The 127,180-nt window shown below is 44.7% G+C and overlaps 1 protein-coding gene across 1 annotated transcript; it reads left to right on the forward strand.

Moving 5' to 3' along the window:
- The first annotated feature begins 2,776 nt into the window (after nt 1-2,776).
- On the forward strand, nt 2,777-99,181 carry LOC119177105 (annulin). The gene is made up of 20 exons (XM_037428491.2): nt 2,777-3,044; nt 3,854-4,009; nt 4,261-4,482; nt 7,597-7,824; nt 21,820-22,083; nt 65,751-65,963; nt 67,478-67,617; nt 68,932-69,070; nt 69,207-69,325; nt 79,610-79,720; nt 79,849-80,023; nt 80,372-80,510; nt 80,640-80,746; nt 81,343-81,508; nt 83,160-83,239; nt 84,228-84,373; nt 86,683-86,827; nt 95,691-95,851; nt 96,465-96,604; nt 98,863-99,181. Exons 1-20 carry the CDS (start codon nt 2,867-2,869, stop codon nt 99,050-99,052), a joined length of 3,219 nt encoding a protein of 1,072 aa, XP_037284388.2. The 5' UTR covers nt 2,777-2,866; the 3' UTR covers nt 99,053-99,181.
- The last annotated feature ends 27,999 nt before the right edge of the window (nt 99,182-127,180 follow it).

Consider the following 127,180-nt stretch of genomic DNA (forward strand, 5'->3'; position numbering starts at 1 on the left):
ACCCAAATCTGAGTACACGGGCCTACAACATTTCCGCCTCCATCGGAAATGCAGCCGCCGCAGCCGGGAATCGAACCCGCGACCTGCGGGTCAGCAGCCGAGTACCTTAGCCACTAGACCACCGCGGCGGGGCCCCGAAAGACGTGTGTTTCAAAGAACAGTACGGACAAGTGCTAGTGTATGGATCTACGTGCAGTCGTTATTATTAATGTGCCCTGTAGCTGTGTTATTTATGAGTTTACTTCTGATTTTCACTGTAATCTCTCTTACTCGATGCCTTCAAGCCTGTAAGATATGTTTCAATAAATAAATAAATAAATAAATAAACATAAATAAAAATAAATAAATAAATATTCAGTTTGGAAGAAAAATAACCGACTCCCAACATTGAAACATTTCAAAACAAGATTGCTTTAATAAAATGCCAAACAGCACAACAGAATACACTTGTTCCTTGCCTAGATATTGATGTTGGAATGTATGCTATGTAACCGATAGGTTCAAATGTAAGCATTTTGGCAGAAGTTTGTCCGGCTTGGTAGAAAACTAAGAAAGTTGACATGGCTCCAACCAGGCTTTAGGAGAGCTAGACAAGTTTCAAGATTGGCCCTGAATCGTGCATTACGACTCCATTCAGGCGCTAATTACGGTGCACTGTCTACGAATGTGTCAGAATCACATAACATCATTACAAGGCACTATATATTATATTTCAAGAAAAAAATGAAGTAATGTGTAGTTTTGTGCGAGTTTCAGGAAATAATTTCAATCAGCCTGCAACTAAACTCCTCAAAATTCTGCAGTAAGACATGTTTCATTTTTACATAAAATTATGGACCATCTCAACCCTTATAGGGTGCGAAGCAGCAGCGGTGCGCACAGCGTTGACCCGGTTGAAACGGACGTCGACGTGGGTGCTGGAAGAATGTTATGAAGCGAAACTCGGTCGTTTACTCGAGTAGACGTTTGTTTGAAACGCAAAGACAATGGAGGCGGGTTGGGTTTCGTGTAGGTTTTATCGCAGATGAACGAGCCGAAAGAGTGTTTCCACTTTTTTGGTGGTGGATAGGGTGAAGCGGGAGATAAGACTGTTGCGATCGGGCAAAGGAGCCCGCACATGCGGGCGCTGCGTCGAGTGTGCTGCAGGTGAGGGAGAGATAGACGTCAGCGCGCAGCTGCGGCGTGACCTACTTGGCACCGATCCAACACCTGCAGCGAGGAGAAGGCGTTGCGGCGGGTACGTACAAGTTCACGTACGTACGGCGTTACACACGGGAGTAAAAGAGCTGCTTTGGATCTAAAAAAGACTAAAATCGTAGATTCTGAATAAGTGTGAAATTAGTTTTTGTTGCATTGTCAAACGACCTGTCGAACATCGTAGTGCCTTCACCAAAAGCGATCGGTTACAGTCATACGCATAGCACTGAGAATCAGCCGAAACATATTAACTAGACAGAAAGTTCAATTCATCTAATGATCAATAAATATTGCCCTCTTTTGGTTACAAGTGGGCACAGCTTACCTAAATGAGTTGCGTGCGCAAACGTAGCCATCGCCACTGAAGGAAATATTTATCTTGCGGGTCGTTTTCGTGGACATTGCTTATGTGTTTTCTAACAGTATTTGTCTTTTCACATGAGTTCTTTCCAAACTGCACTGATTGCATTTTACATGATTACTTGGTTTTTTCGTCGTATTTTAGCCTATCCTGCAATAGCCACGCTGGAAGGCTGCAGTTTGCCAATAAAATAAAGAATTTACTAAAGCATTCTATGATTCTTATTTTTTTGCTGACGCCCCGCCGCGGTGGTCTAGTGGCTAAGGTACTCGGCTGCTGACCCGCAGGGCGCGGGTTCGAATCCCGGCTGCGGCGGCTGCATTTCCGATGGAGGCGGAAATGTTGTAGGCCCGTGTGCTCAGATTTGGGTGCACGTTAAAGAACCCCAGGTGGTCTAAATTTCCGGAGCCCTCCACTACGGCGTCTCTCATAATCATATAGTGGTTTTGGGACGTTAAACCCCACATATCAATCAATTATTTTTTTGCTGACATTTCTTTCGTTTCTTTGCTTATTTCAGCTTTGACAATTTAAATAGTTTCTTTAAAAAAAAACAACACATTAATTTTAGCTGGCTTTGTGCATTGTCATAAACGCGAGCTACCCAACAGCAGCCGGAAAGCAAACGCGATCGGGCCACCTCACGAGCTCTCCTGTAGATGTCCGACATACCACGCCAAATAATATATAAAAAAGTTCCACTATTAAGCGCTTGTTGCTGGACTGAGTGATACATTGTGCATATGAAGAAATTACCGCGTGACAAGAGTGACTATAAGTGTGATTATTTTTAGCAAGGGCTCTCGTGTCAGATTACAAGATAATAGAGGGTGTGCCGAGGGACGGAGAAGTCCCGATAAAGAGGTTTCCGCTGTGTCCACGTTTCATGCGTTCTTTTCCTCTCAGTCTTTCGAAGGCTACTCGTACAGCAGCACATATTCTATCTGCGTCTTTGTTGTCGAATAAATCATGGTACAACGAAAAACCGTGTTTTTATGCAGTTCTCAAAATACGAGTGTACATAAACACTGTAGCTTCGTTAAACTTCTATACATGCTTGCTGGTCGTGTTTAACTTGACAGTTTGTTCCACGTGTGCTGCATTGTCGCTGTTACCTGCACACCCTTCCACTGGTGTATGGTGCTTACAAAACTGAAAATAGTCTTTAACGATTGTAAAACAAACATGTCCCATCTGATCACTCCCGCAGGTCGCAGACGAAGAGTGGCGTCTGCCGAGCCTTCCCCGCGGCCCGGCCGACGCACGTCTGTCTCCTCGGCGGCCAGCGACGACGGCTGCTACCGGCGCATGGGAGACGTTGTTTCGCGGCGCACGTTTCCCACCGTTGAGCCTTTGGTCGGTGATGCGGTGTACGCCAATGTTCCGCTTTTGATGCGGCCAGAGGAGCCTGCAGCCCCCCCTCAGGGGTCGTCCGTTGAATCCTCTAGAGAGTCGGTCGGCTCGGCGCCAGTCTATGGCCATAGAGGTATTCCAACGCATATTATTGGCAGTGAACAACCACTTGCTGCATGCACGTGCATGTGTGTGTGTGTGCACACTTAGAAGAATAAAAGTTGTCGGTCAGGGTGCATGAAACACCGAAAATATTTACAGTATTCTTTTATTTACCCATTAAAGTAACAATATAAATGTTTTAGGTATTGTTGATCTTCAATACCTTTAGCATACATCAGTGGTAATAAACTGAGCACGCGCACATGGACACCAAAAAAAGAAAACATTGATTATGAATATTTCAACATTTCAACTTGTCTGGTGCGTCAAAATGAATTTGAGATCATTTTTGCGACCATTAACCTGCCAAGCTGCACCTCGTCCGGTTTCGGGGAAACATATTTCAATTAGGAAAATCCTCGCCTTGCTTCCCTATGAAATTGTCTAGAAAGCAAACGGTTCAGCAGTCATCTCAAGTGGTAGTGTCATGGTGTAGGTTGCTTAGGAATATTTTTTAACGAAAGCAGCACTGTGTCTATTCATGCCCGAGGTGACAGTTTTGTAGTCCAGCTGTCATTCATATTTATAATAATAACTAAATGGCAGGCTGTACAGTGATGATTATAGGCGTAGATCATGTCACTGATAAAAATCGGAATAGAAATTGCTGGCAAAGCTTGGTTTTACGGGGACTGAGCTTCCCTCCCGTATACTTCCAGTTTCCAACGGGAGAGTTATATGTATGGCGAATCAAGAAACCCTCAACTTGAATCACCTCCATGAGGCACGACGAAGGATGAAAACGAACGTTCATTAATGAACCGCAATCGTATTTTTCAGGATCTGCAGTTCCATTGATTCCGTCAAAGAAGGACCCTTCCAGCTCGAAGTCGCAATACAATGGTGCTGAAATGAAGCCAGGAATTTCAGACCAGTCTACGAAAGTATCCAAACCAAAGCCTTTCGATTTCCTGCCATGGTGCCTGTGCTCCAAAGGTGTGAATAGCCTCGTTGTGATTGGTTATACTTTTTTGATGTTCACTTGTATCTGCTGCAGCAACGAATGAATGCGCTGTTACTGTATGCTTTGGGCTCAGTGCCACCACTGCGTAATTAGCAGTTGGATATTTGCCATTAACACTATGACGAAATTTCTTTTCAACAGGGCTGCTAGACTTCGAGGTAAGGCTAGCCAAAACTCGGCGCCACTTCAGCTAGGGGAATACTGTTTTTTCGCCACTGTGCAGGAAGCAGCGGACGCTCGAGCTTGCCGTACGGAAAGCCCCGTCTACGACCACGGCTGCCAGCCGTCACCGAGGATGCCTCGCGTCGCAACTCGACAGACATCGGCACGCCCGAGGGCGAGCTTGGATTTCTGCAGCACCTGTGCCTATGCGCTGTGTGCCGGGCCCAGATGCACTCCTGTCAGCTTCTGGCACAGCTCGTGAGGGAAGCCCAAGGGGCTGCTGGTGAGCGCTCATACTGTGTACTGTTGGGCAGAAACATTGAAACACTTGCATTATGCGATTGAGAAGAGGGAGGTTCATTATAAATACGCACTTTTTGGGTGCTTACTTAACGCATAAATACTTCAGTGGTTTGTTATTTTAATCTCCTTACTTCAAATATATGCAACCGTTGGTGCAAGCATAGCAGTAACCTGAAACATTTTTTAAACTGTCTGATAAACATTCTTTTCGTTGAAGGGTGATTCCTTTTCTTTTGATTAAAAAATATAGCATTGCCTATTCCGACACATCATTTGACCAGCTCACGAGAGTCGATGAGGCCACAGAAGTGCATAGCGTTTTGTTCTGAATGAGGTCGGTGAGCTGAAACGCGACGCCAACGTCTGCTATACAGCCTGTTCCAATTTCTTACCTTGGGGTGGCTCGTCGGTTATCGCGGTAGCTTGCGAATGGGAGTTATTTGTAACAGATCCTCTGAGAAGAACTGCAGGAAGAGTGACATCGCATACGGGCCAAAGGGATTCGACCACGTCACAGTGCCATGAAAGTTATCTATTACACGCGAATAAAAATGCAATCTCGCTGGTGGCTACGAGTATGGCGCATGGCCAGTCTTCGGTCATTCCCAAAAGGCCGTTTTTTTTACTGTTTTTACCACACGCCAATTTAAAGTAAAATACGAAATGTCTTTTCGAAAGCAGTTCACTCTCGTTAATACCTCTTCCTCTCCAATTTCCGATGTCACCTCCGGAGTGCCTCAGGGTATAGCGTCTTGGGGCCACTACTTTTAGGGGCGAAGCTCCTTAGGGCGTGGGCTGTGCGTCCCCTGTAGCCTGTATGTAGCCACCTCTAGTTTAGTTCTTGCAGTGTGCACTAGATGGCGGTACCGTCCCCTGTATGTAGCCACCTCTAGTTTAGTTCTTGCAGTGTTCACTAGATGGCGGTACCGTCTCCTGTATGTAGCCACCTCTCGTTTAGTTCTTGTAGTGTTTACTAGATGGTGGTACTTGTAGCTGATGATGAAAAGATGCAAGATGTTATAAACTAGAAAGCGGTACTTGTAGTTGATGAAAGACGCGAGATCTTATAAAATAGGAATGATGTCACATATGGCGCGTGTCATTGGTTGAAGGCAATCGTTCGATTTAGTGCGGCGACGTACGCTAGGGAGAGCGTTGTAATAAAATCCGTTCGCTGTTGGCGCGCGCTCGGAGTCGCCGGATGGATAAGGCTGCACAGCGGAGAGAGCGCAAGGCACAGACCATAAAGCCGTCATAATGAAGGGACATCGCAAGCCATCCATCGTCTAAGAACAAATAAAAGTTGATTTGTGTATATACACACACAGCGTTTCTCACGTCTTTACATGATGATCGACTGGGCGAATTACACGGAAGATTCACAGTTTACCGATGAATCCCTCCGGAGCTTCGCCCATTCATCATCATTCACCCCGTGAATATGCCGTAATTTTTTCTAATCTACATTAATGATCTTCCAACTAATATTTCTTCGTCAATACGGCTCTTTACTGACGATTGCATTCTACACCGTTCTATAACTAGTACCGATGACCACCTTGCTCTCCAAAAAGACCTTAATCTCATTAACAACTGGTGTGGTGCATGGCAAATGACTTTAAATTTATCAAAATGTAATGTAATATCCTTTAGTCGAAAAAAATTAACTGTTGAATTTCATTACTCCATAAATAATTCCAACGTGTCACGGTCGTCTTCGTATAAGTACCTCGGCGTTCATTTCACTTCTAATCTTACTTGGGTGGCACATGTAACCTACATATCTGCAAACGCAACAAGAACACTGGGATACTTACGTCGAAACCTACGAAACGCGCCAAATAACGTCCGCAAACAAGCTTACTTAACCTTTGTTCGCCCACAGCTGGAATTTGCATCACCCATATGGTCCCCCTTCCAAGCCTATCTCATTAATCAGCTAGAAGCTGTGCAAAACAGGGCGGCACGGTTCATTTCACGTATTTACAGTCGCCCCTCGAGCGTCACACAAATAAAACATGACCTTTCATTACAGCACCTAGACATACGGCGCACAGTTGCCCTCCTGTCTTTGCTTCATAAATATATTCACGCGTCCAGGCCACCACCCTTCCCACTAACGGCACCATTGCGCATGTCTAAATGACTTCAAAATCAGCGAAGCATCACACGCATCTTTGGAAAAACAAAATCATTCAATTCATCGGCTTTGCCTCGTGCCATAGCACTCTGGAATGACCTACCCGACGTCATTGTCAATTTAACTAATCATGAAAATTTTCGCGAGCAATTAATGATACATCTATCTCAATAGCATTGTATAACCTCCTTGAATTCGGTTTTTGTTCTTTGTGCTTTTTTGCGGCTGGGAAATTCTTGTTGTTGCTTGAAGCTCCTCTTTATCATTTGTGCAACCACTGTTATTTGTTCCAATGTTATTACTTGCTTTGTATTTTTATTAGTTATTAGTTATTGGTTGCTCTGTAGTTGCTTTGCTTTATAGTTGCTTTGTATTGTGGCAGAAGTATCACCCACTAGCATTCTTTCCTATGTACCCCCCTTATTCTATGCTCCGTAATAGAGCCTGTAAGGTATTTTTAAATAAATGAATAAATAAATGTATGTGCCAAGAAGATACTGAGAGGTCTTGAGTGAGAAAAAGGCAGTATTTACGCAGCGTGACGCCTGCTTTCTGCGGTACCAGATAGCTTGTCAGCAGAAGGGAAGGGGAAGGCAAATCGTTTATTTCATTCAACAAACGATACCGACCTTTAACGGTGGCTGCTTAATAAACGAAACGAACAGTTGAACTATCTCTTCAATGTCTCTGGAGAACTTGGAATGTGGCCTCGTTCTGTTGCACAACGCGCTGCATAGGCTTAGATTTATGACGTACATGATTTCCACGCTTTTCTGATAAAATGAGAATAATTATGAAACCTGAATGAAACACAGCATGGTTTGCGTATTGCCTGCTCCAGCGGAGCAATCTTGAATGAGAGGTTGTGAGGAAAACTCGCAGAGTACCGCGCGATGATTTAAACTTTTTTATCGCTTGACCTGGTCACTTGATGGCCCGCGCATGCTCGGTAAGGCCCTATCGCAGCTATCCAGTCTCCTTTGGGATTCGGCATGTACCGAGGCAACCGGCCAGCGCGTCTGTCCGAGCCAGCGCCAGCGTTGGACAGCTTTCCGTCCGATGAACCGCACGACTCGTTCGAGAGCATGATCCGCGACGAGTACAGCTTCCTGCGGGAGCCCGAGTCTGAGGACTCCACCTTCTACGACGACGACGTCTACCCCGTTCATCTGCCCGAGCAAGGTGAGGGCCCCACGACCATTGTTTGTACTTGCACCATTTGGGAATTTCGAATAGCAACCAAACGTTTTCAACGAAATACACGTTGAATAGTGTCAAAAGCAGGTCGGAGAAACAAAATATAGAGCAATTTGTCCCAACAGTTTTAGAATAAAGAACCCTTCTTTACACGGTTTACTATAAGACTGTATTTAGATTCTAGTATTATTACTTTTAGAAAGCTTCTCCTTACAACGACCGCTACTAAGCGTCACTCATTAAAAACAAAGAAAAACACTAATTCATTATTAGGGAAACAGAGATGACGTTTGTTGGCACACTGGATTCTCGAAGGAGTACAAATGATTGCTGTCCGTAACTTCTCCAGTTCAATGCAATACTTCGGCCATGAGGTTGAAATTCGTCTCACTTTTGCTCGAACTTTGTTTCACTGGGCACAGATGAGGAGTACACGTTTTTTGATGAATTATGATAATTACGAAAAGTGACTATATTCGATTCGAATACCTAATCAAATAGTCAGTATTAGATTAACTATAGTTTTGAATACAATGCACCCCTCTATGCTTTATAAAAGCTAACAGCAGCCCCGCCACGGTGGTCTAGTGGCTAAGGTACTCGGCTGCTGACCCTCATGTCGCGGGTTTGAATCTCGGCTGTGGCGGCTGCATTTCCAATGGAGGCGGAAATGTTGTAGGCCCGTGTGCTCAGATTTGGGTGCCCGTTAAAGAACCCCAGGTGGTCGAAATTTCCGGAGCCCTCCACTACGGCGTCTATCATAATCATATGGTGGTTTTGGGACTTTAAATCCCACATATCAATCAACCAAAAGCTAACAGCATGATAATACTGCATGTGGGTCACTATACACTGGGCAGCGTCGCAGGGTATCAGCAGAGTTCAAAGCAGCCTCATTAATAGATCATGAAGACAAATGAACTCCGTCACAGAACAATGACGACATCGCAGTTTTGTCATCATGTGTGTCCCCTATAACACTTCTGTGATGTCCTGAGCTTTACTGCGTTTATTTTTCGAATAAGACTATCCACACCATGAGAATTATAGTTTGAGGACAATGCGTGAAGAGGTAACACCTGCATAATGAAAGTCGTTGCACAACAGGTAGCCTAAGTGCAAATACCGTGTGAATAGACACGACGTGGGTAAATGCAAAAAAGTGCTCTTATTTTTTACCGAATGTTGATCATAGCTTCTACTTTCTCATTATGTCCTAGGACCACATCCCCGAATGGTTTTTTTGTTCGGATGTAGTCATGATTCACAGTATAGCCGCCCCCTCTAATTCATTAATGCCCCAAACTTTATTAGTGCCCTGAATCCCGGTCTTTTCAGACCGAGGCGGGCCGCGTCCACATCGGTACCGTCAGGCCGAGCCATGTGGTGTGATTGTGAACCTTCAGGACTGCCCGTAGCTGATCTTGATAAGACGCACTTTGCAGCATCTTCTGCCAGTAAAGCCATTGTTCTTCACGGTCGGCAAATGTCGCGGGACAGCCCGCCAGCTTGTGTCTGATTCCAATGATGTCATCACACGTTGCCTACTCCCCAAGTAATAACATTTTGTGATGTCGTTGTATGTAATTAAATGATCTTTATAATCTCCGGAATGGTAGTGGGTGCATAATGACACGCCTACATGTCAGGAAAAATACTCTACACCTTCTTGAGGGCAATAAAGTGGTTTGTTGGATGCTATACATTCCGGAGCTACTGAATATCAGTAAAAGAGTGAGCGCCAGAATACGACGGTCACAAAAAAGGAAGAGCAGATTGTTCTTTTTTTTCGCGCTTCGAACATGCGCATTGAGGAACTTATTTCTGGGGATGCACTCATTACCAGTCTCCCACGCCCTAGTCACGACGGGGAGACGAAGGTATGTTTTGTCAAGTGCGGGTAACTGTGTTTAGTGCTATGCCTTGACGAAAGTATCAATAAGCGTTTTGGAAATTGGTGAAGATATTCGTAATAGTAGAATCTGCGGTTGCATGTGCCACTGCTAGGGCCGAGTTGATCCCCTCAGCCACGTCAGGGCGTGCCGTTTTAATCAACGTGGAGGTGTTAACGCACCCTTCCTCCGTCGTGGCAGCAGCGCTCTAGCCGTTCCTTCAAGTGGGCCTGCCACATCGTCGACATAAAGGATGTCTCCATGATTTCCGTACAGCCGTATACCTATAATCATGTTTGCCCGTCACCTTAAAAAGAGGGGGCGTCCGCGACGGCGACCACGACGCAATATGGCGTTCAACTGGGCAAAGCGTGTCACCACTTAGTTCCCGTGGGTGGTGGCAATGACTTCGAGACACACCCTTATCAATCAATCAATCAATCAATCAATCAATCAATCAATCAATCAATCAATCAATCAATCAATATAACTATTTTATATAAAACAATAAAACTACAAAGAATATTTGCACTGATAGCCTTAGGCGGCTAGTGACCGGTACAATACAATGTGCATAGAGAATTTACAGGTCCCCTTTGAAAAAAACGAAAACAAGTCATATAAAACAGGCAATACACGTATACATTTTCTCTTGCGAACATTCGAACTTATAAGGTTGCAAGTAGCTTACTGTACCCGGCACTCATAAGAAAAAGAAAAAAGAAGACAATGACAATAAAATCGAACAGACATAGACACAGGCTTATATATCTTGTCTTAAAAAAAATGTTGTATGCTAGGCCGAAATTACGTGCTGTTTTATTCTCAAGGGGAATCGCGTTACTAATTTTTTTTCCATCAAATTTGGTCAGTTTTTTTATATAACTATTGTAACATTTGGGCAGATTGAAACTGCCTTAGAAGCATGTCCCGTATTGCGTGTAGAAGTTAGGAAAATATTAGCAGGCAAAAGTGAATTTCTACTACTTCTTTTATTTACCGAAACATCAATATTGTAGTCACGCAACATTGCTGCCGAGAAAATGCATGGTGATTGGAAAATATTACCTACTGGTTTAACTTAGCTAGTAATTTTCAATGTATGCGCTTTTGAATTCATTCAATAGTTTTTATAAGACTCTTGTACGTAACACCACACGATTCCAAGCAGTAACTCATATAACACAGAGACGAGCTTTTGTCGAGCTTTTATTATTTGGCGAGCTTTTATTGGCGAACATTTATTATTTGGCGAGCTTTTATTGGGGAGCCTTTATCAGAGCATAGCAGCCATGGGCTACCTTTGCGTGCACACACTGTACGTGTTCGTGCTAGGGTAAATTTTCATAAAAAATGACGCCCAAATATTTAAACGAAGTAATTTGTTGAATAGGAGCGTTGCTTATTGTCAGGTTAAAAATTCAGTATCAATGTGTTTCCTGTGAGAGTGAGACACTACGTTCCTTTTTTGTACATTTAACAGTGACCTGATTCTTGGCAAACCATTCCGAAATGTTAAAAAAACTGGTCTTCATGTGTTTTTGTAGCGCTGTTAAGGAGTGCCCTAAAGAACTAAAACAGTGTCGTCCGCGTACATCCATGCCCTAGACCTCTGTAGGAATCGCGGTACATTATTGATATAATAGAAATAACAATATAGGGCCTAATACAAAACCCTGCGGTTCCCCACCTTTAATATAACTACAAGATGAATTGATGTTACCAATGACTCCTTTTTGTTTGCGTGTCGATAAATAACTGGGAAAGAAATAAAGTGAGTTACCCGCAACTCCATAGCAATGCATTTCTCCCCAATAAAATGACGGGACTAATAGCATCAAATGCCTTGCTTATTTCTAAAAATACTGCTATTACTATGTTGTTTTTTAGTAGCCCGGAAATAATATATTGTGTAAGCATTGATACAGCAGTTGAAGTGGACCTGTTAGCAACAAAACAGTGTTGCTGGGAACAAAGTATATTCTGATTAGCGCCTTAATTGCGACGAAATCAATTTTTCAAGCGTAGTGTTAATAATACTGAGGACAGATATTGGCCTGTAGCTGTGCGGAAGATTACGATCAACTGATTTGTAAACTAGTACTACCTCGGTAGTCTTAAGTATATATGTTAGGGTATTTTCGAGAAGAAAATGCGTGATTATATATGTGACAAAACGGACCACACATGACATCAACATTGTCCTTTAAAATCCTTGATGATATAAAATCACGGCCAGCTGCCTTGTTCCTTGGTGACTTCTCAATAACTTGTCGGATGTCGTTCTCCGTTACGTCATTCGACAGGCACGCCACGTCCTCTCGTATCGAATTAAACGCTGGGTTGGCGGAGTTTTTAAACTTGATTGATTGCGGGTATAAATTGGCAGCAGCAAGCACAGGACCGGGTTAACTGGCGGAACATGGGAGAGGCCTTTGTCCTGCAGTGGACGTAGTCAGGCTGATGATGATGATGATGATGATGATGATGAGGGGTTCAACGTCCCAAAACCACCATATGATTATAAGAGACGCCGTAGTGGAGGGCTCCGGAAATTTTTACCACCTGGGGTTATTTAACGTGCAGCCAAGTCTGAGTACACGGGCCTACAACATTTACGCCTCCATGGGGAATGCAGCCGCCGCAGCCGGAATTCAATCCCGGGACCTGCGGGTCAGCAGCCGAGTACCTTAGCCACTAGACCACCACGGCGGGGGGAGTTTTGATACTTAAGAATGTAAAAAAAGCGTAGATTATACCACGCCTTTTAGGGGGCCCTATGTTTTTCTACTTGATTACATGACCTAGCTCACATTGGAAGCCCCATCAGCGCGTCTGCGCTAATACGTACGTTGAGATTTGCGTAGCTGTATTTAATAAAAGGTAGCCTTTCTCCAATAGGTCCCGTCAACCAGTCCGGTTTGTCTGTTGTTTTCATGACGCAAGAAATCATGCTAGTGACAGGTTCAGTTGCTCTGTCGATTCGTCATGGGTTGGAAGTCTCTCATACTTTCCAAAGAAGAGCAGTGGCAGTACGAGTAACTTCGGAAAGCCCAGCAGTAAGCGCGTAGACGTAGAGCAACTGCCAACGATGGCAACGGGCAAGTGAAGTCAAAAGCATGCACGACGCCTCGTTGTCGGAACGCATCCCCAGTTTCACTGGTCTTCCCTTTTCCCATACAGTTGAAAGGGCTGTAACTTTTTATATGAGAGCGAGAATGCTTCTGTGAATTCGCTAACACGCCTTATAGATGAACCTACTAAGGTCTCGTAAAATCCAAATTAAATAATATAGTGATGGTGATAAGCCAGTTTGTCATAGAGAAGGCTTTGAGAGGGAATAGATAAAAGACAGTAACTTAAACTTTGTGTCGAACGTGCCAAAGCTACTATATTTTGATAAGACAAGCCGTAGGGGGAGAAACTCCGAATTGATTTTGACCGCTTGGGTTTCTTTAACGAGCACCAATCTAAGTACACGGGTAGTTTCGCATTGTAACTCATTAAAATGCAGCCGAAGTGACTGGCAATCAGACCCACTTCCTCGAGCTTAACAAATATTTTATTGCAGGTTGTTCTTCCTCCTATGGTACATGTATAGCTTCCGCTCAGCCCCTGTTTACGAGATCCCAATAATTCTTTTAAGATTCGTCACTGATTACGAGTGTTTGGAGGAACACCCCGTACATTTGTCCATACATGAGAGAAAACTCACGTGCATGAGAAGGCGATAAACGTGGGTATGCAGTATATTCAGCGTTTAACGTTATATAAATAGTGGTCAAGGAGAAAATATGGTAGCTTAGGTTCCGAACTGAATGCGGGTGGCACTCTCGTTCACTGGTTGATGATGATGATGATCATGATGATGATGAGCCTTTAGCTTTGCTGGCACTCGCCCACAAAGGGGGATCGGGCAAGAACTCGGTGGCAGGATCATCAAGTGAGTTAGTTATGAGTCAGGCATTCAGGTATCTCGTAGCCGCAAATAATAATAACAATAGCGCCTTAATTGCAACAAGGTAATCAATAGCAACAAGGTAATCTTTTTGTTGCCATTATGTACGCACACACGGCAGAGCAAACCTCCCTGTGGCTATAACCTGATGTAATCCTTCCAAAGGATAAAATTACTGCCACGTTTATTTTTAATCCTTGCTTCTCAATTGGTTCGACCAGGTATCTTTTCCTTTGATAAGAATATCGTTGACAGGATAAAAAGAAATGACCTATGGATTCTGATTCCTTGCAAATAAGACATAACGGAGATGCTGTTAGTCCAGCCTTCTGTAGGTAATAATTCAGGTGCGGAATTCTGCATCGTAATCTTGTGATTGTAATTTCTAACTGCCGAGATACACACCACTGTTTGTTGCAGCAAAGTCTTAGATGTACGAAGTCTCTGACTTTATCCAATGATAATTTTTCTACTCCCTTGTGCAAACAAGCATTTCTATATATGAGTGCTGTTACATAGGCGAAATCAAGTAAAATAGGTAAGAGTGGTCTGCTTAACGCTTTGGCTACCGAGTCTGCCATCTCATTTGGATAATTCTCGCAGTGGCCAGGTATCCATAGCAAGTGGAATTTTTTCAGGTTTTCAGGTAATAAACTGCTAATCATACTCAATAATGCCACATTTTTTTGCTGGTTGCCTGTTAGCGCCTTCAGTACAAACAGGGCTCGCGCAATGTGAAGCAAGTTGACGGGTCACAATAGCAGATGCGTAGTTGTACTCAAGATAATGACTATTCTGTCTGGTCTGGACGGGAGAACAAGACTTATTGCACTCTATTCATTTTACGTACATTCTTTTCATCATAAATATTAAATACTGAAAATGTCTATATAGCTCATGTAATCAGTTCTTGGCTGAACTCCCTGAGTGGGTATGAGCCATATTTAAGGCGTCATCATCATCATCAGTGGCTGCGTGTCGCGCGCTTTAAACGAACAAGTGCGGCGGCATTGGCTGTGGAGCCCTGAGGCTAGCGGTACCGAAGCTCAGACCGCAGTATCAGCTCCCGCCATCCGCGACACGTATAGTTGAACCGACGGGTAGCAACCACTCTCCAGCATCTAACCCCGCCACCGATGGTGAACCATCAGAAGCAGAGCCGGAGTACCTCCACATGGACTTCCTAACAAAGTGAGTGTGGTTTATGTCCATGATCAGCAACAAGGCAGGGCAGAGCAGGGTGTACCATGGCACAGTGCGGCGGGAACAGAGCATGCTTAAGAAACGCGTAAAAAATAAGAGACTGCTGGCAACATTAAGTGAAGCCAAGAGCCATTGAGTGCATGCTTCACCTAATTGGCATTAAGTCAGTTTCCGCAAAAGGGAGTAAATATTTACTTGCATGCCAAAAACCCGGCGAAATTCAGTCGGCTGTTTCGTGCGTATACTAGCAGGACGCAACCGTGTGAGCACCATACACACTGCATAGCTGTTCTTGACGCCGCATCTGCCTAATACATACCTGAAATATGTTGCCGTGAATCAGTAGCATGCCCTAAACCTGACTGTCTTGACTCCACATTATTTAAAAATTTTTATTAATTATGTTCGTAAGCTCCACAGACATGAAAGCTTTTAGGCATTGTGTTCGTGAAGCATCTCATGGGTTCACCTTATTTTGAAGTATAATCGTAAAACGAAAAGTAACTCAAAATCCGCGTGCAGCTAGGCTTGAAATATTTTGGAGATAGTTGTTAAATAAATGGTGCAATACTCGCTCCCAATACCAAATCTCGTTCATAAATGCTGTGCCTATGAGAGATGGGAAAGCCGTCTTTCAAACGGCAGCGTTTGCTGGCAGATTGTACAACCTTCTTCCCTACGCTGACCTTTAGTGAGACTAAAACCTGCGGCTGTGGCCCACTGGCAAGGTTAGTTTGAAACCTCTGCCCTAAGCAAACAAAAGGAACAAAATAAAATGGGTGGGGATATTTGGTAGAAGTTCGATGGATGGACATTGACGTTGAAAGCCTAGCACATGTCACGGTACGCATTCGCAATATCACTATGAATGATAATAACAGCGCATATTATCCAATCCGGATGTTGTGCTTATCACCAGCAAATGCAGAGGGTAAGCGGCAAATAGCTCTTACAAAAGAAAAGCACTGTGAACTTGATCTTTTGGGGTGTGTGAGGAAAATCTTCTTATATACCCTTCCGAACAATTAGGACGTGTAGATGCCACCTAGAGATAGCGACAAACAGGGCTTGTTGGTTTTGTTACAAGCATATATCACAGGGCGAGTACAAGAGATTAAAGGGACGAATGTTTCATAGCCCTCGCTTTGCTTTGCACTAACGTACTTGAAAAATTCCCGCATATCCAAGAAGTGCATGATGATGAAGGAGTTTGCTCCCGAGGTTAAATCCAGCACATCATGAATACTCTGTACATATGCTTAATCATCATCATACAAAGACGTGACACGAGAGTTGTTGTGGTGTGATTGCATATACACGTTATACACACAATTTTTATTATTTACATATCAATATGCCATATACAGATATTCACATACTGATGCAGTATGTAGACTTTGTTCAAGAGCTTATTTAGGGATCACATAAGCTCGGAGGAACGGTTTCTTTTTAGTATAATGGCTTTCTTATCCATAAAGTAAAAAGCCAGAGAATCATGAGTTCTAGAATGCAGTGGAAAGTTCGCGAAGAGTCCTGACGATGACCCGGCACTGCAGCCTCATTGCAAGCCCTCCGCGCCGCCACCTTGGCTTCTGCGGTGTTCATAGTGGGTAGTGGTATTGACACGCACTGAGTGATGTCCGGCGAAAGAGAAAGGAAGTGCGACAAGAGCGAGCACTATTAGAGTTACCTTATATGCTACCTTTAGGTAGTATACTTGCGCCAAGGTACGACATCTTGGGTTCAAAAGCATTGCGGGACAGCCATTTACCGCCCGCGTAGAAGCAGCGCTCGCGCTTCTGAGTACTAGCGTTGCTTTTTTTATTTTTCGCTTTCCATTTATTTTTCATGAGGGTCAACGCCGGGCAGGGTGCATCCAGGCTGTGGCAAAGCAAAAGGCAGCCAGAAAGAAACAAAAAATTAATATATACAACCTATGTACACAACGTGGACGAGGAAGCCTGTGACGCTAGATGCGCCGGCCTTTTACAGGCACCGAGATGCTGAAGGAGGAGTGGGCAGCACCACCATCGAGACGCGTCCAGCGTCTCTGTGGGACGCGCCCAGTGTCTGTGAAGGACGCACCCAGTGTCCGTGACGGACGCACTAGGTGTCTGTGTGAAGGGCGCCAGCACGCTCATAACACTGCGAAGCATCGGCGTCGTCTGTGTAGTGTTGGCTTTTATGCAGTGCATTTGAACCACCTATGACCACGTGATGGTCCGTGACCAATAGCATTGCTGAAATCGTCAAAAGCCGGGTGAGCGGCACCCGGAAAGCAGTAGCGCAACTCTGCATATACAGAAACTATAAGCGCTATATATGGGCGCGGTCACCTAGCGGTCCCCTACCAAACTAGAGGATGCGCCGAGAGTGGAGCGAGCGTCGCCTGAGCGGCGGCACGCCATCTAACGAGCGCTGTTGAAACGACGATCACGGCTGCTCCTCTAGCGGGAGCAATGAGCACTAGCGTCCACACCGGTGCAATGACGAGGGACAACCCCTCCTCTCCCGCTAAAGAAGCAAGATCCTAAAATATTCACTGACTGGCCCGGTGGGAGTTCAACAGTTGGTTTAAATTCATATAAAAATTATCTGAATATACGAACAATGTAAAGAAGGAAAATGGTAGACTAAGTTTACAAAGTGAACTTATCCCATCTGTGATATTCAACGTTAAATAGGAAGCGGGTGGACAACGGCAAACAGAACTTAACCTTAACCATTATGAACCTGGTCGCGGGGCTACTCTACAGGCAAAAATTTTTAATGTTGAAGTTACTCGCAGGATTCAAATTCTAGCTAATCAGGATACTTAACGCAGCGACAAAACGCACATGCAAACGAACAGCTACTAAGGCGCGGAATTCTTCTTTTCTTTGTTCACTTTCAATTCACTCTCATTTTACCCCGTTAAACCCCACATATCAATCAATCAATCTCATTTCACCCCTCGTTAGGCGCTGTGGGAGGGGCTGACCGCGATATCAAGCAGAGTCACCGCCTGGCGGCAACTGGCCGAAATGGTGATGTGTGGATTGCTCCCTGCGTCGTCTGCTAGCCACGTCGTGTTTAGATAAGGGAGTATTTGATCGCGCATGTTCGTAAAGGGTGGTTTGTTCGGATACGTCAGCGCAAGCCTAACTGCTTGTGTTCGTATGCCTGAAACGACGTATGAAAGTATTCGGTCTTGCTCGGCTGGTAATGCACTGCAATAAGACCAGCGATGTGCAACTTTTTAGAGTGTTGTGTACCCTTCATTTACCAGAAATATTTTAGTGTAGGTGCCACTTTCAGCTTTAGGCACATCGTAAAATGCACTTGGCATTTGCTCAAACATGAAGGCTATTAAATGGTGAGTGAATTCAGCGTGGTTGTAAACGAAAACAAGGCTCTACGTCACGCCTGTACTTGGACCTTGTTGTTAGGTGTATAACTACGACACTGTATATAGTTCGACTATGCCATGAGCTTAAGTTATGTTTATCTGGCCATGGTACTACTACAGAGCGCTAATTGTATCAAGTGTGACACTTCAGTGCTTAAACTCTTCTTAAAACGTGAAACGAAGTTTATGAGTGCCATTTTTTACCTTGGAACGAAATTAATGCAGCGATATTTACGCTGAAACACCCATGTGCTTAGATTTAAAAATGCTTGAAAGACCCCAGACGTTCAAAATAATTCAGACGACGTGCCTCACATTATTGTTGTATAATTTTATTGTTGTATAATCTTTTTTTACACTGTCGGGATTGTTTGTGTAGCCAGTTATTGACTGACGGAAGGCAGCGTTCTTTTATCGATTGAAAAAAAAGAGAAAGGAAACATGTTCTTTCCATGAAATAAGCATATCTTTGTTTTATCACTGTCGTATGGACGTAATTCTTCAATGAAAAGTTTCTGCAGAACTCTTATGAGCTTTTGATAGTTCTACTGGTGCAAGAACATGTTCGTAGGTGGTGACGCAAAGCACTGTCAGCCAGGAAGCTTTCCTGGCTAGACTTATTAGCTGTCCCACATTTCATGGGGAATAGAATGAGGCAAAAAATGCGCCTGCGTATTCGGTGCGAACAGTGGCACCGAACGCGTCGAACCGATATGGGGGGTACTTTACCTTCTTTTTTTTTATAGTATTCAGATAAAGAAGATGTTAATAAGTAGTTCAGTCGTGAAGTAGAAGTGCGTAGGAGTTGGAACATGAGTGAATTGCGTACAAACAACGCAGCAAAAACGTGATTTAGTGCGAAAGCGCGCAGTCAGCCAGCTAGGACGAGCTTCAATCGCTAATAATAGTGAGGCTGCATGGGCTGTGCGCGTCGATTCAGCAGAGAGGAGAGTAAACATTACCAGTAAACTGCAGTCAACGTATTTTATTCGCCGGCAATCGGCTCAAACCACACGCAGTGAAACGCCGCTGTGTGTATTTGTGTACGCACCGCTGACTGCTTATTCACACTGCCGCAGGACAATGCTGCCACCTATACGCGATTTCGTCGTGAATACGCTAAAGTTTTGTCTATATTCTATTTCACGTCATTCACCTCCCGCAGTCTTGCTCATTGACTAACTGCTACAGTAGTGGAACGTTTGAAACACTGTTTCTCATGTTCGCCATCAACTCAGCGGTAAAAAAACCTCTTCACTAACCAATGCCCGTTAAGATATATGCATGTTGTAGTTCTGCGCTAAATTTGAGTTATATGTCACGCAGCAACTATGCTGGGCAATAAGCGCTAGACCTTGTGCTCTACATTTATAGACAAAGAAAGCGGCGCGAAAGTATTTGGGAGATCATGCAATTAACAATAATATATTGTGAAAAAATATAAGTTCGTCCTAATGAAGGCCGAATACGACAAGTTTATGCTGACGTAATATTACTGGCCTATACGGCTTACTTTTGACACAGTATGTTGTCCTGCTTTAGACTCTACATTCAGCTGTTCTTCCGAAATACCTGCCCTATAAGGCCAAATTGCCTGGTCAATTTGTTTGCGTCCATCGGAAGTGAACCAGCGGGTGCTGCAGTGGGATCTTGGTGCGATGAAGAAAGGCAAACGCTCGGTTACCCTTGTGCGACTGGACAGAATAGCGTTTTTGCTGACGAAAACACCACCTACACACACGAGGCCACGCGAATGGATCTCTTGCTAAAGTATTAGATCGCACCCCTGTTGGTGCACATAACAACTCACAACTGATGTTTTCGGGAACTAGCTACAATAGATTTATTAACGCATTTGCTAAATATTTTTGGTCAAATCATCGTCCAATGCCACGCGGTTAATCAGCCAGAAGAAATAAATACGGGACGACTGTGTTTACTTCTCTGAACATCTGCATTGGCGAGGGTGACATGTGGCACAGCTACAGACGTTTTCAAAGTGGGATCGCCTACATGCTGTACTCTCTTGTCAAAATTGTAAATGGTTGTTTTGATTGCCAAAAGGAGTAACCTTTAAAGACTAGATTACCGAGTAAAACAGGTAACCAAGTACTCACAAAGCTAAAATAAAAAAAAATAGTTGTGACCAACCAATATAATGTGAATGTTTTCAGACAAAGGGCTTCATGGAACTATATGTTTTCACCAAATTAATCTAGCATACTTTTACGGAGAGAGTCTGAGAGCTGAGATCTATGTATAGTTCTCATTCTGCAACGTGCATTACATGCGTCATACCTTGGTCTTGAATGTTGCGTATATTATAAAGAATAAAAAAGCTAGAATTTATTATTGTCTGTCAACCATCACGCACAGTGGACCAATTATACTGCACTCTTGTTTTTTAAATCCTTGCATTAAATTACAATTATTACACAAACACACTGACATTCTAGTTATACGCTCAATAGAGCAAGTTTGTTCATGACCGAATAATAAAATGCAGTAGTGTGAAAGAAACGAAGATGAGAGAAGAAGCAAAGGACTATCGCTTACTTCCAACAAGAGTGCTATTGAAACGTGGAATCGGTATTCCTCACGAGAAGAGAAGCTGGGGCCCAATTCATGATAATCTAACCAGACTTGTAATTGTCACCCTGATACCCAATTTTCCTGTCCCTCGAGCTAACGCTAATTAACACGCCACCCCATAATAATTACTTTCTTGTCCAATGCCTCATAGTTGGTGTAAGCAATTATGTGAGAAAATATAGTCAAGAGGTGCTTGATAATTACAACTAATTGGACTTTAGTGGCTGCAGTTTCATTACATTGTTGGCGAAAACGTATAGTGATTGTGCAAATTGCCTTTGGGACAATGTTTATCAGATCACGAACGGCGAGAGTATGCCCAGTATTGAATATTGAGTCAGGTCCGCGTAGGGGTGTAGCAGTTAAGCTCCCGGCTGCTGACCCGGATGTCGTGGGTTCGATGCCGGCCGCGGCGCTCGCATTTCGATGGAGGCAAAATGGTGGAGGTCCGTGTGCTGTGCGACATCAGCCCACGTTAAAAAACACCCGCTGGTTGAAATTCTCGGATTTCTCCCCTGTGGCGTCCCTCATAACCATATCGTGGTTTTTGGACGTAAAATCTCAGAAATTATTATTAACATTGAATCAGGGTAGGCCTTTTTATTTGATAAAATTGACGCACACTGTCATTGCTTACAGAGTATACAGTCAATTTGTTTTCATACTGTCATTCATCAAGCTTCATATCAGTTATGGTCAGGACAAAAGCTCCACACCAACATTTATCGTAGCTTCAAAAAGCGAAAAAAAGGTGGTTTATCATTGCCAAGGGCACGCCCATATGGTAGCATAACGAGGGAGAGACTTCATTCCCGTGCACTTTCCAGTACCACACTGGCAAGCCATCGGTAACATTGACATTGCAGCATGCGCCACGCTAGTTTCGCGCCATTGCTTCGTGGGCGCGTCGCATAACGTGTCTATAACGGACGAGCCTGGTGGCGCAGCTTGCTTCAAGGAAGACTACGGTAGCGACGGCGGCGGCGGAGAGGAGGCGGACCGGCATCCGCCCTTGTCGGGCCCAGTCGGAGGGCGCTCGGCGTCGACTGCCGCCAAGTCTGCATCCAGTGCGAAGAGGAGCGCCAGTGCGGCCGAGCACAGCCGTAGGGGAGCCATGGGCAACGTCTTCTCCTGCTTTCACGGCTCGTTCTCGCCCAGCGAAGCCCAGACCGAGCCCAAGCTGCTCCCAGTCGCACCCAGGCCACCGGGTGGTGAGTGCACAACACGTACAACTTTTTAAACTGGGTGAACACGAGTTTCTTCCTTGTATTTAGCTTGTGCGCGAGAGTGCTCTGACGGGTCACAGCAGACCAGTATGACTTCTCCACTGTGTTTCTTACCTCCATACGCTAAGAGCGCGAAAAACGACGAGGAGACAGTGGCGATATTTTCATGTTTAAATATGCCTCTATATTTTCGTCTTTTACTGCGCTGTTAACAATCCTTCAGTTCATAATGTGAAAGGAGACATCAGGGAAGTCGGTGCTCGCCACGATATCCGTGATGTGTTCTGTAGCAAAAGCATAGAGTGCAAGTGACACGAACGTTTCAAGGGACAATGGGACCGTTCTCACCGTCACGTCTTTGCTAGCGCAGTTTTGTGGTTAAAAGTATTCATCTTTATACAGGGTACAGTGCGGTGTAGTTGTGCAGCGGTGGAGTTAAAAACATCGGAGTGGTAATATCGTTAGTACATTGCAGAGATAAAGGCGTACCATGGCACTCTGCGCATGGGCTTGTTGCTCGTCGGCTTGTCTCAATGTCTTTTAATGCTGAATATTGTTTGCTACTTTATGCTTTTATATGACCCCTTTGTGTTAACAAAGCAGGAATGCACCAAAGCAGCGGAAATCATGAATTTATCTAGCTACAATCGACTTTCTCATAGTGCTATAACGAGTCTATTGTGGTTACGAAAATGTGATTTTTTGTTGTCAGTATAAAATGCGAAGATGTACGCACGCAATGAGCATAGCAAAAGTGGAATAGCTCACACTGATGAGCCATGGCGTATTGCCTTCGACACAAATTTAAAGACCAGATCACAATTTGCAAGTTTAATATGCATGGTCGCAAGCAAAATTTTGGGATCAGTTCTTCCCACAAATAATATTTTCTTTTAAGCCTAAGTATATTGGTTGAAATTGAGCAGTACAGCTTAAGTAATCAGGGTTTACTAACGATATGAGGATTTTTATGCTGTGGAAATATGCTAGGATGAAGTTCAATTATTTCGCCGTGCCAAGATCTTCAAATTTTTCTTGTGACCACACGTATCACCAATTTAGCAAACTGCAGGAAAAGCTGCAGAAAAGAGAAACGCTTGTAAGAGAACTGGAAACTATTTTATGAAGGTGATCAACTTTTCCACACGTTTTTATTTTCGTTATGAACAGTAATCTGCTTTACGCTTTTTGTGTTTCGCTCCTACCCGAATAATGCCTCCATTTGTTTAGAATCGGCATAGATGGTAGCTTTATCTTACATAGGAGAAAAAAAAACAGTAATGTATTTTTTGTGTACCTCTTGTTCAACGGACTCTCACAAGCAATGATTGATAGCTCCCACCTCCGCAGTTTTTATCTGCACTGCATGGCATGGCTTCTGCTGGGGAAAGCCTGCTTTGCTGTCTTTGTGTGGGACGCGCGTCGTGATCGCGCGTTGGCCGACGTCACACGAATGGTCTCAGTAAATTTATTTCTTGTCTAAGTGAGTTTCCATGCTGGCGCAGCGTCTTCTGCGCCACAAAACATTGGGGCGTGATGTTACCGAGGTGGGAGGCACGTCGCCTGTTCCGACCAGGCCTTGTTCTGTCAGAGAAATGTGTCAAAGAGTTGATGATAAAACGCGAACATTTTGTGGAGGCGAGAACCTTAGAGCCCCGTCAAACTTCGAAGATGGATTGTCGGCGTCAATGAGAAGTGATGCAAAATATCACTATCTTGTGATCACGACATATGGCGCCATCCTGACGTCAGATATGTCAAAATGTTCGATGTCTTTAGTCACCATGAGGTCACGCAATGTAACGTCATACAATGACGTCATCACATGACATCTTCGCTGTTTTGCTCAAACGTGGGCCACTTTAAACTACCTGAGTTGCAGTAAGCTTCCAAGGTCTCCGATCACGAAGACAGTGTGAAACCCAGTTACGTGCATAAAGCTTTTTGGGGGTATCAATACAATCGACTGAAAAGAATAAAAAGGAAGAATAACCTGGCTTACTGCTTCGAGTCCTCTTAAGTGGACGCATAAGGGACCCTGTGACGTCTGATCTAATTTTGCATGGCTAACTGACACTTCAAGCTCACATCCAAAAAAAGAAAGAAAAATAAAATTCTACAGCGTTTATTTTTTCGGAATAGTACATGTTTGACTCAGCGAAAAGAAACCCTTGTCAGTAAGGTGTTGGGTAGTAATTGTTTAATTAAACGAATGTTTCAAGGAGCTGCATAAATAGGCACCCATCCACTTCTATTTCTCTCTCTATTTTTACTCATGAGGAAGATGCGCAGCGCCCAACAGTTCTTTAAAGCGTGCGAGGATTGTCGTAGCTAACATAAGCGGAGATCGGAATAAATTCGTAGACAACAGCCACCATTTGTAGCGGAGTCACATCGAACAACACTTAAACAATTAGAAACAAAAGTAACATGAAATTTCGTAGTTATGCAGATAAGGAGTGAACTAGGATGAAGCGTCAAACAAGTGCGTATTTTGAATTAACGTATTTTGAATGCGGCTTGGGACTTGGCTTCCCGCCATGGCGCTTTGAGCTTAGCCGATTACACTTCTGCCATAGCCACTCCCGCTGTTTATTGCGATAGCAGTACATGTTTGCGTGTGCTTGAAAATGACAGTGACTGCGCTCACTGTGCTTTGCAAATCTGGAGGTGCAGCATAATAAATGAGCCTAGATGCCGGAAGGCGTGTATGATGATTGAAATAGCGCAATGAAGTTGAACCCTCCGATATGGAAAGTCCCTAAGAGCGAAATTTTCGGGACAACGAAGAAATATAGCATCCCTGGAGAACGTCTATATAAGATTCAATGCATTTGACCCCTCTCGACAGTGATTTTTATAAAGCACTTCCGCAATGACGAAAGTTTGAGGTAGCAATCCACAATATTTTTTCAATGCATGAGCTAGTTCAGAACCCACAATTTCAAGAATTTGAGTAGCGCTTGAGCAATCGACAGGTCCGACACAGAGTTTCCGCCAACGAGCATCGGTGCGACCATTGCTGTTTACGTTTGGTTCGATGGACAATTTATTATTTCTCCGCTGACAACAGTTCCTGGCTAACGCCTCGGTTCGAAACTATGTCGGCACGAGACGTTTCAAGTGACGAGACGCACGAAAAGGATGTCATGCCGACGGACATTCTGAAGACTGTTCAACTGCTTGCTATAGCGACTGTTAACGACGCTGTCATGAAAAGTGTGCGCGAAAAATATGAGAGGGACGGCGAAAGTGAAGAAATAAAAAAAGAGAAAGAAAGGCAGCTACGTTTGCCCGAAGTTCTTAATGCTTTTCACATGATTAGCACTTTATTCGGTGCCCACGGCGACGGCGAAGCTAATAATACGTACGCCCGAAAACTTCCATATCATTCTGAGGGACACCGTAGTGAAGGGCTCCGGGTATTTAGACCGTTGGGTGTTCTTTAACAAGCGCTGACATCGCACAGCACACGGGCTTCTACCATTACATCGAAATGCGACCGCCGTGGCCGAGATCGAACCCGCGACCTTCGGACCAGCAGCCGAGAGCGCTGTAGCCACTGCTCTACCACGGCGGACGACGATGACCAAGACATGCAAAACTAATTGCAAAATTTTGAGCCGTCAACCTCCCTTCAAAGCACAGATCAAGATCAGTGACTTCTTTAAATAAATTTTGCGATTGAGTTCTGCGGAAACCCGCAAAGTGGCGGAAGGATTAAGAAAGAAAAAGACAACCGCCGTTTTTTAGCATGAAGCCACAAGGAAATCCGTATGGATTTCTCAGAAAGAGAAGCCTCTTAGTTGCTGAAAAATTGGTCCTGGTCCGGGGTTCGACCAGGGACCAATGCCTATCCTGGCTGGTCGCTCTGTCAATTGAGCTAGGATAGGCGTTGGTCCCGGGTTCTAACACCGGACCAGGACAAATATTTTGGCATCTAAGAGGCTTCTCTTTTTGGGAAATCTCTACGGATTTCCTTGTGGGCTCGCGCTACAAGCGGGTGGTTGTCTGCTATCCTTCTTTAAAATAAATTTTGAGTTTGCGATGTAATTGGCGTGCGTGCTTTTCTATTTTTGCGACAAACATCGCTTTGCTGGTGATTTTTTTGTTGAGGTGTTCGACTGTACAGCGGAACCTTAACTTTATATTCTTAGACAAAGTGCAGCTGAGTGTGAGAAACATAATATTATAAACGCACAGTTTATGCTGAGTCCCTTTTTTTTACTTTCACGGAAGATATGAAAAAAAAAAGAAAAGATGAAGACGCCACTAACTGGAGCACCAAGTTACATTCAATACCTCAACTTCAAATCGTAGGTGCTTCCCATGCCTTTTCATTCTTTTTGACACTTTACTGTAATTAAATTGTGGTGGTTCTAAATATTTCTACTCTGCAGTGTTTGCAGGCTCTTTGTACTGACGAGTTTGTCGGGTACTGTCACAGAACTAAGCGAAAACGTGCTAAGATTCCCATTAGGGCGCATTCGTTTCTTTGTTTGTTAAACATGAATCAGCTCCAGCTCAAGGTATGACGTTCTCTACCCACTTTTTTGCCAGCGCAAATTTACGGGGTGGGGGAGTGATTGTTAAATGAAAAAAAAAATTAACTGTCTCTCAGGAGGAGGAGACCTCAACAGTAGCTCACGAGGGGTGGGGGTAAGGAGGGATTGAAAGGATATGATTAAAAGATGATATACAGATAGAAGGAAGTAAGGAGAGAGCGAGGCGTAGGGACAGACACATACAAAATTAAGGAGAAGATAGGAAAGATGGACACGATCGAAGGAGTCCGAGGACGGGGCACCACTCGGCGAGAGCTCTTGTCGGCATCAGGAGATGGCGTAAGGCGAGCCAGTCGGCCAGAGCAGCGCTGTCGTCGGAGATGGCGGGGGCACAACCGGTCGGCACGGAATCCAGTGAGCGAGTCCGCAAACTTACAAAGAACACTAGCTCTTACGTAGGACTGTTAGTGGTTCTAAATTATTTCAGTTACAACGCTGCCGTTACGTGCACTGCTGCCAGTTATCGGCTTGGATTCCTTAGCCACCATGAAGCACTTGCACAAACAGCTATTTTGCTATTTAATTTGAAATGATCACCTGTCGCATAGTTGCAGCGAATGCACGACATGTTTTTGGCGTATAATTACGCATGGCCAAGAAGTCTAGTATTGCTGCGAAGGCTACATTTCACAGCGGATGAAACTTGGATATCACCTTTTACTTGATGTTTCTGTGCAGCAACCGATAAAATAATTTAGACGAGAGCTGTCTCTCACAGCGTAGGATACTCATTTTTTTCAACCTGGAATAATCGTTGTCACGTAAATACAATCAGATTTCTAATGCGGCTCAACTTAAGTTTTAATTAATTAATTATTTTTATAATTGAATAAGATGTAGTGCAGTAAAGCTTTGTAAAAATTAGATTCTACTTATATTGCCTACTTTCCTCCTTTTTTTTTCGCAAGGAAAAAGCTAGAAACTGCATGTGGAATTCTGCTAAACTGTGTGTATGAAAAGCCGAGGAAATTTCCGGCGGCCTTGGTGATCTCTGTGAAGCGATATAAAAGTCGCTATGGATGCGCGCGAGCCAGACACGACGCGCGGCTTTCACACGCAGGCAGCACGCAGACACGCCTCGCATGTGCCCGAAATCCCCCTCTCGGCTCTTTTGTTCTATGACGGATGTAGCGCGAGTGGGTGCATGCGCGATGGTCGGCTGTACTGCCCTATACGATGCTCTATGGGATTATGCGCGTTGTGTCGGGGTTCGGACCTGACAGGGAAGAGTCTCTTGCCTTCGTAGGATTTACGACGTCTTGCCTCATTGCGTCATTCGCCAAAAAACAAAAGTTATGGTCCGTTCATACCAGCAGTTGCTCAGTTCCAGGCAATTCTTGGCGCGGATCACTCCCGACACCTCCAAGCGCGTAGTTAACACGGAAGTACAGAACTATTGCTGTGAAATTGTTGTTTGTTTTAGTTCTTACCAAATAAATAGGAAATAATACATACCATGGTAGTTTTACATATCATAGCATTACACGTAGGTATGCAGAGGTATCACACCTCCTCCTGGTACAACCCACCCTCTCAGACACACGTAAACTTTCTATCGTTACTACACCAGACCCCATTTCTTGCAGGAAATATTTGTGCTTAATCCCTGAGATTTGTCGAGAAATTTACTCTACACTTGCAAACACACATTCATGAACTGGCCTATGTTTTCCCAAAGGTAGACGTCTTCATTTCTTCAGGTGACGTCTAGAATGCCCGATGACTACGTCAGTAGTGTCCCTCACGGCACTGTTACTTCTTCTGGTAGGTACGTATGGCTCGTTCAGGAGGGCCATCTCGGGATCCTCCATCGCTTTGGCTAACGTTTTTCCCGTCTTCTGATATTGGGCTGTTCTGGGGTTCGCGCGAATGGTGGATCGGAACAAGATGAGAAAGTTTACCCGAGAACAAGTAGAGGCGTCTGAGGGAAAATCAGAATAAGCTGAAAGAAAAGACACCTACACTGAGTAGGTGACGGACCAGAAAAAAGCTCGCAAAAACTTCACCCAAGAAGTCGCAACGACCTCGCAGACACCATACGTGGATGCTAGACTAACCAAAATGTGGGTAGCCCTGTACTCGTTAACGTGGTGGTTCAAGCGTCAGAGACACAACAGAAATCTGGACAAGCGCTTCGCAGTCTTGGACAAACAGATCGTCAAGCACGCGGCCAAATAGCCCCGCCGTGGTGGTCTAGTGGCTAAGGTACTCAGCTGCTGACCCGCAGGCCGCGGGATCGAATCCCGGCTGCGGCGGCTGCATTTCCGATGGAGGCGGAAATGTTGTAGGCCCGTGTGCTCAGATTTGGTTGCACGTTAAAGAACCCCAGGTGGTCGATATTTCGGGAGCCCTCCACTACGGCGTCTCTCATAATCATATGGTGGTTTTGGGACGCTAAACCCCACATATCAATCACGCGGCCAAATACGTGGCACACGACAGAGAAAATTGACTAAAGACCTGTGACGGCCTGCAGGGCAATCCGTTACGTGTTGTCTTCTGAGGCACCTGAATGATCAACTGAGTATCAAGATTGTGACAAATCACAACCTGACCAATGTATTAAACATGTACAAGGGAGACGCCCACAGGCACTTAGAAGATCTGAAGGCGAAGTACCTTTAGACAAAGAAGGTCCCGTACCCGGTCACCAAGAGGTACGAAGGACCTGACAACAAAGATCTGGACCGGCCGTTGGCCATGACGGAACTGTGGACAGTGATAGACAAAAGTAACAAGAACAGTGCACCCGGCAGGAACGCCATAACTTACAGATTACTCGGTAACATAGCGGCTCAGCAGCCTGCGGCCTCCTAGAGCGCATTAGTCAAGCATGGGAAAGCTCGTGGTTGCCGCAAAACGGAAGGAAACCGCGGGGTCCACTTTATTTCAAAGCTCGGCAAGGCCCTCATAATAGACAACATGCGGCCCGTCTCCGCGACATGTGTGGGAAAGGTAATGGAGCGCATGGTCCTTTGCGTCACTGTAGAAGCACTTCCAAGAGAGAGATATTTATTTAAAAAAGTGCTTCATCGCGGGTCGGGCTCTTCTTCTAAGACCTCAACTCAAAGAAACGAATCAGATGCCGGAGATGATTTACGGCTTCAAGCCACATCTCAGCACCCAAGACGTGATTATCCAACTCTATGAGCTGATTATCAAGTAGGCCGCGAGGCACGCACAGCGTGGAATACCCGCCCTCGACCTATAAGGAGCGTTTGAAAATTTGTCCTACTCGCGCGAGTCACGGAGTCTGCTGCAAGACATTCGGCTACAGGAAAGCTTTACTGTCAACCCAAACGGTGACCACCAGGGTAGGGGAGAAGTAGACAGACCCTGTTGAGTTTGACGACAGCGCCACCTTTTAGGGATTGGTCTTTTCGCCCCTGCTCTTCAATTCGGCACTTCTGCCCCTGATCGTTCTATTCGAACAAACTGAAGGCATGGGCCACACATTCTATGCATACGACATCACGGTGTGGACGGCCTGAGCCGTTTCCGATGCATGGGCGGAGCAAGCCTTGCCGCGGGCGGCAATGACCACGTGCGAGTACGCCAGGACATGTGGACTGAGCTGAGCTCGCCAGAAATCGGAGCTGCTCATGATCCAACCGGGAAAATCAAAGGAAGAGCCACCGCTGAACCGTCACTACCATCATCGACGGAACGGCCATAAAGCCAACACAATCGATTAGGATCATCAGCATACTGCTTCAGAGATACGGAGAGGCACAAGCCACCGTCAAAAAGATGAAGACTACAGATACTTAACAACAGATGCTTAACTACAAAACCCAAAAGATACTTAGTATGATTCGGATGGTATCTTACAGAAACTGAGGTCTGAAAAACGACGATGCCATGCGCTTGGTATGTGGGCGCGTTCGTCATGTTGCGGGTTACCTACTCCACCCCGTAGCTTCAGCTGACGAAGGCGAATAAGAATGCTCTAAACACAATGCTTCGCAAGGCAATGATACAGGCACAAAGCATGCCCATAAACTCATCTAAGCAAAAACTGCTAGACATGGGTGCTGACAACACGATTTAGGCGCTCATCGAAGCTGACGTCACTAGGCCAAAAATCTGGCACAGGCACACGAAGCACGGACGAGCCGTCCGTATGCAGCCGTATGAAGAATAGAATGGCAGATCAAGCCAGTGCACATCAAGGTGGCCTTTCCGGAAGATTGGAGGACGACCATTCACACCAAACCCCTTCGCCGAAACATGAGACCGGGCAAAGACGACTAAAGGTGCATCGCACAGGCCAAAGCCATGGCCAGAAAGCTGGAAGAGAAACCCAGGATCCTCTACGCGGACGCTTTACTCCGAAAACGCAGTGGCCATGCCGACATGGTGGACGCGGTGGTTACGTCCAAAGACAGGCTGATCATCAGTGCGTCCCTGAGGACAATAGACCCCACAGTGGCCGAAGAAGCGGGTGTGGCCCTCACACTCGCACAGCCGAGCGACATCGTCGTCACCGACTCAAAAACAGCATACAGAAGCTTCAGCTGAGGGTTGATCTCATCCGTGTCCTGAGCCAATCTATCCAAGTGCATACTTCTTGAGGAGCCATAGAGCTCGTGCGAGTTTCAACACACACTCGCAGGTAACGGGCAACAATTCGAGAAAAGTCATTCCGGGCCGAACATGAGCTGGAAGAGCAACCGCACAAAGTTACTAGCTTTCAGGAAATCGCCCGGATGCACGAAGAAAAAAGGTGCATCCGGGTAATTTCTGGGCAACAAAGCGTGTCGTGAAAAAGAACCCGACACGCTTTGTCCGTTTTACAAAAGAGAGCACCCTGGAGCACATCTTGGGTGAGTGCAGAGAATTTAAGACCCCCCCTTTCTTCCCTTTCTACCAACATCCCCAATACCCAACCTCTTGAGCAATGGGAGACCTTGTTACTCAGCCCCGCCCTCTTCTCACCTGGCACTGACGGAGAACGACCAGGAGCTGCTGAGAACAAATCGGTCCCATAACTAGGGAACCAGTTCGTCTGGCTCCTGCGTGATTTAACATAGTTGGGCTTAATAAAAGTTGACTAATCATCAACATAAAGTGCTGACCGATGTTGAATGTTGACAGCTTGAACAATGAGAAGCGAGTCGTATGCAATACTCAACTTACTACAGTCAACTTTTCTACAAATACTCGCTACGGTGGTATAGTACACTTATACTCCTGTTACACGTGGCAACTTAAGGGATCTTTGAGCGAGTGTACTTACGCTCACGAAGGGTCATTTTGGCGTTTCGCTGCTAAACGAGAAAACGAAGTGTACTACTTTGGAAATTATGGCAGTGGCAATTGGCGGATTTGTAGGATAACACCTATTTGTTATTTTTGCGCCCGTGTCTCAACGTCGGACCACGTTGTCTTCCTGAAAGTAGCACCAGTGGCACACACCACTAGAGAACCACTCACCTACACATTCGCAAGTGTGCAAGGAAGTAAACAACGCGACGGACGCAGACATTGCACAGCATGTGCTGCCGCATCCCCGTGGCGGAAGTGGCCGCAAATTGCCCGAGGGAAAGTGTAGCATGTTTTTTGTTGTATTATAACTAGCTTTGTTACACATCAGTATGCCTTATAGCAACAAACAATGTTTTGAAAATAGTATGAGCTGTGATTTAGGCGACATCATATTTCTGCGCAAGCCACCGGTACCGAGGCTGCCAGTTTTGTCGCAGCGAAGTGAGGTTGGGAAATAATACACTTGACTGCAAGTGTACTTTACAGTGACTCACACTAAACTTTCTCGTGTGACAGCACGCAAATGACACTCGCGGCGAAGTTTACTCGCTCAAAGTGCACTTCAGTTGCCACGTGTGACAGGGGTATTACTGTGCTCGACTACAGGCCGAAAAGTTGCGGGATTGAATCCCAGCCGCGGCGACAGAATTTTCATGAAGGCGGAATGTTCGAGGTCCGTGTACCTATAGAATCAGTTGCACGTAAAAGAACCTCAGATGGCCAAAATTTCCGGAGCCCTCTCTACAACGTCTCTAATAGACATATCATAATTTTAGGATCCCGGCAAATATTTTTATACTCTACAACAGGCGCAAGTCTTACGCCCGTGCCGACTTAAAATACTTGTCTTGCACTACGTGGCATGTGTGAATGCGGCGGGTAGTGGCACGTCTTTTCTTTTAAACGGAGCGACAACAGCCCATAACATGACATGAGATGACTGCACGGATAGACAGATTGTCCCTTATAGTGACTTAAACCAACTGTGTTTTTATCGCAAAGTTATATTTTTATTTAACCATTTAAAATTGCGAAAATAGCCTGTGGCACCAACTGGGGGCAGAAAACTCAATTATCTGCATTGCCCTGTCATGTGACTGCAAACTAGTGTGCACAGTCAACAATTTTCCTGTTAGTATTAAAATATTATGTGCTTCTTTATAGTAAAACATATTACTCCATAAGACTGTGCATATAGGCCTACGTTAGTATAGTACACATTAAAGTGGCGCTTCCTTCACATGCCGTAATCATGCCATGCTCGTCCTCTTTTTGAGCAACTTTCCGGTGTGCTGCGGGCTCACGCAGTTTCCAAGTCACTATAATTTTGGAGCGACGTAGTTTTTCTATTCACAATTTGTCTCAGAAATTACTTGTACTGCTAGTCGGCGCGGCCACGCATATGCGAACAAACGTTTTAAGTGACTCGGCTTGGCTCGTATGTCGAGAGAGTAACAATGACGAGACAAACCATCCACGACACAAGGGCAACAACGTTGGGTGCAGGCGCACGTAACATAGTAGAAACACAGAGAAGCTGTATAAAGCCACATAGTCTCATTGTAATGGCTTGTTATTTTCAAAATTAGTGCTAAAACTCAGAATAAACGTGTTTAAGCATAGTTACAGGAACTACTGCGAGAGCAGAACATTGACAGCGTGCACAAGTCACTAGAAGGGCTACCGGTATTGCTATCGATTCTCAGTGTTGCTGGATGGAAGGGCTAATTCGTGTTCAGAGCCTTTCAAATAAAAAAAAAATACCGCTTCTGAAGTGACTGCGTGCGTTTGGGATTAACTACTGCAGCTACAAACACTATACAAAGGGTAAGCTTTATGTCGCGCCGGAAAAAAAAAACTGGGTCGGAAGAAATCAGTTGTCGGTCCCTTTAAATATATATTCATAATCCAGTTGGATAAATTAGCCGTAATTGGGTGACATGAACATATAATCGAGAGAAGATTGGTGCGGCTGTACCTTTCACTGTTTTTGTTGTCCCACGGGGATACTTCATACTCCGGTGTTTACGTCATTGCCACGGGGAGTGGGTTGCCATGCATGCGCCGGCTTCGCGCGCTGAAGATGAGACAGGCCGCGCAACCCGAGCGTTGTTTATGTGTGCTGGAAATGGCGCATCCTTTGTTTGAGCTCCGACCGTGAACATGAACCATTGCTCGCCGATTGCGAAGAAGCCGGAAACCCTGCGGAGGAATATTGACGGCGCCTGCGTGACACTCGAAGTGTTGGCGCCAGATTGAGTTGCCTTCGACAGTAAGCCGATCATAGCCTTCTTGCAGGTGCACCATAGGTACGCTACTTATGCGAGCCCACAGTAAATAAATCTTCTATTTGGTTTTAGTTTAACTCTGCACGCAGAAATATTGCGGCGTTATGATATACGAGGCATATTAAAAAAAAGGTAAGGGCCGTTAAGGAAAATATTAGCACGGAATCACTGCCGTGGTCTTAGTTTCATGCAAACGTACTTCACCTTTGTCTATATTCACATTACCTTCGCAGCACATTTCATAACACTGCAACAGCTTCTTCAATCATCCTGCATAGAAGTTCGCCGCCTGCTAATTATCAGTATACGACATTCAAGGCCGATTGATATGTGGGGTATTTTCGTCACTGAACACCACGGCGGGGCAAGACATTCAAGGTCACAACGATAGTATCGAACATATTTTGTCATTGGTGATGAAAATGGAATCACTTTAAGAGCTGTTATTTCGTTTCTGCATTGCTGCAGGATATCCACGTCTTGTTTTCGTCCAGTGAACGAAAAAAAGTATCCGTTTAGTCGATAGCACCCCAAAACATTTTGCCGTTTGATACTCTTTCCTATTAAGGTATTTTCGGTAGGCACTTTGCTCACATTTAGTCTCACCCGAGTTCTGTCGCCATTGTTGAAATAGTAGAATGTACGTCTAAGAAGAGAAGGTAATCAGTCAGAACACTAATCATAAATCGTCGACCTGGTTGCAGTTACTGGTTCACTTGACGAACTATTCTTCATCAGCCTGAATACTAGGCCTAACACTAGGCTCTTCATGAGGCCCAGTTGTGGCACCCCCCTTTTTTTTAAACCTTGACGTCATTGCGTAATCTTTCTTTTTACTTGGATACGGCGAGTCAGCAAAGTGGAGAAAACTCTCAAATAATTTCGCAGCTGATGATTCTTTTTCACAAACTACTGCGCACATTTCGTAAAAGGTGATACAATTTTTGCAGTCCCTGCTGTCTTCTTTCACCGCTAAACAAAGAAGTTATAAATCTAAACAATAGCTGCGATGCTTTCAGAAGCGTCCTGCGGATAGCATTACGTACATGTGTTAAAATTGGCCCAGACCCACCAATAGCTAAATTGGAGCAAGTGACCCTTACTTTTTTTAGAAGACGCTTTGTATATCGCCACACACGTTTAATGTTCCTTGTGCTCTTGTAACTAATGATGGTCGGCTTGCAGACGCACGATCGTGCTATATATAGTGGTTAAGCTAAGCTTTTGTTTTGTGCACGGTCTACTGATCATTTGCGGAGAATAGTACCACATTTCATGCATGATAACTTCAACTATCACAATGGATTGATCACGGCAGGCTTTCGCGATATGCATTAGATGCACCCTATTGAAGTCGATATCAGTTTTGGCCGCAACGCTCACTGCAATCTAACTATATGGGTGTTCTTGCATTTAGACCCTGTCTAAAATGCGGCCACCATGATCGGAAACTGAACAAGTGTCTTCGAGCTGAGGAGCGCAAACACTGCATGAGGCATGTAGATCTCTCGTGTTTATTTTACATTGCCCTGTCCAAAAACAACGTTTTGTGGTGGTGGAGGGGGGCCTTGGACATTTAAAAGCTCGCGCGCAATTTGCGCATGAATTGGAAATTTTGACAGATTCGTGAAAAATTGGGCATGATTGCAATAAATAAATTGATATAAACTGGGCCAGCAGGTTAATGGGAAAGGTCCTTTTATAAATTCCGCGCCTGTTTTGACAAGCGCTTTATTAAGCATGGGTTAAAAACAAGCTTTTTGTTTGAAATCACTGCATCGGCTTTGGTCAGCAGTTTTTGTTAAAGAATTCTAACGTTTAGGCCGGCTATAACGTTTAGTCAGGCTATCGACTTGGAACATTCCCTGTCACACGTAGTCTTTTTTTTTTAACACCATCTACCTTTCCTATAGCAGCTGCATGTACAAGGGACATTTGACTCATTGATGTCAACCAAACTCAAATCACTCTGAAATCAAGATTGGTTTGTTATGGGGCGTTGAACGACGTAAGGAAGTTTTCTGTGTCCTTTTAAAATAGCAAATTGTATCATGAAATAAAACAGTCACTTTTGTCACGAGCACTTTTCTGCTAAGCGACTGGCAATAATTAGACCGTGGTTAAGGCATTTGTTGGAGTAAAACAACAAAATTAATTTCCGTGAATTGAAACCGTGATAACATATATATTTAACATTGTACGTAGTGTCATTTTGCACGTGCAGAAGTACTTTTAAAAAAGGACGTTAATAATGGCTGCCCTTTCTTGAAAAAGCGCTTACTTAAGCTGCTAGCGTAACTAGGAAAACACAGCTGCACCGCTTGCGCGATGCGGTTCTTTGCGTCCGTGTCGCGGAACTTTGTGCCTGTCAATAGGCCGACTGACAAAATGACTCTTGTTCAAAGAATCTAGGAAGTGAGCTTGCTGTAAGATCGCTTTTTTTTTGGCTACTTTGTGATCAGTCTACTTGGAGCCGATGGCAGTAACCTTGACTTCGAGTGATCATGTCTACATCTCTGTAAATACGGTTTTAGATCGAGAGCCTGCAAAGGACATTGAGTGGAGTCTGACAAACCATTGGAATGGGCAAACTGCGCAGCATAGATTTAGTTTCAAATAATGTTTATGCAGTGGTATGTTCTTCTCAATATTGTCACGACTTGCAGCGTCGTACACGAGCTACATTCGTGGGAACTATTTTCACGCCGTCTTATCCATGTCGTCTGGCACATTGGTACACATAAAAGACACTCAGCTATTTCACCCTTCCTTCCAGCAGGAACTCCTGCAGAGTTCGTTACAAATAATTGTTGAGGTGAATGGGACGAATAACACCCCACGACTTTCACCTGTTCGATTTCTCGGAAAATCTGTTGAAAGCACAGACAGCCTTGACTATAGCAACGCGATCTTGGCCGCGAATCGGCCTTTCGTTCCGATCCGCCGAGCGTTAATCGTCGTCACCGGTCGCCTAATCGTGCGTGCGGGGGACAAACAACAGACGCGTGTTGCGTGAATGACGCGGTGGCCCGCTCGTGCGTCGTTCTTCGCGGTAGGCCTCGCCCACTGAGTGCCGACGGAGGCGCGAGGTTGCTCGCGCCCACGTCGGCCCGCGCGCCGAATTCCACGCGCTTCCTGGCGCGGCCGCGCCGTGTTCGAGCCTCGCGCGGCGGCTTACGACGCTGCGCGTGGGCGACGGCGAGCCAGCGCTGCGAAATACTGGCGAGCAAAGCGCTTTGGCAGTGTTTGGACATTTAGCTCGCCATTGAGAAATCCTCACTACGACTGCCACCGGAAGTCCGGGAGGATTCTGCGCCTCTGCTTGCAGGGACGCACGCGCTCAGTCCGAACGGAACCGCGCTGTCTGCTATGTGCCATTCTTGGCTTGAGCGTCGATTTTTTTTTGTCTCATTAAACTCTCCTATTCGGTTGTTCTTTTGAGGGCTATGTGTTTGCACGGCGAGTCTGGCACGAGAAACCTACTTTCTCTTTTTCCCGGTGAAAGGGAGGATACGCGCTGGTTCTAGAGGGGAGATAGAAGGTGTAATGTGTGCTTACGCGTGCATGTGGAATCGGTGGCCGTCCGCGAAACCGCGAGAGCTCGTCTCCGCAATGCACGCGTGGCAGCAGGTGGCCGATCTGTTGCGCAACGCGATTGTGTGCGCGAGGTTGGCCCATCTTCTCTCCCTCACCCTCTGCGTATACACACAGAACGTCGACTGACCCCCGCCGAAGGTGATTCCGCGAATACGTCTCCTTTTTAGGCTGTTTCTGTTTTCGCAAACTGACACGGAACGTTGTTGACGCTTGCGGCTGCGGCTCACCGTTTCTAGCAGGCATCCACTTGGTATTTGTCGGAAGTAATGAACCATGTGACGCTTTTAGCGCGCAAGCACTTTACGGAGACAAAATTTAAGGTGATGTCTAGAATGTTCGGAACAATCTTATACATAAAAGTGAGACAATAGAAGTGGCTTTCAAAAAATAATCAAGAGAGGATTAAACACAAGTGGTTGACGTCAGCGGAAGAGACGTCGTATCTGAAACGGGGCGAGGCCTGAGTAAGTGAAGACACCAGGACAGCGATGTGTTTTGTGTTGTATACTCTCGTTTATTTTCAGGTGCTATGCTTACTTCCTAAACAAGACCAAATGAACACGTTGTTAGAGCGCTTAGTGTGGTTTAAATAGTGAAATATGGAAGTCAGTACTGTAATATTATCTGCAGTTTCACGCTCCAAAATCACAATATAGTTATGAGGGATGACGTAGTGGAGGGCTACGGAAAATTTGACCATGTCGGCAGGGTTGCCAGATTTGGCTACTTTATGCCAGACTGGCTACCTTTAAAAGCCGTGGTGACAAAAAAAATGACGTTGGTTACTTGACTACTTTTTTGGCTATTGTTATGACGCTGGCATCAAGAGCTTATATAAGCTAAAACCAAGCGCAACCATAAAAAAATATAAACATTAAGTGTTCATTCATAGTGCTGGCTGCGGTTCCCTCGGGGTAATTGCTTTTTTGTCGTCAGTATGCCGGAAGCAATTGCGTGCGCCCAAAACACGTCCCGGCCGCCAGGGTGTTCACAGTAATCACGGAACCCATATAGATTAGGAAGCTATGTAACATAGCTGGCAGGGGATTCGTTGAGGCTTTCTAGCCACTATCCACCTGACGCGCTAATGTTCTGAGCTTTATAGGCGGTACCACTCTGGACGAACGTTGGTGAAAAGTGGATGCGCGAGGATCATAGAAACCTTGTACCTCGCTGTTTTTGCAGTCATCTTCTTTTTTCGTTCTGGTTTAATATTTTCACTGCTGACGAAGCTACACTTTCCAGCCATAGCGTTCGTTTTGTCAACTCTTCTAGTTTATTTGTTCGAAAATTACAAGGCTGTTTTTTATCACTGTGTGCGCGCACGATGCACTGCATGCATTTCTTACATGTAATGCGTCTAAACTGTTGTTTGCGTGATTTGTCAACATAGACCAAATAAAAAAATGGCATCTGAAGAGCACAGAAGTTTTTGTTTTTCCCGTGACTATAGCTGCAGAGTGCACATCGCGTTTTCTGTTATGGGGCTGAATACAATGAACGCTTTGAAAACCTTGCCAGAAGACATTTGGTTGCCCCGAGCACGTATTGAGGAACAAGTATGTCATCTTCGCCAAGAGTAGGATGTGAGTGACGACATGCCAGCAATAAAATTCTGAATCAAAATATAAACCTACGGAGATGCAGTATGTGCTAATCCTATGCAAGGCATTGCAGACAGGGCAATGACACTTTTTGTTTTAACTCAAATTTTACGAGTGTTTTCTTTTGCTCCTCTTACTGAAAGCGACCTAAGGAATGGAATGTAGCACGAACTTCTTGCGACCATCAGAATAAATTTGGACTATGTCCGAAAGATGTTACAAGCTCTAAATTAACGTTATTAAAACTGCGCTGCAGTTACTGCGACGTGCTTCGCAGTAACTGCAGCGTAGTTACTGCGAAGCATGTGCGAAGCACGGCACTGTTATTGCAGAGTTACTGCGACATGCTTCGCAGTGACTTTGCATTAACAGTGCCGTGAAACATCTGGCAAAAGTGAACTCGATTATGTGCACTTGACTGTCGGAACACTATTAACTGCCAATTTTCTATTCATAATGCCTCTTCCAGTAAGTATATTGTCTTTTTTTACTCTACTTTGATGTGATAAACAATGCTGTGATGTATATATTTTATTTTTAAGTACCACAATGCGGGGATAATTTGACTGAACTGAAATCACGTTGGGCTAATTTTCTGGCTCCAAAATATTAAAATGACTGCTGGTTGGCTACTGTTCCGGCTACTTTGGTTAAATTTGTGGCTCTTTTTCTGATCGAAAATACGGCCACCCTGCATGTGGCGCTGCCATCGCACACCACACGGGTCTCTGCCATTTCCCCTTCATCGAAATGTGACCACCACTACCGGGATCAAACCCGCGAACTTCGCGTCAGCAGCCAAGCATTGCCATGGTGGACGGTCAGTACTGTGAAGCAAAGTATGGGGCTGTAAAGGAAACTGGAGATGGTGAAAACTGATAACCTATGAGAATTGCTTTACGATTGGAGTTCCTCTGCACAAGGATTGGTATTTACAAAAATAGAAGTCTTTTATTCTACTTTTATACTTTTTCGATAGATCTGTTCGCATAGGAGCAACTTTTCAGCCAGTCGGATTGGGCATGTTGAAAATTGGACAAACAAGACCGACCAATGGCACATAATTCTGAACCTACGTTTACACTCAGAGAAGATTTATTGGTGTAAAGTCAGCCTGTTGATGGTTCTGTGTGCTCACAATAGTGTTTATTTACGCCAGGTTGACTACAGCACGAAAGGTTTCAATAGAAAGCACCGGGATTGACACGAAGGAACATGAAATGCACAACAGGTGCATCGATCAACTTCCTCTATGTGCGCGTCAGTGCTTTGTGTTTAGTATCGGAATGCGCAATTTCATCTCGGGAAAGCTCTTTATTGGAAATATGCATAACGAAGCCATTGCTAGTAACTTTCACATACAGCGCCACCGGTATAAGGCACTACGCATATATTTTCAAACCATGAATCGGTTAGCAAACAAACAAATGCCAATGTTGGAACAACATGCCATCAGCATGTTTGTACAAGTTATTTGACTCGCAGCATGGCAAAAAAAAAATGCCCCCACCTCTATGAAAAAAACTGTGAGGAAATGCAAATGCATTTCATGCGCCAAGAGAGAGTACCGTTGCTGTCAGACATTCGTCTTCTCCGACTTGTGCCATCGCCTTGGGAGGTGCCCAGCCAGCGAATGGTCAAGAGTGAGGAGCGAGCGGACGGTGGAGTGGGGCGCCAGCGTTCTCGGCTCGACGTTGGAGTTTCACAGCAGCGTCTCCTGCACACATTTTTGGATGTTCTTAAAAGGCGCCCAGCCAGAGAACGGTCGAGAGTAAGGCGCGAGCGGACGGGAGAGTGGGGCACAGGGAGGAGAGAGTGAACAGTGAGTGAAGGAGTAGTGAAGCACTGCACCTACCCTCTCCTATACTCTCTCGCATCACATGCTCTGGTTGATAGGGGCGTAGATAAGCACGTGCGCCCGCAGCTGTTGCTATGGCAGAGGGAGGGCGAGCGGAGAGATAGCACATGCCGGTGCGCGGACACCACTGTGGACGTCAGATGCCTGACATAGCCCGACTAAAAATTGCATTCGCATTTATTACAACGTGTGAGGTAGCCACTGGCGTTGAGAGGGGGATAAAAGTTCTATACTTTGATGTTTGCGTGTGTATATATACAAGCACACATACGAAGTATGGTTAACCCCCCCCCCCCCGCTCCCTTTCGCCTTCGCTACGCTAGTGAAGCCAGTTGTTGGTATAAAAAGGGTGGCATGAAGAAAGGGGAGGAGGCTGCAGGGTTGTGTACAAAATGGATTAAGAAATGTACACTTCTGCATGGGTATTCTCTGCACTAATGGACTAAGTGGACTGCCAATTTGAGCGCACGTTGATTGGATAGATTTCGAGAACCGGTGAATTGGCGCCAATCGTCGCCACCAGTAGTCGATCTATATCCAATTGACGCAGACTGAAGAGGGCGGTATACTTGGTGGGCGTTTAAAGAATGCCCCCTAGATGTGCCCCGAATGGTGCTTGTTGGTATATCATGGCTAATAGTTCAAGTACCTGACTCTTATACGTATACTGTCGAATGTGCTAGCAGTAACACGCTTTAAATATATGCCGACGTTTGTATTCCGCTCTCCTATACGCGAACTTGTACGCCACCGTGGAGAAGTGGTTAGGGTACTCGGCTGCACACCTAAAGGAGGTAGTGGGTTTGATCCCAGTTACGGCAGTACCATTTCGATGGCGGCGAAATGCCAGATGAACGTATACTGTGAAATAGCAGAGCACATTAAAAGGATAGCAGGACGGAGATTTGGGCAAGTTGGTTAGCAATCATCTTTAAAACAGCGCAACTACACGAGGATGAAGAAACAGTCAGTACATCACTATTTGTTTGTTGTCCTCGTGCAGTTGCGCTGTTTTGAAGACGGGCGTTAAAAGGACACTAAATGCAAAATACCATTTACGCCAGAGATAAAGGCCAATGTTTGAAAACGTCAAGATTAAGAACAGTGCTCTACCAAACGAGAAGTTAGGGCACATGTAGGGGTGCCATGAGGGGGATATATTGGAACAGGGGCGTAGCCGGAAATGTTTTTTAGGAGGGCAGGGGGAAGCTCAACCATACTTTATGTATGTTCGTGTATGTATTTGTATGTGAGCCTGTATATGTACGCAAGCAAAACAGAAAAAACAAATTAGGGCGGGAAGTTCAACCCCCTAAACCCTCTTTGGCTACGCTCGTGCTTTGGAATGATCCCGGTGACACGAAGAGTTCCGAGTACGATTAATCACTAATAATCAAACCAGTTGCCATACAAAAAGAGCCCCCCGTGCATTACAACGCGTAATAAATGCTGCTTGTTCATTTCAGTTTGGTTCGTGCAAAAAAAAAAAAAACCGCTTGGGGATACCACGTGGAACAGCGTCAATGGTGAAAAAGTTCCGTTTTTGGTCGAACTGTGCTTCGCTTACGCGGTCGCTTCTGAGTGGTAGTTTCGGTATCGTGTACTGCTGCGTGTGCTTTGCATGCAAGTCGATGTGACGAAAAGTTTGACGAAACGACATGTGCATATGATTTTGCCGGATGTACGAATGGTGTACGCCGCTGCAGCAAAGAAACCGACGTGACTTTCCACTGGGTGCCTGAAAAGGAAGCCCTATACTTTCTGAGTGGCCGAGTGCCACGCGAGCTCTGCAACAGCGTCGCGAGTCCATGTCTCGTCGTCTGGTTCACCGACGACATTCATCGCAGCAAGCTTCGATGGCCTTTGTTGCTGCTGTGGCTCTCGGTACTTTCGCTCTGATCCAACTAGTGTAGGCTTCGATGGAGGCAAAACTTCTGTAGGCCCGTGTGCTCAGGTTTGGGTTCACGTTAAAGAATCGTAGGTGGTCGAAATTTCCGGAACCCTCTCCTACGACGTCTCTCATAATCATATGGTGGTTTTGGGACGTTAAACCCTACATATCTTCATCATACCAGTGTCGGTGACAGCGCATTAAAGGCGGGCAACGTTGGGCAAGGCAATCGCTGCGTCCATGGAGGAAAGAATGCATAGCTGCGTCAAGCTCGTTCAAGCGGGTATTTCGAAGTGCGCTGATGCTGTGTGGACCGCAAAAACGTGATTTTATTTCGAAACATACATTTGCTTGGTACGAAAGTAGCATTACGTCGTTTTTATACCACTATTTCTACCATCAATGTCGACTGAATACTTCCATTCAGTGTCTTAAAGAACACCAGATGGTTGAAATTTCCTAAACTCTCCACTACGGCGTCTTTTATAATTGTATGGGGGTTTAGGAACGTAAAATCGTGTGTAATAGTATAATGAGAAATTGATGTTGCACTACTCACGAGTATAACCAACACCTCTCCTTTGCATGACCCATTTGAAAAAGGGAAAAAGTACACAGGTTGTGCTTTAATATATTCGCACGTTATGTCATAGAAGGTTTGGCTTGATGTTTGGCATATGGATATTAGCGGAAAAACATGCTGGACACAACCTTCTGTTACCTTGAATGTCACAGCCTAAGTCATTATCTCACGTAGATTCGCACATGTGGCAGATCGATGGATAGCCCTGCTATTCATTTTTGAGAATACGCAGATGAGTTTTACGCCTAGGTTCTTTCCCGCCACTCTGTGACCCTTCAGTTGGTCTTCCGTGTGTGTGTGGTCTAGGTCTTCCTCTTGTGTTCATGTTAACGTGCCTTGCTTTCTGTAATGATGAATTCCTATACTATAGCCCAACTTTCTCTTCGTTCGATACGCGCAAACTTGGGTGTATAAAGCGGCTCTGAATCTCAACACAATTATATGGGTTTTCGAGGCCGCACTACAGACGGCATACTATACGAAAACGTATTCATTGAATTATCGCGACCACGGGAAAAGCCACACTGGCCTCGTGAGTCAATGAGCACGCCGAACGTGGACCCTTTCTCTTCGAAGCCTGCATCAGGAGTTTCAAACTCTCCTCAGCTTGTGGGCTACTGTCACGCGATTTAATCACGTGGGGCCCAGGATATATCAACGAGGTGGAGCGGGGCGGGGGGCAAACTTTTAGGTGACGCTGTCTTTTTCATATTTCATGTATGGGTTCTTTTTGAAAAGGGTTTCACGTCAGGATTAGGGACACATATCGGTACTGATTTTCAGAACGATTAGCATCTAGGCGCCGATGCTGGAGCATAAAGTTTTTGTTCGATGTTTCTGTTTCAACATAAGGTGACCACAAGGGGTGGCTCATGAAAAAAAGAGAGAGAGAGAATGTGCACATTAGTGTAGCTTACCCAAACAGAGTGTTAATAATCGAAATAGGCGAGAAACAACTATCATTCGGCAACGTTGAAAGCTTACGAACGTACATATTGTAGGAAAAAATATAAGACAGTCATGGGCGGGCCACGCTCTTGCGAAAGATTGTTCGCCGCGTGCTTGTGGTACCCTTGGCCTACATCGAGTGACCAATCGTTTTTGTGCTCACGCCACTGGAATTACATTCCTGTATTCTCAGGTTCGGCTGTTAACACTACGAATACTTTTTGCGTTTACAGGCGTGAAAGTTTCGTATGGAACATAGAATGTTGTACTGTGAATTTAGTGTCGTTTTTTCTCTATATGGAATGAACGTCAAAGGCACACTAAAGAGCATAATCATATTTCGCGTATTAGTAAAGTATATTTGCACCATCCCGAAAATAATACTCTCACTGCGACACGATCGATAGATAGATATATGGGGTTCAACGTCCCAAAACAACCATATGATTATGAGAGACGCCGTAGTGGAGGGCTCCGGAAATTTAGACCACCTGAAGTTCTTTAACGTGCACGCAAATCTGAGCACACGGGCCTACAACATTTTCGCCTCCATCGGAAATGCTGCCGCCGCAGCCGGGATTTGATCCCGCGACCTGCGGGTCAGCAGCCGAGTACCTTAGCCACTAGACCACCGCCTCACTGCGACACGGCACTTCGTAAATGAGGAAAAAGCGCGAAACGAAAGTGCAGGTGCAGACGTCACCCTGAGATTCCCGCACCACGACGTCATATATTTGAAGTCGTGGACTGGGTCCTGTGTAGCTTCACGTCAATAACTACGCAGTACATTCTCAATTGTGGCCATAAACCTAGCATACAAAGTTGCAGAAAACGTTATCAACAAAATGTCACTAAAATACGAAAAGTACGTTTAAATATTATTTACGTCCCGCGCGGACATTTACACGTGAAGTATAAAAAAAGAAATTTCAGCTCAGATTTTCTTCGCTAATAATTAACTTATGTCAGTGAAACTTATGGCATGAAGGTTCTCGGAGTGCAGTTTGTCAACCTAAACCAAGTCATTATTGCTCTTCAGTGTCTCTTTTTTTCCGCTTAACCCAACATCAGACCGAACCCAAGTTACAATACTGATAGATTTTCGGCTTGGTGGCGCACAGGAAGCCACCCCGTTATAAAGGGGATGCTCATAACATCTGTACAACACAAGATACGTGACATGCTTATTGTGTGTTCTGAAAGCTGAAACCACCGAAGTCGTAGTTTCAATTTAGAACACGGGGGGGGGGGGGGGGGGGATCTCGAAGCTACACTTTGCTCGCTTTCTTAAATGCGGCGACTCAATTTTTTCCTCCTGCATGTACGTCTTCAGCAACTGCTGGGTGCTGCGAAAAAAATGTATAGTACGACTTGAGATGAAACGAAAAAAACTGAGCAGGTGCTACAGAAAACGTCTTGATGCGCTGAATCGTCTCTTAAAAAGGGCTCCAAGTCAAAGGAAGTGATGATTCCTGTTGGTATCATTGTTAATACTGCCTAATTACCACAACGCTACGAGCCAGACTTGTCTAACTAGTTAGGCTCACAGCAACAATACAACAACACTCAAAGCGCTGCCTTTGTCCCGCCTTTTGTTCGCGTTGTTTCAGGTCACTCTGCCACGAATTTTTCGCGTAAGAACTATGGTAGCAGCAAAACCATCCATGTTGTCGCTGCATCAGTGCTGTTGCCTCACTGTTGCTACCGCGTTAAACAATGTTGTCAAGCCGTTGACGTAGTGGAGTTTCTCAGGTAAGCACCGTGCCGGAGGCGCACGATCATTCCAACAAAGCGGCCACGTGGGCCGATGGTCGGAATGAAGCGCGTAGGCCCAGCTGGTCGACACCCATGGCGGGGGTGGTGCATCCTCTTGGCTTCCGCAACGCAGTAGAACGGGTGCGCATTGTTCGTGGCTGAATCGTCCGCATTTCTCGCGTCTGCCATACATCACCGCCGCCAGGCGTGGTGCGTGCGCAAGGCGGATCAGGCTGCTCTCCCGCTGCTCGTCTTTCCTGACCGAGGCCATGCGGAAAGAAAAAAGCTACTGAGTTACAAACTTTCTTAACAAGCCGTCGACATGAAACAAGGACACTGTGTCGCTAACTGTTTGAACAGTAAATCGAGAAACAGGGACAATGATTAGGCGCAACTAAATTTATTGAGTGACTGACGGACGATCGCATAGTTATGGTGGGCCAGGATGGAGCGTAAGACAGCACTGCAGTGCTTAAGAAGCCTGAAATCGTAATCTCTGCCTTCAAAGTTCGGTCCCGTACAGCCTATCTGATTCTCTCTATAGTGAGAATGAGGTATTCTGGACGCGCTGAACAGATCATCATGCTTAAACAATACATTTTTAAACATGCAGGTCTGTTCTTCCTTCGGTGAAATTGCACTGCGACACTTTAAGAAGGGTCATTCGTGGGCCACACTATGTATATTTTTTCTCTCTCCATCCAAACTCTTATATACTGCAAGTAATGTGACAGTCATAGCAATCTGAACGCCACATATTGTTTCTTGAGCATGATTGAAAATTTTCGTGTTCGAGCACCATTCAGCGCTGTGGTTAGTCGAGAAAGCAGCTCCTATTTAATGGAGTACTTGCGTGCCGTATTATGAAAGGGCGCTCTGGTATGAAACGTTTTGTGTCAGTGGCAGAATCCCTGTGCCGTGATCAAACTGCGTTGCTACCACCCGAAAATTTCAGAGGGTTTCTTGCGTGCTCGCGAGAGTCTGTGTAAATCGACAAATTTCCGACAGCCTGGAGGTAACACCTCCGTCGGTCCTGCTATTGCACTCCGATGGAAGCACGGGCAGGAACGCTATTGACTGCAGTCTAGCTGGAATCGTTTTTCAGCTCAGGAACGTGGGGTATTCTTTCTGTTTACAGTTCACTCACCTCTACATACACCGTATAAACTGCTGTATTTTGACAAGGGAAGACCAGACGTGCGACTCGACGGGTTATTTCCGAACCACCGGACGATTGTCTGTTTTGCGTCAGTGCGAGACCGTTCTTGCGGTGAACGTAAAGGGTGGGACAGGAGTGCACGGCTTTGCTTGTTTACAAAGACTTGGCATTGTGTATTTTCTTTGCTTATTTTGCTTTAGGCACGCCGCTGTGTTGTTCTCTTTTTTCCCCGACGCGTGTAATCAGCATTAACGTAGAGAATATGGTAGAAAGGTAGATAAGACTAAAATAAGTGTGGGAGTGCAGAGCTGCATGAAAACAATAATAAAACAAGAATGTCACTCGGTCTGGTCTCCGCAGTACAAAGTATTACGCTTGATTTTTTTTTCGCTTAGCCTTTAGAATAAAAGTTTTGCTTTAAGGGCAGCTATAGTAACCCACAAATATTTATTGGAATAGTGCGCAATAAGTGACAGGTGCTTAGCTGTAGTCGAGTGTTTTCGCATGTTATACGCAATAGCAAAACTGCCCAAGTGGCTCGTTTTCTTCATTATGAACAAATGAAACCAATAGACAATTAAGTTAGAAAAATCCCTTTTCTTGGCCTAATTGTATGTCGGTGTCATTTGTTCATATAAGCAGTTCTTCGATCTATTTGGTGCAGGTTGAACACAGGTTGCAAGGTTTTGCGCTGCAAGGCCTACAGAAGAGGCATTTGGAAAGGCTCGTAAAACACAACTAGATGGGTGCAAACTATCAAATATTGATTTTAGCGAGGTACTACCTGAGGCTGCCTCAAGAAAGGAGGAGACAGATTGAGGGAAGGGTTGAATTTATTAAAAATGATAAATCAAATTGAAGTGAGACTTCTTATTACGAAAGGTGCGTGTAACAATGTTGCGCCACGCTACTGAGTTCACTCGTTGGTGCAAGTGCCGAAACGTGTCGCCGTGAACTAGCAGCAGTACTTCTCAGTTCGTGGAGGCGCTGCAACACAGGGTTTAAAATGGCCTGATGTTGAGGAATCGCGCATGCCAAGAGAGTAACTTCTGCCGTTTTTGATGGGTTTACAGGGAAAGAAATCACGGGGTCTTTTACTGTACTACATTTTTGAGTAGACATCATGATAGATGTCATAGCTAGCTATTTATTCTAAGTAAATTGTATTTCAACGCAACTATAATTTTTTTCGCCGGTGCACTGTTTATAGCCCTTCAATCTTATTCTATTAAAGAAAAAAATGATATGCGTACTGTGTGTACATAAATCGTAATACACATGGTATTATGATGTCTCGCTGAGGCTTCTTTGCTGTGTTCGCCATTGTCGCAGTTGCCGTTGACAGATTCGGACCACTTTTCTGTTTGCGGTACCATCGAAGTTCAAAGCACTTCTCGGGTTATTTGCGTTGTCTAAAGCAGACGGCAAATTTTGAAACGTGTTTTGAGAAGGCGAGTTGTTGTATTTGGCAATGGCACAACACAGTTTTGCATATAGGCAGGGAAAGTGTGGCGCGTGTTCAGCAAAAGAAGACGGCCTGAGCCCCGAGAGACCTCGCGAGGGGTCCCCGCATGGAATATGAGCCGCGTGGGGCAGAGGCGCTCTCTACAAGGTCCGCTCGCAGCACGAGGTTATTTTGCGACGGCCGGCACCTGGACTTTGTCTAGCGTGCTCCTCCCGCCGCTTAGCAGCTAGGCCAGTGACCACTCGGTTAAAGCCACGCTTAGAAGAAGATTGTACAGGGCAGCGCTTTACATATGCCTCGCTCTCCACAATGTGTCTTTTGACCGCCGCGCGATGCATGCGGTTTCTTGTCGTAACGACAAATGAAACCCTTCGCATTTCATATCGAGACTGATCAGTCGGTTGTGGTTGATTAATTATTCAAAGATATTTTGACGCCTGAAAACCTTAAACTGCAGGCTCCGATGGCGTGACTGGGCCTGATTTTCGCCTCGAGCTTTTAGCGGATGCTGTTTTTAGACGAACGTGCATCGGGCCTATGATTGCATATCTCTTTATTCTGTAGTTCTCTGCCGCTTGGCGGATAAAATTATTTTCTGCGGTCCACGACGTGATAGGCGTGATACACGGCTGCCGAGGCCGAAGTCTGCAAGGGCTACTTGCGAAAAAGGGCATGTCCTGTTATTCTGGTAAACACTATTTTGCTTCTATGTTGGTCGAAATAAAGTTTGCTTCTTAATGTATTCGTGCATAGCGGTGTCGCGCATTTTGGATGTTTAAAATTTGCGGAAAACATGATGTTAAGTAGAAATCTGGACTCATGATTTCCTAATTTCCTCGACACCTCACACGCCCAGAGTGACTTGACTTAAACGTAACAATCTCGATTACCCTCTACATTGCGTAGACCGGAACGTGTTTTGCACCTCTCCCGACCTACCAGGTGATAGTGTCGAGCTTAACCGACTGGCTGTTGCGCAACGCGGTGCAAGGAATTTTCAGGCGATAACAATGAACGCAGGCGAACAGCTCGTCCCCGGCGACGACCGGTCATCTGTCACCAGCACGTGCGTGCATACATATCGTATCGCTGTTGTCGTCCGCTTCCATAGAAAGTCGTGTCACCTTGAATCCGACACATGGCCCATTGTTGTCTGCGAGCAGAGGGGTGTTGCGCCTGCGAGTACCCAGACCAGTGATACAGGTATTACGTTTCTCGCGTGAATGTGCCGACGGGAATCATCGTTGCTCGTTGATCTAATGTCATTTTGCTTATTTCTTTTTGGATATTCCAAGGTGACATTCGATTGTACGTAAATCAAGGTTTCTTATTACCGAAAAAGTTTAGACGTGTTATTTATTTTCGTTGTCTATTCACGTCACGTGATACCAAATTTGGTATATGCGAAGCTAGGGAAATGACCGCGAGTGCATCACGAGCGTGGTTTGTATCATGTTATCACATAACACGCATATCATATTTATCGCGTTTGCACCAGTCATGTACCTTCGCCATCAACCCACTTCAAGTAACGCCTAGCGAAATGGCCGCGAGCACACTATGAGCATAGCATGTAGTCATGTTTTACATGACACGCATGTCATGATTATCATGTTTGGACGTATCATTTACCTTCGTCGTCCGTTCGCGTCACGTAATACCAAATTTAGTATATGTGAAGCTAGCGAAATGGCCGCGAGCTCACTATGAGTGCAGCATGTAGTCATGTTTTACATGACACTCATGTAATGATTATTATTTTTGCACCAGTCTTATACCTTCGTCATTCATTCACGTCACGTAATACCAAATTTGGTATATGTGAAGCTGGCGAAACGACCGCGAGTGCATCATGAACGTGGCATGTACTGATGTTCTTATATGACACTCATGTCAGGATGGCCCCGCCGTGGTGGTCTAGTAGCTAATGTACTCAGCTGCTGACCTGCACGTCGCGGGGTTGAATCCTGGCGGCGGCGGCTGCATTTTCGATGAAGGCGAAAATGCTGTAGGCTAGTGCGCTCAGATTTGGGTGCACATTAAAGAAACTCAGGTGGTCCTAGTTTCCTCAGCCCTCCACTACGGCGTAATTATATTGCGATTTTAGAACATTAAACCCCACATATCAATCGCAGCATGTCAGGATTATCATGTTTGCACCAATCACATACCTTTGTCATCCATTGACGTCACGTAATACCAAATTTGGTATATATGAAGCTAGCGAAACGATCGCAAGCACATCGTGAGCGTAACATGTAGTCATGTTCTTACATGACACGCATGTTATGTATTCCACGTGAGGGCCTGTTACTTTTCTTCGCCAAGAAGTCATGTCATACAGTTTTCTGATATCCCTTGTGAACTAAACCAGATCCCGCAGGTCGCGGGTTCGATTCCCGGCTGCGGCGGCTGCATTTCCGATGGAGGCGGAAATGTTGTAGGCCCGTGTACTCAGATTTGGGTGCACGTTAAAGAACCCCAGGTGGTCGAAATTTCCGGAGCCCTCCACTACGGCGTCTCTCATAATCAAATGGTGGTTTCGGGACGTTAAACGCCACAAATCAATCAATCAAATCAACTAAACCAGCACAGGAGCAGCAAGACCATGACATGTAAATCACAATTTGCATGACATGCATGCCATGATTTTCATGTTATGACTAGTTACTTATGCTCGTAATACAGTCATGTTATGGCATACCAATTTTGGCACCAATCCGATTATCTAAACGGCCAGGAGAGCTAAAAGTCGTAGGCGGCTAGATAGATAGATAGATAGATAGATAGATAGATAGATAGATAGATAGATAGATAGATAGATAGATAGATATTTAAAACATTTAAAAGACATTTAAAAGAAATGAAAGGATCATCGCTAAAAAGTTTGCGGGTAAAAGTTGGCAGCAGCAAGCACAGGACCGGGTCAACTGGCGGAACATGGGAGAGGCATTTGTTCTGCAGTGGACGTAGTCAGGCTGATGATGATGATGTAGATGATGATGATGATAATGATGATAATCGCTGATTCAATTACACTAGATTGTTTTAGTGCTACGAACTTATCGTACGTGGCGGCGTTGCGTACGTAAGGACCCCACGTTTTGGGCAGTGTGCATGCGCCCACTTCAACGCGCATGTATCGCGTTAAGTACGCGGCCACTACATACTCACGCATGCGATGCTTGAGTGTGTACGTATGAGGTGGTTGCGCCGTTCTCGAGCACGTTCGCGACAGTGTGAGACTTATGTTTCGCAAAATGGCGGCATCAAAGCGGCTAAAAGATGGTCATAAATTGGCTAGCACAATTGGATTGGCTCAGATTGGCCTGCAACAACACGTACTTCTATAACAATCTACCAGATGGCGCAACACGCTTCATGTTCGTTACGGACGCGGGTACTACGGCGTTGATATGTGCACGTGCTCCGGGTAGCCCGAAAGCCCGAGCCAAGACACAACCCGTGGGCTGGGCTCGGGCAGCCCGTCTTTAAGTCGGGCCCGGGCCGGGCTCGGGCTTCCTTGTTGAATTATCGGGCCGGGCTCGGGCCTGATAAAAAAGACCGAATCAAGCCAAAGATATAGATGATGTGCCGGAATTCTCGTTGTTCTTATGTGAGCTTTATTTGAAGAGAAGAAATACACTTTTATGAAAGAAAAATATTTGTTTTGTCATGGTGTTCAAGTTGGGGTGTGTGTGGGTGAAAATCACGGCATTTAACAGAAAGGGCTGAGGGAACAGCAAATATATGTACTAGAAGTAAAACAAAAACGGGCAAACCTTTCGTAATTGTTTTTTTATCGTATACATATTGATAATAAAAGATAAATGAGGGGAGGAGAACACTTATCTCGAGTCATGTACAATGTATTAATATTTTTGGGGTGTCATGTACCGTGACCACGATATGGACATGAAGCACCTGCCTCATGTTCATATCGTAGACTTCAGGGCTGAATGCAGGAATGACGCACTCGATTGAAGCCCGAATTGGACAATTTTTTGTTCCTGCATGATAATTTGTGAATAGCTTAGCACTTAGTCCCGACTTTTATTAAGAATCGAAAAAAAAATAAACTACAAGGATGGGTGGCCCACTTTGTTTTCCTTAATAAATGCATTTTCATTTTTCTGTGGCCATGTGCTTTATTGCGTCGTTCATCGAGTCGGGGCAGCTTAGGCCGGGGCCGGGCCTTGGGTAATAGACGCCGGGCCGGGCCTGGGCGGCCCGTCCTCACTACATCATCGGGCCGGGCTGGCCGACCTCCGGCAAGCACCAGGCCCGAGCCAGGCCGGGTCACGATATCCCGGCCCATGCACATCTCTACTACGGCGTACTAAAAGCCCATTCGTGGCAAACGACGCCATGTAATGCAAGGCGCTTGCATGATGCGTACGTAGCACCATTCCGCAATAATAAAACTCTCTTACTATCTCTTGTAGCGTGAGCTGCACTAGTCGGGGTTGAGCAGTTTCGCGGGGCTTATCGAGAGCCGTGCTGTGCATACCTAAGGAGCAGTGACATCACATGGCGCACAGCTGGAGCGCCGGAGAAGGCCTGGAAGCTCCTAGAACGTCATGTCACTAGGAGACCAGCACTCGACTCGCGTTAGCTCTCTCGCTAGTTCACCCATCTGTCCGTCTGTCCACCGTTAGTCGGTCGGTCGGTCGGTCGGTCAGTCGGTCGGTTGGTCAGTCCATCCGTCCATTCATCCGTCCGTCTGTCCGTCCGTCCAGTCAGTCAGTCAGTCAGTCAGTCAGTCAGTCAGTCAGTCAGTCAGTCAGTCAGTCAGTCAGTCAGTCAGTCAGCCAGCCAGCCAGTCAGTCAGTCAGTCAGTCAGTCAGTCAGTCAGTCAGTCAGTCAGTCAGTCAGTCAGTCGGTCGGTCGGTCGGTCGGTCAGTCGGTTGGTCGGTCGGTCGGTCGGTCGGTCGGTTGGTCTGGGTCCGACCGTAACTCACGCTACGTATATCCTGGCATAGCCGAGCTAAGCCACTGATTATTTTTGAGTCACATATCCACAATTCGTTATCGACTTGGTGAACATATAACCTCATTGATACATTTAGGCATAATACGCTTATTTTGTTTTTCCCATCAGATAGAAGTAAAGATAGCTATGCGTTTTCGATACCGTTATTGTGATGGCAACTGAATTTGTGTAATTCAACTACGCAAGGGAGCTTTTACTGGCATGTTCAAAAACCATCGCTTTATATTTGCATGTACTAGCTTAAATAACATTTCATTGACCTAGAAGAGACATGTCCGTAGCTGGGCCTATTCAGCAGAAGCAGGATGGAGAAATCGCCCCCAGGATAGAGGAGAGAGCCATTACGACGCTGACCGTTCTAAACGTCACATGAACGTTTGCAGTTGGTTTGTAAGCGAGTACGCCCACTTTCACACTTTTTTTTAATAACACGATTCTTTGACTATGCGTTTTATATTCCGGCTCCCGTGAATGTCGTATTAGCGAGGTTCCGGAGTACTCAGTGATGCCTAAATAATCCTGCTAGGCTGGTTGCACTACTGAATTTTGACGCATTTCTCGCGCTTATGCAAAATAGAAAAAAAGAGGGAAAAAGAACAGTAAGATCGCGCCTTTTTATTTGCGCGTTTGCATGTTTCTTTTTTCCTGTTTGGCATAAGCGCCCGAATTGCATCTAAAGTCAACAATTATATCTTTACGCCTCTTATGGCAGCTTGTCGACTGAATAGAATATCTGCCTTTCTAGATAGTTTTTTTTCGAGTCTGCCGGAGCAGTGTAGTGGTTATGGTGCTCAGCTGCTGGCCCTTAAGGTTGCGGGTTCGATTCTGACCATGGCGGTCGCATTTAGATGGAGCTGAAATGTTAGAGGCCCGTGCACTGAGCAATGTCAGCGCACGTTAAAGGATACCAGATGATCGAAATTCGTAGAGCCCTCTCGTACGGCGCGCCTCATATCATGATTTTGAGAAGTATTATCTCTCGGATGAGGTACTTCACCATACAATATAAAGACGAAAGGCTACAAAACGTTGTTTGCTTTTGAGTCATTTTTCGTGTTTGCCTCGTTATTTGAGGTATATTGCTCAGACGTGAACGTTTACAAGTTATCTGACTCCATAATCATTGACTAGCGTTGCTGCTCATTAATTGATGTGTCATCTCAGAGGGGGGAAAAGGAGAAAAACTCACCAGGCCCCTTACGAATTCGCCAAAGACGACTTGGCGGCGAAATCTATATTCGTTTGTTTTAGTCCGTCTAAAGATCACCCCCCCCCCCCCCCCTGACAGCTTTATGCACTTAAGATGGTTTAGCGTTGCGTCCTTGATCAGGCCACTTTTTTCTTAGTGCGCATGTTATGTCATGACGTCATTTCGACTTAATATGCAACTTCATAGTGACGTCTTGACATGACGATTTATGACAAAGGTGCGATGTCGTCATAGGCGTTCTCCCGATTGTGGCAGGGGGGGGGGGGGCGACAGCCCCCTGGCCCTCGGAGAAACCGAAGAGACGGCACAAAGTCTGCCCCACGCATTGACGGGAAGCGCTGCGACCAATCTTCGCCCGCACCCAACTGAAGGAGACCATGCGCGCGCCTATGGTTATCACGTAATTATTTTTGCATCCGCCATGTTTACACTGACGCCGACCGCCATTTTTCGCGTTTGATCAAACATCTAAGCTTCGTCTTAAACGTGCATTTCCATAGACGCTCCACTTTATAGCAACTTTAAATTGAACCCGGTTAAAACAGCATGAACAATGACGACCATGACGAAGACAACAACAAAAACATCATCATCATCACCACCACCACCACCGCCACAACTTGAACCTTGTTGTAGTTAACACGAACATGGGTAGAGGTAGCCATTCCTTTGTGCGAACAAATCATCTAAGGTTATGACGTCATTTTGTAGATGTGGTGGTTTCTAACAAAGTGCATCGAGAAAAACTTACGCAGACGAAAACTTGTCAGCTACATTGCTGAACAATTAACCTAAACTGAGGATCTTGCTTTGCGTAACAGCGACCCCATACAAGAAGGATGGTAGAATGTCTTTGTTGTGTGAGCAAAATTCGACCCGTGTCTGCTATTCTCGCTGCGATCCACAACTGAGCCCAACAACAGCATATGTTGAAGAAAGTTTGCAAATGGTTCCCTGTTAAACAGGTTGTGAGTGCACACTCATTGATCAAAACATGACGGGTGTGCCTTAGCACCAGACAAAAACTTCAGTTTTTTTTTTCAAGACAGCATTAGCAGGACGAGTTGAATTAAAACCAGGTGCATTTGATATTAAATGGTATATGATTCGTTCGAACCAGTTCCGTTTGAAGAAGCCACTACTTATTCTGCGTGAGAGCAGGGATTACAATTTTTTTATTGCATCGTTCGGGAAGGGGTGTCTTGAAGCCCTCACCCGTAGCTACGAGTCGTATACGATTGTAGCTGCAGATGAGCACTGCTGAGCATGACCGGTTGCTGAAAAATTAATTACGGTAAAGAATGGCACCGTAATATGGCAATGTAACCACAGCTCATTTTGTCTTATTGCATCATGATGCAGTCTGAGGGTATGGCATCTATCACACCGGACACTGACCATCCAGTGTGTTATGTCCTATTCTCAGTGCTTGTGCGCAGGGTACACTTTCTACAAGACAAGACAGGAAGCAATACATGTTAGGTTAGGTTAATTTGGTTTTTATGGCGCAAAAGCAGCTAAGGCTATGCTGCGCCAGACACAAGACTGAAGCATTACATGTGTGCGTTGGTATATATATAATGTCTGTAAGATCTACCCTAGTTGGTTCGTACGAGTTGTCCCGTGCGTTCTCAGGTCGATCATCGTGCGTGACAGTGGAGATCGCTGGTGTTAAATGGCATCGCAGCTGCCGCAAGAGGCGTCAATGCGGTGACAAAGAGCTGCCGCTGGAGATTCAGGCAAAAGCGCTGACCCCTGCCGGCCTTCAGGGCACACGCAGGGAGAGGGAGTGCATTGCGTAACGGCACTCCTTAGCGGGAGTTCCGGTGCGACCTCAGAAGTGGGCCTCTCACGACCAGCAGACACAGCGCGGCCTTGATTCTGCTACGAAGCGCTCACGGAGTGTTGTCTTCCCCCTCACGCACGTAACGCACGCACACACACACGCCGCCCACGTCGTCGATGGACAGCTGCCGAGATATGATGCCCACACGAGACGCGTCTCTCTATTCTGCGATCGCTGCTTACGTCCGTACTGAACGGGATTCGGGTCACAGACAGGAAATCAGCTGCAGTCGGCTCGCAGTTCCGAACGGCGGCAGATGGGGAAGCGGCAGACGTCTGAATGCTTCCAACATACACACATACTTTCAATATTTGTCGAACTGCACCTTTTTTTTTAATAATTTCTTAGGTGGTCTATACCACACCGAGTGTCGGAAGTGAGGCATTTCGTTGTATCTCCCTTTCTGTTTTACTGATAGCAAAGGGTTTTAACGCGACAGCGTTAAAGAGCTCGTTTCGCAGAAACTTCGGTCATAGTGTCGTTGGTTGTGAGTGCAAAGTCATCATCTTATGCTTGACCGAAGTATCGAGAACGATGCAAATAAAAAACAAATGATAAAAAATCTTGGTACAAAGTGGGCACCGAACCAGGGTAGTTTGGGTTCAAGTGGGGATTTGAACCTGGGTCGCTTGCGTGGTAATCGCGTGTTCTACACCACGGCCACAACTCTGCTTGTGACACCAGTGAAAAGAACTTCCTGTGCTCGCAAATGTAGTGAAAGTAGCGCTCATTCTTCAGAAACACATGTACGCGTCCAGTTCACATGCTTCGTCAATGCAACATGAAATATTCCAGTAATAATGCGTGGTACAAGCATCCATTACAAACGGGCGTCAGAATAAGCGATTATCACATTAGCTCCTTGGTTGAAAGCCGGTACCCCACTACAAAAGGCACACACACCACTGCGCCTATTTTGAGGCCACGTAGAGGGTGCATAGCAAAAATATTTCATGCACTAAGTGTGTACACACTAGAAACTGGATGTCGCTATCTCGTTCAACTTTTAAAGACGAAGCTTTAGGGTCTCCTAATTTTTTTCGTTTGCCTGTTTCCAATATTTTGTGTATGCTTCCTTCCCTTTCGTGGGGCAGCCGATATCTAAAGTACGAAGGACGAGTGGACGTTGTACAGTAATTCACAGAGACCTAACTTCCGTTAACAGTGATTGGAATATAAAATCTTTAGTTCGCTGCCTATTTTTTGACAAAGTATCAGTTGTTTTACAGTTTATACGACTCCCGCTCTGCTACGGCAAGGTTGAAATGCAGCGACAGGAAAGAGTACAAGAGTGCTCACTGAGGGTGATGAAAATATTAATAAAAGGGCTCTTCACAGAATTCGGAGCTCTTTGTTTTAGGGAGAGTTTTGTCTTTACGCACAAATGTCAAATGAAATCATCGAGTACTCTAGAAAAAAGGTATTCGTGTATAGGCTTCCCGCTGTCGACTGGCCACTTGGTTTCCACGTTTAGGTAACACTTTCACTTTTTTATTCTCTGGACAATTTCATTTGAAATTGCAGACCATGTGGTTGACGCACCGTCGGTAATATTGTGTAGGTATTTTGTGAGGGGTACAGAAAAAAAATTTCTTGTTTCAGATGATGCAGGGTGTTTTTTTTTTGTGCTGCCAGTTTTTTACCTTCTTCTGCTTGAGGCATGTCATGTTGCAAGATTCGCTATTCTAGCCGGTGCACCTGCTGCTGTGTCAACATCGAGTATATTAAGTTTAGTTACTAAGCTTTGCCACCCCCCCCCCCCGCAAAAAAAAAAAGGAAGGTCTTGAAATAGCCATAACATATGCCCCAAAGGAAAAAGATGAAACGCGTCGCTGCAGCTATGTTCACATATGTTTGCATTATTTGCAGCAAAAAGAGCCTTCTGGGAGTGCCCACATTGCTCGACCATCGATTCGTCTTTATCCAAATGCGCAGATTCCTTTTTTTTTTTTGCAGTAGGCTTGGATCACAGAAGGCGAGTAAGTCACCTTCATACGTATAGGAAGCAATGCGTATATTTTTGTATTAAGGCCAGTTTTTGGCAACAGCCAGGGTTGACTTCGCGCTGACAAAATGTTTCATTAAGTGGCCAAAGATATGTCTATCCAACGCAAAAAAAAGCTCTTTCGGGCCACATGGGCATATGGAAACCGTTTCCATAGTTCTTTGTGACACTGCAGACACAAGTTCGCTGAAAAGGGTCCCCTTCTTGTCTTCAAAAGTCAGCCGTAGGAAACTTGTGTTACGTACAGGTGTAGACGGCGTCAACCGGACATCTGCGTCATGCGTGCACAATGAAGCCTTGTTTTGGAAATGGTGCGTCTCGCAAGACTGACGCATTCATATGACAACAAACGCACGTGGGCTACCATCACAAGGGGAAGACAGCCTGCGTAGCCTCGGATTGACCTTGAGTGGCGATCAGTTTTTGCCAAGACGCCTGATCGAAGTGAAGACGCCACTGAAGTTTCAGAACATGTGTGTGAGTTGGGGCCGAAATACACAAAGATTTATATTGCCCTGTGGTGCATGCCAATTATAGGGTGCAGCCACTAAAACGTCAATGTGGTCTGGAGACGGCTGTTAGCATTAGAAAAAGAGAAAAATGAACTTTGTGAATAGTATGAGGCACACAAAACTTTCGTCCGCCCATCTATTCACTTGTTGAATTGACTATTGAATGTTGAATACTATTGACTATTGACTACTGACTATTGAATGTTGAATACTTACTGGTTAACTTCAAACTTCTTTTACTCGGATTCGAAGGTAGCCTAGGGGGCTACTGGGACAGCGGTAAGCTTCTTGTAGTTTGGGCAACGCATAGGCTTATTTGCGAGTTCAGTCAGATGAAAAAGACTCAGGCTCCCCTAAAGAGAAAAAAAAAAAACATCTTCTGACAAATCCAAACTGACGTGGCTATAGCTTCATAATCATCATTTTCAGCCTACTTAGGCCCACGGCAGGACGAAGGCCTCTCGCAACGATCACTCTTCGTGAGTCCATTTAATATTATCCCCGCGAACCTCCATTTCATCGCTTCATCTCACCCTCTGCCGCCCTCGAATGCATTCCCATCCCATGGTAACTATTCTGTTGCTGTAAGTAATCATATGTTGTCTGTCCTACGGCCCAGGTCCACTTATTTATCTTGATGCTAACCAGAATACCTGCTACAACGGACTGTTCCCTTATCCATTCGGCCGTCTTCTTGCCTGTACCTCTGAATGTTACGCCTCCTAACCAATGCAAGGTATTTCTTTATTTTCTGAAAAACCTATAAAAGAAACAATTAAAAATAGATATAGATTAAGAAAGTTTAAAAATACCTTCCTCCGAGTTGTTTCAGGTGTTTTATCGCAGTTAAAAACATTAAAATACGCAAAAAAAATCTCAAGCGAGGTCACGACTTTCCTGAATTGGTTACACAAAGACAAAAAGAAGCGCTCATGCTGCTTGTGCATGTTGCCTGTTCACGTGGCTCTTTTTCGCTGGTATTGCCGTGCATATCTATGCACAATGTCCACACGATGCAGTTGTTCTTGTTAGCATACGAGAGAGCGCATTTCCCAAATCATTTTTAAAACTTGAATCGTCCATGAAAACGTTTGGTCGCACTTACTATTCTTTGTGTTAAGAAAAAAAAAACATACGACAGCATAGCGTTAGCTTAGGATATTATGGCCCACATTTTGAACCAGCACAACCGAATGCACGCATGAGTGCTCTTCGGAATTCTCGCATATACAGGTTATCCTAGCTATTTTTAGGCAGAGTTTAAAAATATGCCAACACACGCATTGCCGGCGCGACTAAATGCATGTTGCTGACTGTTGCCCGGATTGAGTTTTGATGAGATGCTTAATTTGGCAACTTCAGTTAACCAAGTTTTGAGGCAACAGGGATGAACAAGAAATTCCAAGGAGAAAGTTGTAGCTTAGTTTGCAAAACGTCCCATTAGATAGTTTCGAAATTTTAACTGTTGGCGTCTTTCTGCCGAAACACCAGACGCAGCAACAGCCAGGATGATATTGTAAGAAACAATAATAGCCCATAGGAATTTTACATCCTATTAGCAATGTCAGGGTAAGTAAGAAAAGTGCTACAAAAGAATGCAAAGAGGCAAAGCCGCTGGTGAGGATAATGTAACAACGAAACTGCTGAAATACGGCAGAAAAATTGTATTGGAAAAACTGGCTAACTTCTATACGAAGTGTCTTTTGAAGGGAAGGGTACCAGAATCTTGGAAGAACGCCAACATCTTTTTAATCCACTAGAAAAGAGACGTCAAGTATTTGGAAAAGTACAGGCCGATGAGCTTACTGTCCGTTCTCTATAGCTATGTACAAAAATATGGCCTATAGAATTAAGGCGAGATTAGAGTTCAATCAACCAAAGGACCAAGCAGGATTTTGTACAAGCTACTCTACAATACACCATATTCATACTATCAATCAGGTAATAGAGATAGGTGCGGAATACAACTAACCCCTATTCATAGCTTTCACAAACTACGATAAGGCATTTGACTCAGTCGAGAAAGCAGCAGTAATGCAGGCAGTATACGGAATCAGGGCACCGACAAACCTGTACATAAACATACTGGAAGAAATCTTCACGGCATCCACAGCCACCATAAAGGAACCATAGAGAAAACGACAGAATCCCAATAAAGAAGAGTGTAAGACAGGGAGACACAATCTCTCTAATGCTAATCACCGCTTGTTTACTGGAGATTTTCAGGGCCCTAGCTAGGGAAGAGTTAGGGATAATAGTTAATGGAGAGTATCTAAGTAACCAGGGATTCGCTGATGACATTGCCTTGATGAGTAACTAAGGGAACAAATTACAGCTCATGGTTACTGAACTGAACACGGAAACCAGAAGAGTAGGTCTGGAAATTGATACGCACAAATATAAAGTTATATGCAACAGCCCTGGCAGAAAACAGCAATTGGCAATACGTGTAGTGATGCTGGAAGTTGTAAAGTAATATGTCTGCTTAGAACAGGTAGTTACGCGGAACCGAAGCATGAGAGTGAAATAACTAGAAGAGTAAGGATGGGGTGGGTCACATTCGGCAAGTATTCTCAAATCATGAATGATAATCCGTCATTAACCTTGAAGAGGAAGGTACAGAATAGGTGCACCTTGCCGGTACTTACATACGGAGCAGAAACTAGGAGACCTACAAAGAGGGTTCAGCTTAAATTGACGACAAAGTGAGTGATGAAACATAAAATGATAGGTGTAAATTTCAGGGTGCGTTCACACTTGGCCTCGAAAGCGGCGAATTCCTCCGGAAACAAACTCGTTTCGCCGCCCACGTGGCCGGAAAACCACGCCGTGCAACCGGCACACACACACACACACACACACACACACACACACACACACACACACACACACACACACACACACACACACACACACACACACACACACACACACACACACACACACACACACACACACACACACACACACACACACACACACACACACACACACACACACACACACACACACACACACACACACACACACACACACACACACACACACACACACACACACACACACACACACACACACACACACACACACACACACACACACACTCTCTCTCTCTCTCTCATGCCTACACGCGCCATGATTGTAGTTCTCCGGAACGTTCCGCGTACGAACGATACGTTTCCATCGCAACGATCCATGACAGCGATGAACAAACACAGCGGTATGAAGTGGTCATTGCTTTTTCGCCGACAGCAAAACATGTTCGTCGCGCAGCCACCACCATCGCCGCGGCTCTGTCAAGACGCCAAAATCATCGGGTAAACGCTATGGTCGTATGTATGTGGAACGTTAAAAAGCAGCAGAATCACCGAGCACACTGGTGCAAAACCAGGCTAGTCACATGGTATTTTTTGTATTTTGTGGGCATTGCAGCTAGTCAAAAAAGCGCTGTCTTTTCAAACTGTCTAATCAGACGTTTTGCGAACCGATTTACAACTTTTTTGTTCGAATTGTCAGCTTCTTGCTTTAAAGGTTACTTAATTAAAGTAGCCCAAATAAGCCATAACTCAGGATACCAAATATAGACAGAACACTCTACGCAGCAGTCAGCAACATGCATGAATTGCTTGTACACTGACACGAAGTGTACTACTATACATAGTTATTTTCACGGAATTTACAGCATGCTAATCCTACCTCACGCGAGCACAGCTTCACCACTCGCTCGGCGGCTAAGTGCGTCGAAACGGTGAGAGACGCGTGCGCCATGAGGCGCAAATGACTTTACAGAAGGTGATCCCCCCCTCGCCACACACACACACACACACACACACACACACACACACACACACACACACACACACACACACACACACACACACACACGCACACGCACACGCACGCACACACACACGCACACACACACACACACACACACACACGCTAGAGAGGAGTTTCGATAAAGCTTACCTAACCTCCTCTTCGCTGCATGCTAATGTTTTATCATGCCCCTAGGATGGAGAATGCGGCCGCTATCGTAGGACGTGCGCAGATTCACTCTTATAAGTTTGACTACAGTAATGATTTTAAAACTCTCTTGGGAACATCCCATCTGTTTAGGTACAAACCAACTCAGCGTCTCCTTGCAGCTCGTTAACTCGAAAGCCTTTCTTAGCTAGGTTGACGAAAGCGTACACCCACCTGGCGTCCATAAAAGCCGTGCCTGAAAAGCACGTGACCTTTCCCACCGGAACGGATACCTGCGCGAACAACAGTCACTGCATGCACATGCATACGTGGTCGCGTTTCTTGTCTACGTTTCTTGTCGCGTTTCTTGTTTCTTCTTCACTACACCTCGAACAGATCAAAATTTCACAGGACGTTTCACAGGCTCATTTTCTGTCTATACTGCACCATTTGTGACGAAATTCAGCACACCAGAACGAAAAAAAAAAAAAACCAACTGCAAGTGCAACCGTAGGAATACCTTCCATAGAAACGCGGAGCTTCGCCCGGTCCAGAGAGTTGCCTGACCAGGGATGGTGCTTCCCGTTAGGCAATATAGCAGCGCCCAGACTAAAAAAGTGTATATTCTGGCCGTGCAACAACGTGCACTCATGATGTAGGAAAGGAGAATTCCTGTAGCAGACTTTGCAACACTTCTCCGTAAGAGCAACTTAACCAAAAGAAACGCTTCCATGTTTGTCGTTCATTTATTCATTTATGCCATACACGCAGCGCCTCATGACATTACAAAGGGGTGGGGGCGAAACAAAGAAAAATTCAAAGCTTGTGGTGTGGTAGCAAGCCGTAGCAGTATCAAGGGAACATAAATAATTGCATATACAAGAACACCAGCAATGTAACACTAAAGTTCACTGTAGTGTTTCATTAAGACATACTTGTAGGGTTCATAATAAACAATACGAAATCGCAAGTACAAAAGCATACATATTAAATTGATAGATTGAAGATGCATCCTCTCTTCAGGAAGGCTCATGAGGTACAAAGGGAGTGAAAGAGCACCAACCGAAATGAAAAGACTTCAAACATTAAAAAAAAGATCTTTTAGCTATGGTAGCCAAAACTTCGATTTTTATTATTTGAAACTCTTGTTTGGCTCGGCGCTTTCTCGTATCATTTGTACTTCAAGAAACCTATGTGTTATCATATGTACAAAAATACATAACACGCTTAGTATAACACCTAATAGTATATGATAATATGATGCTTGATATTATCATGGTGTTATTATCATGCTTTATATAATACTATCACAGCATGATATAAACATACCATGATAAAAAATAGAAAAAGAACATGGTTGTCTTAAAAAAATGATCCTTATGTTCTACTCACACGAACGATGGTTATGACAAGGCATCGATAGCGTGTCGTACTGCAAGAGTATAGGTAAAATAAGTTTTGAAAATTGCAAAATGTCCAACGTGATATGTTGGAATATACATGCAGTGAAGCTCCTTTCACACATTGCTCAGATGCTTCCTACGCGACATGTCTTCGTGGGCTATACTTAACTATAACGGGACGCGATGTTTCCAATGTTGGCGATCATTTATGATCAAATGTGTTTTTCTCAAGAAGCTTGTAACATGTAGTGAGTGAAAAAAAAAAACAAAGATAAATGTGGGAGTGAAAAGGAGACCCAGATATTTCGTATGATTTGGTACGAAGTAACATGCCATGAAGCCAGAGAAGGCGTTGAGAGAGGTAATCGTCAGCACACGGAGAGTCATCTTTGTGGCCCTCAGATGGGGTGTGAACCTCCCTAATTACGGGTGTGGTGCTTTATTATTGACGTTATTATCTTAGTGCATTATCTACCCAGAATGTGAACCTCCCTAATTACGGGTGTGGTGCTTTATTATCGACGTTATTATCTTAGTGCATTATCTACCCAGAATGACGGTCCGCGAACAGTGGGCCGAATGGTCAGGGTCTAACACTTTGTTCACAGGAATGCTCACACAGTATGGCCGTACATCTCATTTCTGTGCTTGTTTTCTTGCTGCTACTGTGGTCCTGGTCACAGTGTTGAATGGCTCAGGTCATTTCTAACGTGGGACGCAAATTTCTTCCGCGCAGATGGCAAGGGCGACAGCATTTTGCAGGTGCGATACGTGGACCTACACGTGGCGGAGAATGCCGAGCAGCACCGGACCGATGAATTTCAGCTCACCAAGGGGACTGACCCGGTGCTGGTGGTGCGGCGGGGGGATCCCTTCAGGCTGACTATAGATTTGAGCCGACACTTCAATCCGGACAGGGACACCCTGGCCTTCGTCTTCACTGTCAAGGGTGAGAACTACAGCCGGACTGAATCCAGCAAGCTTCTAGTTCACGCGAACAGTTTGTCATTTGCTGGTCAGTTTTCAATATTTCGAATGACTGGCTTGTGTTCTTGCGCACACATTAAGCGTTCAATTGGTTTGTAGAAATATTCATCTCAGTGAATATGATATTCGACAGCCACATCTGGGTACCCGGCCCTGTTTATAACCATTACTTCATACTATCTTCCGTAAAAGAGTCTTCAGACACCCCGGATACTAGAAAAGTGCTGCAGACATCGTACTTTAGCTAGTGTGCTATGACTTTGTGGAGACACAACTTGTAATGGCCAAATTCGATGTAAAAATAAGGTAAGTAGGAATTAAGGTACTGGATTAAAATCTTTCTCAAAGATAGCTGCATTACTTAGCGCATTTAAATGAACCCTTTCCCTCTACTCCTCCTTTCTTCTTCTTAAAAGCGGTTTGTAGTATACAAAAATGCTAGCCATAAAAACAATTACTAAGTATACGCTGGTGAATTCACGCACAGTGTACGTGACGCCTACGGCTGCAAAAAAATATGCATGACAAAGTTCAAAGTTTATCGCAAGGAAGAGGCTGCCTTCATGGGACGCCCAAAAGCTGAAGCTGGAGATTTTAGAAACTGCACCGATGCTTTTTTTTTTATCCCTCTCGCCTTCTTTTCAATCACCTAACACTATTTTTCTGCTTGAAATTCTTCACATAGTCACCAACTAGCACCAGATTACCATCTGAGCACCGCATTCACTCCCTCCTTCCAGCCCCCCCCCCTCTTTTTTTATTTGGGTGCGTTAGGTGTCACCTATGTGGTGTTATTCCCGCGGACAAATGTCATTCTCGCAACGATAGCTGATGATTAGTGGCCGTCCAAACACCTGTAGTTGGCCGGTTTTCTGAATCTTTCTTACGCCATGGTATGCTCTTTCAGGCAGGAGCTCACTCGCTCTTACTTGAACAGTAATTGCTTTAATGACAAAAGAATCTTTGCGGTGACGGCCATTCATTGAAAGAATCAACGCTTCAGTTTTGCGAATATGAGCCCTGATATACAATTTTCGCTCACGATGGGCGCATACGGCCAAAACTTCAATCGTAGTAAGCAAAAACAGGCTGTAAGAGTGTTGTACTAGCCATTATTGTCCCCTCATATAATATACTGTGTAGGCTTGTGATGATTACACGCCATTCAAGCATAAAAAAAGCGTCAGCACGCACGTAGCGTGCTTGAGCTTGAAAATAGTGAACGAAAAAAAAAAAGGTTCACTTATTTCACGCTTCATACACTGAAGCTGCAAAAGGAATTAAAATACATTATAGTGTCTTAAAGGACCAGGCAAAACCATAACACAAAGAGAAAAAAGGACAACAGTTGTACAGAAAAGAAAAAAAGTTCCATACTTGGCACTTATAGCACTACGACGAATCTATGCCTATTTTCTCGCATTTTAAGTGGAGTTTGAAGCGCAACGTCTCCTGCTCACGCGCAAACATTCACAGGTGAAGAGGCCCCGTCCTACACCAAAAACACCGTCGCTGTGGTGCCTGTAGGCTACAGGTCGTCCACTGAATACTTGGGGGGTGTCTCTTCCTGGACTGCCTTCGTCAAGACTGCTCGAGACGATGTCATCGACGTCGAGGTAAAAATCCTCCTTTTCCAGCCTCACTCCTCAGCATTAGGCGGAGTTTGGGCCAGACGTGCCTTCTTAGACGAAACAACTTACGGTTCCTATAGGATACACAAAGCAAAGATAACGTAAGGCTTGCATACTCACGGTTGCGTCGAAGTTGGCAACACAATTTTCTTCCAACAGCGTAGCATGCATGGCATGTGACACCACTGTCACACTATGCTCTTGCAATCTAAGTCGATATGAACTAAACTTCACAATCTAAAGAGGATTTCTTGCACAGTTTTTCACAAGGAACCAAATCACCATCTGGCGCGATCATGAATGACAGTGCACCGTGCGACACCATTACGATGTGCGCCTGGCAGAAGTGAGATTTCGCCACATGGAAGAACCATGACCCCATACTTATATCCGAAAAGTTTCGTATCACGCGAAACAGCTTGAGTATCGATGTTATAACGAAAAAAATAATTATTCGGCCTATATAAGCAGGGACAGAAAAATCAGCCCAATACAATGTCGAAAACTTTGGTTCTACCCCGAGATGTTTCTCGTTGCCCTTAAACTTGCGTTGCACTCTGTTGTGCTACTAACGACAGTCAAAAATGAGGCTAGAAAAAAGCGAAAGCAAATATTAAAAAACAAATGCTTAAATGCAGAATGCAGGATGATGGACGCCTTCTAGTCAGCCACGAGTTGTAAATGTAAGGATTCAATGAACAGCCATTGGGATATCAAAGTCACCTTAAAAATTTAAAACTATGCTAGCTCGTTACATATATATATATATATATATATATATATATATATATATATATATATATATATATATATATATATATATATATATATATATATATATATATATATATATATATATATATATATATATATATATATATATATATATATATATATATATATATATATATATATATATATATATATATATATATGCGCTCACGGCTGGTTATTTCTTCATCCACTTTTCTTTCTTCTTATTTACATTCCATTGGTTCTAATAACTTCCCCTGTACATTCCTTGGCATTACTGTTTTTTAGATCTCATTAATATTGTGTCAAAACATGGAAAAACAAGTCCTTAGGTATACACTTCTTTCCCGTTATATATATATATATATATATATATATATATATATATATATATATATATATATATATATATATATATATATATATATATATCTATATATATATATATATATATATATATATATATATATATATATATATATATATATATGCATGCTTTTCTTGCCTTTGCGACAAAATATTGGTACCGTTTTTTTTGTCTTTTAGATTACACCACCTGCCAATGTCATAGTGGGAGATTGGATGATGGACATTGACACTAAGAACCGTTCCGTGAATGACAACACGGGATTCAGATACACGCATAAGAATCCAATCTACATTCTCTTCAACCCTTGGAACAGGGGTAAGCCATCAATCAATGACATGAGCTTATTGGCTAAAGCAGCTAAACTGTTCGAATATCAAGAACACGTTGCCTATAGATTGTGCATTATCTTGATGTACAATCAATGCGCTTTCCGCTCGTTTTTCCTTTGTAGCGGACACCGTGTACATGGACGATGCCAAGCTGCGGTATGAGTGCGTTCTAATGGAGAGCGGCCTTATCTGGCGAGGAAACCACAGCAGGCTTAGGGCTACCGTGTGGAGCTACGGCCAGGTACTGTAACAAAAAAATTGAAGATTGCTTCATTCATAGTCGCAAACTGCATGGTTAGAAAGACGATTGCCTGCTGGGCTAGCTGGTTCACTTCAACGTACGTAACAGCGCGTAAATCTAGAAAAGACGGCACGGACACTTTACTCTTTGTCCGTGCCGTCTTCTTTACTTTTACGCGCTGTTACATACGTTGCATACTAACCGAGCAACAGGAATGTCTATTTATGTTCGGGAATTCGCGTCTGCATTTCTGTTCAAGTGTCAAAAAAAAAACAAATTAACTTTTGAAAGTGTTCAATGTGGTACCACGTTCAAGAAATAATAATAATAATTATTTTAATAATAATAATAATAATAATAATAATAATAATAATAATAATAATAATAATAATAATAATAATAATAATAATAATAATAATAATAATAATAATAATATAATAATTGAGGTCTTCCACCACAACACAACAATGTGATTATTGGGCATGCCTTAGTGGAGAGTTCCGGAAATTTAGACCTACTGGGGTCCTTTAACATGTACCCAAGTCATAGTACACGGGTCTCCAGCATTTCGCGGAGGCAGCGACGATGGCGCCGTGCATGTCAGACGCACTGCGATTGGCTCTCGTGTTTTCCTATTTTCTTGGCGCTTTGTGAGGTCGTGTTCAAGCTAGACTGCTTCGCAATGACTTCTAAGAAATTGTGACTTGGTGAACACAGGAATCGCACCGGTGAGCAGATTATTTCCAAATTTATAAGTGAGTGTCATTCCGACCACGCCGGGTGTGCAGCTAGACGCCACAGTTAGGCGCGGCTGCTCCGCTGTCTCCGCGGCTCAAAGCCACAGCGGCCCTGACGGAAAAGCGTCTTTTCTCGCTACTACTATTATACAAGATTGAATATAAGACAGTGGAGGCCCTGGTGTATGCTGAGGAGAATAAGATGGATTCATGGATTACGGGGATTATAAGATGATTGGAAGTGAACGAAGCCGCCGGAGTTTATGGTCAGAGAACGCCGGCGTCTAAGGGAAACGCTGAAGAGCATACGCCTGGCCGTCGCAGCTTCACAGATGTCAAGAAAAACTTTATAAGAGGCAGCAAGATGCCACCGCTGCTACGAGAAGAAACCAAGGTCGTCGCAAGGCCGAGAGGCAGTCTATGTATCATCAAGTTTGGCCCGTCTGTAATGGTAGAGGCCATATGGGGGGTGGCAGGGCTCGATCCGCACGTGAGAAATGCGTGCATGATGTGCCCTAATCGACTGTAAAATATCATAGCCGCCAGTGCTCCGAGCCAAGAGAATGTCAAGCGCTATGGAAACAGGACTACAAAAGGAGTGTATACGTGACTTATTCCCATGCCACCTGCGAGGGAGTCATCCAAAGGGTCCCGCTTAGCGACGGTCCAGAAGCCGTAAACCAGACGATTGTCAACTCAAAATATTCGCTGGCCCTTGAAGCGATGAGAATCAAGGGCGCTGACGTAATAATAGGGCTGTTCTACGGGTACAAGGTTCCCAGTTATGTTTCCTATGACGGCATCCTAATCAAGTGCTGTTTATACAGAAAGCGAGTCGACGTCTGCTATGCCTGCGGACGACTCGGACACCACTATAACGTCTGCCCGACGCCCAACGCTTCAATCGACAGGACTTGCAGACAAGCTATCTAGCAAAAAGAGGATCACGTTTGTGAGCCGATATGTAGTTTGCGTGACGGAAAACACCTCACTGCATCCAGGGAATGCAAGCACCGATGTGAGACATCTTATGTTGTCAGGAGCAGGCAAGACCCGAGGGCCCACCGAAGGCGGAAAAGGTCCCTATATTTGAATGTGGACTTTCCTCAAGCTCAACGGCTGTTATCAATAGAACCAGCCCGGATAATCGGCAGCTGGAGGGTGATCCAGATCAAGAAATATATCGAAAACCAGAGGCGGCAGCATGAGCTGCTCAACCTCCAGGATGCGTCAAAGGTCCCGTTTGAGATCCGGGGCCCCCTCCATGACTAGGACATGGTATGGAACAAAGGGTGGCACCAGACCACGTCCAAGTCCAGTTCCAGGCTTGACCAGGGAAGGACTGACGTAGTTGATCTAGGCCCGGACCTCTCGTTCAGGGCAGACTACAAGTACACCCAGGAACCCCAGCTGTCCACGCCAGTCCACGCCAACGAGCACCAGAGCAGGAGAAAGTGACGCCTAGCCTGGGCAGACAGTGAACTCCTACCGACTAAAGACGCCGGGACTACCACCTGGGCTGACAAAGTGAAAGGAACAGCAATGGGGAGAGAGAGCAGGGCAACCACATTATCTCATGTTTCTGATGTAAGTGACGCCAAACTAGATTGGTTAATTGCATTCTTCAAGAATTTGTAAGTGGAAGTCGCATCGCCTAATTCTTTCGTTACCACGCCTTTTCGAATCGATTGCTGGTGATCAATGCTTTGAATTGTCGATGTTGGCAGGTATAATTTGTTTCTCGTGCCCCAAACACTTTTTAGTAATTAGTCGAGTCACTCAACTTTCAGAATCAATTTCAATCAATCAAGTGACCCGTTTAGGCAACACAGTGATTTTCGACAGACCATTCCGGGAACAAATGTGCGTGTGTTGTTGGGAAAATGCACTTTGCTGGTGAACTTGACAGAAGTGCGTGCCCCTCGTGGTTATGCTACAGTACCATCAAGTTCTGTAATCACAAGAGCCTTTGCAAGTCAAATATCAAATTAAAGTGTCATCTTTACAATCTGCCAGTTTCGAGTAGTAATTATTGCCAGAAATTTATGCCAGCTATTCAATAGAGAGCTGTTGCTAAGAGTCAGGCAAGTTTATTCTTCAAAAGAATGTTTCCGAACGTCCGCCGCATGTGTAAAGTGTGGAGGTGGCCTTTCCAGCCAGTTTCTAGCAGTATAGGTTTCGCTTGCATCGTTATATCAGACGCAGGGCCGCATCTAGCGTCACTAGTCACTCCTATGGTGTCGTCGTCAAGCGCACGTTGGTGCGCGTCTGCGCTGCAAAAAAAAAAAAAAAACCGCGCCACTCGAGCTGTCTTGCAACCGCACCTGGGTTGAGTGAGGAAGAGCTTAGAGTCCGAGGATGACAGCATGTCAGTTTCAAGCTGTATGCCATTTTACGTCAGCCTGAGACATCCGCAGCCGTTCATGGGTTTGTTTTGTTTGCAACCTCAAATTGTCTACTGCGCCGCAAGTGCGTAGCTGCTGATGTTTGTGCACAATCTTAAAGCTACCATGATTACGTACGAGGTCCAAACACCGCTGGAGTGCGCTGTCCTGGCACCGGCTTCCGAGCTTCTCCCCACGACAAGAAGACCACCGTTGGCACACCTAGACCCCGACTATGGAGCAGCGCAAAACGTTTCCGAACTGCGTGGGATATTGTTCTTTTTTCAATATGTTGTGCAAAAATGCAAAGAAATATGCTTGGATGCATATTTTGGAATCTCAATCTATGCGGAGTGAGGTGACTCATGCAAAGAAGTGACGCTGGACAAAATAGCGAAGCCTATTGCACATCTGATTTATAGAAAGATTATTGTCATCACGGGCATGCATATATATTAAAATACCTACAAGTAGACAAAAATACTGCAAAAAATGTACGAGTTCACTTGCGTCTCACGAAAAACCAAGTAATGCTTCCCCGCATGGCACGAGTAATGAAGCTGCACCTGTGTTCCGACTTTCCTTGTCTCTGTGAATGGAAACATTTTGTACGAATTCTTTGTTTGTTTTATACTCTTATACTGGATAATATATCTTCAAAATGTATACTTTGATTTTATTGTTTTAAATATTTTGCATATATAGTGTTTTTATTGCACTGTTTATCATCTAGAAACCATTATACACACTTTTCACATTTTTATTCATACCAAAATGTTTTTGTTGCTCTACGGCATGCATTTTTGGAAAGGGCAGATAATTGGACAAAATTTGGTACGCTGCAATTTGCACGGAAGTACTTTCTAAACTACAAAAATTATCTTCCCGAGACACACAAATATTAACCCTTTTTGAGAGATAACGAGATAGTTAAGAAAACACAAAGCGAGTGGTCTGAACAGACAGTGAAAAGGTGAAATCACGTTGAAGCACTGGTCGCGAAACCGGTCAGACAGAAAGACGCGTCGGGAGAGTTAAACAACTTTCCCACCCCCGCCCCCTCCTAAATAGAGGGCGCTTTGTGACAATAATAAAACAATGTTTCGGGTCATACAACAATTAGCAAGTACAAATGCAACAAATGCAAGAGCAAATGCGACAGTTACAGCAAGCCTTCCAAGAGCATACGATAAATAATTTTAAGGTAAAAAACTGTTGAACAAGTGCAATATAACACCGAGAAAAATTTAAGAAAACAGAAGTAGCAGTTGAGGAAGATAAAAGAGATTTTAATGTCGAACTTTGACGCGTAGAGGACAGAGAATAAATCCCTGAGAGGTGCAGTAGTAAAGAAAACGCTCACCGGAGCCACTAAAGTAAACACGGCGGACAACCATGGCTAACACACAATGGTTTGAAGCTTGAGAATAGAACTGTCGCAGCATCTTCAACAAAAAGAATACGCTACAACAATTGGTAAAGATAATCTTAAACAAAACCAAAGTCATTATGCTGCAGAAAACATTAACGGAGAAAATAAATTTTACCGCGTACACATTGAGGGGCAAAATAGAAGTAAACGGTGGCAGGGGAGTCGTAACCCTCATAGAGAAAAAGCTACCATTCGTAGAACATAATTTAAAATTGCGATCAAGTAAGGTCGAGTACGTTTTTACCGAGATCGTACTCAAAAGACAAAAGGGTAAGGCAAAGAGCATTTTCTGCCTCAACATTTACAGCAGTAGAAAAGAAAAAAAATTCTAGAACGGTTTTTTATACAGCACTGAAACTAGCGAGAGATTCCCCACTCGTAATTGTTGGAGACCTTAACCCGGCACATCAAACGTGGGAATATACGTAGAATATGAAGAAGGGCGAAGACCTGTGGAACCTAGTGGTAGACATAGGGTCATGCCTGATCGCAGATTTTGTATTCCTCACGCACTGAGGAATGTCCTCGTGCAGAGACACCACACCCAATCTGACCTTCGTGCACCATGCCACAGAGGCTACATGGGAAAACTCAAGCGTCGACCTCGGCAGCGACCATTACTTTATACGGATGCAAATCGAAGCCCCCAAAGAGAAGACGAGCCTTCAACTACACCGAATGGGACCTTTTAATAAAGATCAGGGACTAAAGGACGAATCTCGATGAGGCGGACGTTAGATCTTACAAGATTTGGAGTGAAAAGCTCAGACAAGATTTTGTGAAAGCCACGAAGGAGATAAAAACGAACGAGGAAATAGAAAGCATGGACGGTAAACTTGCTTACAGGATGGAAGCCAAGCAATTCATCCTCAAAAGACGAAAAACGCAGAGGCATAACAGAAGGCTAAGTAAGAAGATAGCGGAATCAAACACAAATGAAAGAACGGTCTAAAAACACTAGAAAAACAGCAGTGGGACGACGTGTGTAACGTTGCTGAGGGTAAGATTAAGCACGGAGCTTGCTGGAATTTGTGGAGACATCTGTTAAACATTGGCGACATGAAATCCAGCAAAAACACGGTGATAAGTAAATTGGTACACCAAAAAAGGTGAGAATAAACGCAACATAAATTCATGAAATGATTGGAAAAAAGAATTTGCCACAGGCACAATTTGTTGAAAAAGATAAAGTAGTAGAATAGAGGGGGAACGGTGCGAAAAAATGGACAACTAATTTACGAAGGGAGACGTGAGGTCATCCCTACACGATTTCTACAGAAAGTCAACAACAGGGTGGGACGGCATAACAACAAAATAAGTGCTCAAGAACTTGGGTGATGAATGTGTTAACTTCTTCACAGATCATTTGAACAAACTGTGAAATGAAGGGAAATACGTGGACGAGATGAAGAAGGCGGCCACGTTTCTAATACCCAAACTGGGTAAACCGTTGGGGCTCGACAACCTCTGTCCCATCTCCCTCACCTCGTGTCAAAGCAGAGCGATGGAGCACATGATTTTCAAAAGACTCACGAGGCACTTAAAACAAAGATACATGTTGCCTTACAAAATGATATGATTCAGTCCTGGTTCTGAATGCAGGAGCCATGCTTTTAATCAAAAACCACGTCGTCTAGGTCAGCCCGAAGCACACGAGCATGATATCTGGGCTGGACGTCTGAAAGCCTTTGATAGCGGGGCGCACAATGCCATACTCAAAGTCTTGTCACGCATGAGACTTGGAGAAAGGCTCTTCAATGTTATCAAATCCTTCCTGGAAGGCAGGAACGCCAGCCTAAAGCAGGGCGAACGGAAGTCGAAAGACGAACACGGGCTGGGGAACAGAGGAGCTCCGCAAGAAGCAGTGTTGTCGCTAATGCTTTTCAATCTAGGCGTGAGCAGAGTTGCCAAGAAACTATGAAAGGTTGAAGGAGGGGGTTTCGTGATATACGCGGCAGACGTAACCATCTGTAGTGCTCTAGGGAGCATGGGAGAAGCCGAAATGAGAATGCAGGAATGCGTTCGCGTGGTCAAGGACGTATTCAGTGGAATGGGTTTGGGTTGTGCGGCGTCGAACTTGGAGTTACTAATCTTAGAGGCAGGAGAAGGAGACTGAAAGGCTGCAACCAAAATAATGAACTCAAGATAACACTTAAGTGCCACGATGATTCCGAAATAAGGTAAATATAGAGAAGCTCGAAAAAATGGTGTATTACATCGACGTCAAGGGTTGTAACCTTACTACTATACAGAAAATGTAGGAGAAAACGGTACAGCTCATGATAACTTTAAAGAGAGATGACAGTTCGTTACTGCTGGTCCACACTTTCTCCTTTTGTCACTTTAGATGTGTGAAAGGTCTCGTAAATCGGTCGGTTACTGACCGCAACAGCTTAAACGCTCTACTGAGAAAGCTAAGGAAGTAAACTCTCGGGTTGCCCATTAGCACGTCGAGCGAGACACTAGCAGAGCTAGGAATGCATAACACCGAGGAGATTGCGGAGGCACAACAGATATATTTCAACTCGCTAGGTTAAACAACCCGCGCACGGCTACGAAAATACTCGGCATGACAGGACTAGACCTAAGCACAATGCGCGAACCGGAGGATGTCGAGCTCAAGCTGAATCGCGACAGAGAGATGCAATCAGAACCACCGCTCTTCCGAGGAACATGCATCCGGTGCATAACGTAAACAGGACAAAGGCGACAGAGCGAACCCTCCTAATACAAATCGAGAGCGTGGGAACACTGGCGTTGATCGTTGACGCGGCCTTGGTTAGGGATCGAAAAGCATACACGCATGCAGTAGTTGTAGACAACAGAGAAGTGCGGGACGCGATAACCATACTCAGTAAAGAATCGTCCGTCGCAGAACAGCCCACGGTCAGTGGCGTAGCCAGGGGGGGGGGGGCGAGGGGGTTCATTTTTTTCTCCTGTAATTTTTCTCGCAACGCCTTCCCCCCCCACGCCGCTTACTCACCTTGCATTTCGTCGCTTCGCGCTGACATGATTTAGAAAGTAAACGGTGGTAGTACCACAATATCATTTCTGGACGCTCTTATAGTGAATATTGTCTGCATGTCTGCAAGACGTGTGCTTTTTTTTCCAAGAAGCACACATGTCTTGCAAAGAGCTCCCTCCTCATATTTGGAATAACCAGTCAGGAAAATATTTCTTGCCCGTGAGGTTAGAAGTTAGCGCTTACTAAATGAGGGAAAACTGTAGTTAGCGCCTGGTTTCGATGGCGTAGCAAACTTCGCATAGTTTCGACGTACTGCAACTCTTAGAGTCTTGTCCCGCGTTAAAGACGTAAAAGCCAATGTTATTGTTATTCAATCCTGCGACCTCAGGGCCAGCAGTTGAGCACCCTGTACTAAATTATCAACTCAAGTTTATTCGGATTTTCTGAGAGGTGGAATTTTTTTGTAAACCGATTAACAAATTCGAAAGAGAAAGATACGTTTTTCATTGACAAGGTTGGTAACATCCGTGGTAGCGAGCCATCCAACATCCCCTAAATGAACGAGTTCGTGTTCTTGGAAGGCGAGTATGAACACTTTAGTCTTTTTTAAGTATACGTTGTTATCTTTTCTTCCCTAAGTGCCTTCAAACTTCTGTAATACAAAGCATTTGCAGACTTGCCCATTTTTTTCATCGATTCTCTGCTTAAAATTGCGTAAGCTTGTTATCTTCAATCTACCGTGATCTTGCAGTCACCTTCAATTTTTTTTTTATTTTCCATCGCTGATTCGAGAGGAGCGCGTGCATTACGGTATTTTAATTACACGATACTAATTTTTTCTTCTTAGCTTGCTTACACCGGGAGACGATTTTGTGCTTTCAACGTGAACTCAGTAACATGCTACGCGTTTACGTGCGTCTGGCTTCTTGTCGTTCCGGCTTCTGTTAAGAGAATGACAGCCATGTTTGTTGTTACATGCTATGTTTTATATGGGTGGCGTTTTGTCATTGCTGACGAGTGAGACTTATAAGAAGAACCTTTATCGAACCAAGCTTAGTCGGTAGTTTTGAACTGGTCCTCCTGTGCACGTGTTTTCTTACGTCTTCATTTTCTGTGAGGATTAACTTTGCAAGATGTCGAACCAACCTGCCAGATCAAATCCCACCTAAACCAACACTAGGGCTCCACTTACAATTCCATTGTAAGCGGAAAGACAAATAATTTCACAAATGGTTAGTTGGCTTGTTTCTAAACGACTAAGTAGGGCAACGAAGCTTTTGTCATGTGGAGACGCAATTAGTCACCGGAATGAACCTATAGTGTAGCCACTAAATCTGTAGCTAGGTAAGCGGCATTGGAAATTCATGAGTCTTGTACGAGCCTGCGGTTTACATTCAATAGCACAACACGCTGTGTTTCTTTAAAATATATTTTTACTGAATTCACTATACGCTATAAAAGTATAATCTTCCAATACACAGGTTTAACTTGTCTCAAAATAACACGGTGCAGTGAGTTACAAAAGAGGCCATACAGCTGATGGCTATCGACGAAAGCTGATCATGTGGAGTTGTTTAAAGTACGCTGAAACCTGTGAGCGATCGTTTCTGGCATTTAACCTCTGATATGCGTCCAGTCATGAGTTATTTGACGTATGCATGTGGGAGGTGTGCGCTTCGCCGATGACATTGCATTGCTGAGTAACTCAGGGGACGAATTGCAACTCATGATTACGGAGTCACACAAGGAGAGCAGAAAGGTGGGTCTTAAAATTAATCTGCAGAAAACGAAAGTAATGTACAACAACCTCGGAAAGGAGCAGTGCTTCGAGATAGGTATTAGTGCACTTGAAGTTGTAAAAGACTATGTCTACTTAGGGCAGGTAATGACCGCAGAGCCTAACCACGATATTGAAGTAACTAGAAGAATAAGAATGGGGTGGAGCACATTCGGCAAGCACTCTCAATTTATGACAGGTAGATTGCCATTATCCCTTAAGAGGAAGGTATATAACAGCTGCATCTTGCCGGTACTTAGCTACGGAGCAGAAACCTGGAGACTCACAAAGAGGGTTCAGCTTAAATTGAGGACGACGCAGCGAGAAATGGAAAGAAAAATGGTAGGTGTAACCTTAAGAAACAAGAAGAGAGCAGAGTGGATTAGGGGACAAACGGGGGTTAAGGATATCATAGTTGAAATAAAGAAGAGGAAATGGACATGTGCCGGGCATGTAGCGCGTAGACAGGATAACCGCTGGTCATTAAGGGTAACTAACTGGATTCCCAGAGAAGGAATGCGCGTTAGGGGGAGACAGAAGGTTAGGTGGGCAGATGAGATTAAGAAGTTTGCGGGTATAAATTGGCAGCAGCAAGCACAGGACCGGGTTAACTGGCGGAACATGGGAGAGGCCTTTGTCCTGCAGTGGACGTAGTCAGGCTGATGATGATGATGATGATGATGATGATGATGATGATGATGATGCGTTCAGTCATTGAACCGGTGGCCACGTGCTATGCAGTGTAACGTCAAAAAATTCAATTTCTTTAAGCTATGCTTTAAGGGAGTAAATTAAAAAGCGGAAAAAAGAATTTCACACGCAACGATTTCCGAAATGTAGAAGCATTTTACAATTATGAAATTCAACTCTGACTTTCTTCGCCCCTTGTCATTTCCCATTGTATGTTAGTTGTCATTATATTTTATCTAAAAACGAAAATCAGCCATTCAATTTACACTGATTTCCCTCGCCCCTTCTTGGTAACTCAGTTCGAGAAGAATGTGCTCGAGTGCTGCGTCTACCTGCTGCGTCACGTGGGACGACTGGCATCACCGTCGTGTGCAGATCCAGTCAAAGTCGCAAGGCACGTCTCTGCTGTGGTAAGAACCGACCAGCAGGCAGAGCATATTGTTTCGAAATCTTGGAGCAGTAATGCACGTTATGCGAAGCTCTCACAGTTGTCCGTAACGCGACATCCCAAAATAGACTTTTTCGCACATAATTCCAGGTCAACTCCCCGAATGATGAAGGTGTCATTGAGGGCAACTGGACAGAAAAATTCACCAGTGGTACAGCTCCAACAGGATGGACAGGGAGTGCCTCAATATTGCAACAGTTTTACAAAAACAAAAAGCCTGTGAAGTTTGGCCAGTGCTGGGTCTTCGCAGGTGTAGCAACCACAGGTGAGAGCTACTCATCCCCTCTCCTCCACGGACTGACGCTACAAGGGGCAATTGACACTCTCTCGCAATGGCATTGCAAAGCTTCGTTTTAACGAAGCGTGTGCTACATTTTGTAGGAAAATACTTCAGACAGACAGACAGACAGACACACAGACAGACACACAGACAGACACACAGACAGACACACAGACAGACAGACAGACAGACAGACAGACAGACCAATAGACGGATAGATAGATAGATAGATAGATGGATAAATAGATAGATAGATAGATAGATAGATAGATAGATAGATAGATGCCACTAAGACACCAGAACGTCCCTTTTATTTAGACCATGTTTTCGCAGTACTTCGGGCACTGGGCATACCGTCTCGGCCAGTCACCAACTACTACTCGGCCCATGACACACAAAGCAGCTTGACTGTGGACCAGTTCTATGACGAGAATGGCGAGGCCATTGAAAAACTGAACAAGGACTCTATCTGGTACGCAAAGACGGTTCTCATGTGCGCAGCGCGTCTAATTGCGAATAACTAAGCACACTTTTAGCGCTGGTGAGCCATTATTGTCGTGGTTATGAACTAGTGAGTGGAACAGAAATTGTGGCTCTGCAGGAACTTTCACGTGTGGAACGAGGCGTGGATGACGCGGCCAGACCTGGAGCCTGGAGACTACTCCGGCTGGCAGGCCATCGACGCCACACCGCAGGAAGCCTCGGACGGTGAGTTGGGCAAACTGTTCTTGCAAATATCGCATGTCACTCAAGGGTCATGTGATTGGTGCATGGTGACATGATGTTCTAGCAGCGAAAGCCAATAAATCTTGAGGACAGACGAGTAAGTTCACTGCTTTGAATATGAAATTTTACACAATGTAGCTGAATGTATGGACCGAAATCTGTCTTACCATAGAAATCACCGTGGTGCAGTCGTTCAGGAACCCTACGTTTACCCACCACGGCGGTCTGTTGGTTATAGTTCTGAACTGCTTACCCGAAGTCCACGGTATTAAATTAACCCTGGTTTTGACGGTTGAATTTTCGCTAAGGGCGAAAACACTTACGGCTTGTTTACTTGGATTTGATTGCACGTTAAAAAACCCTACATGGTCGAAATTTTTAGACCCCTTCACTACAGCGTTACTCATAATCTTCCTGTGGTTATGGGGCGTTAAACTTCAACAATTACTATTAGAACATTTACTATTACTATACATTTAGCTTTTACACCCATTAAAGAAGGTTGTAGCATGACATAGGAGGGACCAGAGAGTCACGCGATCGGTTGACATCTGCTGCGGGGGTTGTGGTTTGTGCAGGTATCTACCGATGTGGACCAGCTAGCGTCAAGGCTATCAAGCGGGCCGAGGTTCTGAAGCCCTACGATGGCACGTTCATCTTCGCGGAGGTGAACGCAGACCAAATCTACTGGCGTTACCAAGGCCCCATGCAGCCACTCAAGCTCATTCGCAAGGCCACTGACAAGTAAGAAATCATGATTCTATAGATGAGTTCAGAAAGAGCCTAAAACGATGCCGTGCGTGTAGTCAGTGGAGAGGGCAACTTAACACCTACCGTGATCTGTGGCTCCCGGTGTCCAACTGCTCATTCCGAAAGAAACATGCAGAAGTGCTCTGCCCGCTCTTCAAACTTAAATGGGTACTGACACAAAATTTCGGGGCCGAGATAGTCTGCGGGGTCGATTCTCGTGAACATTCGTATATCATCTGCAAGATATCAACAGCGAGTATAGCTTGGAAGGAATTTCGAATTCATTTTGAAGTCTGCGTGAGCGACCGACTCCATAGCGCTATAGACACCCTCGGAGCGGACCACGAGGTGACCCCTACTTCCCTCACGTCACCACGCTGAGGTCAACAAAACAAGTTATGATGACGTCGTAGTCGCCATTTTCTTTTGCCGCGTTAGTTCCCGAAGTCTATATTTCCCGGCAGCTGGTTGCGAGTGTGTGGCCGTGGCGCACGCTTAGAAAGTTTTGTGTTTGGCGACATTCCAGTCCCGTTTCCTATTCGAAAGTAATTCTTGATGTGGACCGTGTGGGAGTACGTCACAGTTCTGTGTGCCTGCGTAGTCGACAGCTGCACACGCTAGGTGGCGACAGTTGCACCCAGTTTCTTGCTTTCAAACTGAAACTGACACTGATTGATAATGAGGGGCCTGTAATTTATTATCTGTTGCGTGCTGCAGCAAACGATGTGTCGTGACATGACTAACAGGCCCCCAGCAACGCGTTGCAGCAGAAAAACGCGAGGCCAAGGTTTTTATGTCAGTGCCCTTTTAAGGAAGTTGATAAAACGGTATGGTAGATGCAAGGTAAGAACCTATTAGGTATTGAAAAAAACTATTGCTTGCTTTTAACCTTCTCTAGCTGACCAACAACTATACGCTGCCGCGAACTCTCTATGAGCGAGAAAGTGGTATCAAGCGACTGCGTCTGGTAGCACTCTCACAGTATCGAGGCAGTTCCGCAACTAACAAGCGTTATAGCGTTCGTCTAGATAAAACTGTACGTAAGTGGTTACCATTCGGGTCAAGTGGTTATTATGTCTCGAACTAAGACGGGGTTCAACTACAGAAAAGCAAAACAACTCGCAGCGTGTTCGCACATCAGTTATACTGTCTTTCATTGTCTCGCAGTAATTTAGTATAGTTTTTTGTCTTGTCATCTGTTCCTTAAATCTCAATCATCAATTATAAGACATGACAGTGCTTGGTTATTGTGCCAAAATCCGAGCATGCGCTTGTGAACAGAGGGAAAGGCAAAACCAAATTGAGATAAGTAGTAGTTAAGATATATAAATATAGTTAAATAAAGTACACTTTATATTATTAAGACTGGTTTCACGACCTACTCGGTAATTCACGTTCTTGTGGAGCACAGCACAAAACAAGTCTTCTCTTTTGTTTGGTGTTTAGTTTGCTCAGCGCCTATAGAGTTTTTCTTTGCATGGTAACATCCAGCAAGAATGCTCCAGTTAGGATATTTTTAAAATCTTGCTGATTATTTTTCGTTTGCCTTTATTACTTTATCAACCGTTTTTAATAGCCATATGACACAATATTTTCTGACTGCTTTTGAAATCTTAACCGGTGATGCGTTTTCCTCCCCATTTAGGATTGGACAGTGCATTAGCACGAAAGCCGCTGGTAAATTTGAACGCGAAGACATCACAGATTCCTACAAGCACCCAGAACGTGAGCTGGCTGACCTTTTCTATTTTGTTTTGCTCCTTCAGTAGTAGATCAAATACTTCACTGAAATACACCACGTGATGTTATATACTACGAATAAGTGCTAACTGATAAGTTCAATAAGTTCGATGTAACTTATAATTTATCCCCTTCTATGGGCCCTTTGCGCTGACGTTTTCAATAATTGACCATTGTTCCAGAGCACATAGCCTAGCTAACACTAGAAAAAATATTATCGAAGATCCTAATGCCCACTCGTCGTGATAGCTTACAATACTTAACAATAGGTTACATATCTCAATGCCTAAAGCTTTGAGAGTAAGTATGCTCCGAATGAATCGGAAGCGTTTATGGTTAAAATAAGCAGCCTGAAACATGGCTAAACAAGGCTAAACACACACACATACACACACACACACACACACACACACACACACACACACGCACGCACGCACACGCACACGCACACACACGCACACGCACACACACAAAGAAAAAAAACCATGAGGGGTAGTACAACCTAAGAAGTCTGTGCGCTGTCTAATAGCACAAAGAAGACAATTATTTGATTACGTTCAAAGTAGTTGAACCGTGCCTATAGTCAGAAGCAGCGTCTCCGCAAAGGGACTACGTTTCTGAAAGTGTGACGGGTCACCTGCGTGTCACTATAACTATCATTGAAATGGGTGGTGCGGCTAACTGACCAGTAGCGTTCGCTTACGCTTAAGACGAAGCTACAACTTAGGACGAAACGACTGCGAACGGAACTCTACGTGCACATTTACCTATCTGTGGGGTGGTAACGACCCCATCGAGCTTTTCAAATCACTTTCTTTTTTCGTTTCCCAGATTATTTCGTAGATTTCGCAAATGAGCTCAGTTCAGTTCAGATTAAAGAACGTCAAGAGCGTGAATATTTTTCTGTGGTTCCCTGGAAACACGTGTGAACTTCTTCCTGTCGTGACGCAGTGCCTGTCTTTTGTGCCCACAGACACACAAGAGGAGCGCAACGCGATGCTGAAGGCTCTTCGAAAGTGCAACCATGCCTACTCTCGCTACTATCTCAATGAGGAACTGGAAGACGTCAGCTTTGACTTCGAGCTTCTGGATGACATAGTTATTGGTTCTCCGTTTAAGGTACGCTGTGCACGCTATGGGTTTGTCGATTATATGCATACTTGAGCCAGTTTTGCAATCGTGCTACAGGACGGGTGGTTGCAAGCAGTGGAATCTTTGATGTATGTGTCTTTCGTAACGGGAATATTGGGCGAAGTCAGCAGCAACTCAGAAGTTTTTTTTCTTTTCCGATCACAAGCAATATAGCTCGTATACTCGTTCTACTTTTGAAATTGTTTCTTTTTCACTGTCGCAAAAGGCTCCAAATAAAGTGTGCTATTGGGTGAATGAGATAAGAAATATAACGCGGTGCATGCCAGATATTTTGTAGATATTTTGAAATAACATTTACTTGTACTTCAGTTGCTGATGGCATCAGACAGCGCAATACTTTGATTTATATAGAGTATTTCAGAGATAATATTATAAGCTAAGTACTGAAGGTGGGAATGGCTGGTGTTTCTTTTGAAGGAAATAAGGTGAGATTAGGACTGCATAACAAATTTTCGGTTTAACATCCCTATGGTGCCTTCAGGGAGAGTTAGGAGGAGTGAGCGAAAGAATATGATATTATATTATTAGCGATTTTACGTGCCTGAACTTCAATATTATTAAAAGGCACGTGGTAAGGGAGGACTCGGGATTACCTTTGACCTTATGGGGGTCTTTAACATGCGCTTAAAAGTAAGTACGCGGGTGTTTTTAGATTTCATCTCCACCCGCCGAAATCCAGCCGCGGTAGCCGGGAATAGAACATGCGCCTTCGAGCTGAGCAGCACGTGACCTTCAGCCACATACTGGACAAGATTGCCAGTCGCAGTAATGTTTCGATGTAGACATTACAAAACACAGGAGCCCTCCCGTGCGTTGGTCGCAACAATGATGGTTCTTTTTTTGTTTTTTCTGGACGCGAATTCGCACCGTATCAGTTGTAATTCTGTCAAAGTGTTTTTGACAGACGCCCGTTGTCATCAAGGGGGCCATATCAAATATTACAAAATACTTACGATAGAAACACAAGAACCAATGATGCATTGCTCCTTGGCAATGGTTATATAAGTTGTCTGCTCCATTGTATTTGTGCAGGATTTTCTTTATGCGTTCTGTAGAAAGCCGTCAGGATACGATAAGGGTGGGGAGAACGCGGGATTGTGTTACCTGGCTGTGCACCTAGAAATTTACCCATTTTTGATTTTTATTCAAACAAAAGAACACGCTTTAGTAAGGTAATAAATTTATAACCTTACTAAATTAATTATTATATTATTTTAATAAATTAATTATTTATTAAAAAATGAAACGGTACTAGTTGTCGAAGAGTAAAGAAAATAATTAAAGCTACTAAGGGAGACTTCTTAAGAATGTTTATTTCTAAAACCATCTCAATGTTGCAACGCTAATATGTGAAGACCGGCCAGAACAACACAGGCTTGCTATCTCTTCAGCTGTTCTGCACTTATCTCATTTTATAGCGGGGCTATTCTACGCTTGACGAACAGGCCAGTTTGGTGACCACTTCAATTGTGGGTTCGAAAAAAATTGAGCTGATTTCTTGCATTGAAAACACTGAGCTGGTATATTATTTCGGAAAGACGGATTTTTACTCACGGGAGAGCCTTCAGAGTTTCGTTGGGTGTATTCTGAGCGGTTTTGGTCACAAAAATCATTCTTACAACATCTCTTGTTGTTAATTAACAAATTTGATTTAGATACCTAGCAAAGAAGTTGGCGTAAGATGTTCGAACGCAATAATACTACGTAAATCTGACATATACACCTTCAGAAAATTTGCCAAAATGTGCTATATTTGCATTTTTCTTTTATAATATTCCGCTAACCATGAATATTCGAGTGTGGACTACTTAATTCACAAAAGGTGTATTTTACATTAAAATATTTTCAGACCACCGATATTCAAAACCTTTACGAGAAAAAAATAACACATTTGAAAAAATCTTCTTTTTGGGCCACAGGGGGGGGGGGGGGAATCCGTATCAATATAGACCACAAAAGAATGACGAATATGCAACAAAAACTAAGTACACTGACGTTCTTACTTTTACTCCGTCCTTACGCCGTGGCCATGACTCTAGCCCTCCTACCCTAGCTATACAGAGCGATATGTAACTTCTTTTTAAATTCATGACCTGTGAAAGATTAACACTCGAGCAAATAGCTTCGGCATCCGTCTGAAAGCAATGGCGTTCACGGAGGAAATCATTAAAGCTGTCTTATTCCCCTCACTTTTGGCTTGCATCCGGAGGACTTCAAAGACAAATCAAATTTCAGATAATGAAAATTGGAATTCCGGATACCTTTATCTCGTACAGGTGAAACTGACCGCCAGGAACAAAAACCCCATCAAAGAGTACAAGGCACACGTCGTCATGCGTGTAGAGACCACCCACTACACGGGAAACAAGAAGAAGCTGGTCAAGAGCAATCAATTCGATGTCGACATCAAGCCAAACTCCAGTGAGTGCTTTTTTAAACGTACTTTGTTCATACTTTTTCCTTTTTTATTTAAAGCAGATGAACCAAGCAGGTGGGCATAACTAAAAAAATAATTCACAAGGTAACTTCAATATATAGGGAAAAATTGAAGAAAAAAACATGATACGGCAGTGGAACACATCATTACAAATAAAGTAAAATAAGAGCATGATAATGAAAATCGCAACTAAAGAATACAAATCAAGTGCAATGTGAGACAGTCTTGAGAGCTTCTGGTGCAACGTTAAAACAGAAAGATACATATTCATCAAAGTCAAGATCACAGAATAATTCGGAAGGGATTATGGCCCATTCATTGATAGTCTGAGGAAAGATAGAGTTCATGAAATGATTCGTACGGGCGAAGCAAGGTTCAAGAGTGTACCGTGTACGCAAGGTTATGTCTAGAATGTCTTAAATCTTGATAGTATAGTAGTTAGTCCAAAGCAGTTTGCCTTCCCAACCCCTGTCACCTCCCCCTATTACCCCTGCACACAGCCTTATTCTCTGGCGCTTGGGCTGTGAAGCAATGTCCTTCCCTAAAATCTCGTAAACATCTCTTTACCGTTGGCGAATGCGTGCGATGAATGCATACATTGCGCTTCATGTACTTAACTGTTGGACATTACTCGAAGCTTGCAAGTTGGACAGAACGTTTATGTCTCGACGGGCGTTTGGTTGATTCCATGGTTGCGCAAAAGATGTGCATTAGGAATTTCAATGGCGATGTAGGGGAAGGGCATTTTGCCCTTGAATTGTACGCGCCTGCGTATTTTGACTGGAGTATACACTTTATCTTACGTCAATTATTTTAATCAACCATTTCGTAGTGCATCCTTGTCTTAATCTCCTTGTGTGGTGTACTGTTTGCCGTTTAACCGCAGCAGCTCATTCGTAGCGCAAACGCAATAGCCATATCCTTTACGGAGAAAAATTTCTGCTTAAGCATACCACAACAATCTTCACCCAGGAACACTCCTATATGAACATACAGTGATATTATTTACTCAAAAAATTTCTGCGTACAAGATAGAACAATATTATTAGTTCAGAAACGTTCCCGCGCAAACATGCAGCAGTATTCTTTACTCAAGAACTTTCCTGCATACATTTGCGACGTTGGCGCTAAGACGAAACATGCTGCACCATTCACTTGCCATACCTTGCTTCACATTCGGAAATGAAGTCATCGCTCAAAAAAAAAAAAAAACTTGCCAGCTCATTTCTCCTTCAAAGCAGTAATAAGTCGTGTACTTGTCAGGCTAAGCGAAAAAAACGTGTTGTCGTAGCGTTAGAAGCGTGTAATTGCAGAGTTGGGTTAACGCGTGAAATGGATCCGGACTCTGTTTCAGAGGTTGTCCAGACTTTGCTAAAAGGTGTTCTTTAACGCTGGCTGTGCCGCAGTAAAAATGATCTGCATAAGGTGAAGCCTACTTTACTCGCACAGACAGACATGTTTTACAGCCGCTGGGCAGCCTACCTAATCCATCTGTCACTCACACACACATAAAACACACACACACACACACACACACACACACACACACACACACACACACACACACACACACACACACACACACACACACACACACACACACACACACACACACACATATATATATATATATATATATATATATATATATATATATATATATATATATATATATATATATATATATATGACGTAAGAAGGCAGGGATGGTTAGGAGCAGTAGAGGAGGAAGAAGTGAGAACAGAATAAACATGGCGTATAAGCCAGACCACGTCGCCCATTCTTCATAGCGTCACACGAGTCGACAGGATGAAGACCTGGCGGCCACTTCATCAACCGGCCACCATCTTCGAACGTCTCAGCAAGACGCAGTGACCGAACGTGGACCGCAAAAGTACATCCCAACTCTACACCAAGACCAGCATCATGACAGCACCATCAGACGACCTTGACATCCCCAAGTACACCGGATCAGCGGACGATGGACCCGTACAGGACTGGTTTAACCTATTCGAGCTCCACGCTGCCGCTGCATCCTGGTCGGAACGGGAGATGGTTACGAACTTCAGCGACTACGTTACCGGTGAGGCATTTAAATTTTACCTTATTCACATATTTGAGAACGACAAGTCATGGCAAAAAATCAGAGGAGATGATTACCCGTTTTAACGACTATGACCAAGACCTACTCATTGCCAACCATCTAGAGACAACCGCACACTATCGTCAATTTCCTAAGCAGTCCTCAACCATTCGAAAGCCCAGCGCGCATCGACAACTGCCTCAAGACGAAGTGGCACAGGAGTTTACTTACAGAAGGCCATGCGTATACTGGGAAAAACCCAACCGTCAAGCGCGCCGCCCTTCTGCGCGAAAGTCGGCATTTTCAAAGTCATCGCTTCAACATATGACACGAGACGTTGCTCAACCACCTGATGCCCTTCACTCTTCGTCTGGCATACGTGGTCTACCACCTGGGTTTTCGTCACGCGGTTCTTCAAGCGCTCCTAACGCTCACCACTTGCCTTATAAGGATGCCGTATTCATGGAAGATGACCTGGCGCATCAGAAAAATACCCTGCCAAGCCATTCTTCTTCCTTACTGTTTCATGTATCACCGTCCGGTGCACACAACCCCGAGAGTCCAAACAAAACAGAAGGCTCAAACGCATCGAACATCGCACGCTACCAGGCGCAAGAACTGCTCGCAGTGAACAGCGAAAAAGAAGCCCCTGAAGAGCATGCTAGCAATGATGACGCATTACCAACTATGCCAGACAAGCAAGACACCAGTTAACCATTCAGCAGCTGTCTACAGGACGCATCAAACACCGAAGGAAATGAATGCCCCATTCCGGAAGGGGCGCCACTACAGCCATCTCCCGAGCAGCCTCAGCAAAGCAAGCAAAGCCAAGTTCACAAACTCATGCTACAACGAGAGAGTCTGCAACGAGGGCATAGACGAACGCAAAATTCGACGGAAGCGCAATTTTTATTAGAAGAATATCGGAAAATAAGGTCTCTAATTAAAGACGTCAGGCACTTTCGCACAAAGACAAGCCACCGGAGACACTCCCTGCACTTTCTCGTACACCGACTGCACCACCACAGAAGACGCGGAGAAAGACGCGGAAGCACTGCTTGCACACCTCAAGCACTCAGGCACTTCGTCACGGTCTGTCAAAAAGCACGAAAGCAAGAAGCACCGGAATCACACCATTCACCACGAAAAATACAACACCCACGACATAAGAGCCGTCGATGCAACAATGCGTTCCAACATTGCTTAGTCCCCAGAACAGTTCAAGCAGTATTGCCAGTATATATGTGTAGCGCACTCTGTCCGGAACGCAACAGTCAAGCTCGTCCACCAGAGTCGTCATAAAAATCACCGGACTGCTCCCTCGGCCTTGAAGATTTAGTGAGATTGTGGAACTCCGCCGGGTGGTGAAACTGTGAATTTGGCCATTATGTTGTTAATTCTCTTCTTTAATTTGTTGTAGTTTGTAACCGGTGCCACCTTTCGGGGGGAGGAATCCTGTGACGTAAGAAGAGAGGGATGGTTAGGATAAGTAGAGGAGGAAGAAGTGAGAACAGAATAAACATGGCGTATGAGCCAGACCACGTCGCCCATTCATCGTAGCGTCATATATATATATATATATATATATATATATATATATATATATATATATAGGGGAAAGAAGTGTATGCTAAGGGCTCGTTTTTCCGTGTTTTAACACAATATTAATGAGATCTAACAGACAGTAATGCCAAGGAATGTACAGGGGAAGTTATTAGAACCAATGGAATGTAAATAAGAAGAAAGAAAAGTGGATGAAAATATAACCAGCCGTTAGCAGGAATCGAACCTATAACCTTAGAATAACGCGTTCGATGCTCTAACCACTGAGCTACCACAGCGGCTTTCCCTCCATCCACTTTTTTTGGGCTTATATGTGAATTTAGAAGTAGGAGTGACAGTCAGCGCCATCTATGCCAAACGACTTTGTGTATATATATATATATATATATATATATATATATATATATATATATATATATATATATATATATATATATATATATATATATATATATATATATATATATATATATATTTATATATATATATAAATGTGTGTGTGTGTGTGTGTGACGCTTTACGGATGGAGGAAAGGAAGATAAAGAAGAGGAACAGTCAGAATAAACTGGTGTTCTGACTGACGCCTTGTTTCATCCGTTTCAGCAGTAAGTAGACAGGATCTACCGCACCAACAACATGAGCCCACCAAAGAATATGATCAGCCTGCCGAAATACACCGGAGCTGAAGACGACGTCCCTGTTGACAAGTGTTTGCACCTCTTCGAAACGAAGGCGAGCAACGTCAGCTGGTCCAAACGAGATCGCATCGACTGCATCAACGAGTACCTGCAAGGTGAGGCATTCCGCTGGTACCTCACCGAGATTTTCGACGCAGAAGATACGTGGGAAGGCATCAAAACAAGCATGATAGCACAAGTTTCTGCACCTGCCAGTGACCCTTTCCACCAATTCATACACTGCAGGCTCAAAAGAGAACAGCGCATCAGGCACTACTACGAAGAGAAGATGCGTCTTGGTCGCCTCACAGACTTGAAAGACGTTCACATAGTATCAGGATTGACCAACGGTGTACCTAAGGAGATCGAAAGGCGCCTCGCTGGATTAACGCTCACCACCCCGGCCAAGTAGCTTTCTGTTGCGCTTCAAGCGGAAGACTCTGTCCACACACATGCTTCCCAACACTCACTAAAGTGGCAGCTCATGCATCGAGAGCCTCAATCTACGCGACTACGGCTCCCTGCAGGATCGATGCGCACCCCTCACAGTGAGTGTCGACATTGTGCATCCGCTGGTTTGCCAAATCAGTTTCACTGGCACAATGAGTGCCCTTGTCGTGAAATGGTGTCTGCTCTAACTGACAACTAGGGAAACGAAGAGGGCGGCCCAAAGCTTTATTAATACGTTTTGGTGCACTTTTAAACAGACACATGGTGGACACAACTCTGGATACAGGAGCGACTGTTATCTGTATCAATAAAGTTGTGTTCAATAACTCAAGCTGCAGTTGCTCAAGGATCCATGCATTAGTGTCCAACAAGTCACCTCAACCACAAAACTTTGGGCCACGTACACATACAGTTGGAAATAGGGAAGATAAAGCGGGCAGTCCAAGCACACGTTCTACCAGGCATGAAGACTGAATTCTTGCTAGGCCTGGACATTGCTTCCTTTTTCAACCTGTCACTGGACTTCAACACGATGGCTTTGCTTCAAGACAACAAAACTCTGCAGAATTCCTTTCAAATTCAAAAATGTGTCTTCAGCGCCGATACAACCCCACTCCAAGCCGTTGATGTCACGCACCTTCCACCATCGCAACAAGCTGCTTTGAGAGAGGTGCTTCACAGTTACGAGGACATGTTTCTCAAAGTCTCAGATAAACTTCGGATGTATCGCGGATGAACGACACTGCATTACCCCTAGCAACAACGTCCCTATTCACAGACCACCGCATCGATGCTTCCCACCAGACAAACAGGAAATTGTCAGGCAAGTGGAGTTACTTCTCAAGCAAGGTGTAGTGCGTCCATCTTTTTCTCCATACGCGGCTTCCGTCATTCTTGCAGAGAAAAAAAAAGGCGAAGGAAGCACACGTTTATGCATTGATTATTGAAAGCCTAACTCTGTCACTGTGCCTGGCTACCAACCTATTCCACGTATAGACGATGTTCAAGACTACCTGGGAAAATCGACATATTTTTCGACATTGGATATCACACCAGACTACTGGAATGTCAAAATGAACCTAGAGGACATCCCGAAAACAGCTTTCATCACGCCGAATGGCCATTATGAGGGGCTTGTTATGTCTTTCGGTTTGAGAAATGCTCCTGCTACGTTCGAAAGAGCTGTGAAATCAGTTTTAAGAAGACACAAACTAAAGAATGCCATTATTATTTTGATGATATCATAGTCTTCTCCAACACATTTACTGAGCACCTACAGCACCTTGAAGCTCTATTGCATGCCCTGAAATGGAGAATACAAAACTCCACCTGAGGAATTGCCATTTCGCCCAAGATTCTATTGAATATCTGGATCACAGAGTGTCGCATGGTACAGTGTCAGCTATACGAAGAAACATAGAAGCTGTATTGTGATTCCCAAGATCTAAATCCCCGAAAGAGCTTCAGCATTTTTTAGGCACCACGAATGTTTACTGCCAGTCTATACCGCACTTCAGTGACATAGTATTCCCACTTACGATGCTGTTGAAGAAGGACACACCATGGGAATAGAATTCCTCATGTGAACAAGCTTTTGAGAACATAAAACTCTGTCTCACCAAAGAACCCATTTTACACATTTTTTCTTGTGAGAAACCATGCATTCTTTATTGCGGCGCATCTGACGTAGGCGTAGGTGCAGTTTTGAAGCAACGAGATTATGATGGTAAAGAACACCCCGTTGCCTATCACTCACGCAAGCTACTCACGCACGAATTAAATTATGCCATTACAGAGCTCGAATGCCTCCCTATAATTGACGCTGTTGACAAAAGGCACTGCTATCTTCATGGACGACCATTCACTGTTGTCACCGATCATGCTGCTTTACAATGGCACAAAAACACAAAAAACACCAAGCCGGCTCTTTCGATGGTCTCTGAAGCTGTCGATGTATGACGTTAACATTCGACCTCAAAAAGGCAGCGAAAACATCGAGGCGAAAGCATGTTCGCGGAGCCCTACGGTTCAATTCATTTTATTTCCAGAACTTTAAACTTACCAGGATGATCGCCCTCACTGCAAGTATATAACAGAAAACGGGGTCACTATCGTGACACGCAAAGGAATTCGCAAAGCGTACCTCCCTCTCAAGCTTCGACTGGGCTTTCTGCAGACAGCACACTGTCAGTTCGGACACGTCTGAGTAAAGAAAACTCTGAGCTTGTTGTCATCCCCCTACTATTGGCCGGAAATCATCACAGATGTTTCATCCTACGTCCGCCACTGTGACATATGTTAGCGTTTCAAGAAGCCGAAAACCAAGAGATTCGGATCTCTCGAGTCACTACCACCTGCAGAACAACCCTTTGATCTTTTAGCAATGGACACTATAGGTGGCTTTTCAGGACACGGCTCGAGAAAGAAGTTTATTCACTTGGCGATCGACCACGCTACGCGGTATGTCTGGGCGTTTCCCTACAAGAACGAAACTTGTGACGCATATATTTCGTGCATCACCACCATATTTGCTGCAAGAAAGCCCAAGATTTTTTTATCTGATCGTGGACCAGCTTTCACAGCTGGAACATTAAAGCAGTTTCTAACCGCAATGGTGTCCACCAATTGTTCACGTCCTCCCAGCATCCTCAACGTAATGGCATGAACGAACGTACGAATCAGACTATTGTAACCCGGCTACAGTGCAAAATGAATGAGCAGCCACAGAAGTCTTGGGTCAAACATCTTTCGGATGTCGTCTATGGATACAACAAAACCCTACATGAAGTAACACGATATCCACCATCGTACCTAATGTATGGAATCCCTTCATACGACACAATTTTAGACGCACCAATGCAGAGTGTGCAAGAAGCTAGGAAAAGTGCAATCAAGAACACGCTTGCCTACCATGAGAAGAACAAGATCATCTACGACAAAAAATTCCTACCACAAGATCTCCAGCCTGGTGAATTGGTCCTCTACGAAACACCTTGGCACCCGAACAAAAGAAGACCAAGCTCTCTCATGGAAGGACCTTACACAATTATTCGCAGAGTCTCTCCTGTGAACTATGAGATTGACCGATGCGTAGCTCCGTTAAGCAGAACTACTGACATTGTGCACGTCAACAAACTGCGTCGATACCATTGTCCCAATAAGTTGACGCTCTCTCGGGGGGAGGGGGAAACGTGTGACGCTTCACGGGTGAATGGAGGAAAAAAAGATGAGGAAGAGGAAGAGTCAGAATAAACTGGTGTTCTGACTGACGCCTTGTCTCTCATCAAGAAGCTCCTCGCCTCGGTCCACCCATACCAGAGAGTGGCCAATGGGTGGGGACCCAGGCGTCTCCCCGAGGCAGGCCTTACCAGGAGAGAACGAGCCAACCTGCTGCGGCTGCGAACCGGATGCGTGTAGACCACGGCCCGCCGCTACCTCAAGGGATGCTGCGCCTCCCCAGCCTGCAGCCGCTGCGGCAACACCGAGACCCTTGAGCACCTCCTCTGTGCCTGCCCTGCCTTGGCCCAGGAACGCTCGAGGGTCACCGCAGCCTTCCGGAGACATGGACTTCCTGCCACCACCCTAGAGCACCTGCTGTTCCCATCTCGTCCCCATCAACCAGTGCTCTTGAGCCTGGTGGACTTCCTGGACGAGACGGGAATCGTGGCCTACCGCTGAGGACGGGCCCCTTGCCAGCCCTACCCTTGCTTTAGGACTGCTGTTCGGGCATGCCACTGCTCACTTAATCTTTTCCTCTTCTTTCCTCCCTTCCCCGCATGCACTGTGCCGTGCTCTCAACCGGATTCCAGAAATTAGGTGCCTTTTCTCATCTTCTAACCACTACAACCACGCCTTGTCTCATCCGTTATATATATATATATATATATATATATATATATATATATATATATATATATATATATATATATATATATATATATATAAATTGAAGGGTGAAAGGGAGGCACGACAGGTCCGGGTATTTTCTATTACAAATGAACTTGCAGACAGCACATTTGAAAAGTAAATTGGCTTTATTAACGTTTCGGCCGTGGCATGGCCTTCGTTTTGCAGGACAGGAAGTGTCCATGGAAGTGACGTACACAGACTATGAGAAGCTGCTGCTTGACCAAGCCATGTTCAACATTGCCACGTTGGCCACGATCAAGGAGACAAAGTTTGACTACTTCGCGCAAGACGACTTTAGGGTGCGCATGCCGGACGTCAAAATTGAGGTCAGTGTAACCTTCTCGCAGAAGAGAGATCGCGAATGGTTGCGTGGGGATCGAAAGAAGCACAATAATCTTGCGCTTTGACAACGGCACCCGTAACAGCCACAGAGACACTGTGAGCCGTTAAACTTAAACGTCAATTCCCAGATTTTGAGTGTATTATGGCCAAGTATCCAGGAACAAAACAAGGGTGTTGCACGCCTGCGGAGTATGCGGTTGCTGGGCCGATAGATTCACAGCTTTGCAATCCAAATCGGTGAATTTATCTGCCAAAAGGCACATGCTCTAGAACTAACCTTAGACGTAAAATGTGCATGTTATGGGGCCGTATTCACAAAGATTTTTTTTTTCATTTCACTGCCTGTCATTTCTAAGAACACGCGCAGCATCAGGACTGTCGTTAATGGTTTTTTAAGAAGAATTGGTAGCGTAAGATATTTTCATGAATATGGGTGCCTTAGTAAGTATTCTTGAGATGTGTGCATGAAGCTTCTTGAGTTGCTACAATGTCATTTTGCAGTTGTTGCGACGAAACTTTTCTTTGTTTATTTTATTTTCGGCAAGTGAGAAGAGTAGGAGGCTTCAACTACAGATAATAACGTTTGCAACTTTCCAGACCGATGGTGAAGCGATCGTAAAGAAACCACTGAATGTCAAAGCCTCTTTCATTAACCCACTTCCCAAGTCTCTGAACAAAGGATTGTTTGTCATCGAGGGACCTGGGCTTTCAAAACCGCTGAGGTTGGCCGTCAAGCAGTAAGTACACTGCCAAAAAAAACTAAGAAACAACTGTTGTATACTACGCCTCTGTGAGGTTCTATAGCCAACCATACCCACACAAGCTGTAGATGCGGTTAGGTGATTTTCCCGAGCATCTATTGCTATGGTCATTGAAGATAAAAATTACACAGCGAAAATGGGGATAGGGATGGTTGTGTCATGGCTTCAATCTATTGTCTTCTACAGTGTGACTTACAGGTTCAGTCATTTACCATGTTAAAACTTGGTTACCAAAGGTGTACCGGTGCCTGCATGATGTGGTCGCAGACGCATGGTTTCAGCCGATAGCAAAGCTCGTTTTAAAACTAATGGCTTGTGCCACCTCACAGCATACAAAGGTGTGGCGCATCAAAGCGACACACACACACACACACACACACACACACACACACACACACACACACACACACACACACACACACACACGCGCGCGCGCACGCGCACGCACGCACGCACTAACGTACACACACAGAAAGAACACACGTGCACTGATGTACAAGGACACAGGCACACAGACGAACGCACACATAAAAAAACACGCGTGCACTGACGTTCACGCGAACACACACGTACCCACATACACAAAAACAAGTGTGCACTGACGTACACGCACGCAAACACACACACACACACACACACACACACACACACACACACACACACACACACACACACACACACACACACACACACACACACACACTGACGTGTACACACATAAGCACGCACTAACGTATACACACAGAAAACACACGTGCACTGATGTAAAGGACACAGGCACACAGACAAACGCACACATAGAAAAACACGCGTGCACTGACGTTCACGCGAACACACACGTACCCACATACACAAAAACAAGCGTGCACTGACGTACACGCACGCACGCAAACACACACACACACGCACACACACACACACACACACACACACACACTGACGTGTACACACATAAGCACGCACTAACGTACACACACAGAAAGAACACACGTGCACTGATGTAAAGGACACAGGCACACAGACGAACGCACACATAGAAAAACACGCGTGCACTGACGTTCACGCGAACACACACGTACCCACATACACAAAAACAAGCGTGCACTGACGTACACGCACGCAAACACACACACACAAAACACGCGCGCACTGACGTACACACACAAACATAACACACAGAAAGAACACACGTGTACTGATGTACAAGGACACAGGCACACACACGCACGCATGCACAGAAAAACACGCGTGCGTTGACGCACACACACACGTACCCACAAAAAAACAAGCGTGGACTGACGTACACGCACGCAAACACACGCACATACACACGCACGCACACAAAAACACGCGCGCACTGACGTACGCACACAAACACACACACAAACACAAACACACTCACAGGCACGCGCACACACACTAGTGACCTTCTCTAATATGCCAGCTTGAAGATTGCCTGCGATTTGCTGTTAAAGAACAATCTTCGTGCACGCCTGGTTTAGATTGTGCGAGTCTTCTCAGTTTTCCACAATATTTGCCCAGAATTTTATTTAGGCAGTCATTTGTTTCCGTAGCTGTTCAGAGTTGAAAAGTTGAAAAAAATAATTTCAAAATGCCCCACCTAGACCTTTTTTAGAGGCTACATACAAGTTTCAGCCATATGCTTTGTAGGGCACGTTTCATAGCTAACAACTTGCGATATGAAAGATGGTTTCTAAATTAAGACATCTAAAGCAGATACAATTTGTAATACACGAAACAATAAAGCATAGCACTAATTTCCGAAGAGGACATTTGAAAAAAAAACTATCGCAAGCACTGTAACAATATCAAGTTTGCATTGAAAATATATAACATATATCTGGTTTGGTCCATTAGCATCTGCTTTGTTGGCAACGGCACTTCATAGAACGGTGACATTTGTATCGGTTGTGCGGAGGTGTAAACTGTGTACTTAATTCTCATAAATTTACCAATTTTTAAAGATTACCTAAAGCTACCGTACCCTAGAAAAAAATTTGCCCGTGTGCATTTATAAAAAGTAATATCTTCTTTCAAATCCTACATCTGAATTGGTTTCAGCTGTTGCCTTATGAAACCTCATTTGCTTTTTTGAAGTAAAATAAATCCTACAAAAAGTAGTCGATAAATGACACCAGAGTGCTTGACTCGCCTATTCATTTTTTTTCTTCGTGTGCACTTCAATTTGAACTTGTGCGTTGTTTCCCTTCCAGGAAAATTCCCCCCGGGGAAGAGGTGAGGGTCAATTTCCACCTGACTCCTAAATCTGCTGGACCGAAAGCCATCATTGCCAAATTCAGCTCCAAAGAGCTGAGCGACGTGGATGGTTTCAAGGCCATTGATATTAAGGAAGCGTCTTTCCTTGATGCTGCCCGCCCTACGCCCCTAGCCGCCACTGCTTGACGGCCACAAGTGCCCACTAAGATATTCAATATTATTATTTTTTGCAAGTTGTACTTTTTGCACTTGTTCAGTCACCTACCAGAACATGCTACTTAATCAGCATTAAATCATTGTTTCAATGATTTCGCACTTCGAGGCCGTGATTGTATTTTCAAGAGGTCACCATGAAAATTTGACTAATTCATGGCACGATCTCCAAGCAAATACGTTACCTAAGAAAGTGATCGCCTTCCTCTTCACTGTTTACCCAAGAGATGTGTGAGCATAAGTGGTCCTTGTATTGAAAGACGGGTCTCAGGCATTAAAATAGTGGCCGTTGTACGCACCTTAATGTCATAATTATCATGGAATGTGTATTGATAGGCACTAATGGTACGTAGTGATATAGCTACCAATAAGTACTATCTAGGTACAGATGTACCTTGAATGCGTTAGTTTGTTCCCGTAGAAAAGCCTTTTACAGGGGCCAATGTCGACGCATACGTTGCCCAATGTGTCGCTGCTTGTACAAATGAATGACTGTTGGGACTATATGGTCACGCCACCTTGTTTACAAACAGCATGAAAGAGCATGCCGAGATGAGGCAAAACATGAAAAGCACACATGTATAGCGCTAACAACCAAATTTATTATCACTAGACAGGCAATAAATAGGAAAACAATTTGGATTTTACAGCAGCAGCAAAGCGAAACGCCCTCGCTATCAGTTTTTCACCGGTACAATCAGCCCTTGAAGAAGCAGATTTCTTTTTCTGAAAGGGCGATCGAAAGAGAGCTGACAACACTCTTGATTTCTTTTATGAATCTCGAAAGCTTTCCTAAGCTCTCGTCTCAGCTTATCCGCATATGCGCGCTTCTTTTCGTTTCCTATCCCGTCTCAGCACTGTTTCACGTTCATAATGTATCAACTGGCCCGCCATCCATCCGTGCTGCAGTTTGTGAACAGTCCGTGACCGGATTTGTATATCCCCTTTTGGTTGTAAGTCCAGTACACCAATGCCTGAATGGTTTCGATTTCTGAACTAAACTTGGTTACCACGAGCCCATAGTGCCAGATCAAGAGTGAAAGCAGCCGCAAATGGCTTCTAGAGCAAATAACAATATTATGAACTGAGAAGCTCGCCTGGTTTCAAGCTATATGGTCGTTTCAAATGTTGCGTTAAAGATTGTGCAGCGTTTTGACATTGTGCTGCATCTGAAAATAGAACAAATAGCACTCAGTTTCTTTGCTGCCAAGGCGATCATCATTGCGGACCGAGGCCCACATAAAAAAAATTAGCCCTGTGTCTGCATGTTACACTGCAAATGCCGTCGAAAGACGATAGTATTGCGTCTGGAGAGAGTGAACAAAAAGGTTTATTTGATGTTCTGCGCAAGAAAATTGGTGAATGGTATTCTGGAGGCATCGCGCCAGAGTGTGTCGAGCGTGCAGCGGAGGCGAACGAGCGCATCGAGCGAGACTTGAGTGCTATTTGGCAGTTATCTCTGAAAACGAAGCGCGCGGCGGTCGCGGCCGTCTCGTAGGCGAAAAGGTGTAGAACGCAAGTCGACGGGTTGGTTCCACCACCGTGTCGTCTTAGCAAAGCGTTGGAAACACTTGCCTTTTCATACAAGCGTTGCATTGTGAGCGCAGCGTGATAAACGCCCCGGTCCTTAGTATTACTTATGTATGCCTTTTCTAGAAAAAAGACACACATACGAAATATTGACGTATTGTTACGGTGCCTCAGATATGCGCAATGATTGCTTTTTAATTGACAATAGCACAAGTATCATTGCTGAATCTTGAGCAATATTGTTAGGCGCTGCGGATGGGGTCCACCATTTGGGGTCTCGTTAAGGGCGGACAAACAGGCACATGCGCATACAGACAGACCAAAATTTTTGCGTCAAAGGTCCTCAAGAAAGACTATCGTGTTCAAAAAGCCAGCATTCGCGAGAACATGGAAGCTTGAGGAGATGAAAAATTCGTAAGCAGGGGATGTGCTGAAGCTAACGTGTCTACTTGCCTTGAAGAAGAAAAGTCCTCCTGTCCAAACGTTCGTAAACAGCAGCACATCTTCTTTTAATGAATGTTTCATCTCGTACGAATAAAACTGGTTTGATGTGGTGGAGCATTGGTGCACGAGTGAATAAATGGACTTGGAGGTTGATTGGGGTAATCGGTATATTATGCCGACAGCAAACAGCGTGAGAAAGCACGGCAACGAAAAGCACGACGCAGGGGACAAGAGCCGGTCTCTAATTGATTACTTGGTTGACGGGAGTTAGCTATCACAGGGGGGGGGGGGGGAGAAGGCAATTGTTAGAAAAACCATTTGCACCGAAAGCATCTAAACAAGAAAAAGCACCTGCTGCACATACCTATACAAGGCCCAAGTAACTGAGTTCTTTATTCAATAAGGTGGCTGCGAGCGGTGGTTTGCCCACACAACCACATATTTCCGCCACCATTTGAGCTTTGTCACTGATTACTCGTCCTTTCTCCTTAATCACCATGGTACGCTGCATTTATAAGTGGCTACCGCACGTAAAAGCTATTTTTCATTACGGGAAATATCGACCTGGAATGTGAAGGAGGGCTCCTTGGCTGTGCAGTGGCAAGTGCGTGTTAGATAAACGATGATTTCTCTGCAACATTGCGCTGGCACACTGTGTCGCCATCTATCTATTTGCGGAGTTATACTAACTTAATTTTATTTTATTTTCCGTAGCGGGTATGGAGGCACCGCTAATTCTCGTAGTGAGACAGTGATCTCACCATGGGTGACCATGGGCCTGCAATCAGACAAGGACCCCAATCACGGAGACCACCGAGATAAGAACTAAACTTAGCTATTCAGGTGTAGTGTGGTGAAACCTCACCACAATCCTATGCATATGCTGGGAGTCCTTTAGACGGCGTTAGAAACTGTTACTCGTTCTGCATGAAGTGGGCCGAAAGCCACTGTGTAGGGCAATGACTCAATTTTTCATCGCATGCGCTGGCCTGCACCAATATGTGAAGCGCTGACTTTGTCCTAATATACCACGATATGGTAAACTTCGGTGAAACGGCCTAGTTGCTTATGAAAAAGCTGGGTTTCTATAGGTGAATACCACCACGTATTCAAGTACATGCGCTAGCGGCTATGAAATCATGAAAATTGTTAAATTGGGTAATATTCCGAGTCGGGTAAAAACAGTCCATTATCACCTACCGGGTGCGGTAGCTTACCATGTGTCACGCTGAGGAACTCAAAACGCGAGTTTGATTCCCGCCACGGTGACCACATATTGATGGTAGTGAAATGCAATACCACCCGTGTACTTAGAATTAGGCACACGATAATTAACCACAGATGGTCACTGTTAACTCGAGGTCCCCCAATTCAGCGTGCCTAATGATTGCATAGTGGTTTTGACACTTTTAACATCAGCAGTAATCAAAAAGGCTCACTAGACTGCATAAAAACTCAGTACACTCAATACTCGTTGTATGACAGTGTTTACCTGATGAAGCTGAGTAGCACAACGGCGACAGTTTTTAAAAGCAAGGATCAGTTTTCCTGGACGAGCCGCGTAACCTATTCAAACGCGGGTGATGACCCCGAAAGTTCCTCCCCTTGGCTAAAACTTCTATAGCGGACAAAAAAGGAGTTGTCAGGCGACCTAACATCTCGTCACCTGTTCGGCATGAACTGCGGTACTTCTACGATGTCCCGTCCATGATGGCACTGGTCTGAAGATGGTGTGACGGGTTCTATGACGGGTTCAGAAAAAACGTGTGCTCGACGATGCGGTAAGGGCCTGTCCACGCGCTACCCGCACAGCCGCAACGCACGTGTCGGGGCATTTGGCGCTTTTCCACCTTTCACTTGGGTGCGGCGAGAGTCCGTGTGTTGCGGCTGGGCGGGTAGCACGTGGAAAGGGCCCAAGGGCCTTTATACCTGTGTAGTAATTTGCGCTTGAAGGAACTGGCATGCAGAAGTGCCCCAGGAAGAAAGTGGATGCAGAAGTCTTCTGTGAGTGGCTGTCTGCGCTTTTGCTCATTTGAAGGGCGAGATCACGTTATACCCTTCCGCATGTCTTGCCGTATCGGAAATAGACGCACATTCAGATAAATCTGGGCTATGCCAAAGAACTGCGTAAGTTGCATGTGATGGTTGCCTACCGTATACAATGAAAGAGGAACGTCTGTGGTGTTCTAAGCAGTGGTATATTACGTGTATACGTTAAGAAAGGCAGAACAACACCAAAATGTGTGCAGTCAGCGGGTACGTGCATTCCAAGCATGTCGTCGAGAGTATTGTAGAAGCGTTCAGTACGACACTGGTTTCAGTGTGTTACAACGTAGTGGTGGAATGAACAAAGCAGTACTTATTGAGGATGGCTTCAACTACTTTGAACAAGAATACACATCCGGGATCACTAAGCAGCTTCTTGGGTTGACCCCGATACACAGGATAAATGAAGAAGGAAGGAGTGGCATCGCGCACTGTGGCTGCTGGGAAGGCGCAAGTTTTGGAGTATTGCGTGAGATGCATGGTCAGCTGCTACGCTGGCCCAGCGGATACTAACACATGCCAGAGGATGTAGCCCATACAAATCTAGTTGTCACTGGAGCCTTCGATTGTGAACCTAAATGCATGTCTTTACCAAAGTGGCTTTAACCAGTGTACATATCACGGGACCCGACGACATCGCTGTGTCGTACACACTGAGTGCTCCACGAAACGTTTATACACCACAGGGAAAGCATTTGCGGGGCGGCTAACGCCAATCTCAATCACATTAACTGGGCAAGTCACGCATGTGACAAACACCATGAAACACAACACCAACCCTGCATTTAATATTACCGGTGCGTGAGCAGTCCGACATTATGCTGCCCAGCGTGTACCTACATGACGACCTCTGGGCAGCCCTTGTGGCCGAATACGCCGCCAAGAATGAAGGTCGGACCACCGCCTGAAGGAGGAGGCCTGCGATGTGGCTAGTCTCCCGGTCCATGCCTCCTCACCTCCAGTGACAACCAAATTTATAGCCTCTCTCTTGCCACTCAAACACGTGCTCAAACCAGTAAAACATTATTCTTCAAGGCAATTCTGGCTTTCAGCGGTGGCCTCAAATATATGCAGGTAGTACCCAGGTCATAACCACCTTATCAAATGACGCAAGCAGCTTGATTGAGTTTCAACGCAATTTATTCTCTTTTTCTTCGGTGTTGTCGACTCTTGACTATGTGTCTATGCGCTGCTGCAGTCTGAGTCATTCGAGTTCTATTTTCTACTGCCTTTGTCTTTCTCGGCCATTTCCAATGGCGTTTGTCGTCGTTCTTCTCCCTTATTTTTTTCTTTTTCCTTTCGGCCAGTCGCCTGTTTCTAACTATGCTTTTACACATAATTCCTTTAAGGGGGCTATTTTGTAAGCGTTTTAGCTTAGAACGAGGAACGGACTGAACAAAAGAACGAGAGGGAGCCACACAGGGTTGGTAAAGGCTATTTTAACGGTCAGGACGTGAGAATAGCTACACAATTTGCACAAAACGGGTGAAAAGGCGTTGGAACAGACTCAGCCCCTGTTCTATTCATAGAATAGGTACTAAACAACCTCCGAACGACGTGAATCGTATCGAAGCATGAACACTTGAGTCTGGAGAGTTGAATTAACCTGTTTTTCACTTGGATCACCCTATCCCGGGCCGAAAATCACCACCGAATGAGTCATCGAATCGCAACACCACCCAGCGTCCACTGAAGACATTAACACATACAAATGGTTAAAGTCATCACGCTCTGCAATCTCACGCTTCGAAAAACAAGGCATTTCATTATTTATGTGGAGCCTTTTTAGAATTGTTGTTTTGTCATGCGTTTAAAACATTTCCGAATGTATTCAGCTCGTATATTGGGTGTTTGCTCCTTCTCGTCTTTTAGTTGCTCCCTCCCCTGTCCTATAGGCAAAATAGCCCCTCCGAATTTCTTCATTCTTTTCTATTCCTCCTTTTTTCTTCTGAGTAACCAACCTGCGCATGCTGTTTGGTTCTGAAAAGATCAACCTTCCACCATCAAGCAGCTAATTTCTTTAGATTAATGGTGCCGTTGAAACTAAAACTACCTGTGTCAAAAAGAAAAAAAATGTGCTTAGCCTTCGACAATGTAACCTCCCTCTGTACAGAGCTTAGTAATAACGTGATGTAGCACACAAACTCGTTTACGATTAAATGTTTGAATAAAGAACTTTACACCCTTTCTCCCTACTATGTATAAATTTGCACAGAAAGGTGATGTCGTGGGTGGCAGAATACATTGTCACACGCGATGATTAGCATGTAGTCGCCGGGCAAATTCTATCAGAAGACACGTCTCTCCCCCGAGATGCCCCGTAAAAACACAGGGAATGAATTCTCGGTGCTTTCGGTGCGCAGGCGAACGTCGTGTGTGGCCCACAGACAGTCAGAGGCCCCATTTGACACAACACACAAAAACATATTCTAAAGTTAGCCACTTAAAACATTTCATATACCTGCAAACTTGGCTGCTTACAACACAACAAACCCAGAAAGCTGTGGCGCGCATTTTGTGTACACGCTCACTTGCTCACTTGGGACGCTAATAGAGAAATATTTATTTCTATAACGCTCCGTCAAGGCTAAATAAGAAATAACATCTTCGTAATGCACGTGGCTTAGAAACATGTCTTATTACTGCACCTCCAAGAAATATTTTACGTGAGATCCCTAACCTACACTCACTGTGGCTCTATGAACAAATATTCATACACCGGTATGAACCTCATCCAACTAACACGTGAAGCATTACACGACCTCTCTTTCGCATCGAGTAGCTAAACGCTTTGTGACAATATTTAATTGACGTAGTGAGATTTTTTTCACTTGTGTCTTCGTCTTTTCGCTCAGTTTAAGACGTTTTTCAGCAATGAACCAGCTAGCCTGCAAGAACGCTTTACTCAGGTCTTAGTAAGAAATTCCACAACAGTGAAACAAAAGTCCTTAGGGCGGAATTCAAACATAATTTAGTTGTTAAAAAGGGGGTCGATTAAAATGAAATGAGAGTTAGGGGTGAAAATAAGTGCTAGCTTGAAGAACCAGCTGAGATGGTCGTATTGTCGTTGTCAAAACGAATGCTGATCCACTTTTGAGATGACAAAAAGTCACAGCTTTGGCACAAAGGCGAAGCAATGAACGCGATAGAAACAATTTAAAAGGTCATGCGCAGAATGGAAAGCAGATCGAAACGTGCCCCGCGTTTCTCGCGCACAAATTACGCACGAAACGTACTCACAGGTATGGATGCACGTGAATAAGCAACTCATTTGTTACTTCGCTATGTCTGAAAGGCATGCGCTTTCCGTGAATGGAGACTGCAATAATTGCAGTGACCTTTGTGCGCCGGGTAAGACAGCAGAATCGTTACACGTAAAGTCCGAAGCCAGCCAAGGCATACAATCCTCCCCTCCTCGCCACCGCAAGATAACGGCACGTGAGGGAGCGTGGCTCCCCTTCTCTAAACCGGGCAAAGTACGCGTAGATGATCAAAGTAGGCGCCGCTGCGCGATGTGGGGACGCGTGCTTATTGCGCCATATTTCTGGTAATGCCGAAAACACTGCAGCGGTAAGTGTTAGATATAAATAGCTTGCCGTTTGAATGACGCATAACTGTTTTCACGGTGGCTCAGTAGTTAAGGCCTCACTTTCACGGCGCAGAGGTCCCACGTCCGATTTTTCGTACCAGAGGGCTTTTTTTCTCGATTTTTTTTCTTTCTTGCGTTTTCATATACACAGATACGTATACATATACGGGGCATGACATCGACGCCGACGTCGACGCCGGCGGCAAAATCCAGCCGAGAATGTCCATATAATTGCTATCGCACTAAAAAGAGCCAAAATTACAATATGTGGCGTCACGTAGGGGAGATGACTCAGGATTGATTTTGACCACATGGGGTCCTTTTACATGCACCTAAACCTAGGCCCTAAGTTTAGGTAGATGTACTTACACATCACATTTCCTTTCGGGCACATCACATTTATATGTGTGAAAAAACGCATGAACGCGATGCGTCTTACACACATTGAAATACGAAGTGGTCAAAATGTTGCTGGAAGTAAAGCTCGCATCCCCGTGCCTTAAGCAGCGTAACACATTATAGACGCTCAGCTGCCACGTTCAGTTTTTCGAGCCTTTAGCTGTCATTTGTATTAAACATGTCAGTTATAGCAGTGTATTCTAAAATGGGCGATTTACTTCAGAAGCTTGAATAAGTGTTCACTGTGGTAGTAAATTGGTTGTTAAATGCAAAGCATTTCTCAGCGAACTTACGTGACTTTCAGCGTATCTATCTATCTATCTATCTATCTATCTATCTATCTATCTATCTATCTATCTATCTATCTATCTATCTATCTATCTATCTATCTATCTATCTATCTATCTATCTATCTATCTATCTATCTATCTATCTATCTATCTATCTATCTATCTATCTATCTATCTATCTATCTATCTATCTATCTATCTATCTATCTATCTATCTATCTATCTATCTATCTATCTATCTATCTAGCCGCTTACGTTTAAGTGCTGTCGCGGTCACCCCCTTGGCGTGAACCAAAATTAGCATGGGAGGGTAAGATGGTTGGACGAATATGACGTGCTGGTCAAGACATGAATAATTTCACAATCCCGTCACGTACGTCATCAAACGCTTCCCGCCAGACAATGGCACATACCCACGGGCGGGTATGTGCCGCAGGTGATTGAAAATTAGTACCTATTGAGGAACGACGAGAACACACATGGGGAATTTTGACGTGCGGGCGTTGAGAAATACCTGACATCGGTAGCGTCGACCCGACGAATGCAAAGAAGAAATCAGGGTCCCAGCTTGAATCGAATTCAAGCATTCTGCGCGGAAATGAAGCATTCTACCCCAGAGCTACGCCAGATCTCGGAACTGCTTTTGAAATAGAGCCGATCTTGGTGAAACGTCAATAGTGGTTGCAGTGCTGCCTACCCAGTTTTATAGATCCGCCGTGGTGATCTAGTGGCAAAGGTACTCGGCTGCTGACACACAGGTCGCGGGATCGAATCCCGCCTGTGGCGGCTGCATTGACAATGGAGGCGGAAATGTTGTAGGCCCGTGTTCTCAGATTTGGATGCACGGTAAAAAACCTTAGGTGGTCGAAATTTCTGGAGCCCTCCACTACGGCGTCTCTCATAATCATATGGTGATTTTGGGTCGTTAAACCCCACATATCATATATACCCAATTTTATAAACATTACATATGTACTTCTTTAATACAGCCGCCACGTCGTGTTAACGTCAATTGTGGCTATGTGCCATGCGCTGAAGTTGATTTATGTAGCAGTGTCCAGGGCCAGCATCCTCACGAGCATCAGCATTTTCATTGGAGCTTCTGGTGTTTCTAGTACGCATGTTCCAGTTGCCGTCGTTGCGCAAGTGCAAACAACTCGTTATATAAACATCTGCTACTCTTCCACATATGTCTGTGCGTGCAAAATTTGTACATATATTTAGCGTCATTTCATGACATGTCGCTTAATAAAAAAATCGCAACACGGTCACCTTCCCTCCGCATGCTTCGCTTAACGTCGATTCCCAGGCACGTAGGATCTCAAAGTTTTGTTATATCTGCAGCCTGCGGGATAAATTATGGCATAGAAGTTCGTGTCCGAATCCTTTGCTGTATTGTTTTGATCCGTAAACAAACACCATGTGTTTGTTGGAGGTCGTCAGTACGTAACGCCCACCAAACAAATGCAAAGTTTTCCAGTGTAAAGAAGCTAAGAAGGAAGACGCTGGTAAACGAGCAGTGACGTCTACCGTCTTTTTTGTTTGATTTGCAATATGCATTGCAATGACATTACACAATGAAAGTGTACATCATGACAGGCCTCAGAGCTTTCAATCCTTTTCAAGACATCGGTTCAACGCATTGCAGAAGGCAGGCAGCGTGCAGAGAGAAATGACCGCTTATTCTGGTGTGATTATTCATATCATGAACCATAGCTTGTAGTTAAGAGAGGTGTTGTCGCACTACAATAAATAGATCATCTGTTACCTATGACATGAAAATTTGTTGCAGCAAAAAATGTAAAAAAGTGGACACCCGTTTCAGTTGTTTCAACATCGCCTTAACATTGTCTGAGCGCGATAGCAAATAGCTTGTGCGGTATGTAACTACGCACGCAAGTGGTCCGCACGCTCGGAGGCCAGATGCAGAGAACAGAAACAAAAGAAAACAGAAATTTAGCCCCGTTTATTATCTCTTCCTTTCAAAAGAGATGAAGTCAAGTGGGAGCACCTGCTTCCTTTATTCCCACAGGTGCAACACATCTGATTGAAATCAGTCATTTTTATTGGTACAAAGAGCAACGCTGCCATGTTATAAAAAAGGGTTTTTCGAAGTACTTCTTTGCACTATGAACTGGCGGCTTCTTGCTGCTATTTATTTTTTTCTATCACCAAACGTCAACGCCGTAACACAATGAGTTTTCCGTCTATAATGGTTTCAGTAGCAAGATTTTCAACTGTTGAGTAACTTTGCTATTGTGTGTTCAAAAATACTTCAACAGCACGTTTTAGCTGCTTTGCACAGCTCAGTTACGCAGTTGAATCTAGCCTTCGGGTATTTCACCTGAGTAGCGAGGACAAAATGATTCAATTCTTTGTATTTCCTATTTGCTCACAACGTTCATACACCTATGCCCCACACTATCGCAAACACAATGTCTGTTTCAATGTGCACAAGTAGGAACCCGAGATCCCCACTCGTTATTTGCAGAAAAGAAGCTTGGGACCATTCGAATAACGACAGCGTGCCAGTTGAGAGAAGTCTAGTGGGGTGGGGGAGATATGGGTCTTTCACTGCTTCTGTGAGGCATACTGAAAGCCGGTGGAATGAGTGCAAAGCTTGTGGCATGATGGCTTTTCCATAAGCAGTGTCAGTTGCTTGTTTAGGAAGCTGGTGAATGCCTCAACTGACTATGTAACGCAACAAGGCACAATAAACATTAACAGTAGCCTTTGACACTGTCATGTGTCATCGCAACAACACATGTACGCTTTGCGATCTCATATATCGCTTGTTAGCAAAATCATTTGCACAATGCCCTGAACGCAGTACAAACGAAGAATGTCCGCCACTATAGCACACTCCCAGAAATCAGGGAAGGCAAGTGACCATCTTTATAGTTCATATGTTGAAGTGTGCTCCGAACAAAAGGTGCATATTTCAATTGTCAAATATCGTTAAGGTTAGAAAGGCGAAATATTTGTAAATGGGTGAAATATATGTGCCCTTTTTGAAGAATTGCGTACTACTCTGAAAGCTTCTGACTTCTATCCACCATGTATAATTGTGTAACTATCTTCTACAACATCCTCGAATGTGGCGTTGTGTGTTGTAAGGTCTTCTACCTTGTTCTGCCAGCCACAAGCACAAGACGCAATGGCTTTCAATCGCAATCTAGCGCTGAAACGCAACATAGTAAGAAAGGTAATAACAAAACTTTATTGCCTTTTACACAGAGCAATAGAAAGATGGTAAAGCCCCTCCTACAGCTTTGTGTGTTAGAGCTAATGACCACCTGCATTCGTTAACGTTGACAGCATCACTCTTGGGTGGCATCTTCAGGGAACAATTCTAGTGCTAAAGGCTTCTTATGAACTTTAGTCAATTTAACTTTCTTGAACAGAAGCGCGACAAATAAAGGGTCTAAACAACACACACTTAGAAGGTAGATTCAGTGCTGTGTCTCACTTCTTTTTCCTTTTGTGCTTCTGTTTACCTTACTTAATTATAAATCAACTCGCCCCCAATGCAGCTCAGCTACATTTATCTTGTCTTGGCTGCCTTTTAACAGTGTAACTGTTTAGGCTTGTTGTAAGCTGGTGTTGTAGACAGAAAACTCGGAGGGTATGCGCCTGTTAGGAGCGCTGCTGGAGCCTTCGACGGCATCATCACGATGTAGGACGACACCTTCGTCTAGATTTTCACCATGCGGCATGAAGTGATCGCTTGTGAATAATGTAGAATAAACCTCTGTACAGTTTTAGTCATCAGCTTCATCATGCTCGGCGGCTTCCTCCAGAGTCTTTGGTGCCGGTAACGGCCAAATCTCAACAACTCAAAAACCGATAGCGATGGGTATGATTCGTGTCGACCGCCAGTTCTAACAACGGGTGGCAGTGGTCGTATGCGGTCGAACCCCGGGTTTCAACAACTGGTGGCAGCGGTGGGATGCTGCTGACAATCGGGACCCAACTGATGACCAGCAGATGGATATGACCTGGTGACATATGGCACTGCAATTGCGGGTTAGCGTTTGGTTTTCGCTTTGAGATTTGCCAGGCTTTTAAAATTCTGGGTTAACGATTCAAAGTCCTGTAAAGTGAGAAATCTTTTGATGCAAAGTGCGGTTTTTTAAGCATCATTGAGAAGGCAAAGCCAACGCTGAAAAGCAGTTTCCATGGACCTAATGAAGATACAGAAGACCTAATTGCTTCTGTTATGTGAGGAGTTGAAACTTGAATGCGATGAAAAAGTTTGATCAATTAAAATTAATAGACAAAAGTGGTATAGTAGTTTGGAAAGTATACTAATTGCTTAGGAGCTTGTTCAGAAAACTTTGAGGAAGGAAGAAGTGAAGAGACTGTTTGAAAAAGAAAGAGAGGAAATCGAAATCAGGATGTTAGAACCCCAATTTGAGAGAGAGCGTCTAGCTGTTAAAGAAGGAGTAAGTGATAATCCTGAAAGAGCAAGCAAACGAGAACAAGAAAAGTATGAGCACGAAAGCGAAGGTGAACATAGAGTTCAGATGGACGGTCATGGAAGAGAAATCCAACATGTGCGGGTCCAGCGAGTGTGGTCTAAGCTACGCTCATTCAAAGCCGGCACAAACATCAAAAAGTTTCTTCGCATCTTTCGAGTGTGTTTGCGCAGAGGTAGGGCTAGACCATGACTTTTGAACTGTTGCTTTGTTATGTGTTCTTCCAAGTGACGTGGCGTGTGTATTGGCTCGCACTTTTAGCGGGGAGTATAAGAAATACGAAGTCGGTAAGGCAGCGTTATTCAAGCGCTTCGACATTCCGGTGGAAAAAGAGGAAGGTGCACAATGAGACATAGGTAAAGCTTCTGTTCTCGACAAAAGAGAGACAGGTCGTGAGTAGTGAGAACCTGTTAAAGAAAGATGCACGCCTCTACAAATGGGTCAATGTAGAGCACCTACAGGACGAGTCCGTCACTGGTCGAGAGCCAGATACGTTTGAGGAGAGTTTCTTGCAGAGCTAAGGTTTGTTTCAACTACTCGAAAAGAGTTATTGTGGAGCTTGGGACATTCCTGGTGCCTGAAGACATAAATTACTGCCCGAAAATGCGTACTAAAAGCAATTACAATCTTGAGGATAGTAAAAACGTCACTGTTAGGTCAGAAGAGTCCACTATGTGAGTTAAGATGTCATGTCTGTGCCGACGTGGTGGATCTTATATGTGGTGCCATAAGGGATTCAAACCCTCTAGACAAGAACATCACAGTGAGTTCAGGAGATGGCAATAAGAATGAGAGTAGAGAGCAGAACATAGTTGTGAACGGCTTCCGGGCAGTTTGTGGCGCTAAGCTGTCCACCAGTTTGGCAGGCAATGAAGACAATGCCTCACCAGCAAATCATTTGGACAGTGAAGGTGAGACAGGTGTAGCATTGATATATGGCAGAGGCAAGAGCGCCAGTGAAGAAGATAACTATAGCTTGAAAGCTGGTCGGCTTTACCTCTGCGTTTCGCCCAATAAGCGTGTCATCGGCTTACTAACAAGAGAAGCGATAGAGTTGACGATCGTGAAGTGCAAACGTGGGACACGAAAGTGAGAACCAAGAAAAGACGTAAGCAAAAGCGGCGTCGTAAATCTTGTAGTGCGACTAAAAGAACAACCTGGTTAAAGAAAGGCTCAAAATGGTCGGAGGTAGTAAGCAAAACAAGGCACTTGTCATCAGCCCGGAAGGTGTTTTGCATGCGCTTGAGCTGCCACATGATAAGATAAAGAAAACAGGTTGGACAAAAATGCAGACTGAGGGAAGCGGCCACTTCTCCCTTCGTTTTATCAACGACAGGTTTGATGGGGCGCTAAAGTAAAAGTTCAGTTAGAGCGCCTCGATACCCACATCGAGGCACCCTAAGTTCAGTGGTCCTCCGGCACTAGCCGAACGAGGGGAAGAACTCGGTTCACCAGTGACGGACTTAATGGAGTTTGGAGATGAAGCGAATTGGTTTCGCGATTATTGTAGTCCTTGTTCGATAAGAAAGGCCCACAAAGCGTGACCATCGCATGTAAGGCTGAAAAATGAGTGAACAGCCGTGATCTTTTGAGGGATGATTGCAGCCGGATTAGTTTTTTCTTTTTTGGAACGTTTGTATGATTGTTTATTTCTGTTTTGAAATAGTTTTTTTATTAGATGTTTCAGCTACGGCTATAGAGTTTAAGTGACCCATTTTTTTGGTTTTAAATTAACTCTTAAGCATTGTAAGTTTTTCTTTCAATAGAAAAGCATTGTCCATCGCATGACGGCACACACCAAAGCGTGCACGAGGATAGTTCCTACAAGTGGGATAAGAAGGGCGACGTTAGAAGTTGACGATACTTATAGCACGAGAACAGAACGATCACACAGAGACAAGAAGGACACGAAGTCTCTGTGCCGTCGTTCTGTTCTTGTGCTATAACTATCGTCATGTCATACCAACTAGCCCAAGCTGCCACACTTCTAAGATAGAAGTTGATTTTGAGTGGTGGTAAACAACCCAGAATATTGCCTGTGAGTGTTTTGCAGCATTCAAGCGAAAGTTTTTAGAAGCGAAGCATCGTTTTGACTAGCCTGTGTAACGCTGTCTCTCCGTCCGCACCACTTCCCTCGCCGCAGGTGTTGCTGCGGTGCCAAGTAACTCACGCCCAAGTAGCAGTGCGCCAAGTAGCAGTGCAAGTAGCAGTAGCCGTCATGCCAAGTAGCAGTGCGTGGTGACGTCTCTCTCTTAGCCTGCCGCGCGTTCGCCGCGTGTCAGCTCTCACCTGTGTCACCCTTTGCACCACTCGCAACGCTTGAGCCCACTGCTCAGGTGTGCATCATCTCGCCTACGCCACCTCTCTTCATCTATCGGCGAGAAGAAGCACCTCGAGACTTTCGCGGCGCTGACAATGTGGACAGCGTGCCGCTGCTTGCCGCGCGATCGCACCGACAGGCGGGACGCCATCGCGGCATGCTTCCTGCTAGTGTGCGCGTACCTTTCGCGGCTGCCGCCGGCGTTACGGGGCTTAGCGAAGCCGATCGCGTTCACGATGGTGACGTCAACACCGACGAGGCGCTAGCCAGGGAAGCCAAACGCAAGCGTCGGCCGTGGAAGACCAGCGATACCGATAAGGTGCGAGTAAAGATATAGACGGCGTGCGGGTAACACCGTCGAGACAAGAGCCAAAGAAGCCAAGCGCAAGCATCTTCAATGCGTCCCACCTTCCGTGTCTTTGCGTTCCAAGCAAACGTTTACTCGTTTACTCGCGTTAACGCTACACCGAGTTTCTCTTCAAACCATTCTTCTAGCACCCTCGTTGAAGCCCGTTTCAACCGGGTCAACGCCATGCGCACCGCTTGTGCGTCGCATACCATCCCTTCGGGGAGATGGTCTATAGTTTTTTTCTTGTTTCATTGTTTAGGCTTTTATTCACATATGTCCTGAGTGGGCGTGAGTAGTATACGAGTTCAAGAGCGAGCTCAGAAGAGTTTTGCGGTGTTTCTCATTAGAAGTAACAGGTTTTAAGACTAACGAGACATCAGTGTATGCAGGCAGATCAACTCCTTTTGTTTTTGTATCGATGTTTGGTGATCATGTGATCCCATAAGCCGAAAATTGCAACATGTCTCAGTTCAGAAAGGTGGAGTTACGTACAGGAAACGTTACTGAGAGGAGATATCACTTTCTTTTTGAGTGTGTAATTGTCACCAAACTTTTAGAAAGTCTAAATGTAATAACTTTTTGGTAAGGAAGGACGCTAATTCCGAGGGAGTCACGTCCTCCAAAGGGACAAAGTTTACGTCCGGAACAATGAAGAAAAAAGTAATGGTACTGTCGACAAATGTTGTATAGTTTAGTTTTAATTGTAAATTTGAAGACTTCTCTTCTTAGCCTTTTTCTTCACAGGTGTACGGAATGGTTCCCAGGTGCAATTAGCTGATTATGTGTAAACTTTAATTTAAAAGATGACCACTTTCTTCGGTTGGAGTGCCTCTCAGGTGTCAAAATTTGATGGGGTTCTAAATTTTGGAGTTGTTTATGAACGTACTATTTTTGACAAGCCTGGCAAGTTGAAGGCTGATTCTGAGTGCTTGTGCGTGGTGTGGTGTTGTGGCACCGGGACCGTTCTTTCTGCTGTATCCATTTGTATGAGGGTCTTCTAGTGGCAGGGCTAGTGCCATCGTAGTCTCCGAGACCCCCTCGTCATCAGTATGAGGCCTGATGGACTCGCAGCAGATTCCCGGCGCTTGCACAGAGAAAGAAAACAACAAAGAGCGAGCGGGAAAGGTTTGGTTGGGCATCATTGGCAGTGACCTGGAGGTCTCCACCAAACACCGACGCTTCGGGCGATCTGTGCAGTCACCATCAGGTCGGGTCTGCCGCCGGTGGACAATCTGTTAGGATCGGCGCTGGAGCCTTATACAGGATCGTCACGATGTAGGACCGTCTAGATGTTCGCCACGTGGCGAGAAATGCTCGCTTGCAAATAATGTGGAATAAACCTCTGTAAGGTTTTTCTCATCAGTCTTTTCATGCTTGGTGTCTTCCTCCTGAGTCACCGGTGCCGGTAACGGATAAGTCCTAACAACTCAACAACCGGCAGCAGCGGGTGGGATCAAGCCCCGGTTCCAACAACTGGTGGCAGCGGTTGGATCCTTGTCAAACGCCTGGTTTCAACACGCCACAGAAAGCTGGTTTGTGCCAAGCAGCTCCTAGCGTAACATAGTCATGTATAGTAGAGTATGGAAGAGGAGCGAGGGGGCAATGAGGGTGAGGAGAAAGGAAGGGAGGTGGATTGCGCAAGGCATAATCTTGTACATTAAGGGGTCGGGAATCGATGCGAGGATGAGGAGAGCTGATGTGGCGGTTAAGAGGAAAGAAAGAGGGGAGAGGGCAATATAGAAAGAGTTAAAGAAGAAAATGTAGAATTAGCTTAATAAATTAGTTATTATGAATTAAAGAAGAAAGCGGAAGAAAAATATGAAGAAAAAACTCAGTGTGCATTCACCAGCTTCGCCGTTTACTCAGGTTTCACAGGTGTGAAACTGGATTTATTTTTGTTTTTTACTTTGTTACAAGAGTACCGGGGGTTTAAGGTACACTGAAGGAAAATATTAAGTTGACGTTGATTGCTGAAATAGCAGTCCAGAAACTTCGTAGTGCTTCTTGCGTGCCAAGCAAGTACTTATTTTGAAATGAAATCATGTTTTAGTGATTCGCACACGTCCGCACGGCATCAACGCACTTCAAGTCGCCCATCTGAACCGGGCTCCTGATATTGTGCCCGAGTTCTGTCCTTCCTTCATGGGTGAAACAGTTGCCTTAACCAACGCTGACCGCCTTTACTGCGCTGCCCCCGATACTTGTGGTAACAGAGCAAAAGTAGTGAGAGCCGCAGAATCAACAACGGCCATCTAAGCTCGCTGTGGTGGATGTTGTCGGCGAATCTGACGGCGAGACTGGTTGGCGACGCTGGCGCAGGGGCACAACACTTCCAGCGTAGGGGTTTCTTTTGCTGTATCCGCCCAGTGGAAAGTCACGTCAGTGTTTATCCGGCAACATTTCATTCACGCGGCATTTTGTGAAACTTCCCGTCAAAGCAACTGACGTGAACGTGCAAAGCACACGCCGCAGTACGCGACCTCGTGAGTGAAGCGGAGTTCTGGGAAAACGGAACATTAACTATTCGCGTTGTTGCCCATGGTAACGCCAAGGGGTTCTTTTTCCCATGAATCAAACAGGAATTGACAAGCTGCATTCATTACGTGTTTTAATGCACGGAGGGTTCTTTTTTTCAATGAGATGGTTTGACTGCTAGAATTAATTGTACATGGGAATCGGGACGCTTGACGTCATCGGGATCATACCGGAATATTTCACTCGTGGGGCATATGGTGTCCTACATTTGCCTTAATTTCTCTATTAGTATAGCACTGTTGTTGATAGTATTGATAATTTAGGCATTCGCAAACATTTATCATTCACTCTGACGAAAATTGGTATATGCCTTTGTGCACCATTAACGATGTATGCATATTTCTCGAGACAATTGCTGCATAAGAGGTGTTATCAGTGGTGACAACGTTATCGGGGTTCTCCGGGTGACTGCGGGGTGCACGAGAGGATTCAACACCGCATCCTTGAAAGGTTAAAGTGCCCGTAGTGCATTTTGAACCCAGCTCTATCTGAGGTCAAAACAGGTTCCCAGCGAGATAGGCAGATTACTGTACTGGTCACCAGCTGTATGCAATACAAATTGGGAGACCCTTAAGCTTCGCCCTTAATAACGCGATAGCGAAATCCAGCCCCTAGAGTGCCCTTCAGCCGCTGAGTGCATACTTATTATTTGTTGCACACACACAGACACGCACACACACACACACACACACACGCACACACACACACACACACACACACACACACAAACAGAAACACAAACACACACACAAAGACGCACACACACGCACACACACACGCACACACACACACACAAACACACACACACACAAAGACGCACACACACGCACACACACACAAACACACACAAAGACGCACGCACACAAACACACACACAAACACGCACACACACACACAAAGACGCACACACACAAAGACGCACACGCACACACACACACACACACACACACACACACACACACACACACACACACACACACACACACACACACACACGCACGCACACGGGCGAATGGTACATACAGATTTTTCATCTAAAGCAAATGCGCGTGACCTCCAAGATACAGGATGCGCGCTCGCCATCTCCGACAATGCGTCACAGATGGCAGCACATTATCTAGCGTTTGGTCTCTGTTTGATGAACGCCTCTCGAAAGGCATGATATGTTTTCTGCTAGACGGACATAGTTGTCCATTTTTATAACTGTTTGAAAGTTCCTGTGTGTTTTTAGCGGCGATAGCTGCACTACCTCGGCGTTTTTCGACACATTTTGATGGCCTCCCAAATGCACCTACAAATCGCCGAATGGTATCGTTTTCGTCGAGACACCTGTCGAACAAAATACGTTCAGGAGACTACTTCCACTAAATGGCATTCATGTAATGTTTTTTTTTTCATAGCCGTTGCAAGTGGCGTCGTGGCTTTGAGGTAGAACAGCCGCTTGCTACGCGAACGGCCTGGGTTGGATCCTCAGTGGGACGATAGTTTTTCTACTTCATTTTATTTGCTTCTTTATCAATTTTTCACTCCCGCATGATTTTTCGCTCACAACCAACGGGGCCAACGCCGACGGCGGAATTTCTGTGACACGAGCTCTTTAACGCTATCACGTTAAAATATAGCCCAAAGGTACATCGTCAAAGCCTTCATTCTGCCATTGTTTACGGAGCATGCGAAGACACGACAACTTGCACGTGGCCGGCAAATGACCAGTGCCCTTTTCTTTTTGCTTGACACCCCCCCCCCCCTTCCAATTTCTCCGTTGGGCCGTCTGCGAGAGAGTGGCAACGTGAACGGCCTTCGCGAGAAGCGTACTAAAGGCAAAGACAAGGTCCTCGCCCAAAAACGTGACTCTATGGCTATGTACCGAAGTGTGGTGTCGTGTCCAACACCAGTTTTATATATATATATATATATATATATATATATATATATATATATATATATATATATATATATATATATATATATATATATATATATATATATATATATATATATTGTCGCGGTGCAGCGCGAACCAAAGGTAGATAAACGTATAAACGTTCACACAGCGACTCTCAGCAGCCGAACAGCAAGATCGCCTTCTTTATCTTCAATCAGCCAGAGCTCCACTACCTGGTGTCCACCAAATCCCCTTATTGTTGTTTTGGTCCACCAGTACACACGCGTCATTCCCCCCCCCCCCCCTTTTAATGAGCATCGCCCCGATGCTAAACTAGTAGTGCAGTTTTTTTTGTCTGTTCTTTAAGAAGTGTCTTGCACAGTCACTACCTTTCATAAGGCTTCATGCGCACAACGTGAACTAGTTCAGGACGGTGCTGGCGAAGCCTCGTACTATATGAACTGTCGGGGACGACCTCGTACGTAACATCACTCAGTCGTCGCAGTACTCGATATGGGCCAAAGTATCTCCTTAGGAGCTTTTCAGAGAGTCCTCGTTTCCGTATGGGCGTCCAAACCCATACTCTGTCGCCGGTCTGGTAAACGACTGTTCTGCGGCGAGAATTGTTGCGGCTCGCGTCGTACTCTTGTTGTTGCTGGATTCGCAGGCGTGCTAGTTGCCTTGCTTCTTCCACTCGTTCTGTAAACATCTCGGCGTCTGGTTCGATGTCGTCGCATTCGTGCGCTAGCATCGCATCTAACATGGTTCGTACTTCCCTTCCGTGAATTAGGCTGAACGGGGTCATCTGGGTTGTTTCTTGCTTGGCAGCGTTGTATGCAAACGTGATATACGGCAAGATTTTGTCCCAGTTTTTGTGTTCGATGTCTACGTACATTGAAAGCATGTCTTCAATTGTTTTGTTCAGACGCTCTGTAAGCCCGTTCGTTTGCGGGTGGTAGGCGGTGGTCTTGCGGTGGTATATATATATATATATATATATATATATATATATATATATATATATATATATATATATATATATATATATATATATCTGTGGTCACGCCTTCATGAGTAGCCCAACAAATCATATAGCATCAGACTGGCTGAAGGCGTGGACAATTGTAGTGTGGTAAGTCATCAAGCATCGCATTGGCTGAAAGGGTGGACAATGCACCTAGGGTTGGCCACGCTGCTTTTATAAGCGAAGGACATGTGTGCCTTTCAGAGAGAGTTTGTCAGTTCGTTCTCGAGTTCCCTAGAATGTTTTATGTTTTTCCTATTACTTGATCACTTGATCAACATCTCAGTTAAACCATGTAAATAAATTGTTGACGTTTCCATGAGCACCTTATCTGACTTGCTGGACGATGAATGCTAAGACAGGGGCCCACTACCAAAAATCAGAGCCGTGGACCCAGAGTCGGAACAAAGGTTATTACGTCCTAGGAGGGGGTGTGGGGTAATATCAGTGTAATACTCATAAGGATAGCGATGTGAAAAGCTGCTGGCTGCAATATTTTTGCTTGTGTTGCTCGCTGTGTTGTTTTTCAACTTTGAGGCTCCCCTATCTCGTTTCACAGCGTACCTCAGCATGCCGTTTTTTCCAAACTGGTTAATCTTTCCCCTTTCTCCTTTTTCTTGTTCACTTACAGGTGTCATTACAAAAGACGATGGCAACCTCGTGATGCTTTCTAACCAGAAGTGATCTAGCTTTCGACACTCATTACAGTTCAAGCGTGTTCACTGGAGTGAAACCACGAATGTTCATAAAACATAGTAAACCACCGCACGCTCCTACATTGTCATGAGTCAAATGAAAGGCGTATACAAGGTGTTCAGATTGGTATGAAGCGTTCGTAGTGATCTGCAAGTTCGTTGACCACAACTTTTTCACGTTTATCTCGCAAAAGTGGTGACACCAGCTAAAAAAAATTAAGAAAATCTCTTGGTTCCTCATGCATCCACCTCAGGCGACTCGATGGCGCAAGGCCTCTTTTTATTCCTAGCCGATGTATAACCTCCCACGCCTACCTCCGAAAGCTTTCTGCAGCTAACGTGGTTGAGATTTGCCTCCAGGACAGCATTTCATAATCGTATTTCAGGACCCTGCAGCATCCCATTTCGGTAAAGGTGATATCCTTGAGGCCCGTGTGTGGTGCGATGCCTGTGCACGTTAATAAAACGCTGGTAGTCGAAGGTATCTGGAGTGAACCCTATACGGCGTCTCTCATAGCACGAGTCGCTTTGGGACGTCGAACTTCACAAACCAACCGACCAACAAATTTTGTTTTGAGGGGAAGCATCAGCTATCCGAACAAGACACTCTCTTCAGAATAACAATGAATGTCGTAACGTGTTCCGCACACTCCGCCTCGCACTCTTGATTCCCGCTGCATGCATAGCTGTTTTACTCAGAAGTGATTCTACGTGAAGCATGGCGGTTGCTTTGTATCTTTATAACGAAACTTAAAATAACAATTAGTGAAATTACCTTCGTTGTTTTCACTAAAATGACAAATTTCTTGTACTGAATATTTCTGCCCTGGACTTTTCATCGTCTGGTCAAAAAAGGATGTCAAATGGGCTCTTAGTGAGGGGCGCATAGGGAGTTCTTGTCGACTGGCCTGTAATAGGCAGTGCAACAAAATGCGTGTATACAAAAGGTGGCTGAGATTACGTTTTTTTTTCATATCTCTTGCCTGTTTTGCATTTTTCTTTGTTCTATTTACATTTAGCTTCAGTAATTTTGTGCGTTCACTGCTCACCACCGAAAACGCATCGAAAAGGCGAATGCGTAAAATGGACTTCGTTTACTTAAAAGAAATCGGGGCTATTATAAGTGAACTCTTACTCTTTACGCAATGAAAAGAAAAGGCTTGTAGTTATGAAGCTGCGTCTAAATACAATGCTCACTTTCGTTCCCATTGTCACACCGTCTGTTCTGCGTGCGCCTGCAGTGTGGATATGCTCGATCGCTGCAGCTGTGCACCGCTGCCTGCGACACCCACGTAGCATGCGCTGCAGCTGGACCCAGGGTTGAGAATGTGCTCCATGGAGTAGCAGTGCCGCTTAGTACAATGCATCGAACGAGTGCTGTGCATTTCCCAAGCTTTGCTTAACCACCAGCCCCATTAGGGCATTCATTGTCTGACACTGGAACGGGAAAACCACAGCACGCGAGAGAGACAGATTTCGCAAAAGAAATAACAGAGCAGCAGAGGTGCACCTGCATCTTTCTTTCGCCCTGGAAGTATTTCTCTCCTCGCTATGTTTTCAAGGTTACCTGTCATGCAGCTGGACGCGATTTATGTAAACAGAGCCCGCCACGGTGGTCTATAGGGGCTAAGGCACTGGGCTTCTGACCAGCAGGTTGCGAGATGAAATCCAGGCCGCGGCGGCCGCAATTTCGGTGGAGGCGAAAAGGCTTTTGAGGCCCATGTGTTTAGATTTAGGTACACGCTAAAAACCTCAGGGTGTAGAAATTGCCGGAGCCCTCCACTGTGGCGTTTCTCATTATCATATGGTGGTTTTGAAACTTTAAACGCCGAAATTAATAATAATAATAATAATAATAATAATAATAATAATAATAATAATAATAATAATAATAATAATAATAATAATAATAATAATAATAATTGTTATTAGTTTGTCTAAACAGGCGTTAGCCTTGTCAATAACGTGTACATATGCGCAAGAAAAAAAAACAGCACCTCTTATCGTCCTAGATAGCCAGACGGGAGACGAATAACTTCGGTAACATGTGTGTACGCATCGTCTCCAATAAAGCAACTCAACACCATGAAGACCAAGAGCCTTAATTAGAAGGCAACGTTCAAAGAAAAGGACCTGTCTTTACACAAGCTCTGACATTATTTGGCAGCTGTATTTTCATTATATAAGTATTGTTCTCGGCTTTATTTACGCACACAGCGATTACAAAGATTGCGGAATTTCGCATCGTGACGCCGTGGTTTGAAAAAACATGGTGTGCGTTGCTAACAGGGTATTGATCACAAGATTGCATTGTTAGTTTTCTTTTTCCGAATAACAGCCAACATTGCTGCTTACGTTAGAAAGAGGCGATGCCAGCAAATCACTAATAATGAAGGGCTCAACGTTTTCATTGTGGCACGTAGGTCAAAAATTTCATTCGTGCTAGAAGAATTGGGTTTACGTAACGTGAATAAACGACTGATGACATCAAGGGGCATGTACTTTTACACTGTCGTTTCTTGCTGTGTTCGAACCGAGCTTTTGAAAGGTGCTTATTGAGACAATAGCCCTAAATGAAGAGAGACCATTCAGCCCAAAGGTGGTGCTGGCCGAAGCTGATTATATTGTTGCCTCCATATAGAGGTCAAGGCTGCAACATATCGGTCACTAGCGAATTTTTTGATTCATTCTCGCAGTTTTTACTTGGTCGATTTGAAAGTTTGACCATGTTATTCGTTAACTTCGCACCCTTGGTCTATGTCACAAGTTCCGCAAGACTGTAGTTCGCTTCATGTGCCCCATTTATGCTTTATTTTAATATCAATTGTAGGGACACTACCGGCGAAAATTGACTATCGGCGTTGATGTGCTGCCCCAAATAATGTCTAAGTGGGATAATATCCCGTAATGCACCACGTGTGGCACGCTATGAAAATGAGAGAAAGCTTGCGAGAGAAAGGTGAGAAAGTACGCAAGCCGGGGCATGAGATGTGAAGAACAAGCTTTGTCTCTGCGCGGTACAGGTCGTAAACGTGTGTTGCGCGTGTTCCATCTTGTAACTAATCTGTGATTGAAAGGGATGTTGTTTGAGGGGCACGTTTCATTTGCTAGACAAAACCCAATGAAACCGACAACAAGTAAGCATAGATGAGCTCATTTTTTTAAAGAACATAGTCTTTCTTGGGGACCTACGATGCGAAAATTTTGGTCTGTCTGTCTGTCTGTCTGTCTGTCTGTCTGTCTGTCTGTCTGTCTGTCTGTCTGTCTGTCTGTCTGTCTGTCTGTCTGTCTGTACATTTGTCTGTTTGTCCACGCTAGCGATATCCCAAAGGGCCTCAAACAATATCTCAAATGGCCAACCCCATCCGAAGCGCCCACCAGTATTGCTCAAGTTTCAGCATTCATACTTCTGTAATTGTCAAATAAAAAGCAATTATTGAGCATATCTGAACACCATAACAACACGTCGATATTTGTTATATGCGTCTTTATACTAGAGAAAGTACACATAAGTCATTCTAAGAACCATAGCGTTTATCAGGCTGCGTGACAGTGCAACGTGATGCTCAGAAAGCCAAGTGTTTCCAGCGCTTTGCAAAGACAACACGGTGTTGGCACCTGCCCATCGCTAGGCGTTCTACACTTTATCGCTTCAGCGATAGACCCGCACAATTCTCCGTGGGCGTGCTCACCTTCCTTCGTTTTTGAAGATAACTGCCAGATTTGCGCTCGTGTCTAGCGTGCCTCGATGCGCTCGTCCGCCTTTGCTGCGCGGATCGAAACTCTCTAACGCAGCACTTCCAGAATACAATTCACCGGTTTTCTCGCGCAGACCATCAAATGAACGTTTTTTTCACTCTCTCCACACGCAAGGCTGTCGTCTTTTGACGACCTTTGCTGTGAAGCATGCAGATACGGGGCCAATTATCTTATTTGAAGTTTTTGCGTGCTAAAACCCACGATATGATTAGGGGGCACGCCGTAGAGAAAGGCTCCGAAAATTTTGATCATCTGGTATTTGTGAACGTGCGTTAACCTCGTGCAGGCCTCTATAGCACTTCGCCTGCATGCACCGAAATGCGACCGCCACGGCCAGGATCACAGCCGCGACCTTCGGGTCAGCAGCTCAGCACCGTACCCGCTACGCTGCCGTAGTGGACAAGCTGACCATAGGGTACTGTGCTTGTCATGTTGACCTTGTAGTGTAGTAATTATGAAATAAACGAAAATGGGTTAAAGTTGACGAAAATCACATTTGCCGTCTGTTGGACCCGAAACCGCAATCTTTCGATTTCGCGAGTGATCGGCGATGATTCAAAGGTCGAGCGAGCCAAGCTAGCTTGTTGTTTTGTGTGCGCTGTCTCGGGTGACATCCCTAGAACTACGTGCACCCAATGTTACAGCTCGCATTATGTCAAAGAAGCAACGCGAAGCGTTCGCGTTGTTCATCACTCCAACATTGTGAAATTCAGTGCTCGTGTTCATCCAGTGAAATGTGTCAGTGCTTCTTCAAAACACCCTGAAAGAACTTCTAATCGCAATTTAGTCCTACAAATATTCCTCTGGTACCACTGAGAAAGATTCCCACACACGCAAACTTGATCAGATACTGATTAAACACCAATTAAGCAGATTGAATCAGCGCAGCACGTTTTAGTGCCCAAGCAGTTCGCTTTATTAATTAATATGATTGATATGTAGGGTTTAACGTCCCAAAATCACTATATAATTACGAGAGACGCCATAGGGGAGGGCTTCGGAAATTTCACTGAGATCTATGTTGCTGGAGTACAGATAAGGATTGGAACAGTCCAGTTAGCTAGCGGTGAAGGTGCTGTGTTATTTCTTGTGTGTGTGTGTGTGTGTGTGTGTGTGTGTGTGTGTTTGGGAAGGATTGATGCCAGCATTGGTCTGTGACGGACGAACAGAAGTGACCATCATGACTTGCATACGCTCTTTTTCATTCTCTTCTTCTCTTTGTTAACTTCTGCTTCAGTCCCAGAACACGTATGTTGATTTGCATGGCGTGGCCTGCAATCACATTTATGGCTGATAGAATGTAGCACAGAGAGAGAGCGAGAGAGAGAGAAATGATATAGCAAAAGGTAGGAAGAGTGGCAAAGAGGAAAATTCATAGTGAAAAAGTTTTCTTGATGGGGCGGCATTTGAACCCGCGTATCCATGATCCGAAAGCGAGCATCATGACCACTCGGCTATCCAAGCATAATAGCAGAGCATGGTGTTTCATACAATCATCATTATTATCACCATCGTCATCATCATCATCACCATCATCAGCCAGACTACAACCACTGTATGTCAAAGGAATCTCCCATGTTCCGCCAGTCAACTCGGTCTTGTGCTTGCTGCTACCACTTTTTGCCCACAAACTTAGCATACCAAGGTGGTGGCAAGAGGATGCGAGATGGGAATGAGCAGAAGGAAAGGGAGAAGGGGAGCGAGTAAGGCATGGCATAGAAAAAGAAAAAGTGAAACAGTGGTAAAAAATCAAAGAAAAAAAGAAAGAGGTAGAGAGAAAGAACAATCGAGAAATAGAGAGAGAGAGAGAGAGAAAAATGAAGGGAAGAAAGAAAAATAAAAATAGAAGGAGCGATAAATGAGAAACATATATAGAAAGAAAAAAGAAATAAAGAGATCAAAAAGCATAGAAAAAGTAGAAAGAAGAGAGCAGGAAAGAAAGATCTAGAAAACAATAGAAAAATGAAAAGAAACAAAGAAGGCCACCCAGCTCTGCACTTGCTTTATGTATGGCCCCACTAGCGAGACACTGTCTTAATTGTTCTTTGTCATACCATAGGTGGGATGGAAAATTAGTGGATGTCACCGGCGCCATGTTCAATTCCGAATCATTTTACCGTGACTCAGAGGCTGCGTTGTCTTCTTGCTGAACAAGTGGCAGCAGTGGCCACCTTCTGCTTACGATTACAAGTGGGTAGGCAATACAACTACCGAATCGTTGAATAAACAAGAAAGTTTTCAGTGTGACATCGACTGCGACATCAGGAGTAACTAAAAAGTAATTTAACAGGTTTACGACACTATGAAAGGAAACCTCAATAGCTATATTGTGCAATCAGCTGCAGGCATGCTTTAGCCTCCTCTTGTTTCATTCTTCGTGTCAGGCGGATATATGTTTCTTTCTACAAATGGCAGTGTGAGTGAATTGACGAGCCGCGTTTGTGAACGATGATGCAGGACTGCTGGTCAACAAGCCCCGCTTCCCCCACTTATTCGAACGCAAATCAGTGGCAATAGAAAGCCCGCGCCTCAGCCTTGTCACCAACACTATCGATCCTTCGATTTCTGGACTAGCGAGTATCCCTCTGGTATCACAGAAAATATAGTACATGGTTATAACTGCGTTATGTGTGTGTTTGTGGTGCGCACGCGTTAAAAGCGGTGAGCAGGATTTGAATTGAAGTTTTCACCATTTGCGCAGCATTGACAGAAACAAGAATGAATAACTAAACGAGACTCAAGGGCGAATGATCTTTTT

The sequence above is a fragment of the Rhipicephalus microplus genome, chromosome X (genome assembly GCF_043290135.1).
Source record: "Rhipicephalus microplus isolate Deutch F79 chromosome X, USDA_Rmic, whole genome shotgun sequence".
Lineage (NCBI taxonomy): Eukaryota > Metazoa > Arthropoda > Arachnida > Ixodida > Ixodidae > Rhipicephalus > Rhipicephalus microplus.

What these genes read in the sequence shown, in the direction of transcription:
- LOC119177105 (XM_037428491.2), top strand. Translation starts at nt 2,867, where the DNA reads ATGGGAGACGTTGTTTCGCGGCGCACGTTTCCCACCGTTGAGCCTTTG. An exon ending in CGCAGGTGTAGCAACCACAG is followed by an intron (nt 80,024 to 80,371) that starts GTGAGAGCTACT and finishes ATGTTTTCGCAG; the next exon opens with TACTTCGGGCACTGGGCATA. An exon ending in CGACATCAAGCCAAACTCCA is followed by an intron (nt 86,828 to 95,690) that starts GTGAGTGCTTTT and finishes TTCGTTTTGCAG; the next exon opens with GACAGGAAGTGTCCATGGAA.